Genomic DNA, 144,179 nt, shown 5'->3' with positions numbered 1-144,179 from the left:
CCAGTGTTTGACCTCCTTCTCTGTGAAGTGCCAGTATTCAGGAGAACAGGCAATTTATCAAGACTGGCTCTAAAGCCATTTAACTGTGAAAAAATTGAGAAGAACATAGGTCTGCAGGCTACTGGCAGAAGGGATTGCCCAATAAAAAGACATTATCTTTTGTTGTTTGCCAGTTTCCTGCCATTATATAGGAGGCATTTGCAGTATTTTAGAAATTATTTTGGGTGTGGATTAGATGGCTGTTGTCTTCTGGTGATAACTGAAATAACTTTGTTTTCCCCATTGCATTTACCTCTTGGTCTTCTTATCTTCCTGGTAGAAAATCATATCCCCACAAAAAATTAGATGTTTTTTTACTGTCTTCCAGCACTGACACACCTGGAAAATAAACTGCCACACAAGCAAAAATCATAACAAAGAGACAGAGCCAGATTCAGCAAAAGATTCCACAGAAAGTAGAACAGTGTGAAAGCACTTGCTTGGCTCCATTTTGCAACTGACATAAAGTTGTCCATCTTGGCAAAACTGAATTCATGAGAAATCCAGACTATGCTTGGGAAGGAACATTTCATGGAAATAAAAAAGGACTTCCCTTGTCAGAAAGTAATTTTGGCCTGGGGACCAGTTGACTCAAAACTGCAAATCTGAGCAAATCTGGTGGAATAAAGTTTGTACAAAGAGGAAGACAAAAAGTAAATACACAAAAAACATGTTGCATCCTAGGTGAGTAATTTTTGTGAGCTGGGATGAAGCTGACTTCATACCCTGTATGCCTCCACTATGCATGATCCATGGAGGGAGCAAATGTGCTGCTTCCCTGACTGAGGCTTTTGTTATACTTTTACAGGAGCAGCAGCTGCCCAATCTGCCAATCCTGCTGCTATGTGATTCTGCCCCTGAGGACTCATGAAAATGGTAAAAAAATCAAAATAGCATGCCCTAAACTGCTTTGTGAAGAAGGCACTGCTTGTGGGAGGGAGTGCAGGTTCACAAAACAGGCGACCTACACTTTAGTGCATGGCAAATCACACAGCTGATCCCACCACAAGTGGCAAAAAATTTGCACTTCTCTTTCCCTCCCTCTTCTTTGATACCACAAAGATCCCCTGTTTGTCTGGTGTTAACAAAAACAGGATTCCAGCTCATGTGAGGAACCAATTCCTTCATGTAATGTGAATGATAGATAAAGTCATGGGTATAAAATCAGCCAAATGAACAAAGAACAAAGCAGATACTTTTGTTTCAGTAAAAAATAGCAATTATTCTTGTGTTTCTTAACACATTTATATCCCTATCTTTTCTTTCTTTCTTTTTAATTTTTTTTTAATTTAAAGTGAACTTCCATGCTAATGGTTATTGCTTTGCCAGTAATGTCTGGTTCTGCCTGATAGCATCAAGCTTTGTAAAACAATGTAGTATTGTCTGCAGTCCCTGCTATTATAGTAAGTTAACAGTTACTGTAAACAGAAGGGCTCTTCGTAGAGAAGATGAACCAAAGATATATTTTGAATTAAGCACAAAGCAAACACTCCAGCTGGCAAACATTGCAGGAATAGTTCATTCTTTCAAAAAATTGCATTGGGTTTGCACTGCCAATAGTATACACAGAGTCATTGTTTCAGTCTCAGCAAGAGGGTTATTTATACACTTTGAATGCATACTGCTTTCTCCTAAACTTCACAAAAGCAATCCATTAAAAATCATACAAAAGTATGAGGGTTTGTCCTAATGTTTGAGGTTCATTTTCTCTGGTGGGTGCCACTAAGGCTTTTAAACAGGTCTTGAGGACAGAGGGGAATATTAGGTCACACAGTCAGATCTATTTTATATCATAGTCCATAAAATTTATTCCAGCTACTACTGCATGGAGCCCAATGGCTGACACTTGACTCAAGTGTGTGCTTGGAAGGTTTGCAGCCTTGAATTTACCACTTTCTGATGTAACTGGTTCCAGCAGAAATCAACCTCACTATTAAACATTTGTATTGTACTTCCATTTGATTTTCTTTGGCTTTTATTTCCATCCTTAGGTTCCCATTGTGCTATTCTCTGATCCTTTAAAAAGCCCTTTAATAACTGTTATTTCCTTACCATCCAAGAACCCTGAACCATCTGAATGCCGCATATTTTTGGTTCATTGGTACTTCTGAATAAAGCCAGGAGAGGAAAAGCCGAGAAGCAGTTTTGACTGGAATCTAACTAGATTTTATTTGCCCTGAGTTTCTTTTTTTAAAAAAAACTTATTTCAGTTTAAATGGCAATGTCTTACTGTTCATATTTGTTGTTTCTACTTTAAACTTTCAGCAACTTTCAACTTTGGCAAAAGGTGTCCATCCAGAAACACTTGCCCAAAATGACCCCCAAAACCCAGAAGGAAGTTGAGTAAAATTCATGTTAATTGTTTACCTTATGCAGTCTACATTTTTTGCTAGAACAGCTCCATAAACTTGTTTTAATCAGTATTTACATGTGACAAGCTCTTCAATTTTTAGCATTATTTAGTATTATGATGACTTCCCTAAATTGTACCTGCTACAAAACCTCTGCCATTCTTCTTAAATGAATATATTTGATGTGGAACATGAAATAACCATTACCCAAAACATAGAAGCATTAGTTGTCTTACTATTTTACCAGAATTACATGTGTTTTCAGTGCATCAGGAAGGGTTTCAAGAGGATGTTACCCTGCATTTCTTGAATTAGGATGGTTTAAAGGTTAGCTACATCTTCAATCCAGAAAAATTGACTAGGTAGTAAATCTTACAGAAAACACACATGTGTTTGAAGACGTAGGAATGTCTGTCCCCTCTGTATAGCTCTCTCACAAAGTACCTACGCATCAATAACTAGGCAGAAAAATATAAGACGAAATTTACTATTAATTATCTCTAAAAAATAGGTCTCTGTGATATTCAGGCAAGACCACCATTAAGCAAATACTTATGTTCCAGAAGACATCAATTTTCCATGCCTCTGATCTCATTTTCATACCTGTTGCACAAGCCACTATGAATGTTTGTCTTTGGCTTCCCCTTCTTGCTCTCATTTAGGAGCACAAATCTAACTTGCATCATGAGAATATTAAAGGGCAAAATAGCCTCTAAAATTCTATCAATGGCATCTATGCAATTTTAATGGAAATATAAAGAGCAATTTCCATCTTTTCTGCCCTCATTACAAAAATAATATTTTCACCTCCACTGAGCTGTTAGTATGCCTTGCTATTTGCATTACACCCAACATTAGCATCCCTTCACTTATGAAGGTGATACACAACTGGTGAAACTTTCATTTCAGCCAGAATCAGCACATTGCAATCAATATAATATTATGCCTTCTATGATCCTAATAATTTTACTACTGGACTTAATTGGCAATCAACAAAATTAGAATGATCACTAGTCAGTAGGGATCCTCATACACTCTAAAGTATTTGCTTTAGGATCAGTGAAAAAGTAGGAAACCTGCCAAGAGTTTTCTGGCTGGCGAGTTCTTGGAGGCTTATGAGACTTCCCAGACTTCTCATTTTTTAAGGAAAAAAGGCAGTTTTGAAAAGTTTAAAAAGACTGAAGTCTTTATGGAGGTTTGTGATAACTTTTAGAGGGAATAATTTCCTATTGGGTAAAGTCATACAGACAAGGTTCCAGGCCACTTTGCTAGGCCAGGTAAAAGCCTTCACTGTACCGACCTCAGCTCTGCCATCCTTTGATGTACAAGTGACCAAGTTCTCTTGTGCTTCATTAGAGATGGACCCATCAGACTTTCCCACCTGTGTTTCACAGTAAAGACAGGCTTTGCCACCTGATGGTGGCATTAAGGAAGCCTAAGGTTTCACCAGATTGGAGGATATTTTCAATAGCGAAGAAAATCTTAATAATGATGTTATGTCGCATTCCTTAATTATGGACTTTTGCATATGATCTCTTTTCTGTATGGAAATAAAACTCCTGAACAATGGAAAATGCTGCTTCAAGAAGGAGAATAGATATGTCTAGGAAAACAAACAGATGACTTGAAAATGTAGAAAAGGGATTACTTGCAAGCCTCATGCTCTTTAACATATGTACATGGTTTATGAGCCTAATCTGGTTAATAACAAAATAGATACCAATGAAACAGAATTCCCAAAACTCAGATGTACTTTTTAGCTTTATTTAGCAGATTACATGTGACATCACTTTTTGCCTTTTTTTTCAACAGAATGAAGCACCTGAATACACTCGAACTTCTACCAGCCCTTGAATTATTAAATGTTTTTCTTATAGTCTTATGAACTGGATGCAGGAATCCCTAAACCTGGAAAATTCCAAGATCTCACAGATGCCAAAGAGAGCTTGAAAAGATGGAACAGCTGAATGAAAATATTTCAGCCACAGGAAAGGAAATAAGAACAAATTTACTTTCCTCCCATCCCAAATAATCTTACTGAGAGAACTGTAGTAGTTTGTTTGGCTTTTTGAAATACTGGATGGCAGCAGTACAATGCAGCACTAGGAAATGCCTCTCTGCTCTTGCATCTGTAAGGCAAGCAACTAAGCAGGAGAGCCAACATTTCTTCTATCTCTCACTTTAACTGAAACAAGAATCTGGCATGGCAAATTGAAATCCCATTGAGACACAGCCACTATGAAAATACAGAGGAAATCCCTCTCAGACTAGCTCTGACACTGCAGAGCTTTCACTTTTTATGTAAGATTTTATATAAAGTGGTTTCACCTTATAAATAGACAGGAAGAGACACAAGGGAGACACAAGAGCATTTTAGTTATTCCTAAATAGTTCCTTTCCCTCTTCTTTGATTTCCTGATGCACTCCCCCGATAGCAGGCTGTCAGTAACACTCAGGCTTTGCTCTGCAGTCAGATGCAGCACCGCAGCGCATGAAGGCTTCTGAATTAGTGCCTGAGTCGAGAGGTGACCCAGGAGCAAGTTGTTCCAGTCTAATCTCCCTTCCTTGCAAGGTGCTACTCCTTCTGGACAAATTGCTTCCACAGTCCAAAAGTAATTCCGTCAATTAAGAGCTAATTTCCCCTCTACTAAAGTCTTCTAAGTGTTTCGAATGCGGTCCATTATGGCCCGCTAAGTGTGATGGCAAAACTAGCAAAGTCATTACCCACACAGCAGTGGAAGCTGCTTGGCAGGGCATTGCAAAACAGTCTCCAGTGACCGTGTATGTGTACGCTGTGCCACGAGTTCCCGTGGGATGGGGCAAATCCCCCTGGAACGGGTCACAAGCCGGTGTACGTTTTGCTTTTTTTCCTCCTGTTGTAAGAACCAGTAAGAAATTGCTTTACTGAAGATAAATGCGCCCAGAGAAATTATTTAATAGCAGCAGTTGATAATCTGCTAGAACAGATTCTTTGAAAAAGACAGAAAAAAAATCAATGGGGATATCTCTGGCGTATTGATTAGCAGATGGATATTCATATTATCAGAGATACAAAGTAATTTAAGCAAAAGAGTGAGAATTGAAATGGATTGGTATCATTATTTAAGCTGGATAGGGTGATGCAAGAAGCAAAATGAATTTTGAGCTCTTTAAAGGAAGCAACTATAAATGGTCTAAATTCAAAGTAGAAATAAATGGGAATTAAAAAAAAAAACAAAATACCAAGTTTCAGTAAGTCTGTTTAAAATTGCTTCAGCTTCCTGGAACAGAATTACTAAAATGAGGGCAGAGTGGAGGCCTCAGGAAAAAAAATTGTCTTATGGTGACTGCAAGCAGTATCAGAGTGCCCAAAATATGCAGGGACTGTCTGCTGCGGTGAGCCCCAGCTGGGATGCCCTGAGCAGGTGATGGGCTGACAAGGCAGGGAAGGTGGAGCTGGGGAGTGCAAGGAGCAGGGAGCTGCTCCATCCTGAGCAGGGTCCATGCTGCAGATGCTGGCTGCTGCATTCCTACTGTGAGAAACTTTGCTTCTCCTGCTGAAGGAATCCACAAACCTCCACTTTAAAAGGGAAAAATTCTGAAACCCCCTCTCGAGGGGTTACCCTGTAGAAATATGACAACCCAATAAACAGAGCTCTGATGAAATATGGTCCACATCTGTAGTCATTTTATAGTTGACCAAATGTGCAGCCTGGAGTTTGTATTTGCTAGAGCTAAGATAATAACAGTCCTGAGAATTCCCAGCGGTTGTTTGCTTTGATTTGCAGAATGTTTGTTACACCACATTATAATCAAAAATTGGGTATATCCGCTGGTAAAAATCTCATGAGTTACAAAAACAAAGCTTCTGCCAATATTGCTTTATATTAAAAAAGGGGAGAAAATTAACAGACTTTTTATGACTTTATGAGATAGTGAGGAGATTGTTTTGTTGTTTTTTGGGGTTTTTTTTAGCTGAAGCATCCTATGGCCTGTGCTAGGACTCAGTAAAAAAAAAAAATTAAAATTAAGGCAATAATCTATAATATGTTTATCACCTTGCAATCTGTGATTGAAGTCACTTTAAAAATGTATCAAGAATGTATGTACTGCATCCAGAAGTTAAATAAAAGTAATGTTGTATGTAAAGAGGAAAAGAAGAAAATCTAGTCCACAGCGTATGTTGATCAAGGTATGAGCACTAGGCAATTTCAGTGGCTGAAAGAGTCAATGCCATAGAAATGGGCAATGGGAGATTTACTTTCCTAGCTATCCATCTGTTCAAAAAGCAATACTGACCCAATTGGCAAAGTGTTCAACTTAACTTGCTCTAAAGAGGGTTTGGATGTTGCTCTAAGTGCAGGCAAATTTTAAATTCAATTACGACTAGAGGAGAAGGCTCCAAATCTGATGGTGAAATGTAGGTAGAAGAGGCCTTAACAGGAGTGAATTGGTATGAGAAAGAAACACACATAAACTGCAGAATAAGGGAGTCCAAAAAAGTAGTCAAGGTGTCTGAAATGCCACTTGATGGCCATCCTTGTTTTGTCTGTTCAAAAGGAAAACAAAAAGCAATAAGGTTCAACTGTTATACTAAATTATGAAGAGAATTCTTCCCCTGAGGAAAAAGCAAAACCCCTTGGTAAATGACAAGAGCAAGGGTAAAAGTAGGGTATACAATAAAGGATGTTTGGAAAGAAAATAGCATCACAAAAATTTAACTAAAGATCTCAAACAAACAGAAAACCCATGGGCTCTTGTTTTACTTTTCTCTGCTTCATTTTAGAAAACAATATACTAGAAACAACAAGGCAACAAGTAAGGGTTCAGAAAATGCAAGAAACAAAAAAAGAAGACAGAGAAAGACCTCAAAGAAAATCTATTACTTCACAAAAAAGCTCAGAAGTCAGGTAGTAAAGCAAAGGCTGAAGTATTGAGTGCCTGCTTTTTTTCAGGCGGCAGGAAGGAGATTAGTCTTCACCAGACACTGAAACAAAGTAAATAGGGAAATGGGGCAACACAGACCAGAGCAGGGTAAAGAGTAAATTAAAGAGTGTTTAGACCGTACAGATGTATTTGAGTCAGCAGTGCCTGACAAAATCCATGTCAGTGTACTTAAGGAACAAAGCAGCTGACAAAGATCTGAGATCCCACACAGACCAGGGGAGGCATGGGAGGACATAGTCTGAAAAGAAAGAAAAAGACAGGAATTCTAGGGCAATCAGTCTCATTTTTTTACCCAAGAGAATTGTTACCAAAACTAACGCTTTTACAGACACCTAGAGAGTAAGGAGGCACAAACATGAAGTTACCTACAGTTCATTTCAAACTGCAGGGCACGTCACACTCAGAGCTGCAGGAGGTCTCTGCTGCTTAACACTTACTTTACATTTTCTCTTTAAGAACTTACTGCTCCAACAGAGAATGTGTATCTTAACTACCTGAGAAAAAGCAGGCTCAGGAGCATTGTCAGGATTCAAATTCAGCTCATTCTTGATGAATCCAGGAATGGGTGGTCTGGAATATTTCAGATTAAATTGAATGAAGATAGGTCCTAAAAGCTATGCTGCCTGAAGACAAATCAAATGCAAAAAATGTGGAATAACAAGCTGGGAAAAACCTTGCAGGGAAACAAGAAATCAAAAAACTGTGGCACCTACAGGATATCAGAACATATCCCAGGATGGAGAGGAATTCCAACCAGCCCAAGATCTTGTTAATGTCTTGTTAACATTTAATCATGTATGTAATTTAAGCATATGTGTAAAAGGAGGTTGAAAGTGTAGGCCGAGAGAGTAGCACCGTGAAGAAGTAGAAGTCTTCAAGCCACATAAACATGGGGAAATGGTACAGAGCTTTGTTGAAGAGATCTCTCAGGGGTGTCTAGAAGCACTTCTCAGCTGGATGTAGCAGCTCTTTCAGCCACTATTCAATCGATTCAGTCAGTGCAGGTAGCCTCTTCCATGACAGACCAAGAAAATTAATTTAAGCCATTGCATTGGAAATACTTCTGCATTGGAAACATTTTCTGAAAGGGCTAAAGAGCATAAACCACTGGCTTCAGGTAGTAAGCAGGTTAGATCCTGCAGCGTGGGTATTTCTCACAATTTGCTGTGACACTATACTATATATCCATATAGTCAGACTCACTCTCCACTAAGAGATCTCTCAATAGAAGAATTATGTTATGTTGGTATCCAGGATGGAGATCTCAGTCTCCATACAAGTACACATTACCTGAGATTCAATATAAGGGCATGTGCAGGAAAAGAAAAACCTAAACACCTTAGTTTGAGAGCTATTAGCAGAAGTGTCACTTTCAGGACCCCCAAAACAACTGTTCTGCTCTGCTGCCTGCTTTAGGAACCTGAGATGATCTGCAGGGTCCACTGCAGGTTGTGCACCACCTCTTAGCAAGTACATAACAAATTGGAGAATAAGGAGGAGAGAAACAAGTATGATGAGGAGATGGGAGGAATGAAGTTTTGAGGAAAATAGAGATGTTTGGGAAAGCTGTTACACTATTTTATTCCTGTGTGCAAAATGCTTTTAAAAAGACAGTGGAGATCAGTTGTTCTGGCAATATAGGATAGGGCATAATTTTGCAGCAGGATCTATTGAAGGTGATACGAGAGTAAGGTCACCAAAGCCATAGGATGACATCTCATGACAGTTCCCTGAAGAAGAAATAATGCAAAGGACCTTGCTGTCATTTATGAGCTCCCTTCTCCCACCCTGTGAACCCTTGCTCAGATCAATGCCTACATACAGTGATAACTGAAGGGCTCCAGGTATTTGTCCATCCACTCTGTGTGTCCATAATAGTGCAGAGGGGGAAGAAGGGGGACTGCAGAGCTTTCAAATTGGCTGACAGGAAAAGAGGAGAGGAGAATCCAGCTTGGTGGTGAGACAGACAGCAGTGACACAGACGCCTCTTTTTCAGATGGTCACAGAATCTCTGTCACTTAGTCTGTTTCCTTCATTCTGTATTTTTTCCAGTTCACATTTCTACCTCCTCTATCTTTTTCCTCTCTGTCTCTGTTTCCCATAAACTTTTCTCCCTTGCCTTACTATTTTTTCCAATTTTTCTTTTAGTTTTGTTTATTCTTGTTCTTTTTCTTCCCAGAATGAGACCCTGTATTTCCAAGTCACATTTTGATTGTCTAGTTGTGGTGGGTTTTCTCTCCTGTGGCTCTGTTCTGTAGCTGGGCTCTGCACATATTTTCACTGTGGAGCTCTTTTGCCAAGGAAAACATGGACTTCTCTGCACTGTTCAGCACTGGAAAAGACCAGGCTAAGGAGAAAGAAGCATGATGCTGAAAGAGAGAATGACGGGAAAGTGTTCCTTGACATGTAATATACCTGATTCAAGCAGGAAACTTGGCAGACCTGACCAAGGAAAAGCAGGACCAGACTGCCTAACATCTGCTCAGAATTACCTATGGGCCAGCAATCAAGAGGTGCTAATACCCAGCACAGACCCTTCATTTCTTTTCAGCAAGAAATCAGTTCAAACCCTCTCAAGGACACCCTTGGTGTTGTGTCTTCCCACCAAGGCAAGCAACAAGTCACTAATTGGACCACCTTCTTATAGGTCTGATGAATGCATTGATGCGACCATTTTAAGAATTTTAGCCTGAAGGAGGAGTGTGTATTCACTGAGTCTCAGGGAAAAAAAAAGGAAAGTGAGGAATAGGTACTATTAACAATGAAAGAAATCAGATATGCTATTACAGAACAGTTCAAATGGTCAGATAAAAGGCTGATTATGTGGTCTCTTAGAATGAGCCACCATGTAATCTCGATCATTACCAGCCACTTTCTGTCACAGCAGATAATTACTGCTGGTGAGACGTGACCAGAATACTTGGTGACAAACATATCTGCAGTCCAGACTTCAATTTCAATCTTAAAGTGTTCTGTTTTCAAAAATCGCATGTCATTTCACAGAGTGCTTAGACACAAAGAATTCAGCCAGTTAGATGCCTACAGTGAAACTGCTACCTGCAACTCCAACTCTTTATGTAGCCACGTAGAGAAAGCCTCACAAGGAGCTGCAGCTCATTTTACCCTCGAGTGGCTGTTGTGCACACAACAAGGCGATCCATTCTTCTTTTGCAGGTACAAAAGTGATTGATGACCAAAGGAGAGCTGGAGAAATACCTTTATGCCTTAAAATGCATAGTCTGAAGTGACCTCTGGACGCTGACCATGAGCATTTTCTTCATTCTCTCACATTAAACAGATGCATAAACAAGTATCAAAAAATGGAAATAAGAACGTTATTAAGAAAGTTCCTTGGATATAAGATTAAAAGAATGTATATTGAAAATAAGCACTAGGCTTATTTTCAGCCTTAAAATGAGACAGAGGAGATGCAGATTACATGTTAGAAATTTTTTTCAGTTTGTTTGGTCAGGCAGTGGAATAGGGTGCCCAGGGAGATTCTGGAATCACCATCCCTGGAGGCATTTAAGAGGCATCTAGATCTGGCACCAGGTGATGTGGTTTAGTGGTTTAGGGGTTACAGTGGTAGTGCTGGGTTGGTGGTCAGACTTGATAATCTTAAAGGTATCTTCCAGCCTTGATGGTTCTATGAATAATTCAGGCATTTGTCAATAGACCACTATTTCTACTAGAGAAAAAAAAAAAGGGGGGGGCAAGGAAAAATAAAACACTCTCAGTGCATTTTGAATGTAATGTTGATGGAGAAAGGAGAAACAGGTCCTTCTAAGAGCAGTCTCTTAGTTTATTTTCCATAAATCTGCTGGGCAACTTGAATCGATAGAGTCTTCTGGAGCACCTGAGGGCTATTAGAGCTCTTTTCCATCATATACTGCTTTTTAACAGCTCAGTTTATTCAGGCTGAGTGTGTCCGTTTGCATATCTATCCTTAGAACTAATCTGAAATAATGATGTAATAATGGTTTTAAGGATAGACCTCTTTGCCATATAAATCTTAGGTTTTAAATTATACAGAGGCCCAGTGGCCCTCTAGAGCTCTTGCACTCCCTGACTGATAAGATTTAAGTCCCTGAGGTCCAAAATTAACTGTGCTATAGCATGCATTATGGCTGCATCACAGAGCAATTTTATCAGCAGTAGGAGACAGCAGAATTGCACAAGTCTGGTGCTATCAATAGGAAGTGATGACTCACCCAGCTAGTGCTTTCAAAGTGGCAATATCCTATACACTAAAAATACCTTTTGAGGGTGATAAGTGACCCCATTGCCAGGAATAGGTGAAAGAATGTTAGCAGCAAGAAGAAGGAAAAATAAGTCTTTACACATTGCACCCTTTACTTCTGATACCTGTGAAAAAAAAAGACTCATTTCGGTTGTGAGCTTGACCGTTAAATTGACTGAGCTTTTCAAGCTTTATTAAAGTGATTTTTGAACTGAGATGTTATCTTTATAAAACAAGTTCATGTCAGTCTTCACAGGCCCAACTGACAAGAGTCTGATCATATAAACACAGACAGATACAAGGCCTGGGACGTGTTCAAATAACACTGTGATAAAAGAACAACCTGACTTGAATGAATGGTGGATAATGTTTAGAACAATAGGGGAAAGGTGCTCAGGAAAGTTAAAATAAAGAATTCTTAGTACTCAGAATGAATCCTAAAGAGGAATGACATGATTTGGTTGTGTGTAAGACTGTCTATTCTGCCATTCAAAGATTTTGAAGGCCATTTATATGGAGCTCCAGAGACAGTGTTTGATAAGCTTAACAATCCATGTGGCACCCTTCCAAATCTGCATGAGGCAACACAAATTCAAGTCACTTCCAGCTTTCTAGAGAATAGATTGGATGTTAACTAGAGCAAAGTAAAGCAGGTTTCTGCTTTATGTCTAGACTTCGATGGTAAATGACTTTTTTGAGGGTGCATTGATTAGAAAAATGACTGCTTGCCCTTGAGTCACAGCCAAGCTCAGTCTGGCTCTATATCATTGATGAATACTGATGCAAGAGGAATGAATAAACTTCTGCAATAACATTAGGTCTACACTGTCACTGAGAACTTTTTGAAAGGAAGAATGTGGATAATCTACTTACGTAAAGAAAAGCAAGCAACGAAATTCATTTTCAGCAATCTTAATTTACAATATATTGTTCAGTGGGGTCTAGATTTAATGGCTTCCAATTTTATATCTAATCATGTATTTTCTTTGTTAGCAGACTGATGAAGATTTCTAAAAGAAAACAGATGCAGGTTAAAGGTTCTTGTGTTTTGTGCCCTTTACTAGGGTTTTTTCCTCTAAAGTTCCTCTGGTGTTTAGCAACCTATGTGCTCCATAGGAGAAAACCTCCCCCTAACTAACATCCACTTTTCTTTATTACAGTCATTCTTCTCCTTCTATGAATCTCACAAGGATTTTGATGCTTTTTTTGATAATTTCAGACTTTTCCATACTTGGCTGATGTTGGACAGTGAGTTCAAAAGTCATCAAGTCCCTGGAAATCCAAACACGTACACGCAGATTGAGGGCAAGTACATTTTGTCTCTGTTAGAAGTCAGCAACAAAGGGACTCCTTGAAATGCTGGATTTGCCCCTGGCTTTTTGCTGAAACTGCTCCTCAGGCTCTGGATTTCTCTCTAGTGAAACAGAAAAGTGATATAAGAGAACTCTAATTCCTAAACTGCAAACGCCAAGTGAAATGTGTGTACAGGCTTTATGTTAGGTACTGGTAAAGGTAGCAGACTTTTCTTTGGACTGGAGCTTTTACCAGCTTGCTTGTAATCCATTACGAAAAGGTCAGTAAAAATCTGCAGTGCTTGTTCCACACTCACAATTCAGATGTGTCTCCTTGGCCTCTTCTTGAAGGACACAGAAACAATAAGAGCAGAAGCAGTGGAAATCCAGGGAAATGACAAATATATTTATTTAAGAAAGATAGTCAGAGAGTTCCAGCAAGAAAAGAGCAGTGCAACAAAGAGAGATGAGGCAAATACTGGGGTCTCAGCTCCTACTGGAACCACCTAAAGGGCAGACTGGCACTGTAAGAGGTATTCATGTCTCCTGATTATCTCCAGCTACACGTTCCCATCACCAGTTGTGTGCCAGTGCCTCTATGACATGAAAGAATCAGAAAACTAGTCTGGTCACAGACCTATCACTTTTTATTATTTTTAGACTGGTTTTCAGGCAGATCACTTTACTGAACCGATTCACTGGACATCAGGATGAATAGTAGAGGTGGCAAAAAAGGAGAATTGGGAATGTATGGCCAAGGTTAGGTGAGACAGGCTCCACTTCTGTTGACTTAGAGCCATCATAAAATCAAAGCCTAAGCTGTAAATACTTGAAAAGCTGGTAGATATTTCTTTCAGAGTGCAGCTGTGCAGGACAATTAATAGGTAGTGAAACATATGGAGTTCTGGGTCTCAAATAATTGTGTTCACAGGGCAGACACAACACTTTAGCTAAAGAAATTCTCTTTGATATTAATATAAATAAATTAAAGCATCAGAAGCTATTAACAGAAAAGTGATTTAAATGATTAGCAGCTGACTTCATTTTCACTAAGGGAAAAATATACAGAATACACTCTATTCCCACACCTTGACAGAACTGTTCTAATTTTTAAACTCAGTAGAGAAAGACAATAAACTCCCAAAGCTAACTTCTTGAGAGGTCAGTAGTGCAGAATTCAGAGAAGGTTTATTCTGCAGTTTTTAGCAAAGCACTGTTTCCAGGGAACTCCAGCTAGTGACAGTATATGTGACTTGAAACCCAGTTTGTTTGGAAATGGCTGCATATATACAAGTCTTAGAGGAGTGAAATTAAGTAATTCCTTCCAGCAAAAAAACAACAAAAAGCTACAGGGTAAGTTGCCCAAACCATGGGACATCTTCTATATAACTGGGAAAAAGCTACAGATGATGACAAATGATTATATAGAAGAGATGAATTCTTTTTCTTTATTTCAAGATAACCCAATATATGCACACATTTTATAAATTAAAACTGCTATTTATAAGTAGCATGAAATTCTGAAACAAAGCACACCTGTTGTGGTTCCTCTTTTAAGCTGCTTCTTCAGTGACATTGCTAAACTAACAGCTCAATTTCCCTGCCTATGATTCAGCTACTTTTCTTTGACAACCAAGCATCCCTGACACAGCAGTTTCATTGAATTTCTTATTTCTGAAGACTGCATTTTTTGAGAAAAAGGTGCAAGATCCCAGGAGTTATAGCCATATTAGTAAATTCTGGCATCCCATTGACAGTAAGAACTAAAGGGTAGTATTAGCAATTTTATATCACCCATTTATTTCCTGCATATGTGTTTCCCTCATACATAGAAACAACTGTCAAAGAAGGTTTAAGAATATTCTACATCCAAGCAGGATGAGAAACAGTATTAAAAAAAAGACATGTCTGCTCAGACTATGTGATTCAATTTTATTTGGTTTTTTGTTTTCTTTTAAATTTTCTATTTTGCCATTTTGATTGAAATGATTCCTTATAAATAAGCCATTTTGAGTTGGTGTTTTCAGGGTTAGTTTGTTGATGTAGGTTTTACTTTTCTTCTTCTTCCTCTATACCGTGTAATGTGTGTCTTAAAACAAATGTTCTTCCATTCAGGAAAGAACATCCCCAGAGACACAAATTCCATATTTAAAATATATTGCATTTTGATGCCTCATCCACCTGGCTGATGATGGAGTTGAAATAACACTTTGTGCACAAGCTTTTGATCTAAATATCATTCTTTTAGTACTATTTTTCGCCTTGGGAAGAAATAGTATAAAATAAAAAATTCATCAGTTCGCCTTGAGGGGAGGTATATTTTATTTTGGGCTTTTTAAAACCAGTTGCATGACATGGAAATGATCTTAGATTTTGTAGAAGGCTTTGTTTTATTTTGCTTTCTCTGTCTGCTTTCCCCATTTCCATTGCCTCCCATCTTTCACCTGAATCAACCCTTCTTTCTCTTTGATAATGAAACTTCCATTTTACTGCTAGCCTTGTCATGTCTGTAGTTAAGTGAAATAAGCATAACTGTGCATGAAGCCTCGAAAATAATGAACTCATAAATGAACTACCTCTGCAAAATAAACATATACATGAATAATGGTACCGTGATCTTATCTGTGTATGCAGGATTGACTTAATTCCAGATTATTACACATTTGTTCAAATTTACTGATTGCTTTCAGTATCTAAAAAATTGTGAGAGTCCAAGTTCCTCCATGTTTGAAAACTAATGAAAGCTTCCTCTTAGCTGAATTCTCAGGTGTCCTGGAAAGACCATTTTATAGTCTTTCTTTACAGGTTAACACCTAGGGGGGTCTTGCTTTAGGAATTAATGTTAGAAATGGAACAGTTTTTAATTTTCTGCCTGTGCTGCTTATTTCACAAATTGCAGATGAAGGTATTTGTCTTTGGGTCCCAGTCCCCATTCATGAAAACGAGGGTCTGGTCACAATCTCCTGTTGCACCCTTCTTCCCTTTTGCCTGGTTTTCTTCCAGAGGATACTGAGCTGCAGAAGAATACAATGTGCTTAGTTCTGAGCAGTGGTTTCAAATGCATGTTTTGAAATCTAGGCATGAATGTTAGCAATGCAGTGACAAAGGAGGGGAAGCTGCTTTATGGAGAAGATAAAGTCATAGCCTGGTTATGGTTTCTGTCTAAATCTGTATCACCAAAAAATGACAGAGATAAAAAACACAGCCTTCTTCCATTTGCCCAGGGAAGACCTGAACCAATCATCAAGATATTTATCACTATCAGGTGAGGGAAAGGCAGGTTTTGTATCCTAACTTACATCTGTCATCTGAACACGACAGTCCTCACTCTCAGTGGAGCATTGCATTCCCAAGCATGCAGCAGGAGAGGAAGCTGCATGCTCTGGCCTAACTCTAAATAGACAGTATGCATTGTAAAACCACATTGCCATCATTTTTTCCTTGGGTGCAGTGCACACCCACTGCTTCAGTTGTAGAGACTGCTCAAATGTAGGCTAATGTATTTATGTTCTTAGTTCTCTGTTTCCTGAACATCTCAAGATCTTGATCATAAGAAATGTTGTAACAAAAAATCTATTTCTTTTTAATGATGACAAGTCTATCAAGAGACAATAACATAACTCCAGGTCTCTGAAGTAACACCTGAATAAAATTACAAGATAAAAGTCTCAACAGACTTGGGATATGACTGGTTGCAAGTAGTTCAGTTGTTGGTCACAACTGAAATATGGGGCTTGCTCCTAAAAACTTCTTTCACTATTAAAATGCTTTTTAATTTGAAAAATCTTCTAAATCCATCTACCTATACATGTGTCAGCCTACTTGTGTGTTTATCTACCTGCTTACCAAGCAGCCTGCCTATCAGTCAAACACACTATGTTGCAGAGCCCCCACTTTGTTAAGAAGGGGAAAAATGAGTGCTGTGTGATGTTTTGTGTCTCTTGGTTCACAGAGGTCTAATCAGAGCTAGATTCAGAACTGAATCAGCAAAGAATGAGCCAGTGAAATCAGAGTGGCTTTGGTTGAATAACAAAATAAGGAAAGATTCAACAAAGCTGGCTATGCAACTAAAATGTACATCAGCTTGTAATACTTGATACGTCTCAACAGGAAGAGTTCTGCTGCACTTATGGGTAGAACTGTATTTGAGAAGTTTGAGTTTCCAGACTCTGAATACATCAATCAGATTGTGCAGTTTACAAAAAGGACAAGCCTAAATATCATGTTTCATGAAGGTGAGACAGCTTTGATGTCATGACTCCCACTGCAAAATGTCTAGAACAGCAGTGCTTGGGAAAAAGTGCAACTGAAGGAATCTATAGGCTTCAGACATCTTTTGGTATATTGCTGCCCTTCAGCATACCAAGCTGCAGGAATCACCTGTTCCTTATTCAGAGCAAGGACTGACAGAGACAAGCCATAGATGGGTTTCAGCAGAGTACTTCTGTGTAAAATTCTTCAAGACTGATGGAGGTTCAAGTTAGGAAATGAGACAATAGAAAATAGAAGGGAAATTACAATGACACTAGGTAAAGCAACTAAGAAAAGGAGCAGCAGTGACAGAAAAACAATTATGGTCTGTGTATTTTATAGCTAGAGTGAGTAGGAGTGTTTCTCCCACCATACTGGCATAAAAGCAAGAAGAGCATCTCATGCCAGGGGAGTAGCAGATGGAGCAGCTATATTTCATATGAGAACTTGTGTTCTGGGACTGTCAAGCTGCTGTGGGAGCTGCTCAAAATTTGTGTGTCAGCATTGCTGAAGCCCATGACATATCCCAAGTACAAAAAATCATTTTGGGTTGTATTATTTACAGAAATACAGGTTGTCCTTTTTTTCTGTGTAAGTTGTTTTCCTTCCTTCTTTATCCCATGTTAAAATACTTTCTGGAAGGGTTTTAATTAATCTCTGACACGTGTGAGTCATGTTCACATCCAGTCTCCAGAATAAATTATGTGTGTAATACAGAACTTAGTTTCCTGTTACATATAAAAATGTTGTCAAGGAAAAATTCCCCTTACATGACAAGAGGGATGTGGGGTATTCTGCAGTAGTTCATGCGAACTGGGGACTTTTGGAGATGTCCAGCTCTTATGGACATTTCAGTCTGACCCAGAAGTGTCAACACATTTTTAACAGGACGGCTTTTCAGACAAATAAAAATGGCAGACACTTATCCCCAAATGCCTCTTCCATGTGGCAAACTATGATCTGTGAAAACTCCTGAACCTGTATGCTGAGTGATAGATGTAGGGATTTATATCTGCACACAGAGGGATGGTGTTATGGCCACAGCCTCTCATGGTGCTCTCTCCTTTTCTTCCAGCATGAGCTGATGCTTCATTGTTGACACCTGGTCTCTTTTCATCGACAGACTGAACTTGCCCAAGCAATGGGGCACACTGACTGTGTGCTAGCCCACATGTGATGTAGATGGCAAATCACTGCCTGGCTACTGACTAATTTTAGTGAAGAACTGAATCCACATCATACAGGATCTCCTAACATTCTATACAGTGCAGACTGGAGGCATAGACTCCACTTATGCACAGTGCAGAGTTGCAACTTTTACAAGCATTTGGACATACAGCATCTTCTGCTGAGCTTTTCATATTTCATTGTTTGAAATGTCCAGAGAAAGAAAAATGGAATAAAATCCTTTTCAAGGTGACAAGAATGCAAACAAAAAGCTTTAAACCAAAAAATATTTTCTAAACTACTGTCTGGCTTTTAAGCCTAAATATCTGATGGACAGTTAGCAGCTTCATTAAGAAACTACAGGGCTACCTATAACACAGGTCAATTAGCAGCTTTGACCTATCTGTCAATTTGCTGAAGAGCAATTTTCACATCCAGTTCTTTGATAGATTATCAAATTATGTTTTCAAAGGAGGAATTTATGCATAAGGATAATGGCTAGTCAAATGACATGAGCACAATTTATCAATGGCTTTTATTTTTTTTTCTTCTTGTAGAGGACAATCTCAAAAACCTACACATCTACAACAGTTTTCAGTTGAAAACTGAAAGCAGCTTGAAAATCCTAATGTCATCTTTCTGTGCTTCAGCAGGAAGAAAGATGAAAAGTTATTAAAAAGTTAAAATATCATAGCGATCAGGAAGCAATTCTGTTTATTTAGCTTATTTTTAGTATAAATATTTAGAAGAGAAATGTAGAGAGAACAGGATGAGATAAAAATCCCCATACAGCTTAAAAACATTTAAGTGCAAATAGTCAGTGACAAAATAGCAGAGTAATGACCAAGAAAAAACTTTTACAAAAGCATACAAAAAGCCTGGGTTGGATGTGATCATATTTCAGCCTTGGACACATGCTGTATTCTTAGAATACAGGAAGCTCCTCATCATGCCAGCTTTCAAACAAAGGCAACAAAAAGAGAAGCATTGGTTAAAAAAGCTAAAATACATTCTGTTTAACAATACAAAACACTCAAAGAAGAAAAGACAGAAATATCTCAAGCTGACATTTGGCTAAAATTCTCCTTTCAGCAAAACCCCCTAAATTTCAAAGATCAGTTATATTCATTTAAAGAAAAGCATTGATCTGGAGAATGATTTTGCATTACTCTCATAACATGAATTCTATGAACAATAATTGTGCTTCATGGCCCACTAGACCTAGTAATGTAATTCAGCCCAGAAATTTGCAAATATATTATACATTAACATGAGAAAAATGAGATACTCAAACCAATTGTGAAAGCTGCAGATTTTTTAAGGTTGGCAAACTGAATAACACTAATGTCATTTATATATGTGTTTCAGTATCTTTTAAATATTTAAAGAACACAATAATTCTAAGAAGTATTGTCTACAAATGGGTGATTAAAAGAGCACTGAGCAGGTGAGCTCCTCGTTCTCCACAGGGTGGGACTTTCCTCTGGCAAGCAATGGGGTTGTTAAAAGAGGGCTCTAGGGAACAGGGGTGTGGCATAGTAGTTTGCACGGCAGTTTGCAGGCTTGCTCCTGCTAGTGGGGTTTTTAGTTTGTTGTTTGTTGTGTTTCTGTTGGTTGGTTGGTTGGTTGGTTGGTTGGTTGGTTTGGGGTTTTTTTGTTAGTAGTGGTTTTTACACGATCAAAAACTGCAGTTAGTACAAATGTATGTAGCCAAGCAGAACCGTCCCAAAAGGATGTGTCTGTCCAGACCCTTTCCTGTGCAGAGTGTTTGAGCTTATCAGGTACCAGGGGCATTGCAGAAGAAGTCTGCCTGTGGTCTCAACAGGTGAATGATCTCCTTTTGCTGGTGGCCAAGCTTAGGGAGGAAGTTGAAAGATTTAGGAGTATTAGGGAAAGTGAAAGGGAAATAGATTGGCGGAGTTCTGCCCTCCCATCCTTGAGGGAGGCCCACCAGGAGCCAGAGGATTCCCATGCCTCCCGCTGTCAGGCAATAGGAGAACACCTGGTGGATGAAGGGGAGTGGAAATGGGTCCCTACCCAGGGAGGTAATAATAAAAGATCCTCCTGATCCCCATCTCCTACCCACGTGCCACTCTAGAATGGGTATGTGGCCCTGGATCTAGAGGGTCAGCCAGATGATGTAGAACAAAATGATCTGCCCAGTGAACCTCCCAGTTATGCTTCACCTGTGAGACAGACCACCACCTCTGACATGAAAAGAAAAGAAGGGCAGTCATGGTGGGTGACTCCCTTCTGAGGGGAGCAGAGAGCCCCATATGTCAACTCGACCCATCCCACAGGGACGTGTGCTGCCTGGGGCACAGGATAACACTGAGAGACTGATCCAGCCCTCTGATTATTACCCACTGCTGATACTCCAGGCTGGCAGTGATAAAATTGAAAAGGAGTGTTAGGACAATCAAAAGGGAATTTAGGGCACTGGATCAAGTGGTTGATAGAGCAGGAGTGCAGGTAGTGTTCTGCACAGTCCCTTTGGTGGCAGAGAAAAATAGTGAAAGGAATAGGAGAGCTCACATTATTAACAAGTGGCTTAAGGGTTGGTGTCATCAGCAGAATTTTGAGTTCTTTGACCATGAGGCAACTTTTATAGCATCTAGTCTTCTGGAACTGGGTGGGCTCCATCTCTCTGTTAAGAGCAGAAGGATTTTAATTCATGAACGGGCAGAACTCATTGAGAGGGGTCTAAACTAGGTTTGAAGGGGAAGGGGATGCAGCTGGGCTGTCTGGAAGCAGGCCCAAGGATGAAATCAGTAGCCCAGCTGAGGTGCATGTACACCAATGCATGCAGCTTGGGTAATGTCACTGTTAGTTAAGGGATTAACCCTTGGAACAGCAGTAATAAAGCACACAGCAACATGGTCAGCCTTCAGGATAGGAAGGAGACAATTTATTGTAACACTACACTCCTTAAATCCACTCAGGACACTAACTCAAGAACAAAACACAGCCCATTGGTCAGGGCAAGACAACACCTCCTGTAAGATGTTCTTACCATAAACAATACAATTTCTCACAGTACACATTCTGTAAATAATAGCAGGTGCATCTTTGTTTGAGATTCTTTCCCTTCTGTTTTCTCCAAGCTTGTGAGAAAGCCTGTACTTCTCAGGCAGTCCATGGGAAAGCTCTCCTGTTTTCACACTTTCCTAGGCCATGTATCCACAGGGTAACAAACAAGAGGAGCTGGAAACCATGCAATAGCAAAGCTGTGATGTAGTTGCCATTGTGGAAATGTGGTGGGGATGGAGTGCTGCACTGGATGGCTACAAGTTCTTCAGAAGAGATAGGAAAGGGAGAAGAGATGGAGGGATGGCACTTTATATAAGGGAGGCTTTTGATGCCATGGGTATTGAAAGTAATTATGAAGTTGAATGCCTATGGATAAGAATTAAGGGGAAGGCCAACAAGGCTGACATGCCATTGGGAATCTGTTATCATCCACCCAACCAGGGAGAAGAGGTGGACAACTTATTCTATAAGCAGCTGGAGAATGTTTCAGGATCACCAGCCTTCATTCTTTTAGGTGCAGAAAAGAGGCAATCCAGGAAGTTCTTGGAGTGTGTGGAGGACAACTTTTTGTCACAGCTGGTGAGTGAGCCCACGAGGGGAGGGACTATGTTAGGCTTGTTGTTTGTGAATAGAGATGGGCTGGTGGGAGATGTGGTGGTTGAAGGCTGCTTGGGGCAGAGTGATCATGAAATTAGAGAGTTCTTGATATTTGGTGAAATCAGGAGGAACATTAATAAGACTTTTATATTGGACTTCTGTAGGGCAAAGTTTGGACTATTTAGGAGACTTATTTAGAGAGTTCCTTGGGAAGCAGCCCTTAAAAACAAAGCAGTCCAGGAGAGGTGGGCGTGCGTCAAAACAGAGATCTTGAGGGCACAGGAACAGACTGTCCCTGTGTGATGAAAGATGAGTTGAGGAGGCAAACATCCAGCCTGGGTGGGCAACGAGGTTTGGAAGGAAGTTAGGAATAAAAAGAGGATGTATCATCTTTGGAAGGAGGGTCAGGTCTCTCAGGAAGTATTTAGGGGGGTTGCTGGGGCATGTAGGAAAAAAAATTAGGAAGGCCAAAGCTCAGTTCCAACCTCATTTTGCAACTTTTGTAACAGATAATAAAAAATGTTTTTACAAATACATTAATGACAAAAACAAGGGTAAGATCAACCTTTGTTCTCTACTGGATGCGGGAGGGAACTTTGTAATTGCAAATGAGGAGAAGGCAGAAGTGCTTAACACCTTCTTTGTCTCAGTCTTTCTTGGGAAGATGGCTTGTCTCCAGGGCAATTGTCCTCCTAGGATGGTAGATGGTGTCAGGGAGCAGAATGGTCCCCCTGTTATCCAGGAGGAGGCAGTCAGAGAACTGCTGAGCTCCTTGGATGTTCACAAATCTATGGGACCAGATGAGATCCATCCCAGGGTGGTGAGGGAGCTGGCAGATGAGCTTGCAAAGCCACTCTCCATAATTTACCATCAGTCCTGGGACACTGGCGAGGGTCCAGATGACTGGAAGCTGGCCAGTGTGACACCCATTTACAAAAAGGGTGGGAAGGAGGATCATGGTAATTATAGACAGTTAGCCTGACCTCAGTACCTGATAAGGTTATGGAACAGTTTATATTGAGTGTCATCACACAGCACTTACAGGATGGCCAGAGCATCAGACCCAGCCAGCATGGGTTTAGGAGGGGTAGGTTGTTTGTGTTTGACCAACCTAGCCTCCTTTTATGACCAGATCACCTTGCAGTCACAGTCTTAACACACAGACATAAGCTATGCCAAGGAAAATATAGGTTGGATATTTGGAAAATGTTTTGTACAGAATGAGTGATAAAGTCCTGGACTGGTCTGCCTGGGGAGGTGGTGGAGTCACCATTGCTGGATGTGTTTATAAAAAGACTGGGTGTGGCATTCTTGGATGTGACACTCCTGGATGTGAAATTCCTGGATGTGAAATTCCTGGATGTGACATTCCTGGATGTGAAATTCCTGGATGTGGGTTCCATGGCTTAGTTGAGGTGTTAGGGCATGGGTTGGACTCGATGATCTTGAAGATCTCTTCCAACCTAGTCATTCTGTGTGATTCTGTGTAAATGAAATCATATTCATACCTGAGTATGAAATGACATATGACTGCCATACAATAAGGTCCATTTTATTTATTCCAGGCACTGAAAGAGTATTAAACACTTCCTTGTCTTTCTCTTAAGAAAAATCCCATTTAAACTAGCAGTGATGTGTATAATAAGGACGAATTTTCCTCCAGGAAAATAACTTAAGAAATAATCTTAAACTGATCCACAGTGGACTCTGTGAACTTTAGATTAAGGCTTGTAAGAAAATAGTTTTAAAAGCTATTGAAACAAAACCCACAACAAAACAAAAAGAAGATTTTCATTTCAATCTGGACCCACAACAAAATTATTGATATCTTCATCCAACTTGCCTTGTTGGATGCTGTTTTTTTATTGTAACATTAAGACTTAGACAAACAGTTGCCAGTACCTCTCCAACCTTTTAACCATCTGAGATGTTCCCAAAAATCCGTCAAGGTAGTCCTTCCATATGAAAAGATTCTTAGTCATTTGATACTTTAAGAGAAGGTTGGGGTGAAAAAAGCCTGCCTGACATATTGAGGTTGAGCTTGTACCTTTGTTAATCTGTACAATGGGAATAAAGGTGTAGACAGTCAGGGGCTGATGACTGTGAAGTAGGAACAGAAACCACTCTGCTGAGGGTGTGACTCCTGTCATGACAGAGCAATGGGGCAGGCTCTGTACAACAAACCACTTCAGATCCAAACTGTTGCACTTGCCTTTTCTGCTTATTTTTCCATTCATTAAGAGCGTAGGCATCCTTTTATATCCTATATATATATTAGTTTATGCATACATTCTGTATTCAACATATAGTGTTTTAAAAAACACTCCACCATGTTTGGAAAGTGAAATAATTGTATTGAGGTTGATTCTCATTGCATCACACTTCTGCAATCTTACCAAAAGGTTAATGACAATGAGGAAAATGTCTGGACACCAGCATGGTTGGGTTGTATGGCTATCTTCTGTGTATGGTAGAGTATTTTCAATTGTTCACACTCTTTTCAGAGATTATTTTCTTCATTTCATTTAAAAGGGTGTATTGGTCTGAATCTTTGCATATTCCCCTCTCAAGAACAGGCCTTGAAGGGCTCATTTTGGGTTTTCCTGTTTTAGTATCTGATGGTCTGGGTAGCTTTTAAAGCTTTGTTCTGAAATTATACAGGGAAATACTGTTTAACATCCTTTGGATATTAATGCTGTTGACAGGACAGTATTTCAGAGTCAGAACTGAATTAAAATTCAGAGATCTAATTTATATGAGTTTGGTGTTTTCTTGTTGAACTTCAGTAGCAGATGCATTTGTGATGTAAAGTTAAAATACATTTCCATTTATCCCTTTCACAATTGATCTAGAACTCCCAGTCCATTTTCTCCCATAATCTCTTTGGTTTTGTCTTTGAAGTTACAGCTCTGTTAGAGAACTAATGTAATTTATTAATGTGTAGCATAATGTTTAAAAGAAATTACTATTTGGCATGGAGAAAATAGATGAGTTCTGAGAAACTGTCTTGAACAGGCTCATCTGAGAGGTTACATAATTGATGTTTACTATTATTGTCTGCACTTTCTTGAATTTTTCATATGAAATTAAATCAACAAGTGAATAAATAAAATGAAACTAAAGCAAACTAAAATATAAATAGATCCACTACCTGTCAGCTCATGTCAAAATATAATAATAAAATATGTTTGCAGTTTGAATATTTATACAAGGAGTCTTTCTGAGAGAGCAAATGTTCTTAAAAAAGGCCAATTTACAGCACATTTTTTCCAACACCTCTAGGAGGTTCCTAGTGCTTAAATAATTTCATGAATTCATTTATTTTGACATCTCAAGAAAGCTGTTTATAATGAAGTGATGCCCAAACAAAACCACCTACAATGAACTGGAGAAAGTGTTAGCCTGGGTTTGATTGAAGAGATAGGAGAATCGTTTCCTAGATAAAAAGTAATTTTATTTTCATAAATATTCTGTATATGCAAGGAAAAGTGCAACCATTTGGTTGAAGATTAGCATATGTTGCAACCCAGTTGAAATGAATAGCAAAATTTCGTCTGATTTCAGTATAAAGGAACCTATTTCAAGGCCTTCCAGTGGTGTAAGATGGCTGAAATTATTTCGCCAATTAACAAAAAGGGGGAATTTGCATATCATGTCTCATCAAGGCATGATACATTAATTTCCATGTAAACATATTAAATCCTTGAAGTACCTAAGTGAGAGCATATGTTCTTGTATATACTACTTAAATTGAAAACTGTGAAAATTATAATATTATATTAACAGTCCAGAAATTACTCTCTTGCAGAAAAATAGAAGTAGAAACTGTGCTCCTTTGAAAAACATTCCTGTAGTTACAATAATAAAATGCAAACACCTTGCCCTTAAAGACAGAATAATTCGTAGTTCTTTTTTTACTCCTCTTCCTTAAATGTCATCTATGCTAAATATTAAGCAAGAATGATGTGGGATGCATTTGCCCTTTGGAAACAGTTGGCTCCAGATTTCTTATCTCATTTTAGATATCAACTATTTCAAGATTCTCCAAAACTTTTTGTTAACAAGTGGAAATGAATTGTTTGGGAGAAGACTGTGCATGATTAATAAATGCAGATTTAACAACATCAGACTAAGGCACAGTTTATTGAGTATATCTTTTATTTGTTATTGACAGCCCAAACAGGCACAGCTGTCTGGTGCTTCCTTCTGAGACTCATTTCAATTATACACAGGTCTCTCTGTGTTATGGGTCGTACTATGCTTTGTGTTGATCTTGTTTTTTATTAAAACATGTAAAAATTATAGGAAACTATTCAGTATACAACGAGCCACCACAAATCATCCTTCCTTGACACTTCATGATAATAGAAATCAGCATCTGGTTGTGAATACAATGCAGAAAGGTCCTCCATTGCCACAGGATGGTGAGTTGACCCTGGCACAACAACCTGAAATGGATGGGAAAAAAGCCACATATCATTGTCAGTTCATGGGCAAGGGAAGATAAATGACAAGTTGTTACTAGCAGAGATATGACTTGTCCTGTTGGAACAAGGGGCCATTTGACTAAGGAGAAATCTCTTAGGTAAGAGATGGAAGGAAGGGATTACTAATGATAAATTAAGCCAAAAATTTACCTTCTTGGGGAAAAAAACCCCACGCCATTATGCCACAGTACTAAAATCTTGGGAAAAATTCTATGCTCAAAATAAAAGTAAAATGTACATTTTTTAGGAAAGACAGAGAGGGCAGATAGGGAGAACAATGTGGAGCCTTCAACACACCATTGTTTGCCTCAGAGTTATTAGTAATATGGGGAATATGGGACATTGAGCATTCACAGATCACTTACGGTTCAGTAACAAAACCAGTGGAATGTTCTGTAAGCTATAAACCAGAGCGAGTTACTCAACAAGCACTTCCCAGTAGTATATGAAAAATAAATCATGTTATTTATATCATCAGTCCAGGAAACCTTTCATGAAGTATTTCTGTGTAGCCCCATGATGTTTAAGAATGGAAATTACAAAGGGAAAAAAGTGCTTTCTGCTAATATGTAGGGCTTTGAGACACTGGTAAACAATAAAACACAAAGCTGCACAACAAAAGCTCTCTTAATAGATGGGGTATACCAGCCGAATACAGAACTGTACCCTGGAATTCTATAAGGAATTAAAATTCACAGCAGGGGAAACAACCTAATTAATGCCTCTGAGTGACATGGATTAGTGAAAAAGGACTGTTTGGACCCCATAATCCATGAAGTGAAAGTAATTTTATCCCTGTGTGAAACACAGGTGAGGCTAATACTGAAATACAGCATGCAATTTTGGTGGCTGCATTTATAGTGGGGTTTAGAAGTCTCAAGAGAGCTCCCATGATAACCATAGTACTTATTCTATGTTCTGGAGAAAACATCTTGCTGTTAAAAGCTTAATGCTTAAATCTGGTTAGCTTATTAAAAGGGAAGATTGAGGAGTGATTTGATTACAGAGTATAACGTCTTCACAAGGAGAAAACCAGGGGGAATACATAGCCTTTTATTTAATGACAAAGGTGTAAGAAAATCTAAGAAATTTAATCAGATAAATTCTAATAGGATATTTCCTATTAGTATTAAACACAGTAACACTCCAAAAGATTATTTCCTGAAGTAAACTGCTTAGAAAATCCATCATCTCCTAAACTCTCCTCATCCTTAAATCAAAGCAGCACACTTTTCTTTGAAGATGTGCTATCAAAACACAAAGCCATTGGATCCAGTAGAAGTAGAACAGTATGTGGTATGTGATACAGGTGATCAGCCTAACTGGCTGAGGGCTTACACTGCTCCTTGTTGGAAATCCTTTGAATTCAGCAAATCACCACTTCCTAAGCCCCTCAGTTTACATCTGCTCATTAGGTACTGAACGAACTTTTACAAGTAACTGGCAGGAACACCCCTCTGGCAGTGAGTAGGCTCCATCCACACAACCCATGAGTGGCATCCCATCCCTCACCCAGCTCTTGAGGAAGCCATTCCTTAGAACTGCAGAAGTGTATTCCTTGGACAGCTCTTTAAATTGCTTCCTGTCCTTGGAGAAAAATAAGGTGTGGGACAACGCTGTAAAAGAATGTGGTTACACACCCTCCTGCACTGCAATATCTTGCCATGCAGATGCTTTTTGCAGTGAAACTGAAAACTGCAACTGAAGTCACAATGCCTACTGAAATTCTGAAATTCAGGAAGGGGAAAGTGGCAGGATGTCCTGGGGTACAATGCAAAAATGTGTATTCTATCACCATCTGTTAAAATGTGGGAGGGGTGGTGATCCTTATCTCTGTGGGAGATATCCTCTGCTGATGTGCCATCTGATAAGATGGGGGGATGATCATCGTTATCTATTCACAACCCATCCCTCCTCCAGAAGATATATTCTGTTAATGGGCCATTAAGTCCTATTGTGTGACTGATAAGATTACATCACCCCATTGGGAGATGCCCCAACCAGGGGCAGGAGCCAAGCCTTTCCTACCTAGATAAAAAACTGGGGTTTGGGACCCGAGGGCAGACCTTTCTACTGGATCCCAGAGGAAAGTCGGACCTTTTTCCACATCATCGCTGGATCTTTGGAGGAAAACTGCACCTTCTACAGAAGCACTGCTTCAACAGAACCACATCTGTCATCCAGGAGGACTGCAGCCACCATTTATATGGACTGCTACCAACACCCTGACTGACAGGGTGTCAGGTTGTATTTCTGACTGTGTTGGTGGTTGTTTCTTTTATATTATTGCATGTATTTTATTTTTTTCTCTTTTCTCCTATTAAATTGTATTACTGACTTGGAGTCTCGCACTGGTTTTACTTTCAAACCAACACATTAATTGGCGCCCAACGTGGGGCACGAAGGGTGCTGAGGAAAGTCAGTATTACAATTTTGTTTTCACCATGATTCTCAACATGCTTACATGGGTTTTATATCTTGCTCTCTATATTTTTCCACACATGGGGAACTATCTGCCAGCTGTAATGCTCCTGTGTAGACCAGGATATGGTATAAAAATTGCTTTACTGGCCTATTATGTCTACTGCATGATAACCTCTGAGGCAATGAACATAATCCGGAATATATACTCGACTTTGTTTGCTTGTCCTAGTCTAGGTTGCTACATCCGGGGTTTTAACAATCACACCCAGCCCTTGGGGGGAGGGGTAAAGGATGATTTTTTCCAATCTTTCCGGCCTGATACAGTAGTTTTTGGAAATGTTGAGTTCCCGCTGGATGCTAAGGACAGCACAATATTGTTGTTAGTTCTGCTTTGTCTCCTCTGCACAGCCTTTACAGCCTACAACATGCTTAGAAACAGAACACTACATGGCGTATTGATGCGTATTCTTGAGGAAGAGGAAAAAAGAAACAAATCAACTTCGTCCACGACTGCACAGAATGTCACAAAGAGGAGAAGAACCAAACAAAAAGCAACAGTGCCCGTGTCTATGCAGACTGCCACAAAGGAGGAAAAAGCCAAAAGCAAAGCAACAGTGTCCGTGTCTACGCAGACTGCCACAGAGGAGGAAAAAGCCAAAAGCAAAGCAACGGTGTCCGTGTCTATGCAGTCTGCCACAGAGGAGAAAAAAGCCAGAAGCACCATCAGCATCTCCACACAAACCATCACTGAGCCAGAACAGCCTAGACCAGTAGCAGTTGCGCCCGTTCAGAAGAAGAAATCAAAGAGCAAATCAGTTCGCATAGTGACTGACGAGGACGTGGCAGGACCTTCGCACCCAGCAGAAGTGACAGAGCCAGAGATCATCACTCGCTCTCTATCCCTGGGTGAGCTGCGTGACCTGCGGAGGGAATTCACCCGCCAGACAAATGAGTCCATCTTGACCTGGCTGCTCCGCATCTGGGACGCTGCAGCCAATGACACCATTCTGGATGGATGTGAGGCCAGGCAACTGGGATCTCTGTCCCGGGATGTGGTCATTGACCAGGGGATTGGGAGAACCCAAGAAACTCTCAGCCTCTGGCGGCGACTGCTGACAAGTGTGAAGGACAGATACCTTTGTAAAGAAGATCTTCAGGTGCACCAAGGAAAATGGAGCACAATAGAACAAGGTATCCGATGCCTGAGGGAATTGGCCGTGCTGGAGATCATTTTCTCAGAAGATGAGAGATTTCCTAAGAGCCCAGACTGTGTCCGGTGCACGTCACAGATGTGGTTGAGATTTGCACGACTTGGACCAGAGATGTATTCCCGTTACCTGGCAACGCTGCAGTGGAGGGAAGGTGAGGACATGGTAGGCGTCTTGGCCAATAAACTAAGAATTTATGAGGACACTGTCACAGCCCCATTTCGTACCCATGTCTCATCCGTGGAAACACGGCTGGTGGAGCAAGTCCGAAGCCTGATTGAAGAGGGCCATCAGAAACTAAAAAAAGAACTTAAGGAAAACAACTACCAGATCTCTCCTGAACCAACAAGAGTTTCTGCCATTAGGAGCCGGCGTTCCTCAGGCAGGGAGAGAGGACACACTCCACGAGGTAACCTCTGGTTTTTCCTTCAGGAGCATGGAGAAGACATGAGGAAGTGGGATGGAAAACCCACCTCCTCCTTAGCAGCCCGGGTACGGGAGCTGAAAAGAGGGACACCTACCCCAAGAAGTTCATCTAGAGTCAATGCTGCTCCAGTCTCTCGTGTACAGAACTCCAGACAGTATCAGAATGATGATATGACTGATCCTCTTGAAGGAACCTCAAGAACCTATTTACAGGGAGAGAGCAACGTGTACCAGGATCAGGAATAGAGGAGCCCTGCCTCTAGCCAGGTAGAGGAGAGGGATAATCGGATCTATTGGACTGTGTGGATCCGATGGCCTGGCACATCCGACCCACAAAAACATAAGGCTTTGGTTGACACCGGCGCCCAGTGTACTCTGATGCCATCAAAGTATGTAGGAGAAGAATCCATCTCTATTTCTGGGGTAACAGGAGGATCCCAGCAGCTGACTGTAGTGGAGGCCGAAGTGAGTTTAACTGGGAACAGGTGGCAGAAACACCCCATCGTGACTGGCCCAGAGGCCCCATGCATCCTTGGCATAGACTATCTTAGAAATGGATACTTCAAAGACCCAAAAGGATATCGCTGGGCTTTCGGGATAGCTGCTGTAGAGACAGACGGCATTAGAAAACTGAGCACCTTGCCTGGTCTTGCAGATGACCCCTCTGCTGTGGGACTACTGAGAGTTGAAGGGCAACAGGTACCAATCGCCAGAACAACAGTACACCGCCGGCAATACCGTACTGACAGAGACTCAGTGATTCCCATCCATGAAATGATCCGTAAACTGGAGAGCCAAGGGGTGGTCAGCAAAACCCACTCACCCTTCAACAGCCCCATCTGGCCTGTGCGTAAATCTGAAGGAGAATGGAGACTGACCGTAGACTATCGTGCATTGAATGAGGTGACTCCACCACTGAGCGCTGCTGTGCCGGACATGCTGGAACTGCAGTACGAGCTGGAGTCCAAGGCAGCAAAGTGGTATGCCACTATCGATATCGCCAATGCATTTTTCTCCATTCCTCTGGCAGCAGAATGCAGGCTTCAGTTTGCTTTCACCTGGAGGGGTGTGCAGTACACCTGGAATCGTCTGCCCCAGGGGTGGAAGCACAGTCCCACCATCTGTCATGGGCTGATCCAGGCTGCACTGGAGAAGGGTGAGGCCCCCGAACATCTACAGTATATCGATGACATCATTGTATGGGGCAGCACAGCAGGGGAAGTCTTCGAGAAAGGAGAGAAGATTATCCAGATTCTGCTGAAAGCTGGTTTTGCCATTAAGCGAAGTAAAGTTAAGGGACCAGCTCAGGAAATTCAGTTTCTAGGAGTCAAGTGGCAAGATGGACGTCGTCAGATCCCAACAGAGGTAATTAATAAGATCACTGCTATGTCTCCACCTACCAACAAGAAGGAAACACAAGCCTTCCTAGGTGCCATAGGCTTTTGGAGAATGCACATTCCTGAGTACAGTCAGATTGTGAGCCCTCTCTACCTGGTTACCCGCAAGAAGAACGATTTCCACTGGGGCCCTGAGCAGCAGCAAGCCTTCGCCCAGATCAAGCAGGAGATTGCTCATGCAGTAGCCCTTGGCCCAGTCAGGACGGGACCAGATGTGAAGAACGTGCTCTACTCTGCAGCCGGGAACCATGGTTTGTCTTGGAGCCTGTGGCAGAAGGTGCCTGGTGAGACTCGGGGTCGACCACTGGGATTCTGGAGCAGAAGCTACAAAGGATCTGAAGCCAACTACACTCCCACAGAGAAGGAGATCTTGGCCGCCTATGAAGGAGTTCAAGCTGCCTCAGAGGTGATTGGCACAGAAACACAACTCCTCCTGGCACCCCGACTACCAGTGCTGGGCTGGATGTTCAAGGGAAAGGTGCCTTCCACACATCACGCCACTGACACCACATGGAGCAAGTGGATTGCCCTCATCACTCAGCGCTCCCGTATTGGGAATCCAAATCGCCCTGGGATTCTGGAAATAATTACAAACTGGCCTGAAGGTGAGACTTTTGGATTGTCTTCTGAAGAAGAAGAGGAACAAGTGGCACGTGCTGAGGAAGCCCCACCATATAATGAGCTACCGGAGGCTGAAAGACGATATGCCCTCTTCACTGATGGTTCCTGCCGAATTGTAGGCACTAACCGGAAATGGAAAGCTGCAGTATGGAGCCCCACACGACAAGTTGCACAAGCTACCGAGGGACAAGGTGGATCGAGTCAGGTCGCAGAGCTAAAAGCCGTCCAGTTGGCTTTGGATATTGCTGAACGAGAGAAGTGGCCAAGGCTCTATCTCTACACTGACTCATGGATGGTAGCTAATGCTCTGTGGGGTTGGCTGGATCGCTGGAAAAAGGCCAACTGGCAACGCAGAGGGAAACCCATATGGGCAGCTGAGATTTGGCAGGACATTGCTGCCCGAATAGAGAAACTGACCATAAAGGTTCGACACGTGGATGCACATGTACCCAAAAGCCGGGCTAATGAAGAACATCACAACAACGAGCAGGTGGACCGAGCTGCCAAAGTGAAAGTATCACAGGTGGATCTAGACTGGCAGCACAAGGGAGAATCATTCCTAGCTCGTTGGGCCCATGATGCCTCTGGTCATCAGGGGAGAGATGCGATGTACCGATGGGCCCGTGACCGAGGGGTGGACCTTACCATGGACAGTATCTCACAGGTCATCCACGACTGCGAGACCTGTGCCGCAATCAAACAGGCCAAGCGGGTAAAGCCTCTGTGGTATGGTGGACGATGGTCAAAGTACAGGTATGGGGAAGCCTGGCAAATTGACTACATCACCCTTCCCCAAACCCGCCAGGGCAAACGCTACGTACTGACCATGGTGGAAGCAACCACAGGATGGTTAGAGACCTACCCTGTGCCTCATGCCACTGCCCGGAACACCATCTTGGGCCTAGAAAAACAAGTCCTTTGGAGGCATGGTACCCCTGAGAGAATTGAATCAGACAACGGAACCCATTTCAAGAACGGTCTTATCAACACGTGGGCCAAAGAACATGGCATTGAATGGATATATCATATTCCTTACCATGCGCCAGCTGCCGGGAAAGTTGAACGGTGTAATGGACTCCTTAAGACTACTTTGAAAGCACTTGGTGGTGGAACCTTCAGAAATTGGGAAATGAACTTGGCCAAAGCCATCTGGATGGTTAACACTCGAGGGTCCATCAATCGAGCCGGTCCTGCCCACTCTGAACCCCTGCACACAGTGGATGGGGACAAGGTCCCAGTGGTACACATGAAAGGTATTTTAGGAAAGACTGTTTGGATTAATCCCACCACAGGCAAAGGCAAACCAATACGTGGGATTGTTTTTGCTCAAGGACCTGGTTACACTTGGTGGGTAATGCAGAAAGATGGGGAAACCCGTTGTGTACCGCAGAGACCTAATTTTTAGTGAGAACTGTATGTAAGGTTTCATTTTGTATTATATATCTGTAAGAGGGTATTGGTTTGGGTGTGATGTAGATGGTAATAGAATAAGGGGTGGATTATGTCCTGGGGTACAATGCAAAAATGTGTATTCTATCACCATCTGTTAAAATGTGGGAGGGGTGGTGATCCTTATCTCTGTGGGAGATATCCTCTGCTGATGTGCCATCTGATAAGATGGGGGGATGATCATCGTTATCTATTCACAACCCATCCCTCCTCCAGAAGATATATTCTGTTAATGGGCCATTAAGTCCTATTGTGTGACTGATAAGATTACATCACCCCATTGGGAGATGCCCCAACCAGGGGCAGGAGCCAAGCCTTTCCTACCTAGATAAAAAACTGGGGTTTGGGACCCGAGGGCAGACCTTTCTACTGGATCCCAGAGGAAAGTCGGACCTTTTTCCACATCATCGCTGGATCTTTGGAGGAAAACTGCACCTTCTACAGAAGCACTGCTTCAACAGAACCACATCTGTCATCCAGGAGGACTGCAGCCACCATTTATACGGACTGCTACCAACACCCTGACTGACAGGGTGTCAGGTTGTATTTCTGACTGTGTTGGTGGTTGTTTCTTTTATATTATTGCATGTATTTTATTTTTTTCTCTTTTCTCCTATTAAATTGTATTACTGACTTGGAGTCTCGCACTGGTTTTACTTTCAAACCAACACACAGGAAAATGGATAATCTGTACTAAAAGAGTCCACAGGACTAGATAGTAAAAGACAATATCAGTAGATGATTAAATTGTGATTTAAATATATGGAAACATAATTTTACACAGAAACGCTATCTAGACTTATGAATTGCTAAATACTGTGAATGAGAGCACAGTTCAACCCAAGGATAAAAAAGAAAGGGAAATGTTTAATGAAATATATTCTATACATTCAGAAGGAATAGCCTCATTATTACTGGCATAGTGAATGCTGCAAGATAGGGGTTCACCCATAGCGTCACAAAAATGAAGTTAGCAATGAGATTGCTATTGCTGAGATTCCTATTGTAGTTGCTACACAAGCAATAGCTCTGCTATTAAATCTCCAAGCACAGAGGGAAGTTCTCAGAAGTGAGTAGTCAAGGGAGGCTGAATGTTGCATTCTGCCTGGTTCATTTTATATTTAGATTCACTGCAAGTTTATAGGGCAAAAGGATCATTCCATAAAAAGCCAGAAGCAAAGAGGAAATGAGAATGGAAAACCAGATGCTGCGGAGACCTCTCCTGATTCCTAAAGTATCAGTGAACAGTTTAAAATAATTCTTGTGAGGCAATAAAAAAGTAAACACTACCTATATCCAGCAAAAGTTTGCCCTGCTTGTAAAAGCTAGGATGACTGCCCTTCCTAATGCACATACAGCTTCTGTGTTCAATTTTCACTTCTCAGTCAGTTTTTCCCTCTGTTCCTCAGATCACTTTACTTTCTGGTCCAAACTGCAAGGCACACTTCAGATGTCTAGGCCAAAATGTCAGTAATTTTGTTTGTGAAGTTGCTTGCAAAGGCAAGGGGGCTGTACTCTCTGTAGAACTCTTCACTGCATGCTTTTAAGGCTTTGCTATTTTGCAGAGTTAGACTCCTAAAGCTGTCAGCCATCACAAAGCAGCTGTTAGAACAAAACATTAGAGGCACTTGGAAATCTGTAAAGAATCAGAATCAATGAATCATTATCTATGATATTTAAGGAACTGAAACACCTGAAAATGTGACATGAATCATATTTCTCTTTGTCACCACCATGACTCACTGTTTCCCACTTGAACTAAGATGTTCTTTATCTTTCTTGCTTTTATAAATCTGGCACATGGGAAATATCCCTCAGGTTACTGGGATGATTTTTCCTGAAAAGAGGAGATCATACCTATGTAAGGAAAGTTCACACAAAGGCAAGAAAAGTTCCAGGGTCAAGATTCTTATAAGTATCTAGTTGCATATTAATTTTTAAATGTAACTTAAAACATAAGTGTATACAGCCTCACCTCAGGGAATGAGACACATGTGGCTTCAGAAATGATAAATAACAGGTGTGGAAATTCTCCTAAAAGCTTGTTGACAGCTCTTAAGAAACCACCTGCTCCCAGAAGCCAAGGAGCTGACTGTCACAACAACAATTTACAGAAGTTATACTGAAATTCCCTTTAGACATTAAAAGAGAGGGCAAAAGAGCACATTTGAAGACATTCAAGAGCTCTAGTATGGGAATACTGATGAGGGATTAAATATTCTGGGGATTTACCTAGAGATAACCACTGGAGGTAGAAACAGTAGTCTGGATGCTCTGAAAAGCCCATCTTCCTCAGTTCCAGTTCTCCTTAGAAGAGTGGCCGGCACCCCAGTGCCACCGTGCCATGCTCCTCCCACTTCCTCCGTACAAGTATTTTCTTGTCATGACTTCTTGTGAAAGGTGAGATTTATCTGGGAAAGAATTCAAGCAGAAATCTCAAGATAAAAGCATCTCAGATTACCATATACTCTGATAAATTCACTTTCTAAAATATTTCTTTTTCGTCTTAGAAAGCTTTTCTCAGATATTGTCTCCAATGATCACTTTTAAGGTTTAGTCTCCTTCTTTGTATTTACACTTCTCTTTGGTTTCCAGACAGGATTGCTTGAACACAGTATTATTTCATTAAGCTCTGCTATCCATTCCTAGATAGTATTTTCATTGGTATCCTGCCCTCCTTTCAATTTTCTCAAACTGAAAGCACCTTTCTCACACTCTTGTCTTTGATTTATAACATAATACTTCTGTCTTTTCTCTTCAGAAGAGGTGTTTGTTGTTATCTAGGTCCCATATTACTTATTGAAGGACATTATATCCCCAGAGGCCAAACATAGCAGCACTAACTTATCTAGCATCTTTTTCCCCAGAAGCAAAATGAAGGCTGAAGTTTCTCCCAACGACTGTAAGAAACATTTTCCTTTCTGGGATGTCATCCCATCCATTAAGGGTATATTTAATTTAGCAATAGAAAGAAGTGCCATGTAAATAGAATTAGCAGTGAGCTAATAACCTAATAAAGCATTCCTCAAAGCCTGTGTCCTGATTAACACCACTCCTGTACCAGGGTTGTATTATGAACTAAAACCTGGCACCAAGTGATATTTTGTTTGTTTGTTACTCAAGATCCAGGAACCTGGGGCAGGGGGGAGGTGCCAGTGATCTTTTTTTCTAGCAAGGATGAGAGTTCCTTGGTGTGTGGAGGCTGTTCCAGCACAGACAGATGTTACACGAGTGTTCTTGAGGTTGCTGTTGAGGAAGTCAGTAAGTGCTCCCCAGAACATGGCCATAAACCCCTCATGCATCCCCCCACACCCACAGGAAGGCGAGCAGCTCTGAATGCCCACAGACAGTTCTTTTTCATTGCCTTAGGACAGGCTGGACAGACATTTAACTCAGATTATATAGCATGGAGGTTTGGGGTTTTTTTCTGGAGGGAAGCAGGCTCCATCATTCACACAACTCCCTATTTTTATCTTCTTTTTCAATAATGTTATTCCATGTTATTTGATTAGGTTGTCATTCCATGTTAAGGACTTCAAAGCTGTATATCTATTAGGAAACATTTTTAAAAGTTCATTAAAAAATGAAAAGATGTAGAAGAAATAGGAAACAAAATAACTCTCTTGATTCCCAACTTACCAGATCTCTTAGTTAAATTTCAATATTTCAATGACGAGATGTGCACAATCCTTAAACGATGGGATATAGAACTTTTTCAGATATTCTCATCTCCTTTGGGCTGTTTTTTTATACATGTCTTTGAATGAACTTTTGGAAAATAATTTAACCTGACAGCCCTATGTCAAACAAATTTGTAACATGACCTTTAGATGAAAGTATGTATAAACCTATTTTATTGATTGAGAAAATACATAATTCGTATCAGCTTGTATTGCAAAAGGTGGACTATTTCTTGTGCCTTAATTGTAGACTACAAGTAAACACTGAAATGACAAGCTCAGTTTACTATTAGGAAGATATACAAAGTCTGTATAGATGATTTTTTTGGAAATAAATCTTAGCAATGTCAAAGCAAATTATTTTAAAAATGTGTCAGTCACACAAAGACTAAAAAATTGATCATAGAGCCTGAAACTAAAGGTTTGAATGCTCATTACCAGCTCAGATCTGCATATGGCAGACTAAGAATTATTATTGTAATATCTCAGAAAGTTTGTGAAATAGGTTTTCTGCCTTTATTTTAGGGTTTCACAATACAAGTGATGATATTATTATCCTCCCTCTGCAATTTAAATTTCATTTTTACTCATTTACTAAAACTGCTTGAACATTATCTCAACCTCTGCTGACATTTATGTCTTCTGAAAATAAAAGAATTTGAAAATAGACTTTTCTTCATTGGCAAGTAAGCACAATCTGACTATTTATGTGGAAGGTTGAGTTAAATAAGCCCCAGGAGAACCTGAAATGTAGCTTAGTTTCTTCCACAAGCCATCTGCTGTCCTTATTTCTACAGAAAAGAAAACAGACTTCACCTTATGGCTGCTTTGCAAAGAACTGCAGGCATTGAAACGCTGAGTCACTGTGGAAAAGGTTGGGTCATGCAGCCTGAACTAACTCCTGCCAAATGCAACTTGGAAGTTGGGAGTAGAGAAGAAAGTTTCCTTTTGGGCAAATGGTTTCATAATTGTTCACAGCAAGTTTTTTCTACACTATTTTGTTCTCTCCAGAATCCCATATCTGATCCACAAGTGATGCTATGTTAGAGGAGTCAAGTGAAATTAGGGATTCCTGGTAATTGGGAGATCTGGATCTGAGAATGATTTTTGTCTTCTTTCCTGTGAGTGCTGGGGGCAATAAGATAGCTCAACTCATAAACAGAGCTTAAAACTAGATTTAGCAGGGGAAGGGAATGGAATTCTAAGTACTCTAGAGAAACCAGGGGCTGCTGAGGCATTAGGAAGAAACAGGGAAACACCTGGGAATTGCCTCAAGGGCATTAGAAAGAATTCTAAAAAGAGGAGTCTCACTATTCCATCAACTGTTCAATTCCACAATTGCTTACCTGATTTTTCACTGTCCAAGGATAAAGTCTGACACATGATGGATGAGATAGAGTACCTCATAAAGAACTAAAATGTTTCTTTCTTATTCAAGTCAAGGACTTTACCTCTTTTTTCCTCTAGCCTCAGTTGCTTTAGACACTTTTTCATATTGTTACTTCTAGACTGATGCCTGGGAAGCTGTCAACACTCAGATGTTTTAACATTATTTCAGAAAAAATATCAGCAAGAAATGTTTTAATGCAGAACGAGATTTTGGCATCTTTCTGATATGCCTTGTCTTTCCTATGTATGTATGAGAGATTCCTTGCTGGAAAACAAGAGTCCTGGTGTTGATCTATCTTTCCTCCCTATGTTAGAATTGATCTTACTAGCATCACAAGAAGATATTTGGGTTCTTTTTTAGCAAACTTTCCTGTTCTGCACCACAGAATTTACTTTTCCCCTTTTCTCCTAGCTTCACAGCTTGCTGTGAACATCAGAAATGAATGATTCTTCTAACTGTGAGTGGGCAGTATATAATGACAGAATTCAAATTTATTGTTTTGCAACGCAGGAGATCCATGCAGTACTTGGCACAAATGAGCTCAAATGGGGTGCTCTTGGTTATTTATCCTCAAGATAAATCCTTATTAAAAAAATCACATTAATTGTGATTCAAGCATCACCATTAAGTTCTTTTTAACCATGTCAAGTTACCTCATCATCAGAATGACTGACAATAAAGTGAGAATAGTCTCAGCCATAGTTTCCTTGGCGAACACATGAGCATCTCACAGTATTACCATAAGGGCAGTGAGACAGTGGAACAGGTGGTCCAGAAAAGTTTTGAATGCCCAACCTACTTTTGCAAGTATTCGAGGCCAGGTTGAATAGGGCCAAGAACAACCTGGTCTAGTGGATGGTGTCCCTGCCCATGGGAGAGTCAGAAGTGTGCCCTGGTAGCCAGGAGTGCCAACCATGTCCTGGGGTGCATCAGTCACAGCACTGCCAGCCAGGCAAGGGAGGTGACTCTCCTGCTCTCCTCTGCCTTGAGTGGCCTCACCTTAAGTGCTGCGTGCAATTTAAATATCACAACATTAGAAGGTTGTAAAGCTTTTCTTTAATAGCTTTACAAAATTTTAGTGTCCAAAGGAGAGCTACAATAATGGCGAAGAGCCTTGAGGGGAAACCTTATGAGGAATGGCTGAGGTCACTTGGTCTGTTCAGCTTGGAGGAGATGGGGAGACTTCATTGCAGTCCACAGCTTCCTCATGAGGAAAAGCAGAGGGGCAGGCACTGATTTCTTCTCTCTGGTGACCACTGACAGGACTCAAGGGAATGGCCTGGAGCTGTGTCAGGGTAGGTTTAGATTGGATATTCAGAAAAGATTCTTCACTCAGAGGAAGGTTGGGCACTGGAGCAGGCACCCCAGGGAAGTGGTCACAGCTCCAAGCCTGACAGAGTTCAAGAAGGGTTTTGGGCACATGGTGTGACTCTGGAGGATGTCCTGTGCAGGGCCAGGAGTTGGATGTCCATGATCCTTGTAGGTGCATTCCAACTCAGGATATTCTGTGATTCTATGATTCTAACTAGATGATCTTGAAAACCCCTTCAAACCCAAACTATTCTATGCTGACCTTGTTCCTCATCCTGCCAAAAGTGATTTCAATGGGCAGTTGAGGTGATCTCCTTATGATCATTACATGATGTGCAGCAGCTAGATGAAATCCACTTGGTCACTTCAGGTAAAATAAGGAATGGTTCTGGAGATCTTCCTTCAAGCCTGAGCCTTTACCACCTGGAGAATGAAACATCATCTACAGCCAGCTCTGCATGGGTACAGAGAAATGCAGTTACCATGTAGGAATGGAGAAGATGTTAAATAGAAACATGGTGAAACAGCTTCACCTTATTCAGAAAGCCTGCCTTTTATTTTTATTTTTTTAGAGATGGAACAAGGCAGATGTGATATATCTCGGCCCATATACCTTAACCAGTTACTTTCTCTTTCTAATTTCCTCTTACACCTTTTAGAGGTCTTTCAAGCAAGAGAGGCAATATTTTGTGAGATGGGAACAGTCTCTTAGGTCCCAGTGCAACTTCTGCAATCATGAGTAGAAGAAGGATAATCCAGGTACAGAACAGGATCTGAATTCAAAATGGTCTTATGTCTCTTGTCCCAGGATTACAGAAGGCAAGTCACCAAAACTCTGCCTCTGTTCAAAATGGATATAATGACACTTCATAGCTACTATTGTAAAAATTCATTAAGTTGTCTGAGCACAACAAAAATATGCATGATGCAATCATGTATATGACATTTTTAGATAAAGTAGCTGTAACACTCTTTAGAAAACAAACCAGTACATGTTGGTGTAAAAGAAGGAAACTGAGGGATTAATTGCTCAGGGCAGAAAGGGCTTTTTTTCTGTCCTGCACTGTTTCCCATTTTTAAGTTAATTTTAAGGCCATTTGCAGTGCCTGTGTGTCTCCATCTTTTCTCACTGTCTCTAGAAATTTTAATATCCTGGCCTGAGGATATAGCCCTAGATGAAACCAGAAACCTTAGGGAGCTAGTTGAAAACAGACTAAACAGGGAAATAAGTTTCCCAAGCACACATTTCCTTTTATTTAGCCACAAAAACTTCACTTTTAATAGCTTCCCTGAATGCACATATAACCCTCTCTTCATTTAGGCTGGACATACAAGCCCGTAATTTGATTTGTTTAACTAACATTTATAACCTTCACTCCCTGTGGCTTGCTGTAGGACAGGCTATAGAACAACACTTCCTAGCCAGAGGAGGGATGAGTTTTGGTAACTGAAGGAAGGAACTGGATGAGCAACACACTGCCTCCAGGGAAAGAGAGGGATGGGTCCACCCCTCAAAAGGGAATAAAGTATAACAACCCCATTAAAGTAGATTTCCTGAGTCAGGGTCTTGGGATAAAGCTGAAAGATTAACCCCCCACCACCTGCCTGCTGAGGAACTGCTCAGAAGTGTAAATTATGTGCTACCCAGCCCCATTGCACAATTATACCATGTTGTGTTAATCATTCAGGGAACGGACTAGAATCCAGCTTCCCTGAGCTTCAGATGATGCCTCTAATTCATAAGCCAAAAGATTGTTCTTTCCTCTGTAGTGAATGTTTTTTCTCATTACTTGTTAGCAGAGTGCTGAGAGTGCACCTGAGGATGCAGACCCGTCCTGAGGCTTAAGACTATTGTCAAGGGATGGAGCATGGCATGGATTGTTGGGGTTCTATGCAAGAGGAGTACTTATCTTAAAGGTGGGCAAAACCCCTCTCCTTCCCTTTTGGAGTGATGGGAAATATTTTCTCTCTTTGAAACAAAAAATAAATCTAAGCCTTTAGTTTGGGTCTGAGGTCTAAGCAGTGGACCCTTAGTGATGGTAAGTACGTCCCTATCTCAGAATAAAGTACAGAGATTTATAGGAAGAAATTCCTCTGGTTTACGTAGCTTTAGGTCCCATGTCTGTCTCTCTGTTTTCTGCTGTGTACTTCACAGGAAGCCTCCCCATCTATTCTGAACCTCATGCAATGCCAAGGGCTCTCTTATGGTCTCCACGTCAAATGCAAAAACTCAGACCCTCAGGATGACCAGTTAGGGAGTTTCTTCCACCTTGCAGAAGAGCTCCCCCATCTGTGGTGGACATATCCATTTACAGATCCAATATGGAAAATTCTGTCTTCATACATATCAGCAAACACACTATGGGTATTCCACAGGATATATGTCAGTGTTTCTGATAGCAGCATTAGGTCCAAAGGGCTTTACATCATTTTCCTTGCAACTGGGAAAATAACATAAAAATTAAATGAAATGACATATGTGCACATGAGAATGCAGAGGCAGCAATCATTCATGCATTGGAAAGTGGTCAAAAGAGGTTGTCCTCATTTCCTCCACACATGCCATTTCCAAACACAATTGCACATACTGAAGTCCTTGCTGTAAAGAGCCTGGCACAAGCTGAAGTCAGATAAATCAGGAGATGTTAGATTATTTCTTTTTCTCCTTGACCTACAATAGTGGTAAAACCTAAGTGATGCTCAGGTCCTTCAGGCACAACCCTAATATTGTTTTCAATTACATTATCAGACGACATAAGCATAATGATACCAAATCTTCCTGTCCATAGTATTTGCACTCCATTAATGCCTGAACATGCAGCAGTTTCAGTCTAGTCTGCCTGAGAAAGTTTTAGTCTAAATAAGCAAAGATGGAGGAGCTATTTCAAGGGACCTCGCTGAGGGATTAAGAGATGTCAGACTTTCTGGCAGGAAGCCTGTGGGAGGTCAGGGAACTGAACCGAGGGCTGCAAACCCCCAGCAGCATCAGTCTCCAAATTGCTCTTTACCTGGCAGCTGCCTGCCAGAGAGATGTGGTGTTTGCTAAATGAAAAGCAGATGGAGTTAAGTTTAGTTAAAGTAGACAGTCATAACAACAAAGAGCTCTCATCTAATCACCCAGCGGTAGTAGGGCTGGAAATGTAATCAAGTTGTTTTCTATAAATCATTTTCACAAGATAAGAGGCCTGGCTATACAGCATGGCTCACTAAGTATTTACACTGTAAACTTTCCTGCCCTCAGCACCACCCCTTTGCTCTGAATTATTGCTTTAATGAATTCAATCATGAAATGTAACAGTTGGATAATAAGAACCCTGTAAACTTCCCCCTCCTTTCCTTTTAAATTAAATTATATATTGGTAGTAAAAACATGATTATTTGAAGGTTGCGTTTATGGGAATTCTTGTCCTCTGAGGAGGGTGGTGAGGAAAAGAAAAAAGAAATAAAGTTTTTACTTACAAGAGAAAACAGCTTGTGGAAATAATTACACAACTTGTGAGCCCTGCACAGCATCTGAATTTAACAACTTTATACTCAAGCCTATAGAAACAGGCAAGTAGTCTGTCTTTCAGAGAGTTAAATATATAAAGTATCTCAGTTATTGTACTATTTTACTAATGCATTGCCAAGATAAAGTGATTGAATCTTCTGAAGAGGAGGGGGAGGACGCTGATAATGTCTATTGTAATGGGGAACAATAACGGGCATAAAAGTTTATTAACTCCACAGGTCACTGCACAGCTGACAAGCAGTAAAAGGGAAATTCAATCTTGTTCTGTTGGAGCCCACAGCACGCACTGAACCTCCTTATTAGGTGGGTTCACAGTCCTCCAAATGGGACAGGTCACTAGCAGATGGGAGAGTTGGGGAACAGAGCTTTGCTGCTTCAGCTGCACCCCAGCCTGTTCCCAGCATTCAGACAGCTTTTCTGGTTTCCTCTGATTGGGGCTTTAAAAGATTTTCAAGATTAACATGTTTTGGTTTTACAGCCCATGTTTCCATTCACTTCTAGGTTCTTACAGGCTGGCCACACCAACATCTTTTCCTGCAACCCCAATCTCTTACGCTGAAGGCAATTGAAAAGAATGATTCACTCCATTATTAAATAAACTCCTGTCTGCTCAGGTCACTGCTGTGGCCTCTGGAGGATTTAAAGTAAACAAAGGAGTTGGATGACAGCGCATTTTTTACTTACTTTGTTTAAAGTTGTGCATTGTTTTTCTGGAAAGACAAAGCACTTTCCCTTATTTTGAGTCCTTGCATTTCAATTATGCTGGAAAACGGTGATGTTTGCCAGACTGGCCTGTTTCCTGCTGCCAACATCTTCCTGACAATGTTTGAATGACTACAGGGACAGACATGTCCCAGAGCTGCCCTGCAAGCTCAGGTCTATCAGAAGACAGAAACAGGACTGGTACTTGTATGAGCTCTTTCAGATGAATTTTTTTTCCTAGCTCATACACTAATTTTAATTTTGTACAACTTGCTGCATGGAACCCTACAAGTGTTGGCAGCCAAAGCAAAAGAGCAAAGGAAAGTGAGCTATTTTAACTGTGTATTTTCTGAGGATTTAGATGCTTGCTTCATTTAGTATCTAGCATCTTGTGCTTGTTTAAATAGTTGATTTGGCAATAATATCTAAAAGTCTTTGTTAAACCCATTTAAAAACCTCTGCAATAATGAAATTCAGCCATTCAATAATGAATACAGCTTCATTTGGTGCAGTAGTTTCTATTTTCCTCTCCTACAGTTTGAAATCTGACAACACTGCAGCAAACAAACAGCAGATGGGATTGTAACAGGGCTTTTAAAATAATGAGAATCCATAATTCTGCACTAAGACTCAGTCTCTGCCCTTGGACGGCATCTAGGGTGCTGGTAATGCCACTAACAAAATAAGGCAGATTGCTGTTTTTCTCTCACACAAGTGAAATACTATCAGTACAGTGTGCAGGAGTGTGCTGATGTTGTACATCAAGGGCAGGAGTTTGAGATGGAGGAGCGGGGGAGAAAGGGAGTCTGCATTGAAGGCATCAGCTCAGTGCTGGGCCAGAGCTGTAAATCCCAGGGACAGGGTTTGTGAGCTGTGGGGCTCTGTGGTGTGTTGCACACTCCCAAGGCTCTGGGGCAGCCCATGGAGGGGCCTGAGAGAGGTCTCGAGTTAGCTTTGAGCCCAGAGGGAGAGAGCCTGCCTCTGTCCAAAATCTAATGAGGCTCTGTCATCCCGCCAAGACAAAAAGAAGGAAATGTTAATAGATGCATCAAAATCCAGTTCACACAAGCATCCCCCTGGGATATCAGACCAGCTGTGAGAAAAACTTCAATAAGTTATGTAGGGCTTTGCTCCCTCCTCACAGGGCTTCTTGTAGATTTTATCCCAGGGAGATTTCATACGAAAAGTGTATGGTTCAAGCCAACCAAAGCAAGGGTCCTCTCCCCAGTCCTCCAGGCCCATAATAACAGGGTGATTCTCCTCCAGGAACTCTCTGAATGATCTCCTGGGTCTTGCCTTCTTGACTGCTTCTGTGTTTTAACTTCCCAGCTGCCTGGACCTCAGCAGCACCGAGCAGCCATGCCTGGGCACCCAGCAGCCCTTGGCACACAGGGTCAGGCTCCCTCATGCCTGCACCCCCAGGGATGAGCCCCTGGTGGGCTCTGTCACCAGGTCTGTGGGGCTCTCTTCCCAGGACCAGGAAAGTGTCTGAATAAACAAGGGAAACAACGAAGTGGCCAAGGTGACTTTGCAGGTTTGCAGACATACCTGCCTTGCCCTAGGGGGAATTTAAACAATTACACTCGGCAAACTGGGTTGCTCAGCTAAAAATTCTCTGTGACCCTGTTAAGGCTGGCAGCTAAAATAGAGGGAATTCATCTCCCTGCATTATTAGAAGTAACAGACTACTTTCGATATTTAATTTACTTTTACTATTTCCTTTGCAAATTGCTAGGCACTTCTAAACACAAACCAGTTTTTGCCCTTTCAACTTTCCTCGCATTACAGCCCAGCTAACTCCATTAGCAAATAAAGTAAATAGCCAGAGCACTCATGAAAGTCTAAATTCCCTGAAGGTAATAACTGTATAAAACACATGGGAGTTGTTATTTCAAGGCAAGGAAATGGAAAGCTTTTAGTTTATCATTAAGCAGGCTTTGTATTTTGGTAGGCCTTGGCACTATTTATTAACAATTTATAAAGTCAAACTGGGGTGAATCTACGTAAGTGATACATATTTTTGTACTGAGATGCAGGACTTGTGCTATTTGTCCTGAACTCCATGTAAACAGTGCTTAATAAGCTCTGACTTGGCTTTTCCTATTAAACAGTTTGCCTGTGTAAAGTGAAGTGAACTCAAGTCACTGCAAGTTCCTGCAAGAATTACCCTTCAATGCAGTCCTGATGTCAGGAAGCATCTTTCCAGGCTGCAATTAGTACCAAATTCAATATTTAGAAACAAAACCAGTATGAGGAACCTTTGAGCTCTCACAAAAGGATTAGAAGGTGTTATATCCTTATGGATGAAGGGGTAGGGATTAATGAGTAAGAATGAAAAATACTCCACAAAGGAGAAGAACAAGAGAAGACACTGTCACAGATGTGATCCCATGGGAACCAAAGTCAATCAGCTTATGTTGCAAGGACATATAGGTTCCATCTATTTTCTAGCTCTAGCCTGACTTTTCTGGTCCCATCTTTTAGTCCTTCTAGTCTTTATTCCCCTGAATTTTCTTTCCTTTTGTCAGTGCTAGTGTTGCAATGGTTACACCAAGCCTATATTAGTTCTTTCAAGGTATTTGCAATGCTCAGCAGAACTGTGAAAATGTAGAAATAAAAAACTCAGGCACTAACTTTTATCACCAGTTAGTAAGATGGGTACTTTAATTTAGAAAAGTTCTGCTTATGAGATGCCCACTTGAGGCCTCATTCACTCTGTTGTGTACGTGTGCCACCTCAGGGGAGGACACTGGACAGACACCCAGATGTGCACAGTGGTTTTCTTTTGATATTCCTGCAGGGCTCGTGTGTTTCTATAAGCAGCCACAAACTGACTGGCATTGCTCAAAAGTCCACCATTTTGCAAATGCTGACGGCACCAATTTCTAGCAGTGTAGATCATTACATTAATGTTATTTAAGTACCACCAGACTGGCATTTCAGCTCACTGTTTTCTACTCACTAAACTCCTCTGATAGTCTAAGGGCATCCTAGCTCTTTGATAATTTGGGCATTCATCCATTTGTGGTATCATGCAGCATCAGAGGCTCTGGGCTTAATTCTGTGGGCAGCCTTTGTCAGTTTTCCTGTCTGACATGCACGCTGCTGAAACCAATGTCATTCTCCAGAGAACGTGGGGCAGAATTAACTTTTTGTAAAAACCTTTTTTTGTGCGTCTGTGTTGTCAGTTTGCTGAGGCTCACATCTTGATGTTAAAGGAACCAGAGCCCTGCAATGTATGCATTGATAGTGGGCCTGAGAGACAATATGTAAAGGTCTTGTGGGATTACATACAGATTAAACTGAAAAAAAATAAATCAACAGGCCAAAAGCTTCCTGTTTCAGACAACTTAATTTCTTATGCTTTCCACTCTGTGAGTAGTGGGACTGTTCAAGCCTGAGATGAAAATTATGAACAGCAATTAGTGGAATAAGACACCTGTTAACTTTGACACAGCCTCCATTATGAAGCCTTCTCTTCATATATGAGGAAAAAGTAATAATTTAATGTCTTTAATGTGGCGGTGTTTCTGCAGAAATCCGTTTCAGAAACAAAAATGGAGGTGGGATAAGTAGAGAGAGGAAAAAACCCAACCCTGTTTGCTCTTCCATTCCCATGGGGCACTGGAAAAGCAGGAATTCTCACTATATAGATATATATATATATATATATATGTATGTGTGTGTGTGTCTAATATAAAACTTCTCTATTAGAAATCTCAATTTTAAAAATCTATCTTAAAAAATGAATTGCAAATTTGAAATGCAGCTAGAATTAAAAAAAAATAAAGATTAATATTGAAGGTTCATTGCATCATTCATTGCCCATTTCTCTCTGATGACTACTCAAGGAACCAGGATGACTAATTCAGATGTAGAGATATGCATTGTAGCTCACAGGCTTTCCACCTTCTAGTGAAATGGAAAAGATTTGACTGAGTTCACTGAAAGCAGATTGTCTTCTACTGTTCTCTCTTACTCACTGAACCAAGACTGTTCCACCAGGGCCTTCTGCTCACAGTGAGAATTGATGCAGTTTTGTTGATTTTTCTCTTTTTAAGAATGTAATTTGTAAAGTAAGTCTCAGCTTGCCAGTAAACAGGTGTATTTATGTTTTTATCAATAACGTCTATCAGATTGTACTCTCCTAAGGGAAGAGTAATATAATTTCTTTTCCAATCTGCTGTGTTAAAAAGACTTTTTTCCTTTCCTTTACTCATTCAAGGTTAGGTCTAGATCCAGACATCTGTTTTCAACATCATATTTTGTATGATAGTTCTCAGATTACATTCTGTGGCAGCAAGAGTGGGTGGGACACGAACACTTTACAGAGTATTTAAAGAATCAGTTGCATCTTTCCTGCATATTGCTACAGCCAAGTTCTCAGAAATCTGTCCATTTCCAGCTTAAAGACCAGAAACCTCTTTCTTTGGAAATGTTTGAAATATGGGTTACTTTGGTACTTTGCTCTTTAATGCAAATGTTTTCCTGATAAAATATCACAGACTTTCCATGAATGCACACAAACTAATGAACTCAAAGCTTTCTTTAGTTCGGGAGCTCTATTATCATGATTGCTTGATGGTTTTACATCTTTGGACTAATAAATATGTAATTTAATATTCAAAGGAGAGAAATATCTATAGCTCTGTGTTGTCAGCCAATAAGACATGCATACTTTTGGGTACAGATATGGCACACAAAATAGGCCATCACATTCCTCTTTGCTACCCCTCTACTTGTAAACACGAGACTGTCTAGCTTAACCACATTAATACTGAGTTCTCTACACTGCTCTGGTGTTTAGGGATAATACCTTGGTGTTCTAAACCTCATCAGAAAGAATACTAAGCCTCACATTAAAAGCCTGAAAATGATCCTAATCTGGAAAAATAATTCATCCCAAATTTGACTTGATTTCTTTGTTATATAAATGATACCATTTTCTCTTGACCTGCGATCTTCTCTCCCGGCCTTCAGAGCAGCCACCCGCAGTTCTGCCTCCAGCCTGCCTCCCTGCTCTGTGGGCTGGGTGTGATTCCCTAACCATGGCCTTTCTGGAGCAGAGCACTGTCCTGCATTCATTTGGCATTCATGCACCCAAGTTCTCCCGCTGTGAAGGTCTCATCACATCATATCATGATATTTCTATGTATAAAGGACAAGGTAATGCTTCTGAAGTTTGTTGCACAAAAGAGGCAAAAAATACAAGCCTCAGTGCAGTTTAGCAACACAAATATCCTATAGAGCCTTCATCAGGACTTAGAAACCCTGCAAGGCAGACTCTGACTTACAATCCCCCTTCCCCTTCCTGACATTTCCAGCTTGGTCACAGCAGCCATAAAATAATTATGAAGGGCAGGAGGATTGCTGCAAGAATTGATCTATATTTACATGAGATTCTGTTGCAGAAGAGGAGGTTTTTCGGATTAGAAATCAACTGTACTCACAGTGAAACAAAATCATTTATTGTTCAACCCTGGGATGGCAGAGGGGAAGAAATTTCATTATTATTCTTTAGTTCTAAGCTAAGAAAAATATATACTAATATTGGAATTTATTTTCTTCTCTGCTACATCTTCTCCCATTTGACTACCTTTTTTTAACATGCCTGTTTGATGTCAAATATTTTTCTTCCTGTGCTATAATATCATTAGCAAGAACTTAATCAGAAAACCCAACTTGCTACACTGTATGCATTAATATATTATATATACACACTCTACATACAATAATACATTATATAGACAACATATGCAATAATAATTGAGTGGCCTTTAGGATTTATAAGAATGCCAGCTACCATCTCATTATTGGCAGCAGTATCTTTTCTATGAAAAGTTATGCTGTTGTTTTGCAGCATCTATTTGGTCCTGTGAAGGAAGGGAGGAGAAATGGACACTAGAGACTTTGGGCAGAGTTTCTGGCTGCCAATCATACAAGACAGCATCACTTTTGGGATGGTAAAGCCATGGCACTATCCTCTCTGTGATGCTTGTGTCTGACTGCTCTGTTCTGCTTCAGTCTCAGGTAGATACATTTCACACCCTCCACTAATCAATAGTAATCACAAATGCCATCTGCCAGCTGCACAGGTTTCCCAGCAGGACGGGCACTTTGGTCAGAGCTGGCTGAAGGGACACACATCTCTCGTGTCTCTGGAAATCAGGCTGCTCAACACCCAGCACTTCCCCTGAGCACACTAAAACCCTGGGACTCGCTGCAGTAGCTGCCATGTGGTGTTTTGGGCTTCTTGCCAGCAGCAAAGGAGTGGCCTGTCTTCCCAGAAGCTTTCCAAGCTTTTGCAGTGGCAGTGTCCTCCAATAGTATCTGGTGCTGCTCAGATATGCCACTGACAGAAATACAAACAGGTATAATGCCATTTTTGGAACGGGTCTCTGTTTCCATAATTGAGGTGCAGAAGAGCTATCTTATGTTGGAAGTTCCTAAACCTTCAACCCGAACTGCAAATAACCTGTGTGACATCTTCTCTTAAAGAATACCGATGCCTTAAAACAATAAATATAATTTATGAGTATATTTGAGATCAGAATTCATAAAATTCATCCAAAGTCCTTTCGACCTTCAGGTTTTCATTTTTACCAGTTTTGCAAGGCATTTATATTCCTGCACGTTCTTCAGAGAGATAAGACTTTTTTGTTACGTGCTGTAATTTACAGGATAATTGTTCAACACCTGTGTTTCCATAATTGTGAGAGTCCAGAAATTCTTGTTTAAAGGTTTAATAACTTAATTTACTGTGATACTGAAATTTTATAGTGCACATTATATGCAACTTTGAAGCACTGCATAAAATATTTATACCATGCCTAGATGTGGCAGCTCTGTTTGCAATTACATTTTTATTCCTGTTAATTATAAATCAAACATGCAGTGGTGATTGCTTTTTTTGTTCCCTTGGAAAGAATATTTGCAATAAAACTATCTCTGTGCAGAGTCCTTCTGACAGCTCACCAGCACATCAAACTCCAAATTATGAAGACAATTCCCAAATAAAATGCACAAGATATTATTCTGTGGAAGTTTTCAAGGTCTCCTTCAGGGCTACCACTTGACTTTGGTTTTGCATAAATTGTAAAGTTCCATGTGACTGGTGCTTGTGACAGATAATGGCATCATAACTTTTTATCAGTACTCTTCTGGATCATCCAGTTTTCCTGCTAGAGACTGCCTGCAGGTCAGTCATCAGCAATATTGCCTGTGTTTGTGCAAAGATACACTGATACAGGCAGCAAACTTTTAGGTGAAGGCTGTGACAGTATTCCACTGAAAACTAACCTGCTTGCTCTGCTAAATGAAGTGGGGATTATGAAACCTTCATGTAGAGTAATAATCCCGACTCTCATTGTGACAGCTCAATCCCAGCCATTCTATCTCTTCCTCTAAGTATCTGAAGGGCATTTAGCCTTGTTAACAAATATAAATCATTTTGTTTTGCTAAGCTACAAGTTAAGAGTGGTACACTCGTGTAACTTTACAGCCTGTTCTCCAGTTATGACTGATTCAACCTAACAGAACTGCAAACTGCTCTATGAATTATAGAGAATGACAGCTGTGGTAATGCTGGTGTACTTGTTAGAAGCAAGTCAGCTGAATTCTTCTGCACTGGCTTCAGTCCTATTTCTCCTTGCTCTAACTGCACATTCTCCATCTTCACACATGTACAGCTGCAGAAGAAATTATTTAGTCAGTTTTTTTTTTTTTTAATAAACTTCTACAAGTGGACCACCCTCTACTCACTGGTGCTGAATATCAAGCACATAATTAATGTAACAGTGCTAAAAGTCTTGATGGTACACGTATGTGGAAGTGGATGTCATAATTTTAATAGCACACACTGTTTTATGCATCATTGACACTTCAGCTGAAATCCTCATGTTTTAGAGGCCAGCTTAAAATTGTGTTCTTTGTGAGGTTGAATGGCCTATTATTTTAGGATATAATTCTATTAGAAAAATTAACTCTTAAGATGAATTTCTTGAAAATTTCCATTTAATTACATGAATTTTGTTCCTAACTGGAATTTTTTAGTAACTCATTTAATTACTGATATAGATCTCATTTCTTTCTTGTTTTTTTCCAGTAGCAAATTCCACAAACATATTGATTAAAAAACTTAAATTAATGATTTTTACACACAAATCATTCATCACCAATTCATTATAGGTGTTTGCTACTTCAAAATCAAGATAAGAGTTGCTTTGATTAGAAACATGAGTTCTGTTCCATAAAACATTTCTGAGCCTTGATAGGATAAGCCACATTCCTAATACTATGTGTCATAAACAGACAGCAAATAAAAAGCTCATTAGCACTGAAGTGAGATCCTGATGGATTTTTTCTCCCTAAATACTATTTCAGTGTTACTGTAGGCAAGAGAAAGGGCAGTAAATAGGTGCCTGGCACAGGGATACTCCTTTCTGTATTCAAAACTATTTGTCTATTTGGACAATCCAAAGAGCAGTCTCGAGTGAAGCCAGCTCACGATGTAACTACAGTCTCCCCCCCTCCTTTATAGTTTTAAGCTGAGGTTTCTAGAGTCCTAAATAACTGTGCAAATGGGAACAGCAGACTCACTGCAAGCATTCGACCAAAATCCTGTAATGCAAATCAATGATCAAGGCTGTGATGCTTTTCAGCTTGTTTTAGGAGTGGGTTTTAGTCAAGCTCTGAAATAGGATGCATTGACAAAATTCATTGAACCAACTTTGTTCTTCTCAGTCTCTGAAATAATGAGTTGGCGTTGGACTATGGATTTATGAGCAAGTAGCTGTTAGGCAGCATGTGTGACTGCAACAGAATATAAGCATTTATTCTTATAGAGAACAAAAATCCCGAACCCAACAACGAAGAGTCTGTATAAAAAGAAAGGAAAGAATAAATAACCACGAATTAAAATTAATCTCCCAGAGGGAGCTATCTCCTCAAAATCCCCTTTAAAACATCAATAAAGGCAATAAAATGCAGCATTAACAGAGTTTTGAGTCCTCAATCCCAAGTTCAATATTAAAGATTTCTTTTTATGGAGAAACCTAGGTGTTACTTCTTGATTTGCTAAGTCAATATTTTTACAGACAAAACTACTCAGGAAAAAAAAAAAAAAGGAAAAACTCATGCTTGAAAGATTATTTTGAAGTGTCAAATTAAGGAAACTTGCAGGTGAGGCAATCCCAGCTATCTGTGCAAGGAGTGCACCTCACATAATTTCTGGGATGCAATCAGAATGGAAAGGGTCCAGGAGGACCCCAGGCTACAACTTGTGCTTGTTCTTGTCCCGTATTTATGGTTTTCATTAGGCCTCCCTACCCAGACAGGCTGGGAGATAGAACACCAAACCTTCCCCAAGATTTTCCCCTTCCCCTTCCTGCCCCTGCCTATGCTGAACAGCATCGTGGCCTAGGAGAGCATTTTAATAATGTGGATTTTACTGGGGAAAGGGGTACAGAAGTGCTTTAGAACAAACAAACAAAAAAAAGTTATCATCATCCAGGAGGTGTTTCCTAGCTGTTGTGCTGTTGCTCAGCATGGGCAGAACACATGCAGGAAGTGTAAAGATGCTGTCTTCACCGAGGTCAGAGTTGTGCAGTTAATCGAGAATGTATTCTGTACCTGGGAAACAAAAAAGACCATGAAAACTGAATTCACTACTGTTAAAAAGGACTCTTTTAGTATGGAATTGTCTTTGCATTTATTTCAGCTGGGAGTTTCTGCAGCTATGCTGTGAAAGGTCAGGACAATGACAACAGCATGGGGCTTTACCCTCTGCTCATGTTTCCAGCTACTGCCTTTGCCTATCTGCCACATTTTTACACTGAAAAAAGGTGAAACTGTTCTTACACAGCTGAGGGAAGAGTGTTAGCTACAGAAAATGAGGCATTTTGCACAGTGGTTGCATATTATCTTGGGGATTAAATGCTTGAAGGGAAACTTGTACCCCAGGTGTCTGGGTGGGTAGAGAAATGACAGCCACAGTTGTACTGGGTTCCAAGTGCATGTCATTCTGAGAAAACAGGCGTGAGTATTGTGACAGCTGCAGCACTGGAAAGCAAAGAAATCTTACAGGCAGGGTGACAAATGGAATTTCTACTTTCCCTTGCAGAGAAGGAACTCTGTTCTTATGACAATTAATTCCTGGATTTCTAAATAATAACTATATTATAGAAGAGAAAAAAGAAGTCTCTTCAATGATTAACTAATTCACATTTAAAGTATTTAGGGAAATAATAGAATAATAGATTTCTTAGTCAGTTTTGATGGCAATTATCCTGGTGGGAAATAGAGGTGGATTCTCAGCTTTCAGAAAAGCTCCACTAGGGATTTCAGTGTGACTGTTCCTGGTCCTTCACAATGGACAGTAAAAGACATTGTTCCAACAAAGCCCTCCAAAGGAACGATGAGAAGGCTTTGCTTTTAATTGCAAATTCATACATTTAAGTTTCTTCTTTCAGGAAGTCGAGATGCACAATCAAAAGACTTTGTGCTGTCTGGAAAAGGGTAAGTTCCCCGAAGGAGGCCAATGTTAGTGAGGAGAAGACTCACCAGCACAATTCTGTGCCTCTGCTCTGCCCTCACCCCAGGCCTCCATGGGTGTTTTCCACAGGACAGCCCTAGGGCACAGTGCCCATTGATGGCACAGAAGGACAAAGCAGACTCCAAGCAGAGAAGGATTTGAAGACTGTCTGATCTGCTAAGACTTGAATAAAAGGACGGCAGAGAACAACCACCAAAATAACCCCAAACTAAGTCAATCAAAGTGTCTTGACCTTGTAGGAGGTGAGGTATGGGTAAGGGGATAAAAGCAGAGGTTACTGGTACATACTATTGACCAATTTCTTTGCCAACAAGGTAATTTTTACCAGCAATTCCTAAATTTGTCATGAGTGTAAAGTGCTGGACCATATTCCTTTAACGGGGACATTTTGCTCTCCCCAGCTCTGGCTGTCAGTCACATTTTGGCTAAGCTGTTTCTTCTAACTCCCTTTCAGAAAGCTAAAGCCCTAGCAACAGCCATTAGAGCAATGTGTGTCAGCACTTGAGAAAGGGAGGACACATGTGAGCTCTTTGGCTCATATTTAGAAATCACTTCAGCCCCCAAAAGCCTCTTGTTATCCTACCCAGTGAGTCTGACCTCCTGCCACCCTGGTCAGCACATCTTGTCCTTTCCTCCAGCACGTCCATTCTCTTTTACATAAAACAAGGATCTGCAGCACCACGGGCACTGTACAGCCAAAGCTGCTCATCTCTGCAGCCCCCCATGCACCTCTCAGAGCCTGCATTCCAGACCCTCTGAAAAGGAGGCTAAGAGATAAAACAATGCCTGGGAGAACAGGCAGCACACAGACGCTTGTGTAATTTGTATGACTGTAAACACAGGAGTCTATTTTTCACACATTACACTGAACAAATCCCTAAAAGGCAATGAAAACAAACACCTCCAAATACCATTTTTGTTCTGTGTGGAAATATCTCCATTGCAGCTATTTTGAGATATGAAACCATCAGCAATTTTTTTTTTTTTTTTCAAAAAAAGAGGTTTTCAGATTAATGTGATTTTGTCAGAAAAAGGAGGCAGAGACCTCCTGATACTTTTCCTCAGGACAATATTCAGTGCTTATTAGTAAATCAAAATTAGTTGTCCCATGATTTTGCTGTTTCTGTTATTTCACCTCAGAGGAAAGCACCCCCTGGATTTTTCTGTAGCACCCTGTTTTATTACAGTATTAATGAATCAGACAGCAGTGATGAAGACTGGATAGAGGATGAACTGGAATGCCTGTCCTTCCAAGAACCTTGACATTCCCATTAAAAGCAGTGGCCTTCTCTAATATGTGTCATATCCTCATACTCTTCTGAGTTTTGCATCTGCTACCCATGCCTGTTCCTCCGTCTATGAACAAAATTCATTTTCCACTGCAAAGTCTGAGTAGCAGACAGGGACATCAGAGCTTTGCAATGGAAAGGGAATGTTATTCATAGATGATTGAATTAGCCAAGTCAAATGCCAAGTCATTGTTTGATTATCTACCTGAAATCATCCAGCCAATACCATTCTTAGTGCCAGCCTATATGAAACAGAGCATCTGAGAGGGCAGCAGAAGACTGGCAATCTAGGGAAGAAACAATTTTTTCTATCTGATGATTGACACCTTGTTACACAGAGGAATAATGCCCTTTCTGGGAAAGGACTTTCTAATAAAGGTAATGGCCTATTTCATCTTGCCTTTATAAAGAGCAGGCATTGCTGGAATGGAAGGTACTTGTCAATTTCTGCTTATCCTCTGGAAATTTGCCCCAGGCAACAAGTATCCTTAATGTTATCATGAGCTTCCCTTTTGTAGCACAGTGCAAGTTATTGACACCCATAATCCTAACACAGCACTTTCAGAATTACTCCAGGCCTATTAATTTTTTTAATGAAGAATGCAAGGTATGGAAAAGGTTTTACAACACTAGAACTTGAAAGTTCTGGTCCAATCTATTCAAAGTTAATTGAAAAAAAAAATCTAAAAACTGAGAGGCAACTGGCTGGACTATCTAATCCTCTACTGTCACTGTCTAGACTCAAAAATTGCTGTCCACTACATATTACCAGAATGTAAATTGCGTATCTGGAAAAGTAAATGAAATCTCAAAATATGTGAGTTTCCAAGAGATGCCATGAGAAAAATTGAAGGAAACTGATTAACTGCAGACGTATGAAAATGCAAAGCTCTCCTCTACTGAAAGAAAAATAATTCAGTTCTCTCTGTCGTTTTATACTGTGTGGCTTTAATAAACTCCAGGAAGCTGTTGGGGAGGGGGAACTATCCATGTGCCCACACAGCTTCAAGCTTATCTTTCTGTAAAATAATGAATTGCTTTAAATCCATCCCCTAGAGCATGACCCAGCTACCCAGTAAAGGTAGGAGACTGAGTGAGTTTCCTGTGCTTGATTGCTTCTTAATCATATTCTGTTCACAAAATGCCTTCAGAAATCTATTTTACTTTGTATTGTATTCTCTGTTCAGAATGAGAATTCATTCATGACCAAATTAGTACCTAAGCATATCAGAGTCACAAAGCCCCCTGTATATAGCAGTGCAGACATACAAAGCAAAAAAAAAAACAAACAACAATCCACATATTTTGAATGTTAAGTCTCATATATGAATCTGGAACAAAAAGTCATTCATTATGTTGTTTGAGAAGAACAAAAAGAAACTCACCTTTTTAGGTTACTAATTCTTTGAGAAAAGGAAAAAAATCCAAATTCATTACCTCATATATCCTCTATTTGTATGGTTACAGTTTTAGCTCTTAATCTGTGGCTTTTTCAAGAACAAATGTGAAGCATCAATCATCTGGCAGTTAGCTATGGAAATCTTCCCCAAATTAAACACTTATGGTAAGATTGATACATCTCATCTGTGTAAATGCATGCAGGGCACCAGCTGATTTAGGAGTGTTACTTTTCACAATATACCCATTCAAACGGTATTTCTTAGATATTATTGAGTGGGATTAATTTGCTTAAGGACTTAATTTCCCTCAAGATCATCACAAAAAGCATCATTTCTGTTGCAAAAGGCATAGTTCACTATTACTAGAGTTTTCTTTTACCTTGCTAGTTGAAGTAAACTGGCCGGTGTTCTACAATTATTTTACTTTTGTTTCTATTTAATTTTTTTTTCTCTCAAATTTCAATTAGATTTCCCTTGCTTGCATTGAAGATGCTGATAATAGCTCATAGACTGGAAGAAAGAGACAGAGTCCTATCAGGTACACAAATTCCTTTCTAAACAGGGTACAGCCCATCCCAGGGTGACAGCATGTGGGTTATATCACTGTTCCACAGAAAAATGGAAATGCATGAGCTGTGCCTGGCATCATAAAACCTGGCTCTCAGAACGGCACATGAGTATATCCTTTAATTCTGATTTTGGTCAAAAGGTATACACCAGAGAGAGAGAGTCACAAAAGTCTGAGCTGTAAGTAGAATCCTAGGAGTTTTCTCTGTAAAACCACTTCACCCCACTGCTTTTCCCGGCAGGAACCAAGCAGAAACAAGAGAAGACAGGTCACCTCTTGCCCCAGGGCTGCTGTTCTTCCTTTCTTATGATAAACACCTGAAGGCCTCCAGTGACCATCCTGACAGGGGCAGCGCTTTAAAAACAAATCATGTCACGCTGCTTAAGGGAGCTCAAAAGATTAAGGAGGAATAAGAGTTGGAGGACAGAAGGGAGGAAAACGTTTCCATGAGGGGAAATACCTGGCTGGGTGTGGAGGAGGGCACGGGAGCAGTTGCTGAGATGCTCCTGTACAGCTCTAGTTTGGAAGATATTCATGGGTATAGGAGGGATGCACATGGCACAGATGCTTTACATGCCTGTATGTCCATTTCTTAAAAGACAGAATTCAGAATTGCTGAGTCTTTCAGGTTCACAGGATATTTTCTTTAACTTCTCTTTTTCCCATGAGACTATAAACATCTTATTGGAGTTTTAAACTGAGATAAGCAGGACTTAGATGTAGAGAAAGTATCAAATTAACCTGAGCAAAAGCAAAGATTACACTTCAGATTGAGGAGAAAAGTGTCATAAAAATATATCTGTATGTGAGTGTGTGGCGCATGTATCTGTATGTACAGATATATGCACAACCAATTCATTTTATAAGCCCTACCGTGAGTCTGGGAGGTTAACAACATTTCATTCTCATCCCAAAAAGCAGTCCAGGAGTTGTGGATGTCATTTGCCCAACCTACTCAATATGGACTCAGTGATGATATCTGTGTTATCAACATAAAACAGCAGCATGCAGGATTAAATTAAACAAAAAAACCCTAAAAGAACAACCTAACCCACTGAATGATTATATTCTGGAAGGAATGAGGAATGGAGGTAAACCTACTGCAAGGAGCATGCTTGACTATAACAAAAACACTTTCTAGGTTTCCTCATGGATTTTATTTTAATAATAAATTTAATAATTTGTAGCCTCTGATTTCTCATGTCAGTTTCCTTATTGTCCTAAGGAGTTCCTGCACATAACTGACTCATCTCAAGATTTATCTTTGTGTCAGCTGTCTGATCTCACTCACTGAGATGGCAAGGGCCAACTTAAACTTACAAATTCTTGCCATTGCCCTTATCTGGGGCCACCTTCTTCTGTGCTGTGCTTCACAGTCTTTTTGACTTTCTGGCTACAGTCCAGCTTCCCAAATATTCACTAAGCACAATAAAAGCAGGACTACATGTAATTTCATATGGGGAGGAGGTAATCTTTGACATCAAGGTCAATATATATATATAATTGAATGCTCTCAGTTGCCATAGAAAAGGCATTTTAAACATGTCAATTATTAACTAAAGTGCAACACTTGTGCTGAAACATTCCCTTCTCACACCATGCTTTAAAAATAAACATAACTGCATACAGTACAAGAGTGTGTTCAAGACATGCACTGATTCTTAGTTATTATAAATATGAAAAATTTGACAGTCAAGTATGGCCAGGGAGTCTGAAGGTCTTAAACCCTCTTACATATTCAACAGAGGCACTTTTGCTAAGTTGCTGCATGAACTGAAACCTGGGCTTGGATTTCCTGCTTGTTGTGCCCTCTCACTATGCTAGGCAGTTAAGTGGGCACTGTGCTCAGAAAGATTTCTGCACGGAGTCAGTGAGGTTCCTCCTGGACTGCAAATTCCCACCAGCATTCTAGAAGGCTTCTTCTTGCTGACCTTCTCTGCTCTACATCTGCCTTAAAAACCCTGTGGTGGAAAAGACAAAGTGATTTGCAGAGCAAGTGAGGGCAGAGGGCTTGGTGGGGGCAGTTGGAGTTCATGGGACTCCAGCCAGTCAGCAGCTGTCCCCTGATGGCTGTAAGGTGCTTGGGGGAGTGTTGCAAAACAGACCTTACAACATCTGATGCTGTCTTGTGAGAAATTCATAATGCAGTTTTATTGGATTTTAAAACCTTTGTTGTTTTTTGTAGAATTTTTATAGTCTCAATAAATATATCTACTAATGGTGTTGTACCTTTGTTTCATATCTTAATACAAAAGCACAGCAAATTAAAAATTTTATTAGATGATACATCCTTTACTCCTGAATTACCAACAAAAATATATAAGGACACTCTGGAATGTTGAGTTTTAATGAGAAGATGAAAAATATTCAGGTTGCATTAGCCATTCCGATATTACAGCAATGAAAGCCAAACAACTTCCACTAACTTTTGTATAATGTATAACTTCTATGTACCATATGAGGTGATATGCAGCCAAAAAACCTACAGAGGGCTGTTTTTTCAAAGGGTGCACACTCAGACTGAACCCCTGACTGACATTTTAACAGTACCACTTAGAAGAAACCAAAGGAATTGCGCTCAAGCTCACAAAAAAAATCCCACTATGTTTTCTGCAAGTTTGTATTTATTACTGAATTTTTAAATACACACACATTTAAATATTCTAACAGCCCCTGTGAAATAATGCCAAATCTTTTGAAATCATATTGGGATCCTTTTTTACAAATCTTTGCTGATGAGGAGGAGCAGCATAGGAGCCTCTGGCCGTCATGGCAATGGCATCAGTCTGGTTCTGTGGGACGTGGCCATTTTCTAAAGTTCACAGATAACTGAACTCAAAGTAGTATTCACATGGGGACAGCAGTGGCTTCCAGGATCTGAAACAACAGACTTTCCAACTGTAAAATATTTTTCTGCAGAGAAAAGCTTTTAGAATCTGGGACTGAATGCAAGCTGCTGTTGTCCTTGGAGAGGCGTATTATGGACTGGAGGAGGAGAAAATGTTTCCTGTTTGGAGAAAAAAACTTGTATCTATTCATCTGCAGCTGCACTTACTCACAAAACTAGATTACCTGCCAATAAGATAAATTCATGGACTGGTGTGCTGAGAGAAAAGGCAGTAGCGTAAAATCCAAGATAAAAGCATGATATTAAAAGCGTGATATTATAAGGCAAAAGCTGTAAATGGCATGGCTCTGAAATCTGCTGTATTTGGATAATGTAGCACAGCCACACTTTTATGTAGGAACTTGTGTCCGCAACTAGGAGCCAGATGAAGAGGTCTCAGCTTGGGGAGAGGGCAAATGTTCTGGCTTCAGCTGAGATAGAGTTAGTTTTCTTCCTAGTAGTTGGTATAGTGCTTGTTTTTGGATTCAGCGTGAGAATAATGTTGATATCACACTGATGGTTGAAGTTCTTGATAAATGGTGCTTATACTAAGTAAAGAAATCATTATTATTATTATTACTATTTTTATTATTACCACCTTTATTGCAATTATTAAGCTGTTCTTGTCTCAATTCATGATTTTAACCTCTTTCTGATTCTTCTCCAAATCCCACTGGGGGTGGGTGCGGAACTGAACAAGTGTTTGTGAGGGGCTTAGCTGCTGGCTGGGGTTAAACCAAAACAATATAGATTTAAAATTCTGGGGAAGGAGTCAGTAAAACAAGCTGGAGTACACAGGCTCCACTCAGGCAGCAGTAAACCTTTTGTACACTTAAATCCTTTGTAAAATATTATCCTTTAAGAGATCTAAACTCCATAGCAGCCTCTGTCATGCTTTGGCATGTTCTTGTGTTAACAACAAGAGCCACACAACTCCATTCAACAAAGTGCTGGATAACATATTAAAAATTATTAAAAAAGCTGCAGTGTTGTGAAGGTGGAGGAAGAGCAGATCCTTCAGTAAATGCTAATCGTCCCAAAGAAACTCTTTCTAGTGTCTCAAGGCAGGAAAGTTTACGAGCAGGTATAGTAAAAACTGGCAGGAGGCACTTTATTTCATGTTTCCATCTGCCAGTTATATTTCATGAAATGGAAGATTGTCTGTTCACCCCATAAATTCACCTTTTTTACTGCAGAAATTTTGCATTAAATACTAATAACATTGTTTCAGGGGATCAACCAAAGGACATAACTGGCAATTAAAGATCTCCAATTATATCATAATTTTCTGTCAACTTATTTCAACAGATTACTGAATTTCTATTGAAATGGTGTTCTGAAGGGGCTTAGAAATGTTTTAAGCATATGTTCCAGGGCTACAGTCCCAGCACTGAATACTAATAGCCCAGTTTGAGATGTGTGCTCTCATGTGTCACAGATATCATAGTTTCTGTTCATTTGCCATGAATTATTGAAATGAAGAATTATTTCCCGTTTTCTTTATCGAATCAACACTTACTACTAGCAGAGCTGGAAGGAGTAAAATCCAGGAAATGTGTTGCAGCAGATAAGAATTGAAAGCAGTGTGTTGGGGATGGTACCTGTATTTACATATTTGTATTTTATTAAGTAATTGAAAGAGCCTGCCCGTGTTGTATAATTCATGCATCATAAACAAACACAAACCAGATAACTGGAAGCAAAGGCTCACACAGCAGCAACAATTCATACCTCCCCTGCTGTGACTGTCTGGGTAATTCTCCACTCTGTCTTGCAAAATTCCCACTACCCAACCCTTTTAAGGATTGTTTCAGCTCATTGGGAAATACTATACAAGGTCTTCTTAGGGTCAAGAAGTAAAAACAAGGTATGAGAGTGTATATAAATTCAAAAGTTAAATTTAATCTTAGGAATTTGATTTGTGTACTGCATGGATTTCTGAATAGCAGGAATATGAGGGAAAAAGTAGTGACTAATGTCAGTTTAATAGCCAGAGTAAATCAGATTGTATACAGGTCCAGAGGCATTATGTAGCTATTTAAAGGTGTTCATGGGTTTATATCACCTGTCAGTGACTTAAAAAGGCAGCCCAAAGCTAAGAGTCTAAACCAACATGTAGCCATGTAAATCAGTTCCTTTCCCAGCTTAAGGCATGTCGAAGAATATGGATGCATCTGTGCAGATTTATGTAAAAATATGAAGAACAGAGAGAGTTCAGAACAAAACCTTGCCCTTTGCATGTTGCTCTTGTAGGGGACAGCATGGAAGGTGCCAAGAGGTAACAGCTGTTGATCAAGTTGTCCAACACCTGCTTGGGAACTCCTGTGAGATGTGATGAGCTCAGAAGGGGGTTTTGGATGGAGATGGACTAAAATCAGCCTGGAGCATTCCACAGCCCTCTCCAATAAGTACCACAGTTTTTGAGCTCTCCATACTGCTAATACCTAGGCAAAATAAATTAAAATGCATTTTCAATTAAAAAACTCAAGCCAAACAAAACCTCTCTTTTTCCTTTAATATGGATTTAATGCAAATTAGTTTTGATATTACGTGTAAGCTGCCTATGACAGATTGCATTTAGAGAAAAATTATATTGAGAATATCCAAACCTTCAATCAAAATTTCAGAAGGCATCAAATTGGTGAAGAGCCAAGCTTAGAACCTGAAAGCAAAGCATATTAAGGTGATAAAATGTTTTTCAGCAGCAGCGTTCCTTTCCAACAGTTGTCTCTGTTTCAGTTCTTTAGTTTAGACCAGTGTTATAGCTACACCATACGACATCCAGAAAAAAAGGGCAAAGACAATTTGTTTTCCTCTCCCATCCTATCAATGAAAACAAGATACTGGAAAGTGAAATTCTGAAAGTTATGGGAACAGGGATAAAAGGCCTCTGCTCACTAAACAGCAATAGAATCTATTTAATAAACAAAAATCATTAACTGTAAAACACGGCCTGATATACAGGAAAAATAGGTTTGTCCCATATATTTATTGTAATAAACTTTTAGCAGTGCCAATCATTTTCATACTGCAAAACTAAATAAGCCTTTTTTTTTCAATGAGTATGAGCAACTAAATATCCCAGATCACAATCTTATCCAGACAATTCAGATTAAATTAAATATGCATGTTGATGAGAATAATTTTTAACTGTCTCTGGAAACAAGGTTGGTCTACATCAGAATAAGAAAGCTTCCTCTCAGATTTTCAGTTTTGTAGGCATGACATACAGAATCTGTACTCCCTTCCATTTTTTCTACAGGCAGTATTTTTGAAAGCAGGTTTGTTTCAAAAGCTTTCTATGTCTCAGTTTTCTCTTTTTCTAAAAATATAATTCCCATTTTTATCACCCCTAATTTACAAAATCTGACACACCATTTTGCATTCATTCATAACACAGCATGACAAAGAACTGCCAGCAGGAAACAAGGATTATGGGCTTGACTTTTCTCAAGTTAGCTAAGAGTGAATATTTTATTCTCTCACTCCAAAAAACCCCAAGTGTATGCTACATATTTTCCAAGGACACAAAAATATTTCATTATGTATTTTAGACAGCTATAAATATATTTTACTTTCCAAAACCAGTGGATGTTTCTTCTCCTAAAACTATCTTGGGTTCTTGGTTAAGTCTATTTTCAGATGTTCTTCAAAGAACAATTTTGATTCCCTTTTTAAAAAAAGAAAACTTATTACAGAGTAAATGTTTATCCCAGTTTCTACATTTAAGTGAGAATTATGTTTGAGTACAAGAATCCATTCTAATACAAACCCAGCAATTCATGTTTCAGGGGATATTTTTTGAACGTTTTTATTACATTTGCATAAAGAAGCTGGGCCAGCTTTACAAGCCTTAGGGCTTTGGAAGGCAAAAATAAATATGACTAGTGGAGACAGAAAACGCCTTTCTCTGAAGAACTGAGAACACCTAAAGTTTGACTCACATCTCATAATACAGGGGTGTGTAGAAGAAACTTAAATTAAACCTTCCCCTCGCTCACACAAGAGTGACACCACAGCTAATCCTGCACATGGTCTGGCACTGCTGGCACAGACAGCTGCCACAGGCACACTGGTTAACTGGGAAAAGTCCATGTCACACCAGTAAACCCCAGGGCCTTTGCTCCAGACTGGGGAGCATCACACATAATCTTAGCCCAGTGAAAAGACCTCAATGAAATGATTGCTCAGACTCAATGCTCTCAAGCATTTTGCCATTTCTGTACAACAGGAACTAATGAGGCCAGATTTTGGATCATATAAAGCTTGTAATAGAAGAACAAATCTTGAAGGTTTTCTCACAAAAGCCCAATTTACCTGAGAGCTTTTTTGTGCAAAAATAGTTATTTATTAATATTCTACAGCAGGGAGTTTGAGGTATATGCAATCTTTGCAACCAGGACTCATTTATTTTTCACAGAGTGAAGAGAAATCTAAAGAAATTCTCCAGTGACTCTACTGGGCTTGGCTGGAAATGCAGGATTGACTTTACCAAGTATGTTTCTGGAATAGAACTAAAGACGACGTTTGAAATTAAACTGGTGCCAAAAACCTAATTTCGGACAGCCTATAAGTCTTTCCTTGCAAATTCTAATAACTATCCTGTCTCTTTTTAATACAGCTTTTGTGTGTAGATTCAAACTGTCTCCTGAGCACAAGGAGCAATGTTCAGTTTGTAGCATCTGAATATTCACTTCTCCATATCCCAAACACCTGTTCAACTCAAATCATCATTTCTCACAGGGATGTGAGAGGGGGGTGTCTTGGCAGAGTTTGTGGGACAAATGAGCACTTGAACACATTGCACCAGTGCTGTTAAGATCTTGACTTTCTAAGTGCTGAGCTAACACAAACTGATAACACTGCCACTTTATCACTTGGCAGCATCTGCACAGTTAATGTTCCACAATGCCATGAATGATGATACCTGTTACCAAAAATAACACTCACACAACCAGCCACAAAGACAACACATTTGTACACCCTGCCCCTGACAATCCAAATGTGGTTTTGAATATTTCCCAACCTTGGAACCAAGTCTTGCTGTACAGCCCTCTTTCTGTTCAGTATTATCAGCCAGTGCCAAGCCAGAAGTCGCTGCTGATCTACTGTGCTATTTGACTGGTGAAATGTGGTCCTGGGCAACCACTTAGGATGGGTCACTGCAGGCTACCAGGGTTCTCACAGAGCTTTAATACGTGAAATTACTTCATTTCCTGACCTGGGTGCCCAGGCTGCTGCCGACTCAGACAACATGTTCTCATACACAGCTTCCCTGAGGTCCAAGGCTGATAGCAGAGAGACATCTCAGCAGCACACAAAACCTGGATTTGCAGCTCAACAGCATTTTGGTTTTTTTCATTTTCCAGGGTTAAGTTTCAACCTCAGCTGGCTCAAACTCCCAGATCTAACCCATAGCATCAGGAAGCTAGGAGTCTGGAGAACAGCGTCTGAATAGGAACCTTGGATTTTTTTCCTCCTTTCCTAGCTGTTGCAGATGGATGAAGTCCATTTGTTTACACAACAGGGCTTCTTAATCCAGGAAGCATTAAGTCATTCCTGCTTCACCTTCAAGCTGTAGAAGCTTGGCCCAATTTGTTTGGTCTAGTTTTATTTTTTAATTTACTTTATGAGTTAACAAATTCTGCATGTAGGTTTTACAGCATCTCGTTATTAGAAGTACATAGAAGTAATACATCCATAAACACAATTTTAATATATTATCATCAAACCACAGGCAGCTTTGTAGTAAGTCATACAAAAAACCCAAAAAGCTAAATGCCAGTGTTATATTGTTAATGAGAAAGACAATCACTTTTCCTCTTCCAATTTTTCTCCTTTTTGAAGGATTAATATACTACAATGAACTGAAACACTCCTCTAGGTAGCTAGTAGGTTGTGAGACAACAAAAAAGCATTATGAAAACATTAGCTTAAGCAAATAATATTTATAACACAGATGAGAAGTTGTTTTAATTTCCTATACCCAGGAATAATATTGCTGGTCCTAATTTTTGGACAGAAAAATAGAAACATGTGGCTTCTCAGGGTAGAAGGAAAAGAGGACTCTTCCAAATACAATATTCGTTTCAGTTCTAGCCATACCAAATAATATTTAGTGATTTATTGTCAGTTTGATTTATGGCATGAGCAAGGTCCTGCCAAATTACCAGTTCCTTGAACTGCAGTTTCCATTCAGCTCCTCTACAGTTCACAGGAAAGCACAGCTCAAAAGATGTGATATGGTGCCTAAAGGGACTTGGTGTAAGAGAAACCAGGAGATAGCACAGAGCAATCTGCCAAGGAAGAAAAAATGTAGCTTGGCAGGAAATGCCCGGAAAATGTGAAGCAAAGGAAGACTGAATCAGACTGGAAGCCAAGGCTGTTATTTATGAAATCAAGCCTAAATTACTGCATAATGTTGTGTCTTCCAAACCAAAGAAACAGCACACGCAAGGAAACTTGATCAAAATAACCTTGCTGCTCCGTTAGAGACTTTCTCTCCTGAATCACCTACTATCCTGAGCTGGTGGGTAACCTGAGGTATTAAACACACACCCATGCATTAGAGCTATAGTTACATTCCTTTCAAGATTTATAGCAGTTTGATGGGAGAAGGATCTGCAATTAAAATCCATGTCAACAAGCAGAAGTCAAATGCAAGGATAAGGTCACAAAGATAGAAGAAAACATCTGCTCTATACACTTTACAGAACATAATGACACAATGTCTTTGAGAAACAACTGTTTCACTTTAATTTTAGAAAATCAAAGAATTTATGATGACTGAAAAGCTGCAGCATCATTTATAATACAAAGGCAGGAAAGAATAAATTGTTTCTAAGGCACTATTAGGACAACACTTTGCCTGAAGCCCATGATCCACTTTCACAAACTTGCTGTTGTGAAAACATATTTAAAAGTAAATAAATGTTTATGTAGTGTTTGGAATCTGAGCAGATAAAAGCTGATAAACAAGGACTATATTGCCAATATTTAAATCTTGATAAATCTTACAATCAAGATGCCAGGGGTCCTAATTATATGTAAATGCTGGGGTCCTAATTATAAGTAATTTTAGTCCACTTTCACGTAGCAGCCAGAAACAAACTGCAAGCAAATCTGGTTTCTAATTGCATAAACACATTTTTGTTGTTGTGCTCTTGAAGTCATCAATGGGGTTATGAGAACACTTGGCAGTTCTAAGTCTTGTTCCTGCAAGAGTAAAAAAGATGGCAGAAGCCATTCAGCAGAAGTGACAATGGCAGCAGATTGGGAACCCTGTCAGAGCAGGTCCAGAGGAGGGCCATGAAGATAAACTGAGGGCTGGAACACCTCTCCTGTGAGGACAGACTGAGAGTGCTGGGGCTGGGCTGTTCAGCCTGGAGAAGGTGCTGGGGACATTTTGGAGCAGCCTTCCAGTACCTAAATAAGGCCTCTAAAAAGAGAGAGACTTTTTACATAGGCATATAGTGCTAAGATAAAGGGTTAAGGCATTAAACCCAAAAAGGGCAGGTTTAGAAAGATATCAGGAAGAAATTCTTTACTGTGAGGGTGGTGAGGCACTGGAACAGGTTGCCCAGAGTTGTGAGTGCCTCCTCCCTGGAAGTGCTCAAGGGCCTCTGAATAACTTGGGCTAGTGGAAAGTGTCCCTATCCCTGTCCTGGGCATTGGAACTAGATGATCTTTAAGGTTTCTTCCAATCCAAACCCTTCCATGATTATATGAACCCAAAATCAGGAGCAAACCCAGACACAGCTCTCTATGCTAAGCTAATAGCCCAATACAGAGTTACCCATGGTTCAGCTGGAGTTGAACAGTGCTTCCCTGACAGATAACATAAACTGGCAAAGGATCTGACAGAAAGTGCAGCAGCAGCATCTGCCTTTCCTTGAACTAAATTTACAAATGGGTTTCTCATTTCCTCACTGTGCACGTAATTTACAATCCAAACAGCTTTGTCCCTCTTACCCGGCTTGGTTTTTTGTTTTTGTTTTTTTCTCTGTGGGTAAGGAATGAGTTGTCCATTTCCTCTTTCAGTTTTTGGTTCCCTCATTCCTTTCTTGCACCATAATTTAGCTGTGATTTATTTTGCCATCCTGTTCCAAACAGGTGTCTGTTTTCTGGCTGCCTCTGCAAATGCAGCTCCAGAGACAGATGGTAATAGTTAGCTGCCTTCTGCACCTGCATGGATGAGAGCAGACCTGAAGAACCTCTGCTCTATGTTGAGTAGCTCAGAGCAGTATTTAGATGACCCTGTGGTTAAAATAAGTAGCCAACTGTATCTGACTTGGCACTGAAACCGTGGTGATCATTAGTGGAGCTGAATTTAAGACAGAAAACGGGTTTGGGAAACTAAGATAAAGGCAGGACAATTTGGCACATCATCAGGCAAAAGGCACCTCAGGAACGCCAGCATGAATGAACAATACCTGCCCACATCCTTTCTGTCATGTTACAGCATCTCTTGCTGCAATCACACAAATAAACTCATTTACTGTATTTCAGACCAAGCCCAGCTGTCAAGATTCAGTTAAGGGTCTGGGGACTTCTTAATTAAGTACAGTAAAGCAGTGTTAATTTTCCAAACATGCAACAGCTTCCATTGGTTACTGGACCAATCTAACCTATAAGGCTCTGACACAGGATATGGAAGGTGTGGAAGAGAGATTTGAACCCTGAGGTTTTTGAAAGAGATAATCAGCCTGAGAACTAAAAAGAGAGGGGGAGAGAGAAAAGAGAGAGAAAGAGAGGGGAGGACTAAAAGGGGAACTAAGGAACATTCTTCAAATACATGCAGCATGAATGTGGGAGACAGTTACTGAAAGAAAAAAGTAAGAGTTTGACTGGGGCTTTGAGCCACCTAAAAAATCCCAAATAAAACAAAACAAACAAACAAACAAAAAAAAAAAAAAAAAAAAAAAATCAGTGAAGAGTAAGGAAAACCTGGAAATAATCATTAGAAATTTCAGTCCCAGGAAAAGCTGTTCACTGGAAAACAGGTTCATTTATTCAAAAGCTGTTTCTAGACATGTTTTGATACAAACTGAAGAAAGATGTTTGTCTCTGATTAGTGCAGATCAGCAGCAGTTCTAGGCACCAGGTCAGGTATTCATCTGCACAGCAGAAAATCAGATTGAAGGGGTTGTGACAGTCCCATCTCTAAACCAGATCAACAAGGTTCACAGGAGAAGACTCCTACCTCCACAGGCACTTGTTTCTCCAGGGAAGCCTCTGCCAGCTCTTCTGTGCTGAACATTCAGGAAGGTAATTTCTTGGTGGGATTCAGGAGGGTAATTTCTTAGTGGGATTTCTGCTCTTGGGTGTTTTTCACCACGTTGTAGAGCTATCTGGGAGCTACCAGCAATGTTGGGTACCTCACTGAGTTCTCAAAGTCAATGATTAAAGGCTTCAGGTACTTTTCCTGGAGGAATAATAAGACATCAGCAGCTCTCTGCACAGCATGAAGGACACCTCCTCTCTGGCATATATTTTTTTGTAATTAAAAAGAAGAGTGCAGCATAAAAAAACCCCCAAACTGTCAAATGAATAAAAATATATTATCTTTCTAAGACACTGCAAAACACCAGTAGCATACACTGGCAAAAGTGTGCACAGATTCATTAATGCAGGGTTGAACTTTATATTTCAAAGGGCAATTCCATAAAAGCAGGTACTTTCTCCTGACTGCTACACTTTAGAAATTCACTGCCAAAATAATCACTCTTTAGATTTGAGACTCATATTATTCAGTGGGAGAAAATAAATCTCTCTAAGAGTCTTGTTAGCAGAGAGGAATTTAAACTCTTTATAGGTATTACTGATTTCAATATTAATAACACTATTCCACAAATCTATTTTTCTAATAATTTTCTGAATCTGTGATCAAAATTTTAAGTCAGGTATTTCTTTTCAGACCACATAGTTTTCTAATTCCTGGCAGAGAAGACTCTAATAACATTTCTTCAAATCCCTGTTAAGAATCCCCTCACGTACAGAAAAAATAAGTGCCTTGTAAAGACTGATAGGCTTAAGTAGTTTTTCCTCTATTAGAGTCGAATAATATTTAAGACTTTCTTATCTTGAAATTACTCTATATCATAGAAAATCTAAAAACTCATCACTGCAATTCTATTTTGGTGGAAACAGGCAATTTCACTCAAAATTTTCTCACACACTCTCAAAGCTATGCATTTTTTCTATTTTCGTTGTATGTAAAATTAATGGTAGTTTTTAACCTGCCGATCACTTTGTTGATACATTTGCATTGTAGGACTCCTGCTTTGGGGGTTTTCTAATGCTATTTTTATGCCAAAACGCATGGCTTGAGGGTAGACACTGCCCAAGAGTGATTTGATCCTCATGGAATTTATGAAAAATGTTCTTGCAGAGGACAGGATACTAATACATTATAAGAATCTGTATAGACTGGGAATAGAACTTGTAAATATGTTAAGTCTCAGACTCTTGGGAAAGGACTAAAGGCAAAACAATTTATTCCTTTTAATCATTAAGAAACTACTTGAAATATTATTTTTTCTCCTTTGCCTTTTGCTGCCAAGAAATCTTGTGATGCTATACAGCAAACTAAATCTGGGGATTCATGTTTTCATGGGAAATACACAGCTATGAGCCAGACCATGCATTTGGTCATGGGTTAAACCAAAGGGCTATTTTGCCAAGTGCCTCTTGGAAATTGTCAGCAGAAGCTTTTGGAAGGACTATGAGGGTGAGTGAAATGGCTTGTTGTGCATCTTCAGTATATGCATTCAACAGGAATCTGGAAATGTCTCTTTAAGAGCCACCCCTAATTAATGTGACTAATTTCATGGATCTTTGAATAAACTGATCTCAGGTGGAGAATAGCTTTTTATCATTCATTGTGGAAATTCTAAATAATACTTGTTATATACTAAGATAATACTAAGATAGTACTTGTTATATATCTGCAATAACTCCCCTTATCTCTGTATTGTTATGCCTTCTCTGTGTGTGACTAACATAAAATGGTCAAATGTAGTTTTTAGCTTTGTAGCATTTGCTTCAATTTTGGATTAGCAGGCAATATAAAGGCGTGTGTGGTTGTCCCTTTTTTACAGGGCTATTCATATAAGAGAAGAGCAAACAGATCATCAACAATTGTTAAAAGAGTTGCAGAGTGGAGGGGAATAAAGTTGTAATGAAGCTTGGAAGAGTCCTTACCTTCCAGAAAGCAGTTCTTCCAAGGACTATTTTCATCTTCTCCCTCAGCATTATGCACTCTTTTTTCCCCTCTTCCAGATCATAATCATGAAGATCTGTATACCATACATTCAACACTCACAAGAAGGAAGGATAAAGCAGAAGAAATTGTTTATTCCCCCTGTTTCAAAGTGCAGAAGGGAGGCTGGATCACAAGCCAGAGGCACACCTGCCAAAGTTATCTTAGGCCAATACTTCAAGGAGCCAAGGGACCTTAGGGACCCTGGCACATGCCCCTACCCCTTCCCTGCCCACAGGCTTCTCCTGGCCAAGGAACACGTCCCCACCTGCTCCAGATGAGATCTTACCAGCCATCAGTCTTTTCCCCCCACTACTACAGCCCCTTCCTCAGCCAATGGGCTCCTGAATCCCAGCTACCCCTCCACTTCAGTTATCACTATGTTTCAGCTATAAGGCAAACCATTCCTCTGAAAAAGGAGGCACTAGATTTGGGGGAGAGCACTTAAAATGCTATAAAGTGTTTGGACACAACACAGACCAAAATGCATTTTTCCCATGGTGCTTTCAGCCCGAAGATTACTTTTGGCTGAACCAATATCAAATGAGATCTATTCATCTCATGTCTGCAGAGCTCCAGGCTGACATTGGTAGGACCAGAAGCAAAATTCAGGGCCATAATGTTTACTTTTCTGGCTGAAATTATTAATTATTTACAAACAAGTCCATCATAGGCAGAGCATTTCAGGAACAAGTCTATCACAGGCAGAGCATTTCCTTCAATTAATTCAAATTAACATTTTGTTTGTAGCACAGAGTAAGCCTTTTCCTTTTCATAGTTCAAAGTGAACCCTGGGGGTTCTGAATATGCCTCCTGGTGATTTAATTAAAAGATAAATATTCACTCAAAAAAAAGAAAAGGAAAAGTATGGAAAGGAGGAAAATCTACAATTTAAAAAGTGGTAGCTGTGAGGAAAAGGAGTTCACTAAATAAGAAGTGAAAAGGAAAACAGAAGTGACTAACAAAAGTGTACGAATTCAGGCAAAGAAATGAAAGAAAAGTTCTGAATGTGAAGAGAAGTTAAAGAGTAAACAATGCACAGGGAATATACTATTTTGTACACACAGGTGATATGACCAAGCGAGGGACAGATCCACCAGGGCTTGTTTGGCTCTGTAGGGTGGAGGAGCAGAGCTATGGTTCCCCAAATGCTGTTTGGGAAAATTGCTATTCTCCACAATACAAGACTTCAGCATACAAGAAATCTCACCTTACTCTGGGGTAAAAGGTTAACCAAAGCAAGGTTCATTACAGGATCCAGGATCCCAGCTGATGAGCCTTTTGAAGCCAGTGCCAGATCCTGATTGGGGACCAGGTAAGCAGCCAAGTCTGATGCATGTTGTGTGCATGAAAGCCTTATGCATTGATGGCCTCTAACACACTATGATAGCAGTAGAGGTGCAGTATGAAGTGAAGTGGATGTGGATTGCCAAAGACAGGAGATGGGATGGAATCTCATCTGAGTGAAAGCTACAGGCTGTGTCCTGATGCCAAGGTCTGTCCCTCGGGCACTACACACGGCACGGGTTAATCAAAGACCACCACAGTGCTTCACAGCCCTGCTGGGCTCCATGTGCTTGTGAGGAAGCAGGAATGATGAGCAGCACCAGCCTCACACTGGTGTGCTGAGATAAAGCTGCTGTTGTGCTGCCTGAAAAGCTTGCCCACACCACAGCCTGTACATTGTCCCCCACAGCATGGTGGGAGAATCCCTCCACTTCTGCCTCCGCTTTCTGGAGAGCTTCAGGTGCTCCACCAAGATGCATTTTCCTGCTGTCAGAGCTCCACCACTACAGCGATGCTGCTGCTGAGCCAGCCAGCTTTCAGTTCTCTCTGGCATGTAATTATAATTGCCTGTAGTTTCAAATGACTATGGAAAATTGTGTTTCTGCTGACAAAACAGTTATGAAGTAAGTGTTCTCCTAGCTCACATTCTTTTAACTGCTTAGTTTAAAGATTTTCATCTCTTTAAAACCACATCTGACGTCCTATTATTTCATATTGACCATTGAGTATTCACAGAAACCTGTTCCAATTCACAGTTTCCTGATGATACAACTCCCTGATATCCTGTGTCTCCTTTTTTTTTCAGTCTCCAGATCCTAAACAGTCTTTTCAACTTTTACATGGAGAAATGATACTGGCCCAAAAAGGAAAATTTTCAAGCACCGGTGGTAGTAAGAACTGTACACTCAATTCAAGAAACTATGATTGAAATATATTTTGTCCTTCTGTATGGTATTTGCTACTAGTTGAGTTAAATAATGAATTTGAAAAAAAACAAAAAAACAAACAAAAAATCCAAACAAACCAAAAACCAGTAAATGGAAGAGAATTACTGTCAATGTTAAATTACACTGGCGAACCTGAAATTTAAGTCCCTGCCATTTAATACAGTCACTAATTTTTAAGGCTGAAGGGTTTCCATCCATCACCATGTCTGTGGATGTCATTGACCAGATCCAGTGCATGATGTTGAGCTCTGCTGGGCATGCTCCCTTTTAAGAGTAGCTATGTTAAATACAGTGTGAGTAAAACAAATGGGTCCTATGGATTTAGAAAGCTGAGATATTTCTGGTCCTATCCAGTGAATATACACTCTGTAACCAGTTTTGAATTAAGTCAGCAGCAAGCTGATTTTCTTATTGTTTCTCACAGTAAGAAAGGTTTCTTTTAGAAATGTAATAAAAGTGTTAACTGGAAGACCCCGCCTAAAAGAATATTCCCTTTTCTAAAAAAAAAACCCAAACATTCTTCCTCAAGGACACTTCCACATAGCTTCCATTAACATCAGGGGAAACACATGTGGAAACATGCAACTATACAGCCTGAAGAACTGTAACATGCATACACACACAAGAATATTCACTTTTCACATCTCCACCCAGAAAGTGAAAATTTAGCAGAACAAGGATATAAAAAATCCTAACTGATCTTGTCAGGAACTCCAGAAAATTTTTAATTCTCCATCTCTTGGAAGAGATGATTAGGAAACAGTTTTATAACTTATGTGGGGAGAAACTGTTGGATTGCAGTAAAGATTCTGGGCTGATGGAACAGCTCAGCATTTCTGAGTTCCTGTCTCGCTGGTTATGATGTGGCTCATGAGTATCCCAGCTGAAGCTCAGGAAGGCAGCAATAAGTTTCAAAGCCTTAGGGTTGTTGCCAAGGAAGTGGAGTGTTCTCAGACAGAAAATGAGAGAACATAGCTGTCTCTAGTGTTCATGTCTTCAGCCTTACTGCTGTGACTGCAGGAGCTGGTGGTATGGCTGTATCTCAGGAAGCCAAAGGTTGAGGCCCACTTTTAAAAGATTGGTTTGGGCATGAGGGATTAATGCAAGTGAAAGGCTCAGATGTAGCTGATAAAAAATTAGTCCCTGAACAGCCTACACCTGAATTTCCAATAAAATAAAATAAAGATTTCCCCCCCCCAAGAAAACATCACTTTTTAATCCAATAAACAAAATCTTAAAACCTGGTATTCCAATAGAAAATGAACTTTTTAATTCAAGAAAATGGCAGTTTCAGTGATTCAAGCTTTTATTTGTCTAGATGAATCTAAATCTTGAGTTGAAATATGTTCTCAGACATCCTGTGAGATTCTCTTGAACCATATGCTCCTTTTCTCTCTAAGTAAGACACTGTTGCATCAAATAATTTTTCTTCTAAAATTTTGACCTGTGGGAGGTAGAGTAAGCTTTTAGATATCTGAAACAGAACTCTGATAAGCCCCACCAAAATCTTTTATCTTTCCACCAGAAGGCTGGATGATCAGCTACACAGCACCTCAGAACTGTTCAAAGGCTTTTGCTAACTGGCAATATAAAGATCACAGCCAGTTTGCCTACAATCATATTCAAAAGAGAAGATACACATCTCCAGGCTGTATAAGTGGAAGCCACAGTGCCTGAAGCAGCTTTTCATATCTTTCACCTCTACAAAATTTTCTTGTCTTCAAAACTCTCATATGCTGAAGCCCCATGGAAACATTTATTTTCAAATACATATTTATATACCTACCTTGCCAAGGGTAATGTTAGGACTCCAAAAGAGATGGATAATCATACAAGTTTGAATTCACTGCCGGTCTGCAAGCATGAAAAAGCAGCTTTCTCTTTCTTTACCATTGATGTTCTGGTTTTGTCCGGGGTAGAGTTAACTTTCTTCACAGTGGCTGTATGGAGCTATCTTTTGGGTTTGTGCTGATGTAACAGAGGGATGTTTGTTATTGCTGAGCAGGGCTTGCAGAGAGCCAAGGCTTTTTCAGATCCTCACCCCACCCCACCAGTGAGGGGATGGGGCTGCACAAGCACAGGTGACTCCATGTGACCAGAGGGATATCCCAGACCACATGGCATCATGCTCAGCATACAGAGCTGGAGAAAGAAGGATGAAGGGGGGATGCTCAGAGTGCTGGCATTCCCCTTCCCAAGTCGCTTGTACATGTGATGAAGCAGAGGTTTCCTGGGGATGGCTGAACACCTGCCTACTCTTGGGGAAATGGTAAATGCACTCTTTGTTTTATTTAGCTGGTGTGCAAGGATTTTGCTCTCCATACTCATCTCTACTCAGGAGTTCTCTCACTTTTACCCATCAGATTTTCTGTCCCATCCTGCAGAGAGGGAATGAGCCAGTGGCTGTATGGAGCTTAGCTGCCAGCTGGGGTTAAACCACAACAATTTTGTAGATGTTTATCAGAACAATGGTGTTTGTCCTGAAGAATCAAGGTATCACAAAATACTACCCTTGCCTTCCTTTCACATTCACTTCCCTGAAAAACTATGGGGTTTGACATAAGGAAAAGTACAAGGAATCTTCAATATGCCAGTGATTTAAAACACTTATTGTATACTTTAGATGGTAGAAATGAATGCTGCTAAAATTACATGCACATGATGTGTGGGGATACTGCTGAGTTTTGTTCGTCTGTGACGACAGTGCAAAGTATTCAAAATGCCTGACTCCTCTCAAAATGATTCACTCTGTTTAACTAAATCTGAAAGAAATTGTGTGGCAGTACATGCATAATAGATATTTGTGCATTCAAAAAAATCATGCATATACATTACCTAAAAGGCAAACACACTTCAGCCAAGCAAGGCTAACAATGATTAATCATACTTTCATTTCCATCTATCTTCCAAGTTAATATGGTGGCAACATTGCTATTATCTGAAACTGAGTTAAGTCCACAGCGCTGCCTGCTGTGATTATTGATGAGCTGTGGCTTAATAAATATTTTAACTCTTGATAAAGCCCAGTGCACCCTGAATTTTAATTACATTCAACCTTTTTCAAATCTTCATATGGGCAAGAAACTGCAGCTCGTGAGACTATGCACAAAGTCTGATTTACTGGTCAGACACAGCCAAAGCAGTGCAGAAATCTGCTTGGTAGAAATGTCACTGTCTCCTCCAAAGAGAATGTAGTTGGTAGTACCTTGAAAAGGACTACTTTGATTTGCACAAATCTTTGTCTAAGCGCTCTGAAAAATTTTAATGCTTTCCACTACCTTCCCATTACCTGGCTGGACAGAGAATGAAATATTCTCCCACTTTACTGGCAGCTGTGATTATGTCCCAGCACGGTGACAGCACATTTCCTTGGTCGGAGTTGCTGTAACTCTGCCCTGCTCTTTCAATGACTTTGTGAACATCCTGGTCACTTTCTGCAGATTGCCAGCCAAGGACCATCACATTCCTAGCCCTGGTGCTGGCTTCGTGGACCACTCAGTAGCCTGAGGAAATCCCTTGTTGGACCTCCACTACCAGTCATCTCTGTAGAGTGGTATGGTGAAAGAAAACAAACTGAGCAGCTCTAGGGAAGTTTGGAAACATGTTTATGCTTACTTGTGGCAGATACTGCTGACCAGGTCTCCTTTCAGACTCCCACAGCTCTTGAGTAACATGTTTTGTGCTGACCACATAACATGCTGCAGGCACCTCCTTCTCCTATGAGAATCACAGAGTTTCTCTGTGAAATCCTTTGCAAATTTCAGAAATCTCTTCTTTACTTCCTGTTTCTGCAAACAATGTCAGAGGCCAGGTAAATAACTTGCCATGGGTCAGGAACCATGACTTTACAGAGTGAGTCTGCATACCTAAATAAAATGCATACCTAAATAAAAAATAACAGCTGCCTATGTATGTGCCCAAGATGCATCAGACCATGGCAGATTTCCAGAGGAGGGAATTGCCCTCAGGCAATGCAGGTTACTTCTGGTACTCAAAGTACTGTGGGAAAGTATTTTATCCTTCCCATGGTTTTGAATTTCTTCTGAAGCTTTTCTAAAGGATGGGATATTGAATAAGTCTGGCCTGATGCAACTTTTCATCCATCACTGTTCTGCAGGCTGGGGACAGGTGATCACCTCTGGCTCTCCTATGAGAAAAGATCATTGTAGGTCCCTTCCTACTGAAATAGTCCTATCCTATCCTATCCTATCCTATCCTATCCTATCCTATCCTATCCTATCCTATCCTATCCTATCCTATCCTATCCTATCCTATCCTATCCTATCCTATCCTATCCTATCCCATTCCATTCCATTCCGTTCCGTTACAGAAAGGTGCCTACTCTGCAATTGGTGCTTGTCTATGATTTTCCTGGCTGATTTCCTCACAATGCCTGATCCTCCAGACTTTGTCACCACATAGCAGGGCACTATTCATGTCTCTTCTTTCTCCTGCAAAGGAAATTCATTCTCCAAATTCATGTATTTCCGGGCCAATGTCCCTCAATTTCAAAAACCAGAAGTGAACCTCCATCAAAAATGAAAATGTGGAGAAGCAACAATCCTACATAGTATGGAGACCCAGGATTAGACATGTGCCTCAAATACCCATTCATGGCACACGAGTTTTGCAATATCAACCAGAACTCATGAGAAACATTCCAACAGTCGTAACTCTCTCTTTTTCTTTCCCAAGGGAGTTTAAGAGTTATGCCCCACTAAAAAGTTTAGCTTGTAATACTTCAAAGCATTTTATCTTCCCCGCTTTACAGGAACAAACGGAGTATGCCACATTTCCCAGCAATATAAAATAACTCCATCTAGCAAAATGAAGTATATCTTCAGTAAAAATAGGAATTTCCCTTTGCTCTTCATTAATTATTTGAATCCTAACCAAAGAATCCAGTGGTTTGTGTAAAATGGGGCAATGATTGTGATTTGAACTCTATTTTCACACAGCGGGAGAACACCCTCTCTTTTCCTCATCCAAAAAAATAAAAGAAAAAATCAGAAATGTCATCTTCTGTTCTGCTGCTTGTTTCAGCAGTCATTCCCATTTGTGCTAATTCTAGCTGACTTCTTCAGCAGCAAACAACACAGCTCCGGCTTATTTCATTTTTCAAAATGCACTTCTAAACTCCACTTTATTCAGATGACAGGATGGGGTTGTTACAAAGTATTTAATTAGCCTTCTATGATGCCATGGTGGCATAGGACCAGCACAGATAAATCTATGTGACCCTAGTTGCTGGCACAACAGTAAAAACTGTCAGAGGACGGAAAGAAGTGTTGCCAGATTGTGCTGCTCTCCAATAAAGAGACCTAGTCAGCAGATTTTTTTTGTAGAAGTGTCTCTGAAGAGAAAATATCTTCCTGAAAATTACTGGAGAGAAGTAATATTAATTTTTCTATAACTTTTTGATCTACCACTAAGAAGGTATTTAGTCCCTAATTTTCCATTTGTGCTCAGCTCTGTGGTTTAGACTGATTTTAAAACTGTGTACATAACAGGGACAGCGGTCTAGACCCCCTTGTATTCCCCTTTTCTCAAAAGCACAGTGTTCAGGGGAAGACACAGTGTAGATTGCTTGGTCCACCAAGACTGGAATGGGCATGAAGAACCTGAGCTACAAGTTCCTATGCCAAAACTCAGGTGCAACACAGTCCAAACTCAAAGCAGACGTTTAAATACAATTTTTAAATGTTTTGTTAAGACAACTTCCTTTTTATAATTTTTCTTCTTACAGAATTTTTTATTCCACTGATGCTTTTAGAGCTAATTTTTGCATTTTTCACAATTTAGGGTTACATAGATATGTTGAATTATGAGGGCTTTTTGTTTTTTATAGAAAATCCAGTTTGCAGATCTGTTGGAAAACCTCAGCTTCCTTACAGTCACTAAAGAGGATTGTGTTTTACTTAGGTCACAAATTCTGTTCCTTCAGCAGCTGTTAAAATTAGGAGATCATCTAAGTCAGTTAAAGATATTCTCTTAAGGTAAACTTTCTGTACTGAGCAGAACTGAATAGAATTTTAGTGTTGAGTATAATGTAAAATGAAAAAAGAATAAATCCTAATGACTTTTCCCCCCCACAAATATCCATATGACAGAGGCACATTTCTCCTAGTCTAGCTGTTTTCCAAAAATAAACAAACAGTTTCACACAGAATATGCTTTGAATTTCAAAGGCAGTGATAGAAAAGAGAGAGGACTAGATAGCATATGGTTTTGCACGGAATTTGTTGAACACTCTCTAAGAAAAATAAAGCTTATGTCATTAAGGATTTCTGCCCTTGAAAAATATATAAATTTCCAGCCATTTCTAAATCTTGCTTATGTCCCACACAGCTCCAAGTCTTAATATGTTTATTTCGCTGGACAAGGGGTTTTTAAAAAATGGTTTAGTAATGCCAATCAGTGTCCTGACAGGCAAATAAAGCTATAGGAACAAAATCATAGACTGAGATAAGGCAAGAGTTTTGAACCTGAGCAAATATTTCCACACAGCCAAATCATTTAACCCACCAGAATTCAAATTTCCCCAGTCTCCAGAACAGCTAATGATGTGGCTAATTCAAAATGATTTTCACCAGTCACAGGAACACTTTGATTTGGCTTCAGAATAACTTGAGATAGTTATGTGAGAGTGTCCAAAAGGTACTCTTTTAATTACTCTTTTATTACTATTAAACCATATTAACATTCATTGGCTTGAGTTGAACTGGATACAGTCATCATATAAGGTATTAGGAAACACAGCTGAAAGTAATGTTAATATAAACTAAAACAATAAATCAGACATCATGCCATTTAAACTTAATTTCTTTCCTACAAGACAACAATCCCACAAGAGAACATAAGATTTTTTCACTGAGGTGACATTAGTGGGATGTGGGAGTTCAGATTTCAGAATTCTCATCATAACTTTCCTAGATTTATTTACATCATGGGAAAATGCAGGACCACTGAAGGTCACCCAGTTCAATTTTCTCCTCAAGCAGTGTCAGTTATGAACTAAATCAGGCCAGGTCACTCATGGGTTTATTGTGTTCAACATTGTTCTACATTGATTAAATATTGTGTATAAGCTTAAAGAAAAAGAATTAATCTAATTGAAAAATCAAATTCTAACAAACTAAAAGAACCTCAAACACAGCAAATCATGCCAAAAAATTAAATCATAAATTTATATTAAAAGGGGTGTTATTTATTGACTGCTGCCTCTGAAATAATTTTGTGGTGATGCCAATTGCCATTTCTGTACTGGCAGTGATGGCAGATCCTTTGCTGTCTGGGGCCTGAGGTGAAGACTTAAGCTACTTTTTTTTCAATGCTGTCCAGAATCAGCCACAAAGAAGATGCAGCTGAGTGGTGTTTCTTGGGCAAACAGCTTGAATGATGCTCACAGAACGAGAATGAAAGGAGAAAATTACATCAGAAATGCAGCAGTTAGAAAACTTCTGATTAATTCAGTTTATGTAAGTCCTGACACTATTCAAACCCATGCTGACTAGGAATGGACCAGATGCAAAACATAGATTCCCCACCAAACTCATTTTGTAGAGTTTGGGGATCTGAACCATGAACTTGTTTTGATTTGGAACTTGGGGGTTTCTAGCAGGTTCCCCTTTTCCTACTTTGGTCAAAACTGACCAGGATTGGCCAATCTTGCAAAGTCAACAACAAATGTTTAACTTGCAGCACTGTGCTCTGAGAAGTTACCAGGCTTACTTATGGGATATCAGAAATCTAATTCAAAACCTGAATTTCCAGTTTTAGCTCTCATTTGTCCTCAGCTTAAAGCCAAATGCCTGTTGAACTCTAATCTATCTGAAAGCTTTAGGTCTCTTCCAAATCTTTCAGTATTTTATCCACTCCTTAAATACAAGTTCTAGCTTCCTCAACTTGCAGCAATGATGTTGGTTAAAATGTGTGTTAGGCATTTGCCATTCAATCCTTCAGGGTAATCAGATCCTGCAGCATTCACCCTGAGATTTATAAACACGGCTTTCCTCTGTCTGCCCATATTGCAGTCCTGCAGCTTTTTGCAGCTCCAACAAGGATGCAGCATGTGACAGCTAATGGTTTCCCCTTTCCCACTGCATGTGGGAAATATGTAAGTCTCCTTACTTAAAGTGTTGTGTTGTACTGTCACAGGGGATAGAAGTAAGTCTCCCTTCAGCCTGAAGCATTTCTTTCAGACATAATGAGATATCTAAAAGTCAGGGTTTCAGAGTGGGGCAAAAAGCATCTTTGTACTTACCACTGATGGCTTTCACTAGCTACTGATGCACAGTTAGTCCTGACTGTCCACACACCAGGTGTTAGTTAAAATGCCACCCTGTGTGCAGGTACTTGCCTTGGAGACACAGTGTGCATCCCCCAGCCTGGATTCTGCTGGCGAGTCTGACCACTGAGAACCATCCAGACTGTCACTGAGCCAACAGATAAAATCTCGTGCTGTCTCTTTGCCTCGTCCTCCTGAGCAGAAGCACCTAGAAATGAGACCCAGAAGTCTCAGCAGAGGTGATAAAATTAGCAGAGACTGATTCTTAAGCCATCCAGCTACGGACTCTCTGAAGCATCAAGCACTTCTGTGGTGAGAGGTGGGAAAAACAAGTGCCATACTTTACTCTGCTGTACATTGGTATAATAGAGGAAGGGATTTTTCTGTTAGCTCTCACTTCACTTTCTTGACAGGCTGCAGCTGTGGTAATGAGCTGATTTCAAGGTGAAGGAGGTGTCTAAGAGCTTTTGGAAGTCTCAGTGTATCCTTATCTGCCTACCCTTAAAAGTGTGGCCCAAGGTCATGGGGCCACCAAGCTGTCAGACTTCCTTGGGGGGGTCACCTCTGAACCACACTCATCAGGAGCCTTTTCTGGGGAGGTATGTGGGTGAGTATTGTGCAGTGTTAGGGTGAAACCATGGTGATCTTGGAAAATCTCTGTCCTACAGCAACTGCCAGCTCCTCAATTCACTTTGTGTTAGAAAACACATATTCTTCTAGCTGGGGAAAAGCGTTCTGAAGCAGTGTGGTAGTAGAAATGAGTAATAAATTGTGTGCATTTGTCAAAAAGCAGAGCTTTCAGTTTCCTTGGAAACTGAACATTTTGTGGGTTTATGGTACTGTACTCAGCAGAGACTGGCTGAGTCCTGTGTGAGTACATACACGGCCACAAAGGCAGGCTCTCTTGGCTAAAGGTTTCAGTGTCTATTACATGTTTGGTAAAATGCAGCTAAAAGGACTTCTCTGACTGGGCAACTCAGAAACCATAATGATGGGAAAAACTTTTTTCATCAAAAGTAAGTGCAGTTAAAGGAAGAGAACATTATTTGAAATCTTCTCGGCTTAGTCATTGATGAACTTTGTATTTTATTTTATTGCAGAATGAAACTGTGGTCAGAATCTAGGTTTGATAGTTCTGTGATCCTCCTCTAAGTAGCTGAAATACCAGCCAAACCCACTCTTTTTGTCTCTGGACAGAAACAAAAACTAAGATTTAGTAATTACGGCATAACCATACCATAAGTAAGACAAAAAGTTATCCCCATTAAACAATATTTAAGAAACCAGCAAATAGTAAAGTCCTCACAGTCGGGACTAGGACCCAAAAGGCTCAGAGAAAAAAAATCCTGACACCCTTAATCTCCTCAAGGCCTCCAGACTCATAACATTTTTCCTTATAAATCCCCTTCACTTCCAGTTATCCAACAACATGGATCTAGCCTGTGGATTAAGCATTTACTCAGAACTACTTCACCCTCTAAGGCTGTAACACCTAAAAGCTGTCAGCAACACTTGTCACCAAATATTCACTCTACTCAAAGCCAGAAATCCATTCAGCTTTAACAGTGGCCAGCAGCAGTTTGGGAACATTTCTCTGGGCACAAGAGCACTTTTCCCAGCAGCTCTGCAACCCATGGTGTCAAATAGTTTTTCCAGGCACCATGTTAAAGCCTGAAAAATATTATTTTCTTTTTCCATTTGTCTTGGTCCATCGCTCTGCCATGTAGTATTTCAGCTCAGTCTGCAGGAAGATTATAAACTGGAGGTTTCAGTGAAATTAAGATTTTTAAGCCTGAGGAACAAAGCATACAGTTAAAGGATGTGACAAGGGAATCATATCACAGAATATGCAGAATTGGAAGTGTCCTGCAAGAATCACTGGATGCAGCTCCTGGCCCTGCACAGCACCATCCCCAACATCCCCAAGAGTCACACCATGTGCCTGAGAGTGTTGTCCAAATGCTTCTCGAGCTCTGTCAGGTTTGGAGCTGTGAGCACTTCCCTGGGAAGCCTGTTCCAGTGCCCAGCCACCCTCTGGATGAAGAACCTTTTCCTAATATCCAACCCAAACTTCCCCTGATACAAACTTCAGGCCTTTCCCTTGGATTCTGTCACTGGATACCCCATACTCACCAAAGAGGAAAAAGGCCAAAACAAAATTAGTTTCTCCTTTTCACTAAGATATGGACGTCTCAATCCTTAGCACATTATTTTTTTGGTTTTGGCAGTAAGTCACTGCTCCCTAAGGAGCAGATTGGATATCCGTTTGTGATGGCCACAACAGTCCTGGAGTAAAGATCTTAGAGGAATATAATGAGAATTCTCTCAGACCCAATCCAAACAATACATGACACCTTTTGCACCACATTTAGGAGAGAGGGACTCCAGCTTCCAGCTGCAAAGCTGGAGAACAGATGTTTCAGCTGCAGTGTGGACACAGGTGTGAAGACTTACAGTTTGAAAATAATGAAGGTTAAAGGGAACATTTGCCCGAGTAAATTGAAGGAGTGGTGACTGGTAGACAACAGATTTCTGACATCCTGGAAAATTCTTGCAAATGATACTGTGTCTATCAGGGCTGTAAGATTATTTCTAGCTTATGCTAGCTAGCCTGGAAGTACCACATGATTTCCTGAAAGCTGTTGCCAGGGGCAGTGCTCTGGGATGACAGCACAGCTCTGCCTGCTCAGCCAGACCCATCAGGATCATACAGCCACAAACTCCCCTCCTTCTGGACAGAAATCACATGAATGGTGTCATCAGGTGTCACGAGCGGTGTGAGAGAGGACTTGGTGACAGCTCTTACGCCTGAGAATAAGAGATCCCTGAAGCTTTTCACACTATCCACACTTCCACCAGAAACCAGTCAGACCACAGCCAGGAGGAATGGTGACTTTATTTAAGGGAAAAGCAATTGCTTTCAGCTGTTTCATTTTTAAGGCCGCTCTCTTGAGGGACTGAACTAGAAACAGGAATGCAAATCAAAGTGAAGCGTCTTGTACAAGTCCCTGTAATGACAGGGAAGGCAGTTGTCACCCAGCCCCAGAGGTGGAGCAGTGCTTGGAGGTGCTCATCACATGGTAGGAGCAGTGATGGCAGTGGTGCCCACCCAAAACCATTCACACGGCTTTTCTACTCCTCTCAGTAGCAAGCATCACCAGAGCGAGAGAGGCTCTGCCACTCAACGCCACAGAAAGAGGAAGAGGCTTCCCGGGAATTTCACAGTGCTGCAAACTGAAAAAGGCACAGGAAAAAAAAATCCTACAAAGTGTTTTTAAACAAATAAATCCATCAGGATCTGAAGAAAAGTTGGGCTTGCTGTTATTTTTCTCCAGGGGAACATTTAAAAGACGTCCTGGGCCAAGTAACTAAATTTTCCTCTCCTCTAAATGAAGCATTGAATTTCATGATACAAACTTCAAATTTTTCCTTTTGTGGCTAAATCTGTATGGCATTAAATTGGTTAACAGTTCCTGCCAGAAATCCTTGCACTGTAGGTGGCACAGAAATGTCAATTTTAATTCAGCATTTTATATTAAATAAGAATTCTAAGCTCATGTATGGGAGAAATTTTTTCTTGTGGAAAGAATCAGCAAAACTTGTATGTGGAGGAATAGTGTCAAGATGCCTACTCTGGCCCTGAAAATTAGTTTCTACTGCATATATGTGATGTATGAATATTACATATGTATATACATGCACACACAAAATTTATTTCCAGCATTAGGGTCATCATGTTACAGTCATTTACACTTCCAAGACTGATTTAATCCTCTTGATGCTGTTTTTGTCAAGCCTCACAATGAACTTCAGAAGCCGTCAGTGCCAGCTGAATGATGTTGTTGAACCAGTTTCCAAGAGGAATTCAAATATTCATGTGCGAGAGGAAAACTGAGATTCAAAGTCAGTTCCTAAATTACAAGATGCTAGATATTTCTTTTCATAAATAGTCTGAACATTTCTGCCAGAGAAGAAAATCAAAAGGGAACTGATAACCTCTGTTAGCATGTTGGATCTTCCCTTGATGCCACGTTTGGCTGAGGATGATCATCAGAATTGCAAGGTGGATTGAGTCAAGTTTCCACGACACAGACAGGCTCTTTCCCAAAGCACTGAAGGTCAGAAACCTCTTTAGTAGGTGGTTTTAGGACAAACCAGAGCTATAATGCAGAGCACTATAGAAAATCAGACTCAACACTTGACCTCAGGAATCCAAATCTGGGTGCTCCTCAGCACCTCCAGGTGCTGGTGCAACTGTGAAATGAGTAATAAGTTTTCTTTAATGCATGGAACAGGACTTTTCCCATCAGTTTAAGTGTTTTATTCATGTGCATTAGACATTTTGTCTACCAGTGCAGTCAGTAATATTGAAGCGTGGTGCCTGTTGTGTGAAATGATATGGTTTGAGCCATGCCTGCCACCACATGCTTACCTGAACTCTGGGCTGCCAGGAGCACTTCTTTCAATCCTGCCTTTTCTATTCCTAGCATTTGATTTTCTTTTATCAACTTGTCTAAAAGAGCAAATGGCTCTGATTCCTCTTCACACTGCTCCTTCCTACTTGATGTCTCCTCTCTTGGCTCAAGGGCCTCCCATGAGCACTGACAGAAATTCACATATACTAAGAATTATTGCCCCAACTCTTCTGCCTCCTCTCAAGGGTGCAGTGGGCAGGGTGTGTGGCATGAGGCTGTGTGGGTGCTGCAGTCAGTTTACCCAGAGCACTGGGTGGAAGTTTTCAAGATTCCCATCTTCCCTCTTTTACTGAGCAAACAGGCAGCATCTCCAGCCCTGGTTTTATCTTCATGTGATTGAGTAACACAATCTATGTGCAGGCTATTGTCAGTCTTGCACATCTCTTCCCTTTCTCCTTCCAGCTATAAACTCAAGATGACACAGTTTGGAGTGTCTTTCTTTGGAGCAATGAATTTACAAAAGCTCTTTTCTTTCTCTTGACAGTGACTCAGCCCCAGGGAAATAAAATAGTGCAAGTAAACATTGAAAATTAATTTTTGAAGATCTATAAAAACATGCTGTTCAGCAGATTTTTGGCAAATTTTTATTGTCTGTCGCATGCTACTCTGCCTTTGTCTTTGCAGGGTAAAAACTTGATTTGCAAGTGAGCTACGTGTCTGCAAACTTAGCATGCTCAGATGGGAAACTTTCAGACATGAGTCTTGGGGCTGCTCCACAAAGTCCATTTTTGAATGTTCTACTCTGCTTGGAAGGCATCATAGCATGTTAGAAATGTTAAATAATGAAGAGCTCACTTATGCCTTGCTGAAGGCACCTCTGCCTTACAATCTGCAGAATGAGACTGGCAGAGTTTATTGAGTCATTTTGCAAAGTGTAGGCATCCTGTTTGAGCTTTTCTGTTTGGTTGCTTCTGAATGGGTAAAAAGTCAGGTGGACCAGGAAGTGAAAAAAAAATTCACATGCCCTCCTACAATTTAAGTGGAGGCAGCATATGATTACAACAATTACAGCTCAATATATCATTTGCCATGCACTCATGTCTGTGATTGCTTCAGCTCAGGGCTGGAGCATCAAACCAGTGACTCAAAAATCACACAAATAAATAGACCATATTTATAAACATGATTTATAATCCCATTGTGTAAAGTGATTACTACATTACCCAGATGCTTCAATGAGTGAGAATCTCAGATGAGACAATTCCCTTCTTCACAGTGCAAACTGACAAGGCCTAATTCTGAGCTCGGGTTGGTTTAGATATATATTTTTCATTGCATGTTCCGATCAATGTCACTGACACCAGAATGATGGTGACATTGGCTATTTTCTTTCTAATGCTTTACAAAGTTTTGTATAAAGTGATTGTAGAATAAGCAGCAAGATTGTGCTTTGGGAATCATTAAAAACCTGCACCCCAGTTCTGCATCTCCAGGGAGACTGACTGTGGACCATCAAAGTTTGTAACCAACTGTGAAACAGGGTGATACAGAGCGGTCACAGGAAGAAACAACCATCTTCCACTCTGGTATTCACTTTCTTTAAAAGAGCAGCAAGACCTAGAGGGCCTGCTTGTCAAAAGCCAAACCAGAGTGTCTGTTTTGAAACTGGTACATTTCAAAATCAAGACATTTCAGCACAGACTGAATGAATCCTGCAGAAGCCTGAACTCTAAAATACGTTATTGTGTGCCTGGGGAGAAATGTTCATTCCCTGCTGGAATAAGTTGGTCTAACTCTAGAAAAGCAGCAAACATGAAAGAGGAAAAACCTTTTTCCCTCTGAAATTGCAGCCTGAACACCAAACAAAAATCCACTTGAAGTCAAAGCTCTGAGGAAAATGGGTTTCATGTGGACTTTAACAAAAACTCTTCCTTCACACAACAAAATAAACATCACAATTCTAGCAGTAACTCTTTCTTTAAAGACTTTTCCCTAGGTAAGGCCAAGAAAGTCAGCTGGTTAAACGGATGTGCTGGAGAACTGCTACCATCATCTACACAATGCTGTGCCTAAGATGGTCATTAAAAAGAACAGCATTAGGAAGAATCAGGTAGACACATGGAGCAGATTTCAATACACTGGAAAGCAAAAAACGCAACTTCTGTGGCATTGTATGTGATATTTATTATGCTGTATTAGGCTTTGTTTTAATCCCGCCTTATTTTACAAAGCACAGCAGGCGTTGTGTTACTCACCGTGCTGACGGCGTGTCCGAGCGCTTCTCGCCCGCGATGCCCGCGCGGCTCCGCCCGCATCCCTCGGGATCCTCCTCGCCGGCGGCACCCGCCGCACTCCCGAGCGTCCTCCTGCGCCCAGCCCCTGCCTTTTCACGGCGTTTGTCGCTTTCGTAATCAAAGAATCATAGACGAGTTCGGGTAGGAAGGGACTTTTAAATGCCGTCTAGTCCAACTCCCAGCAATGAGCAGGATCATTAACTCGAGCAGGATGCTCAGAGCTCCATCCAACCTGGCCTTGGATGCTTTCAGAGATGAGGCATCCACCACCTCCAGGGGCAACCTATGCCAGTATTTTGTCACCCTTATTGAAAAAAAAACTTCGTTCTGTCTTCTATCTTAGGGCTTGAGTAAGGGCTGGAGTTTGGTAGTGGGCAAATCTGTTTTAGTCATAGATTCGTGTCACTGATGTGCTGACAAGGATTTGGGGCTGAAACACTTTACAGGCATAAACAAAGATGGAAAAAGGAGGTGGGTAGGTGCAGGTATGGTTGGTTTCCTTTCCCTCATCTCCCAGGGGTGTTCCCAGGGGTCTGTGTTGGAGAGTTGCAGAGCTGGGTCATCCTTTGTGGATGGGGGAGCACTGATCTTCCACCCTAGGAGCTGCAGTAATTCATAGCACTTATTTAAAATTTAAAGTTGCCTTTAAGTTTTTTTAGCAAAGTTCTCTGAAGATTTGGATAAGGATGTGAGATTCAGCACTGAAAGGTTCAAAAACAGAATTCAGGCAGGTTCACTGGCAATTCTGGGGGCACAAAGAATTTTATTCTCCCCACCATGAAAATTTATGGAGAATAAACAGGTAATCTATGAAACTGGAACAACCCCCCTCCATACACACATGCTGCTGAATGTACAAACCCTGGTCCTGTGTTTGAAAAGGGACTTGCATTTTTAACTGTAATTATTGGTGAGACACAATATTCTTCCTTCCCTCTACATTTCTTGATTTGTTTATACCTCTGGGCTATGTCAGCTACCTGAACCCTGATACCATGTAAATAACATCAAATAAGTTGCCAGTCACCTAAAGACACAGGATCTTCAAAGGTTTATACTGTGACAGATCTTTATGCCTTGGCTGATTAATCACTTGAAAGCAGAGGCCAGTGCATGATGCCAAGCTTAAGCATAAGTCTTTATTAGAATGGGACCTAGGATGGTCAGGGACATTATATAAATGTACTAAATAACCTTTTAGTCCACTGAGACAGAAATTTAACAGCACTTGTTTGACTGAACACATACAGAGTGCTTTGCAATAGAGAGATGACAATAGCATAGTGGTGAAAAAGAGGAAAGCATTGACCTTAAGTGTCTGTGAGAATCTGTAGATAAGTCCATGACCTGCAGCTTCTGAAGAAAACAGTATTTCAAAGACAGGGCAAAATAAGCTGAACTCTGGCATCAGCAAAACAGAGATTAAATGCCTGAAAAGACAAAAAGCATGTGCTGGCAGTTCAAAGGAAGTAAGCTGGGCAATAATCAAAATTCAGCTTGGCTGAATACAAAAAACCGTTACTGGAGCCTGGTAGAACCTCTAACAGACAAGTATTCCAATTCCTTTTTTTAACAATTAGAGGGATCCAGGAGTCATATAACAGCTGATCAGGTTGTTTTGGTTTTTGGTTTTGTTTTTTTTTTTATTTTAGGTGAGGCCAATAGATAAATGCTAGCATTCACATTGTTTGCAGCTTCATTGCTAAATGAGTAGTTAATGAAGCAGTGAACCTCTGCAAATTCAAGCATCTGTGCACTACTAGATAGTATTTTCCAAATTGCTTAACTGCATGAATGACTCCAAAGAGAGCTTGTGTTAAAGAGAATCACCTGGAATTTTTTTTTCCCTTAGATCATGCTAGACATTCATATCACTTCATTTGGTGGTGCTCAGTTAATGTCTCATTCCTCTTTCATGAGCAGAGCTCCTGGCCCAAACTTGTTCATACTCTCTGTGAGGCTTATGTAACTACAGACAAAAGTCCTTCCTCACCAAAGTCACCATGGACAAAAATAAAGTTGTGCACCATCAGCATAAAGTGATAAGTACTAACAAGTGAAAGGAGACAGCTCCGAAGAAGAACAGTGTTTAAAAAGGGAAGAAGACAAAAGTCATCAAATAGATGCTCGTGGAAACCAGATTGAGTCAGTGAGGCAAAAGATGTTTCCACAGTTATGGACTTCAGGAATGAAGTTTAGATGAGAACATAAATCACCCAAGGCCCCCCCTCAACACCCTTAGGCTGAAATGCTTGTGGTCCATTTCACAATGCAGTACAGTTACCCTGCTGAAATAAGCCAAATAGACAAAAATATTTCTGATCTATTAAGGGAATTTACAGTTCTGAAGATCTTCCCTTCAAACAGTCATGCCTCACTCTCCTTCACACTGGCTGGTTTCTTTCTCTGGACAGCAGAGATAGAAAAACAGTTTCTGGATATGATTTTAATGATTAGGGCAGTAGTATTGTAACTACTGAAATGTAATCTCAAATACTCTTCAGTTTCACATGATTAGCAATAGCTGTTCAATGAGTACAGGCTGGCATATTAAGGGAATCCACGACTAGAAGAAAATAAATTTCCACAAGGAGCAGTGAGAACTGAACTCTCTAGATGGTCACTAAAGCCACAGCCATATGAAATCTTCACCTAAGGGAACACAGATAGAAATAAAATGGAGATTTATTCAGGTCATGCTTAGCTGATGAAGTAAGCCTTGCTTTGTAACATGATGAAAAGGTCAGTATCTGGTCTGAGTTATGTACTCTGTTACTTCACATGGCAAGTACAGGTAGTTTTCACTGGAATACATACTACCTGCCTTCTCCAGTGCTCCCATAATGGGAAAAGCCTTACTGGCCTCTCAAAAGAAACAGATTTTTAATGATATTTATAACAACATCTATGGGCTATTTATAACTCAAATGTAGACTTCTGCTTTTCACTCCTAGCCACAGATGTGACTCTGCCGAGTGCCACTGCACAAGAAGTTGGTTCAGAAAATGGATTAACAGAGACTGAGCAATTTGTGAGGATTCAATGAAAGCATGGTGATAATGAATAAATACCACTTAAGGGCTGTCTCATTTCTTAACACTGTGTCAGTTACACCAAGAACTGGTCAAGGAAATGTGTTAGCCTAACTGGATTGGTGGGTAGGACTGGGAAGGAAGATAGAGACCACTACTGAATTAAAGAAAAATACAGCAGAGTATCTTGCTTTCTTCTGTAAAATGCCACCTACGGAAAAGAACAACAAACCCCAATTCCAGATAAATATTTTTAGGTCAGCCTTCAAGGTTTTTCTCAGGCAAAAGAAAAAAATCAATGTTTCAGTTTTGTTGTTCTCTTGTTACTGTTGCTTTTAGAAGCAGTCAATTTTAAATGAAAACAGTGCTCTCTTGAAATGAAAATGAGAAATTTTTATCCAGAATATGTCAAGTTAAATAGGCTGATATTCTTCATTATTAAAATATCTAAATGAATGCATCTGCTCTTTGGTATCTTCCCCCATTTTTTTTTCATTTTTTGACTAAAATGATTGACTCAGGTTCATAAAAAAAACTGCTGCCTATGATATGTCTACAATATGTGCACTTCTTTTTGCCAGGACAAAAACAGTACATGACAGAGCCTGAGGGCCAGAAGAGCTGATAGCCAGCTGCTGAGGCCACCCCCAGCTAATGGGAGCTGCCCACCAGCAAAAATCTGTTCACAAGAAGCCACTGCGACCCTCAGGCCTGGTGAGAAAAAAGAGAGTGAGTGGGGGAAACACAACACAGCTGCTTTTGAACCCTTCCTCTTTGCAAAGCTATCAGTAAGTGGAAGGAAGGAACATAAAAATTCCTAGCTTTGGCTACAGAGCTGCTAAAATAACTTTGCTTTGGCTAATAAGCTGTTATGGTAAAGAATTAACAGACTTTTTTTTTTAATTCTCTCTTTTGCCTAACCCTTCATTTGAACTTCCACAATACCTGCAGTAAGATTTTCTCTCAGTGTCAGATCAATAGTGCTAAGCTCCTCAAGCTCCTTTCCCACTCTCCTCACTGTCTAAATTCCAGGTCTCAAACCCTTTCTGTTGGCTCTGGTAAGAATGACTCCATTTTGCAGCAATAAGGGTTGAATAAATCTCATGTCATGTTGACTCATGGACCATGCACCACACTTATGAACCTCTGCAACTTTATTGTTTCACTTCGAAAAAAGAAAGTTCAAGTCACTGACTTACACACTAACTGAGCACTGAAGCTGCCTTTAATTCTGACATTCACTTAACACTGACAAATTGGTTGAGTTCTTGCAATTTACATGAGGTCTTATCAGAATATAGTCCAATATTCAATTAGGAACATTTTTTTGGGGAGGAGGCATCATGCAGAACTTTGAACACTGTGATCAATATATTAAAGAACAGGGAGCCTTTGAAGCAGAGCTGCTCTAATTAATCTACTTTATTTTGCATTTTGCTTGTCTCAGAAAAATATTCTTTCACCTCCAGTGTGTTCTCAGTGTTGATAACTGGTTCTGCCCCAGCATGGAGGGACTGCATGAGCAACTACCCCAGGTGATCCTCAACTCTCCATTTCTGAGATACTCTAATGAATGAGCTAATTAAACAGCAAGCTGCAAACAAAACCGAAACGTATTTGTCTCTTCTGAAAATGCATCCTGGTTAGTCTAGGTTTATAGGCATAAGCAATCCTTAGATTTGTCTGCTTTCTTTAAAGCATTTACTGATGTTGTACCAGCCAGGCCTTGATCTACTACAACACGCCAGACTGGGAATCCATTACAATACAACCACTAAATATATGCTAGTAGCAGATGTGCTCAGTGGCTTGGGAAAAATAGATGCTATATCTAATTATGTGACATAGTAAAACAAAGCAGAAACAAAATCACATGTGCAGTTAATGAAGGGCAGAAAACTTAGATTATTAGATTAATTTATTAATTATTAGATTTATTTATTAGTTATTAGATTTAAGAACATAATACTAAGAAAGTATTTTGCTCAGATGACACGATTTGCTGAATTCAAATCACTGCTAAACCTGAACAGTCTCTCTGGATCCTACACGTCTTAATACTTAGAGTGCAGAACATTAGGGTCAGAGTATCTGAGGTCAGATTCAAATACCTTCAGAGAGGAGTATAAATAAATGGTTTAAACTTGCAGCCATCTGTGGTGATGGTTATCATCCCTTTACTCTAAAGAGAGAGCAATTACCAGTAGGCCTCAGCAATTATGAAATGCAGGGTGATGCTACTTTACCACTGCAGGCTTCAGATACCATTACAAATACCTACATGACACTACAATTATGGGAACCCCAAATTGTGTCCTATGCTGCACTGGCAGCCCTCAAACTCTTCCTTTGCAGCCTGGAAAAGGATGGCAATGTAGGAGGGACGACAGGAAGGGAGCACACGCAGCCCCAGCACTTTCCCAAAGAAAGCTCACATCCCTCCTTCTCTTCCCACTCTGTATAGGGGCTGGGCACACCAGCAATGCACAGGTCACAGTTGTGAGGACAAGAAATGGTGGCCTGTCCACAAATAATGGATTTTCACTGCTTTCTGTGTAGAAAGCCCAAGGGATGCTTCTCCAGGGCATCAGTTCAGGCAGGACACTGCAGTGTGGAGGAAATTAAATGGGCACATCAGCATTCTGCCTCACCATCAGCACAGATGGCAGAGGGTTTGTCCTGATTGAAACTCCACAAGGACATATTGTGCTTAGCATGGGCCCTATAGATAAAATGGCACTGTCCATCCATCTCCCTCACTGTTTTCCCCACCTTTCCCTGATTTTCCCTGGCCTGCACATTTGAGAGCTGTGCAACTGGCTACAAAGCTAAGGGGGTAAAAATGGTTGTTAGATACCACTTTGAGCTCAGAACATGACCAGTTTTGTCCTTCTTGATAAGACTGTGATTTGAGAGAAAACCAGACTATGATTATGCCATTATTTGAAAGACTGTAGTGCAGCCTCACAAATGGAAAGTGCAAATCTTTGATTGTACAGGCAAACTTACCTCTGGCACTACACACAAGTGCTTTACCTTGCAGATCTACCACTCATTCAGTGGAGGTTTTGATGAAATCCTATTTAACATGAAAAATTATTGGTACCTGAGGGCAGATAGATCAACAAATATTACTGACAAAAAGTAAATATAAAGAGCTATTAGTAAGAATAATACTCTTAGGCCCACTGTCCTTCACCTATCTGGGGTTTAGAGCATCATTGCATTTATTATATTTGCAGCCCAGTACCCAATTGCAAGATTTTGCTAATAATTGACAACAGCGTATAAAATAAAAAAAAAAAAATCTGTAAGATTTATGGAGATTGTAAGGCTTAAAACAGAACAGAAGTCATCTTCAACTGAAGAAAAATTCCCAGGACAAAAGAGTAAGCTATAGTTAGAGTGAAATTCCAACTAGCTCTCATTGCAATTCGTAAACATAAACCAAAGTGGTTACTGTATATTCTATGGTAATAATTTACTTTTAGAGATATCTAGCACTAAGCAATTGGCCAGGAGCACAGTAATGTATTGATAATGAATTAACTTTGAGAAGCACTTTGCATATAAATGATGCCAGTGTACTTTCGAGATTGAATACCTGGCTGTTGTAACTCCACCACAGCTGGGGTGATTTCAGAGAATCCACACTTGTACACTTGAGTGAAGGATGCAATGATATTTTTCTTCTTATGCACATTGACATTCAGCCATTGGTGAACAGCTGTCTATTAGCTAACAACACTGCTTCATGTGACCTCAGATAATAGTGGTATGAATGAAACCTGGAGGGAAATGAGACAGACCTAAATCATAAACTAAGAGGTTTGCATCTGAATAAATCTGCCAGGGACCAATTAGCAGCACTATTATTGATTCACATCCTGGAACATATAAGACAATTATTCAGCTCTTGATTTTGCCCCTATAAATCTGTCCAAGAAGAGACATTTTTGTATACAGACTTGTTGTGACCTTTTGATACCTAATCACTACCATTCCCATTACCAAACACTTCGTGGTAGCAGTGAGATTCCCCCCATGTAGTTTCTTTGCACATCAAAATCCTTATGTTCCTTTCACACGTGGCAGAAATCCCACAAGAAATCAGGTAAAAATAAAAATAAAAGTGACTCAGAACCTTGTGATTAACCTTCAAGCAATTTATCTAGGATTGATTAGCTAGCTCAAGTCAAATATTAATTACTCACATCTGTTCCTGAAGTAGGTGTACCTGCCAGAGCCCTTCAACACTTGGATCCAGGAGGCAACGTTCCCATGTTCATGGGTGCTTGGCTCCAGTGTTTTGGCTGGAGTTTTGCCATCTCTCCTTTCTCTGACAGAATGCTGTGCTATTATAAATAAAAAAACTCCATCTGCTGTATGGGAAACTGAATTGCAGCTAATGTCCACGTATTTCTCTTGCCTGTATTCAGGGGGGGACTGCCATTCAGGCAGTACTCTCAGAGGGCTGTACAGATCCAGACAGGCTATTTGTGTGTTTTAGACTCTTTTCCACTAATATGTAGTAACAACAGAAGAAAAATAATTGGTCCTGACATGGGATCATGAAGGTGGAATTGCTTTTGCACAAGTAACCCATTGGGATCAACCCAGAGCTGTGTGGCCAAGACAGGAGGGAAGGGACTTCCATTGATTTCAGGAAGCTCTGGATCAGGTCTGAGTGCTCTGCACCACTTCTCTGTGACCCTAGTTTTGTACAGTGCTTGGCACAGCTCCAACACTCCCACAGATCCACCAGTGGGCTCACAGCCTGAAGCAGGCTCCTGCAAAGCCTCAAGCAGAGGAAGGGCAATCCCTGCAGGAGGCATGGGGCTCCTGAACAGTGGCTGGAGGAGACAGACCACTGCAAAAAGTCATTAGGGTTTTAAGAGATGAGACTACAAAAGCTTAGAGATTTGCACTTCAAATACCAGTTCTCTGGTGCAACACAGTTCTGATCCCGTGACAGCGTCTCATAGCAACTCCTCATTAATTTGTTTAAATATTTTTTCCTTTAATGGACTCCCAGCCTCTCTGACTCCTCTCACTTGTGTACACCTACCCAGATCCTTCCTGCAAAGGCAGGTGTGGTGGTGCTGTGAGCTGGCAAGGCAGGTGGCAAGGAGCAAGGTGTCTGTGACCACCCAAGAGAGCAGGACAGCCTGTTCCTTGCCCCAGGCAGCCGGTGGTGCCTGGCAAAGGGGCCAAGGAACAAAAAGGAGGTGGTACATTAGGAGTACTTGGGATGTCAACAGCACGCTGAGCATCAGGAACAAAACCCTGATGTTGCAGGAATCACATTCCCTCGATAAATCTGAAGAACAAGCACTACAAAGTTTGGTATTAAAATACAGAACTACAGAAAGACATCACAGCAGCAATTCCAGATAAAACTAAAGAAATCTGTAACTCTAGTCAAGATCAACTGAGAAAAATACCTTAACACATGATGAAGAGGGAACCAGAAGCTCACATCTTAATCTTTTGCACTGAGGTTTCAGAAACCTGCCTGACGTTTGGAACATGCAAAACTTAAGAGATTTCAGAAACAGTGAAATGCAATCAATAAAATTTATCCATTTGTCAAAATGTCAAAGTTGTTTCTTAATGAATTCCTGACACTTTAGCATTTGCCTCAACCTTCCAGCAGTTTAATATCTACCCTTAATACTTTTCTTCTGGTACATATTACAGAGGGGATCAGGATAACTGTACTTGCATCACCAAGTTTGGAATGTTGTGAACCCAAATTAAAAAGCATCAGTTATTATTATGAGTTGGTAAAGGCTGTTCTCATACTTTACGTATGTCTGAATCCTTTCATTTGGTGTCAGTGTTCACAGCCTGTAATCTGATCAAACTCATGGTAAAAGGTCACAGTGTGACACCTTCAGAGCCATCATGGCAGCCCACCTGGCTACTGTGAACTCACTACTTTCAAACGTCTACCTAAATCTCCAGCTACAAGACTGTGGGACACACTCATCAAGCACTTTTTATTTTTCTGGGGCAGTAGTTTGCTTAAATGCCATTCAAGCTGTATGGCTTTTTGTTGGTCAGTGTTCCAGAATTCATTGTCAGGAGACAGCACTTGAGAATTCAGAGTTTCCAAAGATTTATGAAAAAAGCCAACAGAACTAACTAATAAAAGAATTTAAAATAGATTCCAGAAAAAAAATATTGCCTTGGTACAATAATAGCATCTCCAAACTATTTTTATACACAGATCCATCCTTGCCAATTAGACTGTGTTAGATAATCTAGAGAAGAAAATTGTTTTGTGATCATTTAAGATTAATATCATATACAGAATTATGCTCTTACGTCTGCTCTTATGTCAAGCTGTCAGATAAAGTACCAAAGTAGAAATAAAACAAGAACCAGATTTCCTTTTTTGTCTGGCTTTAAGAAAAGTATACTGAGTGCCCCAAATAAATGCTCATTATGTTACTTTTCTTAAAATAAGATTAGTGAGAAAATAGTGAAGCACATAAAAAATTCCTCTGCTATCTTAGATTAGTTGGCAGGCCCTGAGAGAGAGACTATAGACATTCCTTTTATCTGATGGAATAAAATATTTCTTCCTGGACTGACAGCTTTATTCATTAGTATTTTTTTTTCTGTAGAAAAATGCTGGTGGGTGAAGGAAGCAGGCTGTCTTTGGTAGGACACAATTAACCTAGACTTTGGGAAGCTGCAGTTTGCTGCTCCCTGCAGGCTGGGAAAATCACTGAAATCCACACTTTCACTGAAATAAATTCCCTAAAGGAGCTGGGACATTATCTCCCCACGCCACTGTTCACAATTTGGAAAATAATGGTCAAGTATTTTGTCACTTTAAAGGAGATATGAACGAGTAACCCTGTTTGACTTACAGGTAGTCTGGATATAGATATCCACTAACAAATTATAAAAAAGTATTTATTTCTGGATTTCATCTCTTCAGCCAAACAAAGATGTCAAAATAAGTAGAGCCAAAAAAGTAGAGCATTTACCACCTTGTACTGAAAAATATTCCAGCGCATGCATGGTGAGACATAAGGAGACAGAAACCTGTGCTTGGAGGGTAAATTTCTCTAGGATGAACAGAGGTTTGTGCCTTTGTGATCTATGGGATTGGGAGTCACAGACCCCCGTCCTGTTTGGGGTTTGTACAGTCATCAGTGCAGTAAGTGTCCTGATCAGTGGCAGGCGCTCACAGGCTTTGCAGTGCTACAAACAACACTGACAAAGAACAGGCTCAGAAACAATTTGAACAACTACTTATCTTGTGCAAGTTCAGAGAGATCAGAGATTTAGGGACCCTCTATAATACATTGCAAGGTTTTGATTTCCTTTTAAATTGTGAGGCTGGGGAATGTCAGGCCCTGAGCCTTTAAATGTATGATCAAAATAAGCACACAGAGCAGAAGAATGCACCACATTTGTCAAGTGGGGTACCATGATGTCTCCAGGAAGACACTTCTGTCAGTGGTGGCAGCTTTCTGAACACAGGTAGTGTTGTTTTTTAGAAATATTACCATCTATAAAAGAAAAAATACTTAAAATTGGGACCAAACTATTAACTGAACTTTTGGAAATTAATGCCATCTACAAGCCAAGCAGCACAGATTTGTCCATTGCCCAGCAAGGCTGATTCACAAATCAAGGCATCAAAAATTATGTAAAATTGTAGCAAATGTCATTTCTGACTTCTATGTTGAGAAACCGTGGAGAAAGTTTTCTTTGGCGAGGCAAATCAATGCCTACTTTCAGCTACAGCCTACCTTAGTCCTCGATGATAGACATTACCACCTTTTTATTTTGGTTTCTGTGCTAGCAAAGAGTAATGTGTGGTTCTCACTACCAACACCTTCCCACCAAGAGCAAGACCGTGGCAGATTCTCCCAACAGTTATTCCTTGCACCATCTTCACATTTGTTTCAATAGCTTTTGATCAACACAGCCTGGAAATTCTGGACACAGTGCAAGTTGTCAACACACACACAGCCTGAGCAGTAAGTTACTGTGGCATTGCTCTGCCACCACTGTGCTTTTAAGCATCTAGACTGGGCAAAACACATGTGAAATCTCCAGATGTGCAACATAATGCTCTGATGAGTTTCTTGACAAAAACTGCCAAATTAACACCCTGTTAATGATTTAATCTGGCACTTGCACACTGAACTGAAATTGCATAGCTTATGAGGAAAACTAGATCAAGCTTAATGTTTCCAATTTCTTATTTAGGAAAACTATCCAAAATGTTTAGATGACAGGTTGAAAATTTCCGTCTTTTTTTCCATGTGAGGAGAGGCTGAAAGAGATGGGACTCCCCAGGCGAGAGAAAACTTAAAGGCACCTGATCAATGTCCATTGATTAGAAACACCTGATGGGAGCAAGTGACAGTGAGGAAGCCAGACTGTTCCTAGTAGTGGCCACTGATGGGACAAGAGGTAACAGACACAAATTAGAACACATGATATTTCAACTGCACACAAAACCCCAATTTTTTACCATAAGGCTTGTCAAAATCTGGTTACCAATTGAAGTTGTTGAGTCTCCATCCTTGGTGGTATTCAAAACTTGACTGGACATGGTCCTGGGCAACCTCCTGCTAGGTGACCCTGTTTGAACTGGGGAGTTGAACTAGAGGACTGGTATCAACACAGGCTGAGGATGGACAGGTCAAGGGAAGCCCTGCTGAGAAGGACCTGGGGGTGCTGGTGGTTGAGAGGCTGAGCATGACTCCATCAATGTGCACTTGCACCCCAGCAAGCCAAAGTGTCCTGGGCAGCATTCAAAGCAGCCTGAACAGCAGGGACATGGAGGGGACTCTGTCCCTCTGCTTCACTCTAACGAGACCCCACCTGGATACTGCATCCTGCTCTGGGATCCCAGCACAGGAGGGACATGGACCTGTTGGAGCAAGTCTGGAGGAGGCCACCAAGATAATCAGAGGGATGGAGCACATCTCCTATGAGGAAAGGCTGAGATAGCTGGGATTTTTCAGCCTGGAGAAGAGAAGGCTTCAGGGTAACCTAATTGTGACCTCTCAGTACCTGAAGGGAGCCTTGAAGAAAAATGGAAAAGGACTTTTTACGAGGGCATGTAAAGGGAGGATAAGGGATTTGGTTTTAAACTGAAAGAAAGTAGGTTTAGATCATACATTAGGTAAAAATTCTGTATTCTGAGGTGAGGTGAGGTGAGGTGAGGTGAGGTGAGGTGAGGTGAGGCACTGCAACAGCTTGCCCAAAGAAATGGTGGATGCCTCATCCCTGGAAGTATTCAAGGCCACGTTGGATGGGGCTCTGAGCAACCTGGTCTAGTTGCCAGTGTCCCTGCCCATGGCAGATGGTTTGGAAGTGGATCATCTTGAAGGTTCCTTCCAAACCAAGCCATTCTATGGTTCTAAGATGACCTTCAAAAGTCCCTTCTGACCCGAATCCCTCTGTGTTTCTTTGATTCTGTTTTACTCATAAAGCATTCCATCTCAGACATTATGTGCACTGTAAATGCTTCTGAGACAATGGATGATCCCAAACTGCTCAAGTAGGATTCATCACAACCAAAATCTATGTATTCCAGAATATTTTATGGCAGCCACAGTCAGTCATCAACAAACTTCTGAATTGTAAGAGAAAAAAATACAGTGCCATTCCGGACACAAACGGTGGGTCATGGAAATTGGTATCGCATGTAAGTGTTGATGGAAGTATTTTAAATTTATTCTAGGGTTACAGTAGTTGGTCTTGGAAATCTAATTCTCTCTGGACTCTCGCATTTAGCATATCAGGAAATTACTTTGCTTCTCAGACCTAGAAAAGTTGTTATCACCCATTAGAAATCAGATTATTTTTTGCAAGCGGATGTAATAGACCACTGAATGGTCTGGAACATAACTAGGCTACAGGCATTCTGATGGATCACACTTCATATGTGATTCATGCTAAAAACTAAAAATTGAGACCAAGAGAAAGAAAATACAAATTTTTCCTGACATCCTATTTCATTCTTCATTGCTAAAAATAACTCCATGTTTTCAGTCAAAAACAGCGAAGAAGGCTGAATAACCATGAGGAAACTAAGTAATATATCTAAGGATTTGGGGCTCTTCAACTGGTAATTGATTTTCTTCTAATAGTTTCATTACCACTGGTCGTACTAATTATTTGCATGACTGGAAACATAAGTCAAGTTCCAGTCTATTAGTAAGGTGACCCTGAAGGCGCAGACTCATCAAATAGGGATAGGAACCAAGATGGAATTTGGTTAATGTGATTTGAATCTTCATTATATAATTAAATAAAACGAATCATGAATATATCTTCATTATATAGTTCACATTAAAATGTGAAACTACAACCAATAAGCGTAGTTCATTTGAAAATTTATGTCTGACCAAGCCTGATTATAGTGTAAAGCTAAGTTCACATTTTCTTAATGTTCTCTCCATCACATCTCAAATCCACAGGTATCCCTTTTTACATTTAAGAAAACCAACATGTCATAGTCTTAGCTAACTTCATAATAACATGTAGAGTTACAACCACCAATTCTTTTATCCAAAACTGCAGCTTGGGAACAGGATATACACATTTTATGAGGAAAATGAAATGGAAACAGGCTAAATTTAAAGAATAAAAAAAAGTCCAAAACCAGTACTTTTTAACTTTTGCTGTTTCAGTTGTGTCATCTACATAAAATATTTGCAAATGGTAAGAGAAACGTGGCATCTGGCTGTGAGCTAGAGTTCTTTTAATAGATCTCAGAAACATATCTGTTGCAAAGCAAGACCCTCAGCTCTAACACCGAATAATTAGCCTCACTAGTGATAAACTGCTTCCAAATGAATAAGCTTTTGATATAAAATGATCAAATTTCAGTGAAAATCTGATCATGGGAAAATTACTCACGGAAAGAAATGGCTCAACACCTAATGAATTCCTTAAAAATGAGGACTCCTTGGTATTATCTCATTTAATATAGATATTGCAAACAACAAAACCCCCTAATGTTACTCATAATAAGCAGTTGTGATTACTTGCAGTTTTCATCTGATTAAAATGTATTAAAATTGAAATTTAAATTTATCTAGAGTTAGAAGTCTATTCCATGGTGGTTGTTTTTTGTTTGGTTGTTTTTTTTCAATATTGCAATTTGGTTTTGTACTTCAAATTTCTATTTAAATTTATGTTAGACAATAAATGACAGGCCTAGGAAAAACTGAAAGCTAATAATTGTTTTGTGTTGTTTTGCATGAAACACTTGTCTTTTTAATATATTCCCCACTGTGAAATATATTTCTTCTATCTTAATTACAGGTAGTTAATGATGGGACCTTTTCTATGCAGGCAACCAGTGGAGGTCTCATCATTTTGCAATATATAGCAGCTACCACTGCTTTTAATGGATAAGAGTTAGGGTTAAGCACTTTTGCAGCTCTGGTCATTTCTTTTAGTTACCTAATTGCCAAAATAAATCTTTGTAAAGGCCTGCACTTCTCAGGCTGATGGAAAAGGAAATATTGATGAAAAGTTAGGAGTATTGATGGGATGCATGAAGGTAATTGAAATGGAAATGCCTTCTAATTAAATATCTGATTTAGGATTTGAAAAGGTACATTGTACTAGATAGGCCATTGATCTGAGACTATTGCTCCTGCAGAGCACTATGTTCTGCAGGACAAGTTCTTGGGACAGGAAAGAAATCATTTATTCATTAAGGATTTCAAATTGCTAGGCTATAAGGAATCCATTCCTCATTCTCCTCCCGCCTTCTTCAGTGCCCAGCTTCCACTGCTCTCACACAGTCCCACCTAAAAGCTTCACACATTAAAAAATGAGATTAACAAGTCAAAATCCCTTGAACATTTTCAAAAACCATAGGAAAAAATCCCAGAGGTAATTCATACTCTGTCCAAAAGAGATGAGGTTACCTTTGTTGACCTCTTTCCCTTCTCACCTGTAGAAGACATCCTACTGCATTATAAAAAACCCCGAGGCTCTTGGCCATGGCTTCCAGACTCTGAGCTTGGCATCTGCATTTTAGACAGGGTGGAGGAGGGCACATCTGACAGGAAGGAAAACAGGGAAAATTTCCTTGGGAAAATTGCCTTGCTTCCCTTGAACTGATCCACAAACTGACACAACTCTACAGGATGTTTTGACTTCTTTCATACTGACATTTCTTGACAGAAATAAAAGTTTTAAAAAAAGAGAAAGAATAAACAAGAAATTTTCTCTGAAAACGTCCATGTGACTGTATTCCAGATCTCATACACTAGCATGTTTTCTTATTAAATCCAAAGAGTTAAAGGGAAGAGATCTAAACAGAACAGTGATCAATAGTTTATGTTTGGCTGATATTAAAATACGTTCTGGAGATCTCTTGACAGTTTTGCTCAAAGCATCCAGTGAATTTCTATAAACATCTTTTCTGACACAAGGCAGTGTTGCTCCACTCTGGGAACTCAAAGTGAGCCCTCTGTGCTTAGCAAGCTCACCCTCCAACCACAAGCACCAGGGCAATTGCCACATCACCCACTTCTCTGCATGGCCTCTTTCTGTGGCAGGACAAGCCTTCACCTCCAAGCACAGCTCACCCATACATACCATATACATACCTGGAACTGAGCAGATGAAAAAAGGTTTTATCCAGGATTTGCCCTGTTCACTAAATAATTCAACAAACTAGTTTTTTTTAAGATCTCTGTCTGGATGTATTCTGAGTTTGAGCACAGCACTGTTTGTTTGGGTTCATTAAGTTCCTACTGTTCAGCTGAACTTGTCACAGGGTTTTGGGTTTTTTGATTTGTTGTTTTTGTGTTTGTTTTATTTTGTTGGTTTGGGTTTGTTCGCTTTTGGTTTGTATTTTGTTTTATTTGAGGGGCTTTTTTGAGCATAAGCAGCATGATGAACCATTTCTTCCCCAATTAATATAAAGAAAGTCTCAAATGTTTAAATATAGGCCTGGACCATAAAGACTGCTTTGAGGAAATAAGCTGTTATTTGATTTCCTGGTGGGATTAGTTCTTGTTAAATACATTTTTAATGTACTTCTGGTATCTAATGAATTATGTAGCATGCCCCTTTTTCTTCTGCCAAATGAGGTTTGGAAGAAATCAGGTCAAGTCCAATGGCAAAAAATTATATAGTATTCTGAAATAACCCCTACTCAAAGTGAAAGAGTCATTGTGGTAGAAATTAATTTTGGATGAAAAAAAGGAAAATATTACAAACAAAAGCTCTACTTTTGTGGCCATCCCTCCCCTCAAAATTTCTTGCAACAGGGCAGAGGCCAGGTACAATTTTTGCAGGTCTTAAAGGAAACTAGTGAAAACTAGGTTTGAAATTATCAAAAGCAAGTTATTTGTCCATCAGTGTGTAGCAGGCATGTGGCACCCCTAAAGGGGAGAGGTTTCTGTGTATGTAAGTAGAGCCTGGACACAACTCTGAAGAGAACCATTGCCAGTTATTAAATAGAACAATCCTGGAATTCCCAGGAAATTCCCTGAGCTCAAAAAGCTTTGATTCAGGAAGAGCATAAGTGAAAAGTCATATGAGCTTGTCCTGTTCCACCTCCTTCCTGGGCACCCATTGTCATCACTGTTATGATTACTGTGTTCCCATCACTATTAAAAGGTAAAATCCTAGAACAAAAGAAAAATTGTCAAAGTTACTTTAGTTGTTTGGTCATATGTTTTTGTGATTTAATCCCAGACAGCAACAAAGTACTATGCAGCTGATCCCCCTCTGCCTTCCACCCCTGTTGGCAGTGGGGTGGAGAATCAGAAAGAAAAGGTTTATCTTTTAAACCTTTTGGGCTGAGATAAGAACAGTTTAATAATTGAAACAAAATATAATAATAAACATGCTCATAATAATAACAATAATAGTACAATACAGTAATAGAAAGTATAAACAGAGGGTGAAAATGACAGAATCCAAGAGAATCAAGGAGTGCCCAACACAGTTGCTCACCACCTGCTGATCAATAGCCAGACCATCCCTTCACAGTGATCATCCACCTTCCAGGCAACTGCCCCAGTTTATCCACTCAGCATGACCTTCTGTGGTATGGGATACACATGTGGCCAGATCAGGTCAGCTGTCCTGGCCATCCTGGACAGGAAAATCCCTCCTGGATTCTTGTGCAAATCTTCGTCAACAAATCACTGAAAATTCCTTGTCTTAAGGTAACTATCACTTAGGAACAGCCAAAACATCAGCATGTTATCAACATTATTCTCATACTAAACCCAAAAGACACAGCACTGTATCAGCTACTAAGAAGAAAATGAACTCTGTTCCAGGCAATACCAGGACATATGTCCAAACTCAAAGCCAGTTCTTTTTAAGAAAGGATTGACTGTTATTTCCATGGAATAGCACTGCTAATGCAGCAAGGGCATATATTTTTCAACATGAGGTGGGGGGAGGACTCCTAACATCTCCCTCTCCTTAGGTTTCCTTCCTTCATGCTGACAAACTGATTTACTCCACGATGAGTGATGGAATATCTGGCTAGGACTGAAAGTAAATGTGTATTCAGTAAAACCATTCTACTTATGTAAAATTTGCTGAAGTTTCTCAGTTCTTTTTTTTCCCCCTAGTCTACAACATTTTGGTTATTGCCATCAAAAAGTGAGCAGGTACATAATTTCTAATTAAACTTTGACCACTACCTCATTTGTTCAACTTTTTTAAAAATTGCACATTTGGAATTTTCCTGACAAGAATCAAATTAACAATTTTGAATTGCCTTGAGCTAATACCATTCTCAGAGTCCTGCACATCTACATGGTCTACTTTGATTGGGATAAGTGGCCTTTCCAGATCAGACTTGGAAGATTATTTGTCATGTGGGTTTTACACTTAATTAAATATCAGTTACCTTGCTTTTTTACTGAAGCAATTTGAACTCAAATATTCCCTAGGGGATTCTAAAGCAGAAAAATGTTCTTCTACCTCCCACTTACAATATGTTGATTTATTTTCCAAAATTTCAGTGCCTAAGGTAGCTAGTGTCACATAGACCTTGAAAGAAGGAAAAAAGTTCTTTCAAACAGAAGGCTTTTACTTTTTATTCCCCAACAAATACTATTGCTTTTCAATTTTATTTTTCTTTTTCCTGAAAAGATGTCATTAATCACTACTGAGAAAGGCTTTAGTTAATCAAAACCTACTTTGACACAACATCTGAAGTTTACCTGTTAATGTACAATCTCCTACAGTTTCTCTGCTCTTCTTCCATCCATACAAATTCCCTCTGTGTGACTCAGAAATGGAACATGAACTTGGCTTATTCACCTCTCATAAAAGTAGTTTTGTCAAGAGTTTAGACTATCTGAAACAAGTTTCTCTTAATTTCTTCTTTTGGAGCTCCTCCCTTGGACACATAAATGAAATATCAATTGTCCCCAGAGGGAAAAAAAAATGAGGAGAGGGTGACTTCTGCTGGGTGGAAATAGGAAAGCCATGTTGCAGTCCCCACTCTGAAAAGTATGTAATTACACATACAACCCAGAGCAGAGGGGCTCTTTTAGAGAGGAAAAAAATAATCCTTCTGGGACACCCATAGGTGCAACAATTTATCTTTTCACAGTTTGTCTCTCACTGGAAATATTTTCAACAGTGAAAGAACTGGAAGGCAGAGATGCAGCATTAATAGTGTGTCTCCCTGGGCTTTTTCTGCAGGACTAAGCATATCCTGACACTGTTTATCTTGAGACAGCCTTGTACACAAGATGAGTACAGAGGTGTGTGTGCTAAGCCACGGGCTAGCAAAACTGGAGCAGTTTTTTGCATGTAGACAATTTGTGAGCAGCCCAGTCAAGGTCCCGGGCATACATGACTTTATCATCCTGTGTGAGTAGCAGCTTCTCACCACCACTAAGGAAAGGACACTCACTGACAGCATACTGTGAGTGCAGAAATTGGACAGGGAATTTCATGTGTGACAAATGAGATGGTGTTTCCTCACCAGCACTACAGGCAAAGCCATGGATGTTTTTATCACATCTGACCTTAGTCTCTCCGAAGGGGCAATGAGAATTGCAAGACATCTGGACAACAGATGTGAAATGCAATCCACCCTTGTCTGCTGCGTCTGTACCATTATATTCTGAGCAGAGCTCAGGGACATGTATCATCTTGTAAGTGACTACACAAAGTGAAGGGTAATTGGGACTGGCAATCCACCTCCAGATGGGCAAGGAGATGTACAGGACCAGAATAATCAGGCAAACAAGAGGAGGTAGGAGCGAGTCTGATAATTAATATGTGAGAAGGAAAAGGCTGTTACTGTAATAAGAAGTACATTGAGTGCCTTTGCTGAAGTGATCACTGTCCATGCTGTTCGTATTCTTGTGTGTTTCTTGGCTTCTTGCTTCCCCTGGTGGCATAGGTGAAAAACTCTAGTGACCAGAGATTGTTTGTGGATGCTTGGAAATTTATGCAGTGATATGACTGGGAGGAAGAACTGTTGCCTCTCACTTGGGGCTGGCTGGGAGGGATGACAAATTCAGTAATGCAGCATTGGAAATTGTACTGCCTTAGCAAGCTAAAACGAACACAGTAAAAATTAGGACCATAAATAGGGCATTTCTAACACTGGGTTGGAAATCCCAGCCCTTTGTTTCTTTTGAGGTAGGCACATAAGCCTCAGTAAGAGAACAATACCCCATCTTTCTGTCTGCTATCTAACCATGTATAGAGAGCTCTGCTTCAAAGAGATAACAATAGAAACACGAGATAAATGATGGATAACAGAAAATGCACCAATGAAATCCAGCTGACTCAAATTTTCCATACAGCACTTTTCACAGTGGAAAGTATATGGAATGACTGATTTTGAACAGTTTATTTTGAATTTATCAGATTGGCTTGACCTCCCTAGAACTGAAATACAACACCAAAACAAGTTAAAATGTGCCAGTCTGTCATTTTGCATTTTCCCACTTTTTTTTCACTCTGAAATACTTTGCTCATTTTTTTCTTCTTAGACATCAAGATAATTTTAGGGAACAAAAGCCCCTTTTTTCCTTGTCCTCCTGGAATAACCTGAAAATCCTTTTTCAGACCGAAACTGAGTTTTGTTTTGTCTTTGTTTAGAACACTTAGAAAGCTGTGGTTTCTCTTTTAATTTTCCTTTTTTAAAAATAAATTAATCTATGAAACTGAAAACTCAGTTCCTTACAGAGCTACAAACCAAGAAGACCATGCTTTTACACCCCACAAACCACCAGCAGCAGAACAGCAGTGTTGATTGCTTAGCAGGTATCACAGCTTTCAAGAAATCTTAGAAGCAAAGTCGTATAGTGACTACTGGAATTTTGGCATGGGAAACCATAAGAGAACTGGATGGGGATTTAAGGGCCACCAAGATCATCAGGAACACAGAGAAAAAGGAGAAGTTACAGGATATAAATTGATTATTAGAGGCTGCCTCTATGCAGTATCTCTGTTCTCTGCTCCTTAATTGCCTGTGTGTGTTGTCACTCACACTTCTCCTTCTGAGGAAGACAAGACCCTGAAAGGACTTGAAGTTAACAAGTCAGTCCATAGACATTTTCTAAGAAGATGAAATATATTTTTATTATCTCATAACAATTTGATGCAGATATTGAGCATTGCAACTCTTTAATCTAACTTACCCTATTTTCCATCCTGTCTTCTAATGAGGCTCTTCTGGGGAGGGTCTTTCACAAAATTCTGAAGAGAATTAGCAACATAAGGAGTTGTAATAATATCATGTTTTATTGACTTCCATATGCCAACAGATTCAGCTGAATTCTCATCTAGACAATATTAGGGGATGAAGGCCAGAAGTTTTATTTGACATTGCCCGTCAGAAAAGTTTTAGAAATGCAGGGGGGAATTCCCTGTTTTTTATTATATGTACTGCACTTTTCTACAAGCCATTGAAAAACATTCAAACAGTCTCATTTTTCATTTAAATGTCACATCTCTTCATACAGCTGATATTACACTATGTGTAATAGTAGATCAGGTTTTACTCTCACACAGATTAAGACTAGATAGCATAGGCTATCAGAGAGTAGATAGCAGATTACCTGCATTCATTGTGCTTATATCAGTAAAAGGAGTCTGCATTTAGCACCTCAGCCAAAGGATAAAGATCAAAGGGAGCTATTGAACTCCGTGAGTTATTGATCAGCAGATTTAACTCAACGTGTTAAGAAAAAAAAGTTGTACGAGAAAGGCAGATGCTATCCCTGTCTACTACAATATATGTTTTAGGAGGTGAAAAGATAAAGAATTCACCTTCCTCGAACCAAAGGGCACAAAAAGCTTTCCAACAAGCCATTAGAGGAAAAAACTTTCAACTTCTAGGCAATTAGGCTTTTATTCACCAAGTAAATTTCTTTACATTATTACCATTCAACAAGCCACTTTTTCTGACTTTCTGCCTCTAGCGGGTACCAATATGGAACTCTTCCAGGAAAAAATGACACAATAATCTTGTACAGCTATTTTCCCATGCTGTGCTATGAAAGATGTAGAAATCCTTCCTGACACAGGTTTTTCCATTTGCATCCAAAAGCATACAGCATATTTTCACTTGAGAATTTACAGGAGCTTATAATGGACAAAAAAATGTGTGAGAACGAATAGAGTGGATGGCAACTCTGCTTCAAAGTCAAGAAAGGCTGATCAAGATTCCCTGTGCAGCTTTCCTGAAGCCTCTTTCTGTGCACTTTTGATGACATTGTCTCTCATTACATGGTCACATACAGCTCTTTTCACAGGGCACGAGTGCACTCTGTGCCTCGGATGAGCAATGATCACTGACAGAGGAATTACTTATGTTTTCTGCATTGCTCAGCATGCACAGCACATTTACTGCATCACACCAAGGCAGAGAGCATCTCTTCGCTGCTTATTTTGGTCAGTTCCCCACTGCATCAGATTTCTTATCCTATCCATTCCTGGCCCCCTTTTAATCTTCCTATCTTAGTCTCAATTTTCTCAATCAGGCTCAACCTTATGTGGTTTCTGATTCCTGTATGCTCATTCCAGGATGAGTAACATTGCAGCTGCTTCAAGCAGATGCAGCCTTTGTTAAGGTAGTAGATCCAGCTTGAAGCTAATTGCCACAGGAAGCATTAAGAGCAAAGCCTGGACTGAAACTTGCTAAAGCCCTGAGCAAACACCAGGTAGCCCCATAGGGCTGAGCCCTGTGTCACCAGGGTTCAAGGCTGGTACAGCAGTGCAGTGCCCCTGGGCTGCCTCTCCATTTCCAGTGCCACCTGCTTTCAGCCTCCCTCTTCACATCTATTCTCTCTTGCAATAATCAAACCAGTTTTGGAATACTCGGCATACAAACCAAGATAGAGGTCATCATGGAGGAGTCCTAAGACATTATTTTCTAGACAGCAACAGAAATGGCAGTAATATTGCTATTAATCTCTGTGTGTCCAAAACAGCTCTGATATCCCTTTATAGCAGGGCTTCCACTTTGCCTCAAAATGTTGGCCTGTTCAGTCTAGGTAATATTCACACACGCTGGGTCCTGGACACCGGCTCAAAGGCAAAAGCAAAGCTGTTGTGTCACCTTGCCTCGACATTCTGTGGGACATCAATGCAGAAAGCAGATGCTTACAAAAGCCCATTCACCAGAGAAGAGCTCTATCTCAGGCTGATTCTCAGCCTGCAGCTCTCAGCTTTGCCCAGCTAACAAACATGTACAGGGGCTTTCTGCAAAAATGCAGTGCAAACAGGAAAGCTTGAGGCAAAAGAACACATGATAATCAACATCAATGCACTAAATGCTTCTATTCAGGATGACATAAGCTCATTTTACATTTGCTTACCCAGGACTTACTGTGTCAAAAGAAATACTGAAAGACGATTTTTTCAGCTTTTTCGTGAATTTCAGTTTCCATCTTTTATTACTTTGTAATTGGTCATGCATGTTTCTTTAATAAAAGCTATACCCAGGGAGGAAACTCCCTAAATAGTCCCTAATTTAGTCTCTCAAAGGGAATTTGGCAAACACCTCAGAGGATTAAACGGTGATCAAGTAACTGCCTAAAACTGAGAAGCAAGATGCTGCTTTGCAGCTTCCCAAGTTTTCTGGTAAAGAGATGAGACTTGTGTTGCCCCTGTAATCCAGGGAGGAAGTAAATCTGCTGGATGGTGCTGAAAATAAGACTTTTCCCTTATCTTCCTATCTTGCAAATGCAATGTATATTTGGCTCCATGTTTTATTGTTTCCATTCTCATCCTGTAAGGAGCCCTGAGGCCTTATGCCTCTTCCTTGGCATATGCTATTGCACAGCTGGGGCCAATGCAGCTCAAGGAGAAGGCACTACCCTCGTGAGTTGCCTAAGCCTAGTCTCACCAGAAGACTTAATTGAAAAGGTTCCATCTATCTATTTACCAGATTTGGGAGTCAATTAGCCCTTTCATCTGCTTCACTCAAAACTTGGGTTTGTTTATCTGTATTTTTTCTTGTGGTCAGAAAAAAATTTGAGAGGTTTCAGCCAAGCTTTGAAGAAATTTTTCATAACCTTTAGTTTCTGGCTAAAAGAAAAGGTTTCTGGTTTGTCTAAACCTGCCAGTTTAGGTATTTATTTTCAGGACAAAACTGATAACCACTTTTGCATTCAGCAAGATACTGCATGAGTTGAAGTTATGGGGCTTTCCCATCAATTTTTACTCCTACTTTTTTTTTCCCCTCCATCTCAAATTTCAAGTTGAAATACTGTTAACTTTATTGAGATTCGTGATGTTTACTCCAATTTATGCTCGACCTGATGGAAGCAGCTGAACCTCCTGTTTTCCCTTTGTCAAACCCATCAGAATTCCATCATGGACTGTCAGCATGAGTTCCAGCTGCATGGCTAAGGCACTGAGTGAAATCAGAAACTTCATCTGCAAGCAGCTGTATGCAACGTGTGGCAGTGCAGCTTCTTCAGGCTGGTGCTGACCATATCCTCCAAGAATGAACCAGTTCAGAAATATGTTAAAGACATCATCATATGAGACAAAGCAGCTCAAAGTTCTTTAGGAAGAACTCTGGGAACTCAGGAAACTCTGTCAGGTTTCACAAGAAGATCAAAATGTCTGCTGTGGTGGCAAAAGGAAGTCCTGGAAGAAGATTGCCCTTGTGTTTTCTACTGCATTTGTTCCTAAGTGTCAAGTTACTTTCTGTACAGGTATTTGAGCATGTGAAATGCCTTGATCCACCCATTGCTCTCTAGTAGTTTCATTGTTGGCATAGAATTACGTGCACTTAAATTTCAGATTTTTGGGATTTTTTTTTACTAAATTATAAAAACAACATCTCTAAATTGAAAATGTAGAGGTTTAGATTAGATATTAGGAAAAAATTCTTTACTGTGATAGTGGTGAGACACTGGAGAGGATGCTCAGAGAAGCTGTGGATGCCCCAAACCTGGGAGTGTTCAAGGCCAAGCTGGATGGGGCTTTGAGCAGCCTGGTCTAATGGAAGGTGTCCCTGCCTGTGGAAGGGGAGGTGGAACTGGATGACCTTGAAAGTCCATTCCAAGCCAAGCCATTCTATTATTCTATGATTCTATGATTGATTCAACAATTTAAGAATTTAAGGGTTATTTAATAACTGCAAGCTGTGAGGGATTATTTGTGATCTCAGGCACGAGGTCATGCAGACAGAAGTATACACTTAAACACATACTTCTACACAGAAAGGAATTCTACTAACAGTTAAATGCTCAAATATCTGTTTATGATTCTCCAAGTTCTATTTACTGACAATTCTTTTTTCAGTTGCTAAACATGAGCTCTCTGTTTTCACACTATGAACTCCCTCTGCAGGGAGACAGAGGTTTCACATACAATAGGACAGAAAATGTTAACAGTGAATAATGAGGACAACATGAGTTTACAGCAATCTCAAACTCAGCTTTTTTAATTCCCTTTGCATGAACTTTATCTATGCAGGTTCTCCCTGTCTTCAAGCAAGGAAAATATAGATCTGAGAATGAATAAAATAAGTATTCACGATGGCCATAGATATAAAGGATTCACATATGCTCTTCAGACACCAAGCACCTAAAAAACAAATAAATAAGTTTGCTACACCATTTCGACTGAGTATTCCGTTTCTAATCTTGACAGACTTTGTGAGGAAAATCCTTGTGGCATTGGTTTCTGTGCTGAACTCAGGAACTAAGATATTATACTGAAGCCATTTGTAGTGTTGTCATTTTCCACAGCTACCAGACATGCCAGATCACTGGACACAAGTCAGAAACATCTTCTAAATAGCATGTAAGTGAACATATTAATAGGAAAATATTCTCAGGTGTGTGTGCTAGCTATCTCAAGAAATTTTACTCTCTTCTCATCTGGGATGTAAATGATGCTTGTCTGCTGCTGTGCTGTCTCTGCCTTGGGCTGTGGGGCAGCCAGCAGGCACAGCTGGGCAGGGGGAGCAGGTCTGCTGCAAGAAAGGCAGCAAGAGGGGAGGCTGGGGTCAGGGGCATGGCCAGGGGCTGGCACTTCAGCAGTGACTTCTATGGCTTCATGGGAGAATGGGCCTCCAGGCTCCCAGTCACGTTAGCCCGGATAAGCCTGAGTTTAGTGTAGTTTTGCTCTTTCTTTGGGGGTTAGAGGTGTACAAAAAAGAAAGCAAAACTGAAGGAAATGGACCCCATTTGCAAAAATCTACTGAGGAAGGGAAAATTTATTTTGATACCTTTACAGTTAGAATGCTTCATCAAGCAAATGGGAGTGCATTTGCTCTAGTTTAGATTTTGTGTCCTAAAATTCAGCCTTTTGAGACTAAGAAACCTTTGACCAGCTCCTTCATATAAGAGGTGGAGCAGCTTTACCTCAAAGCTCTGGCTGATGCAGGATCCCTCACGGTTTAAATACTTTGTGCTTAGTATTGTGAAGGAAAGCTACTGAGGCAGTAGGTAGGTACATTTTTCCTTAGGGATATGGTATAATGTGATTAGAGTACTTTTCAACTCACATTAGCTATATAAGAGATAGCTAGTCCTCTGTTGCCTGTCTGCTCAATAGAGAAAAACAATTTTGCTTGAGAGAACAATTCACTTTAGTTTATCAGCAGAAAAATGCAATCCAGTGGTTTTACTCTGCTTCCACTGACTATGATAGAGCCTAATTACTGAGATTTACAAAGGTAGGTGAGATGAATCCCACACAAACTTTCTCACCTTGAAAAATGTATATGGATTTTGCACAGCTCCTCAAAACTTAAGATGCATCAGGAGGTGCTTGAAGTCAGGCAGCAGGGTGAATACAGGCATGTTCTTGCATTTTTTTAAAAGTCTACAGCCACTCTTCCTAGAAAACTGAATTGAAGATTTTTTGCCTGTTATAAAATATATGTTTAATTTACCTAGTAATATATGAAGCTCTCAGTCCTGTCTCTTGCTATGCCCAAAATGCTTGGCATTAGGATAAAGAAAATAAGTGCTATTTGTCCCTGAAACAGTCTTCCATTCCCACAAAGCAATGATGGCCCAAGGATTAATGCCAGGCAATTGGGGTGATCTGTGAAAAGTACCAAAGAAAAGCACTCCTTACAGCTGCAATGAGTCATGATGCTTTCAAGCAACATAACCAAATAGCAACTCTCATTCCAGTTCTTCCCATTCCCTTTCTAATATCTACCCAGATGTCACTGTGCTCTTGTGTGTGCTTTTCTCATCCTTCAGCTCTCCCACCACAATTTTCATCTGCTATTAGGGGCAATGCTGGCAGAGCCCTGTCCCAAACCACTTCCCCTTGGCACACGGGACCCCATTCCTAATGATCTGCTTCTCAGTTGCTTTGGAAAGCCAAAAAATTAGAGACTTGTCTGAACCACACACAACAAGAATTACAGCAATTTAAGAGTCTCTAAGTAGAAAATATTTCAACAAGACTACACTAAGTCTCAAAAACACATTAAACAGAAATGACTTTCTGTAACAGCACAGTCCTGCCAGAATTGGGTTTTGTCTGCATGAGACACATCAGCATCTCCTAATACAAATAAGAAAGTTTTACATGATATCAAAATCACACTTTCTAAACTCAGTGCATTCTGACTGAAGGTGGCATAAATCTCAAGTAATTTCATTGCTATAATTATTCTAGGTTTAAGGCAGTGGAATAGGGAATAAAATATATTCTAGCAAGCACTGCTAGTCTTCACTTTAACATTACATTTTAATTTCATGGAGAATTTTAACTAACGCAATTGAAAGAGGAAGATGGAACTAGAATGTGGAAACAAGTCACTTTCAAATGAATTCATTTATAATGGCTTCCTCTGAAGCAGCTTGCAAGCAATGTAACCACTCATCCAGAATAAGATTGTTTTTCTAACTTTAGCTAATGTTGATTTAAATACCATTTTAGTAACAGTGAAAGAAAACTAACACTTGATTCCTTTTCATTTTGATTAATTATTCCAATATTTCTAAATATATTCTAAATACTTCCTGTGTTAGACTCTAATATCACTTAAATTTTGTTTTCCATTACTTTAATTTCATTAGTCCCAAAGAAATTATTCTAGATATTTGCCAGTATAATTTGGAACATAAGCATTATTTAATTTTAAATAATCATTTAAAGGTGCATAATACAAATGTTATTCCCACCTCCTTTTATTTATTCTGAAAACAGGAAAAACCTAGTGACTCCAAAGAGCTGAATAGCATGCAAAGCATGACTTAAACAATACTAAAATGCAGGTCTAAATAGATGAATTTAATGTGGTTGAACCTTGACCATGAACCTTGGGATCACATAATTTCATTACTACCTTAAAAAAAAAAAAGTTTAAATAATAAAAATTTGTAGACAAGGGCTCAAGGACTGAGTACAGTGAGTGCTTTGAGATATGCCTGATTCTGCAGCCTGCATTTAGAGCTTTGAGACATCAGCTACTGAGCTAGGAGCCTCCTTCATCTCAGCAGAGCTGCTGAGCTGAGCCTCCACAAACAAGAGTTGTTTTCTGAGGAGTGAAATAACTCTTTTCTCAGAAGTAAGCCTCTCCAAAATGTCCAGATGGCAACATTACCTAAGTAACATTCTAGAGTGATGCTAAATTTACAAGGTACCCATGGCAAGGGATATGCAGAGATCTCTGTTTCAATGATACTTCACCAATAGTTAGAATTGTCAGCAATAACAAAATATAAAAAATATCCCCTCATGGATATCTTATGATATCTCTCACTGATAATATACTGTTATCCAGACTTTATTAAATGTATTCTCCATATGCAAGGATGGAGACTCAATCAGTCCTTTGAGTAACCTCTGCCAGAATTTGACCACCATTATAGTAAAAAAAATTGTTTTCTTGTGTGCAGTTGGAATATTGTGTGTTCTAGTTTGTGTCCATTACTTCTTGTCTGATCAGTAGTCTTTCAGGTGTGTCAAATATACCACACAATGTTCATTTATGGAATATTAGAACGTTCAGAGCTTCTTTCACAGACTACTCAGGCTATATTTCAAAGAATGTTAGAATGTTCTATCTTCTTTTCCATAAGTTTATTTTCTGGTGTGACTTCTAGTTATTCAGCACAGACTTATTTATACAACTGGATTTCTCTGGCAGTTCAGTTTCCCATTTAGTAGAGCTCTTACACACACCATTAGCAGCAATATGCAACAGATACATTGCATGAGGAAAGAAGCAAATTTATTGAACCATGGTAAAAAAAAAACAAACAAAACCAGTTTACCTCGTCAGTTATTTTAGCAACTGTCTTTAGCTAAAATCCTACTAATTCACACACTGTGATTCTTTTATTTTTGCTAAACTTTCTGCTGCTTGTGGAGGGTTTTAGAATTCATCACAGCACCCAGTTGTTAATGTACCTATATTTTCACTGTTTCCAAACCACCTCATCTACGAGATGTTTCACAGGATATTGCCACTAACGGCCCCCATTAGTATTGACTGTTTCCCACATCCAATGTTTAATGTGCACTGTCAGGTTTAATCATGTGTTTGCTTGAACAAGATCCATTATTGTCTTTGCTTGTATTGCAGAGACAGCTTAGTAGGGTCTCTCACTCCACAGATTATTGAATCTTTCTTTGATGAACTGTGCTATTTGTAGCCTTATAACTACAAGCATTTAATTATTAAGAATCTTGGAGAATTCTGACTGGTACAAAATAAGGGCTTTTCAGTCAGCACTTTGCACCCTGACTTGTCCCAGCATCTCTTGTGGAACAAATCTAAAATACACAACACATGAAAGCATCAATGATTGTCTGTGTAATACATACATATATACATACATAGAGAGAGAGAGAGAGATCCCTGGAGCACCAGCTAAGCAGTTTTGGCTCAGGCAATGTAGTGTGACAAATTTACACATGGACATTTGCTTCAAACACTTTCTGGACAAATTCACCTCTGTTGAGATCCATCACCAGTATGTTAAAGTGCTTGTTAAGACTGCATGTAGCCCTCTGGTGATTGTGTTGACGGATGATAGCTTTCTGCAGCGGGAAGAGATTGAGCGCCTAGGGCTGATTCTTTCACATGTGTTAGCCTTGGTTTTTTTGACCATGAAGTTTTGTTCATATGCCAGTATCTTAGCAACAGCAGACAGTCTGAATCTACTGAGTTCACTGTTACCTCCCTGGGAACTTAATACAATTATGACATTCCAGTTTAACCTTCTATTTGCCTCCTGGGGTATGGAATGCCAGTTTGCTTAGTGCTGTGCACTACAGAGCAACAGCTCCAGGAGCAATCAGCCCACAGAGGGTCTGAATATTGTTGCTGTGATCAGGACAGCAATCATACCAGAAATACAGCACCAGATACGCAAGTATTCTGTCAGACTGTTATGTTTGCAACCTAAGAGTTTTAATGTCCTGAAATTAGGTACCAAAAATAAGAAGGTAACCTGCAACTTCAGGAAATGTCTTAAAATGCACCAGCAAGAAACTAAAAGTTTCTGCAAATAGTATATTACTTAGATCACAGAGGAAGAGACATAAACTCTATGGGAGATTGCATCTGTACAGCAGTAGGACTGCAGTCATGTTCAGCAAGGTACCATTCGAACTGTTTGGAAGACAGTGTTCATAGCCATATATCTCCAAATATTTTGTGCTTAAGCAAAGATTAAAAACCTTAAAGATTAAGCATATCCTCCATTTCCTTCTGATTCTGCTGGCTCATCCTTTAAGGTTATCTCTTATGGTGTGGAAAGGCACTGATAAAGATAAATGAAAGAATAACATGACCTATTTTAATTAATTATTCCTTTAGGGTTCTGCTTTAAAAATAGTTTTCTCCCTACTTCTTTGTCATTAGTATACAAATGTTCAAGGTAATGTTGCAAGGTATGTATTGAATCCAGTTCTGCAGCCCCTACTTGTAAGTCATAAGGAAGAGAGCTGAACAGGATCCATGAGTAACACTGGTCTAATGGGCACGATAAGCAAAAAAAACCACTCCTAAACACATATTGATTTTAGCTGATAGGTTCTATTTCAAACATGAATATGGTGCATAATGCACTTTTAACATTTGAACAGCAATGTCCATCTGTCTCCCTCTCGTTCAGATTTTCCAGCTACATCTAGAGCCTGAACCCACGTATTTGGTTGTACTCAGTTCTAGCACACCCTAACACTTTTGTGTGACTTTCAACAACACTCCTTGTCTCTGATGTTAATGCAAGAATCTGGCTGGTTGGAGACCTGCCCAGTATGTGCTAACTGACCACAGCGAACTTGTATGGGAATGTGAGCCACATCAGCTTCATGAAAACTAGTCTCTCTCCTTCTGAAACTACAACACACATTTCATTCTTCTCTATTGGGGTCAAGGGTGGTCCCTGACAATCCTTTTTAGGGTTCTCAGATATTCAGGGTATAAGTGGCAAAATAAAAGAAGAGCAGTGTGATGACCACGGCTTAGTAACATAAAACACTTTAATAACTGAAAGTAAATGTGGGACAGGGCCCAAAAATCTGATTACAATAACCAAGGGGCTGAGGTCTCCTTAGGAACCGGTGGTTGAAGACGAGGGTGAAGGGAGCTCCAGGGTATAAATATGGGGAGGAGAGGGGATGGAGCTGAGGTAGGGTCCCGTGGGTATAGGGGAAAGTGGTGCAGAGGTGGGACCAGGGGAAGAGGGTCCAGTGGGGTAGGTGGGGTGGAACAATGCACCAATTGAGGGCCAATGGGAACACAAGGAAGGGAGAACATTCTGGATATGGGAGTGGTGGTAAGTGACTAATAAATTAGATATTAGCATGGGCAATCCCATAACTCTTTGGAACATTTCTCTGGGGTCACCACAACTTAAACAAATACTTCCCATGGTCTAGGGTTGGGATACAAGTCTTAGTCAGTCATTGCTGTCTGATCTGGAATACCAGTCAGGCTGACTCCTACACTTCTCTGGCTGTTAGTTTGCTTCAAAACTTGACATTTTTCATACTGTGACTGAAGAGCAATAACAGGAGGCCTTCACAGTGAACTGGCAACATTTTAAAATCAGAATTCTGAATCAAACACGTTCATGGTCAACCTGAGACTACACAGTGAAGAAAAGTTTACCATAAGATGCAAAGAGTTTTAACAGAAGTGTTCACATAAAGATTTTTTACTCTCAAAGAAGTGTCTTGCTCATTCACTTGCAGAAAAACAGGAAAAAAGAGGTGAGATTTGGAAAGAAAATCCTTACTATATTGGATTCAATGTGCTTGAGTCTAAGTGCCTTGGAAAACATTCATTTTATTCCAGAGAAACACTGTCATTAAGAGAAAACTGGCAAAATTTTGTTTGCAATTATTCTTAGGAGTAAAAGTCAGATTAGCATGGGCCAATTGCAGAAAACTAGGACAATAACAAAATAAGGAATACATTTTTATGAGGACAAAAATAATTTAAAATAGACTTTTCAAGCTCTTTAATGTTAAAACACATGTATTAATTAACAGTATTTTCTTTGACTAACCAGGAAAAATTGTTTATGGCATCAAATTTTAGTCCTTTTAAAAAATTTCTGTTGCTCTTACTGCTCGGGAGAATATTCATAATAGAAATCCATATTACTGGTCTGGAATATTTTGTCAGGGTCATAATTACATGTAAAGATAAAATTCCAGGCTGCAATGTTGAAACAAAATATAGATATTTTGAAATAATATTATGATTAACATCAAAGGTACTTGGGAAAATGTCCATTTGACTGATGCAATTGGTGCATGTAGTTCTACTCTGCTTAACAGAATATTTTGAGTATAAAAATATGCTTTTTTATAAGCATGAAAACATTGCCTCCTGTCTGAGAGCACCTTTTATTGCTTCTGTGGGGAATGAGGTCCTGATTTTGTGCTACTCCTATCCTTAGGCTACTATTTTCAAAATTATCATGGAACAACGTGTTCACACTCAAACAATGACAAAGAAAGGCAGCCCACAGTTTCTGAAGCAAAGACAAACAAGAACCCCATTGTTTACATATATTTAATTGACATGAAGATACATACAGGTAGTGCACAGTTTTCTTTTAAAAATGGGGATCAAGGTATTGCCTTCACAATACTAGTAAAAACCAAAAGAACAGCATTCTAGTACATATGAATAACAATTTTATACAAGCAGAAGGATGGCATTTTTAAGTGAGTGGATGTTCCTTTGGAATGTCTCAATAAAATGTTTGTTGGCAATTCTAATCATAACTACAGACAAAAAGGTTTCCCAGAAATACTTGAGAACAGAACATACTGCTATTTTATACTCCTAATTCTTCAGCTAACATTCTCCTTCCTACTACTCCTTTTCATCTGCCTAATCTAACAGTAAGAAAAAGTACTGAAAGGACAAAACACCAATTATTGTTTCAGTTATGTCTTCCTGGTAGTCCTTAAATCTCACTTGTAATATCCTAATTTTTCTAAAGCCATACAAAATTATTATTAAAAGTCCATCTTTGAAAATTAAGTATTCTAATCATATACTAGAAAACAGTGAAACATAAACATTTTTAATCACAATTGGAAGAAAGGGCAGGTCACTCAGAAAGACTACAAGGATATAATGAAGTTATGCAGGAAGAAAATTAGAAAGGCCAAAGCCTAACTAGAATGAAATCTATTAAGTCAGTAAAAGATGACAAAAAGCAAACAAAAACTTTTTAAAAATACATCATCAACAAAAGGAGGACTAAGGAGTATCTCCATCTTTATTTTATGCAAGGGGATACTTAGTGGCAAAGGATGAAGAACAGACTGAGATGCTTAATGCTTTCTTTGCCTCAGTCTTTAGTAGTAAAGACTAGTTATCCTCAGGGTATCCAGCCTCCTAAACTGGAAGACAGAGATGGGGAGCAGAATGAAGCCCCCACAGCCCAAGGGGAGATGGTGTGAACTGCTAAACCACACAAAAGTCTATGGGGCTGGATGGGATCCATGCAAGTGTACTGAGGGAGCAGGAGGAAGTGCTCACTGAACCTCTTTCAACAATTTTTCAGCAGTCTTGGCAAAGGGGGATGTCCCATGTGAATGGAGGTAAGCAAACATGACACCCATCTACAAGAAGTGCAGAAGGAGCATCCAGGAAACTACGAGCCTGTCAGCCTGAGCTGGGTGCCAGGGAAGGTGAGAGAACAGACCATCTTGAGGACAGCAGGTGCAGGACAACCAGGGGATCAGGCCCAGCCACCATGGGTTTGTGAAAGGCAAGTCCTGCTTGACCAACCTGATCTTCCATGACAAGTAGTACTGCTTAGTGGAATAGGGAAAGGCTATGGATGATGTATATATACCTGGACTTCCTTGTGCCTTTGGCACAGTCTCCCATAGCATTCTCCTGAAGAAAATGGCCACTCATGGCTTGGATGGGTGCACTGTTCACTGAATAGAATCTGGCTGGATAAAACTGATGAAAAACTCTCTGGCCAGGCCCAGAGAGTGGTGGTGAATGGAGTCGAATCCATCTGGTCACTACCTGTGTTCCCCAGGGCTCAGCAGCAGGGCCAATCCTGTTTAATATCTTTATTGATGATTTGGATGAGGGCCACTGTGCAGCATTACAGGCTGGGGCAGAGTAGCTGGAAAGCAACCCAGCAGAAAAGGATCTGGGGGTGTTGGTGAACAGCTGGCTGCAGATGAGCCAGTGTGTGTGCCCAGGTGGCCAAAGGCATCCTGGCCTGTATCAGAAATAGTGTGGCCAGCAGGACCAGGGCAGTGATTATCACCCTGTACTCAGCACTGATGAGGCCACACCTTGAATCCCGTGGTTCAGGTTTGGACCCCTCTCTAAAAGAAAGACATCGAGGTGCTGAGTGTGTCCAGAGAAGGGCAACAGAACTGTGAAAGAATCTAGAGCAGAAATCCTGCGAGAAGCAGCTGACCGAACTGGGATTGTCTAGCCTGGAGAAAAGGAGGCTCAGGGGAGACTTTCTTGCTTTATACAGCTCCCTGAAAGAAGGTTGTAGCCACTTGAGGGTCAGCCTCTTCTACTAGGCAACAAGCAATCAGACAAAAGAGAATGGTCTCCAGTTGCACCACGGGAGGTTTAGAATGGCTATTAGGTAAAAGTTCTTTTCCAAAAAGTTGTCAAGCATTGAAACAATATACTCAGGGAACAGATGGAATTATCACCCCTGAAGCCTTTAAAGAAAATATGGATGTGGCACTTGGGGACATGGTTTACTGAACATGGCAGTTCTGGATTAATGGTCAGACATGATCTTAGAGGTATTTTCCAACCTAAACCATTCTGTGATTTTATGATTCTGTAATTCTATAAATATTTCACACAAGACAAAAACTAGCATTGTTAACAACAAGGCGAACCAGTGACAATTTAATTAAAGGAGTATAGAAGATAAAAAATCAAGACACAGGTGTGGCAGAAAGGGAAAAGCCAAAAGCAACTAATTACCATGGGTTTCAAGAAAGGCTAGGGTTTGGAAAATCATAAAGTCTACAGTTCCAGGGACATTGGGGCTACAAAAGGCATGCAAAGGGGGGGTGGCATTGCACCAATGCAAATTTTGAGGGCTTTTGCCAGGATCACTGAACCACTCTAGATTTTTTGATTGCCTTCTTCAAGTTCATTGTCTATAGGAAGACCTGGGTTTTATTACTTCCTTTCAAGGTAACCATCCTCAGATATTCAAAGAGCACATGCACTTTTCTTGAGGGTATTCACATTGTTTTGTGAAGCTATACTGGAGCTGCAATAGGAAGTACAGGAGGCAGCTTCACAACACAGGACTTTATGGCAGTACTTAGGAGTCTTCAAGTGTTCTTGACCCTCACTCCCAGCCCATGACACATCCAGCTCCTTAGCACACAGCAACTTCAAACTTGAAAAAGATCAAATTTGCCATATAAAAGAGTGGTTTAACACTGAACCTGCATGCTATGCCCAATACTTTCTGTTTGCTTTGCTGGGTTATTTTTCAGATGGATGAGCTCCTCTCTCTGCATGGAGGAGATGGAAACACAGCTGGGGACACGTTGCAGAGAGATCAGGCAGGTTTGGGCTTGTACCAAGCTAAAGGTGGGCAGCACCACACAGGGACATAAACCAGCTTTAACTGGCTCAATTTGCAGAACTCCATGATTAGCTGTCCTGGAACAACTAGGGGTTGAGGTTTCCAGGGCCAGAAATAAGGAGTCATATGTGGCAACAGGAGCAAAAACTCCCAGCAGCTGTGATTGCCACCCAAGTGCTCAGGAACTAGTAGCATTCAGTGTCAATTCTGTAGCTTTCTGCAGTGCTGGAAGCAAGAGAATACACTGGCTTGTTTTGGACAGAAAATCTGTGACCACTCTGGGAGGTGCCTCTTAACCAGCATGCTGTTAACCAGCATGGTGTTATGAGCTTCTGCCGAGCTGAGATAGTATTACCATCACAACTCTTTCTGAAAGGCTCTGTTAGCGTTCATCAGCAATTAAACTCCTCAGAAAATATATGAGACTATTAAAGAAATCCACTCTCCACTAAGCTTTGAAATACAGTTTTTCACTGCCTTGAACTTACATGCCATCATTTCCTTTATAAATGGAAGGGGTATTTCATGCTAATAAATATTTCTAATTCATATGTATATGCTGTTCTAATTCGATACCATTTTTACTTACTTTACATACTTCAACTTTCGCATACAAGACCAGAAATTACTATCACATAATTTATTATAATCTCTTTATTCTGGACCCCTAAACTTTACTCCATGCTAAGCTAAATAATTTACTTGATCAAAGTGTAGGCTGTACTTGACAGCTGCCACAAAATCCCTTAATATTCCTGCAGTTTGATGTCTTCTCCACTGCTTTATTGTCAGCACAGCAGTTTCCTTGCTGTCACCAGCAGATTTTTCTGCTTTCCTTGATTTTTATGAAACTCTCTCAGACTGCTTTGTGTAGCTTCAGTGCAATTCACGAGTCCTGGGCACTTCCTAAGATGAAATGCTCTGTGGTTTAGAGTCTCCACAGCCTTGGTGTTCAGTTACCAGTGAAATTACATTTAACTCTCAAGCTGTTTACAATTCAAACAATAGGGCTTCTCTGTACAGCATCCAAACCCGACAAAGTTACAAGCACTTAAGCTTTTTGCACAAAGATCAAATATAAAAAAACCTCCCTCCTCTTATTTCCTTTGGTTGCAGTCTTCTGCATACCATATAGCTTAGCTTGTATCTACAGAGCCTCTTTTTATGTAGCACATAAGCTTTTACCGATATTCTAATCCTTGCTCTTCTAATCCTCTAAGGGTTCCATACAAATTCAGTCTTTTCCCTTTTAAACGTCTTAATTTCTTGCTTATTCAGAAGATATTTCTACACTTGACTTCCTAAAGACTTGGAGATAATTTTTTTCAGAATAACTGTTAAGCTTTGTACCCAACTGGCCTATTAACAAATCTATGACTCAAAAAAAAGGCTAAATTCCACTTTCACATTTTCCTAAACTACGTTTGCCTGTACTCATAAGATGGAATAAGGTCTTGAAGAAGCACACTTAAAAATCTGAAGTTAGCTAAGTGCTGATCTGATTTGTAAACCCTGAGTTCATTAAAATATGTTCCAAACATTTTGGCTAACCACTTTTCTATCAGATCAAGCAGAAGGTGCCTGTATCAAAATTCCCCAGACCACCCTACAGGTCCTTTTAGGTTCTGTTCCCACACCTTGACTCCTGAGTTCACAACACTGGCTGCAGCTGCTCTTCTACAAATCCAGGCTCGGACCACACTCCTTTCCAGAGTCTCACCATTGTCAGCTCTCTTCATCACACTTTGCATCTGCTTTCACCCTGGATGCCCTCTCCTGGATCAGGCTCTTCCGTTTTCCCTTAGGCCTTCTCCTGAATCACAGGTATTGCATTCTATAATCTTGGCATTGCCACGAAGCCAGAACCAAGCCTGGCACAGAGCCAGACTTGCTGTAAGCAGCATTCCCTGGAAACGGCTTAGTGCACTGAGAAACTCGTGAGAGCAAGTAAGCAGGAGGGCAAAGCAATCTCTGCTGACAATTAGAGGAGCTTTGCTGCATCACTGTTGGCAGGACACCTCAGTGTCCATGCTAAGCTGACCTGGAGCAATCCAGGAAATAGGCTGTGCACAGCTCATACCAGGGGGCCATGTGTGCCCGTGACAGCTCTAGTTCTGGTAGTGTGACCTGCTGCAAGCTCCAGGACCTGGATCCTGTCCTAGTGAGGAATACAGATGTCATTCCTACCTGGATTGCAGATTATAGCCCCTTCTTATATTTATATTTTACAGAATTACACGTTTGTTAGGGTTGGAAAGGACCTCTGGCGAACATCTATTCCAATCCTCTCTGCCAAGGCAGTCACCTAGAGCAGGTAAGACAGGCACAAGTCCAAGTGAATGTCTCCAGAAAGGGAGATTCCACAACCTCCTTGAGGAGCCTGTTCCAGTGCTCTGCCACTCCCAGTGTAAAAAAGTCCAGGTGTAATTTTGTGTGTTTAAATTTATGGCCATTGTTCCATGTCCTGTAACTGGGCACAGTGAAGAGTCTGGCACCATCCTCTTGTTACCCACATCTGGGATATTTATGAGTTAATGAGATCTTTTCTCAGTCTTCTCCTTTCTAGACTAAACAGGCTCAGCTCCTGAAGTCTCTCCTCATCTGAGAGATGCTCCAAACCAGTAATCTATCTCTGTGGACCTCCTATGTACCCTCTCCAGTGGCTCCTTTCTTTCCTGAACTTTGGAGACCAGAACTGAACACAATACTCCAGGTGTGGCTTCACTAGGACCCAGTAGAGGGGGAGGATCCTAGGATATTATTTGTCCTCCTAGCTGCAAGGGCATTGCTGGCTCATGGTCAGCTTGCCATCTTCTAAGACTCCCAGTTCTCTGCAGAGCTGCTCTCCAGTAGGTCAGCCCCAGTCTGTCCTGGGGTTATTCCTCCTCTGGAATACACATGCCCTTGTTGAATTTCACTAATTTCTCTCTGTCCAACTTTCCAGCCAATCAAGATTCCGCTGAATGGCAGCCCAGCCTTCAGGTGTATATGGAGCCATCCTTTCTCCACAAAGGAAAAGGAAGCATCCATGACAAAGGAGCACTATGGAGAGGAAATCTTTGAGAAAAGCTGGACTATAGATACCTAGAAACTCTTCATTGGGATGCACTTTAAAATAGAGATATTAATCCACCTTTTTTTGCCTTGTTTGGTCCACCTTCATGCTGCATACATTTTGTAATATTCTGCTTTTATTTTACATACTAATTTAAATAAAGCCTTTAATAATACCCTTAGGCTTGGTATGTCTTTGCACAACGCTCCCAAGGCTCTTAGCCCTGCATGGTCAGACAGGATAATAAGAAAGAGCTATCCATAACTGCCACTGCTGCTGCAAACAGGATTGGATGAGGTGGCATCACAAACAAAATAACCAGAAAAGAACAGAAAGTATGAGAAAAGAGAGAGAAATAAGGAAGAAGCTGATTGTGTAAACCAAACGACAACTATTCATAGCTGCCTATACACACACACTGCTCCAACCAAATGCTCTATGCAAAGGAAAACTATCCCTCACTATGAAAGACCTTGTATGGGACTCTGCCACAGAACTGACTGGGAAATGTAGTGGCTGCAGCTGGTGCTGGCATTTGCACAGCAGGTTCCCCTCAGGTGCTTTGGTACAGCCATCTGCTCTCTCTCAGCCTTTCAGAAGCACAGACATAGCAGATCTTTTTCATGTGCTGCAGCCCAAACTCAACTCTGAGCCTGAGGGACTCCCCATCTTTTCCACAGACAAACTGCAACTGCAGACACAAAAACTGAGCACTCAGGAAGGCTGCCCATGAATGGCTTCCTAAACTGCCAGAGTCACAGAGAAGTAACAACCTGCTGCTGCACAGCACTTCTGTAGCTGCTGACAGACCCTGTTAACCATGGCTGCTGCTGTGGAAGATGTGGGCATTGCTTTTCCACGAGTCAGCAACGATGCTGGCAAAGCAACCATGACAATATGCTGCACTGTAAAGCACTGCTGACAAAACACTGCTAGCCTGGACAAGGATGGGAGCTCACTAGTTTACACATTCTTGCCACGGGCTCTACAAGTCAGAGACACCAAGCTCCCTGTGCTCTGGCATGCTCCTCATTTTCAAAAGGAACATTTCCATTAGAATTTGTCCTTAGCTCTAATGTAAAGGATAAATCTGCTTTTGCTAATAATGAATACATTTTTTTTTTCTCACAAGCTGATTTCAATTTATGCCTACAGCATTGTCTCTGGAAACTCATCTTACAGGTTGAAACAATAAAGAAACCTTGTCTAAACTATCTTTATACCATCTGCCAAGGGCACTTTGCAAAGATCTCTGTGGTGTTCTGGCCCAGGTGAAGTCAATAGCACCCTGGATAAACATGAGGAACTGAATTAGAGTTCTTGGGAAAACAACATGGAAGATGCCAGATTGCAACCTTTAAAAATGATATTAGTAATTACAGAATAAGATTGCCACAGAGAAACAGGCTGACAGCATATTGTCTATTGGCTGTGTGATTGCATTCAGTAATGAACAGTCTCTTCTAAAACCTGGCACAGATGGTACATACAGTAGCATAGAAATAAAGAGCCCTCTGTGTACCATCCTCTTCACTGCTTACATTACTGTTAATATTTTCTATGTTTACTGCAGGCATAAAAAGTATAAGTACCAAGTAATAAATCCAATAATTTTCTACACCTCCGTAAGGTCTTTGCAAACTTCAGTGGGACAAAAAGCCTAGTATTTCACTTTCTTTCCATTAAGAAACCAGTTCATAAAGTTGCAGCTTTTCTTCCTTCTTTTGGGTTACTTCCACCATGGTGGAGTTTAAAGTTCCTGTTTACTGAACACACACAAACTGTTACTAATAGCATCAGGCAGCACTGCTGCTGGCTATTTTGCTCATTACTGACACAAGTCTACTCTGTCTAAGATGAACCCTGTGTTGCTGCATAGCTTCTTGGCATTATTATCTGAAATATTGAACTGTGAAATCAATATTAAGGAAAATGAGCAGTGTATCCTCTCAAGTTCCCATTCTGCCAGAGAAGTAATTGCAGAGAAAGAAAAAAAAGGGCAACAAGACCAAAAATTTCCATCTTTAAAGGAATGGGAAGCTGGAAAACATGGACATTCTAGTTTTTGCCTAATAGCATGTAAAGTTTAACCTCAGCATAGTTGGAGTAAAATTCAACTCCTGAATCCCAACGAAATACTTTCTCATTCTATGATCCTTTAACTCCTTTAACTTTCACTCCCTGCACATACACTTGCACTTCAGAGAGGGTGCAATCCTGCAGGATACTGGATATGTAACCATGTAAATGTAGATGCCATTAAAATGGAAATGCAGAGGAGACTATATGGCAGCTTCAGTTTGCAAGGCTGGTCTTAATTTTGGTCTTTATAGTTTTCACTTTCTTGATTATGTAAGTTTAACACTTAAAAAAAATAAAGTGCCCAAGGAAACAGTTATAATGCATGATCCCTAGTGATTACTTCTTCCCATAGTCACTACCAGGATTTGTTTCTACAACCTGTTTATCAACAGACAAGAACATTGCTCCAGTAGAAAATATGCAATTAATTCAAACAATGCTGAATTAACATAGTTCTTTTGTTTGTAATTTACTGAAAAACTACTAAAAGGAATCAGAAATAAGAACAGAAAGAAATCAGAGACTCTTCCTAGTTCCCACCCTAGATGTCCGTCCTGGCTATGAAGTTTCACACTCCCCCAAAACAACAGAGGTGCAAACAAAAAGTGTAAATTAAGACAGGTAATTCTTTATCACATCACTTGGCTGAGGAAACAGTTGGATTTGCTTCATTTTACTGAATGAGAATAATTCTTCGAGGAACAGGGGAGGCAGAGAGTCCTAACCTCCCCAAACCAGTATGACAAAAACAAGAGTTGCTCAGCAATAATGCTCGGCACCGCTAACAGTGCATCTTCACAAATTTAGCGGAAATTTACACCAATAGTGATTTCCATCAGAAAACTCCTTCCCAGGGTGCCGGGCGGGCTCCGGCTTGGGCTCCAGCTCCTGCCCCGCGGGCAGAGCAGCTCCCTCGGCCCCGGCGCTGCGGGCTCCTGGCGCATCGGCTGCCTAGAGGGAGACGAGGAGAAGATCACGCGAAACCACAGAGCTCCGGAGAAGCAGCGAGCGCTGGACAGCGGGCGCTGCTAAGGCTGAGCCCGGCAGCCGGGACGGCGCAGAGCCAGAGCCGCGGGCAGCGCGACGTGCCCGGCGCGCACAGCCGGCCCCGCCTCCGCCTGACCCGGATACAGACGGCGCTGCCTCCCGGCCGCGAGCGTGGAGCCGGCCCGGCGCCGCCGCAGCAGCGGGAGCGGAGTGCCCCGGCCGTGCCATGGCATTGTGGTGACCGCCCGGCCCCGCTACCCGCCAGCCGCGCGGCCATGGCCCCCATGGGCATCCGCCTCTCGCCGCTCGGCATGGCCGTGTTCTGCCTGCTGGGGCTGGGCGTCCTCTACCACCTCTACTCCGGCTTCCTGGCCGGCCGTTTCGCTTTCTTCATGCTGAGCGAGCCGGCGGCCGGCGGGCCCGAGACGCCTCACGGCTCTGCGCCCGGCGGCGCCGTTGACCTGCGGGAGCTGCTGGCCGTGTCCGTGCTGGCCGCCGTCAGGGGCGGCGAGGAGGTGAAGCGGGTCCGCGAGGGGAACGTCCTCAACGCCAAGGCCAAGGGCAAGACGCGGGAGGGGGCCGAGGAGCAGCTGACCACCGGCGACCTCCTCTCCAACCGCAGGATGTTCTACCTGCTGAAAGGCGCCTTCCCCGCCATACAGGTGTGTGCCAGGTGCCCTCCGTGGGGCTGCGCGGGCCCGGCGCCGGTGCCCCGGTGTCCCGGTGTGGAGCCTCAGCGCGGGGCTGCTCCGCACCGGCGCCTCTCCGCTCTGTGACCGCCGGCGGGAAGCGCTGCCCTCCCTCGTTTGCGCTCTTCTTTCCCTTCCTTCTGAATTGGTGGCAGTGCCACCTCACGCTCCTTGCGCTTTTCCTTCCCCTCCCGCTGGACTTGTGGCAGTTCCACCTCACGCTCCTTGCATGGGTGTTGGGTTGCAGGGGAAGGAGTTGGACTGTGTTGCAAGCGAAGCCACGAGAGGTAAAACAGTGTCAAACACTGCGGGCTGGAGGGGTGGGGGAAACGCCGGCTCTCGCTGTTGTGGTTAAGGATACAGGTAATTGCGCAGCGCAAATTCCGCCTACGGTTAAAATGCAGAAATTCGGAATGCCGTTGTTTTCGTGGTTATCCTTCCTGCCGTCACTTATGGGGAGAGCCATAAGCAGGAGCAGCGACTGAGGATTCGAGGTTTAGGAGCATAGCACTGCAGTAACCGAGTGTTTAGCTCTTGTGGCTGTGGGACAGCAGATAAGCACAGCTGTGTCAATACTGTGGATCACTGCCTACCTGAGCAAAATGAGTTTATTTTGCTTTCCGAGGTGTACACCCCTTCCTGCTCTCCTTCACTTCTGAAATCCAGGTCTATCTCTTAAGGTAGCACCCTAACCTTTGAACTATACTTTGAGGATTTTTGGGGTTTGTTGGCATTGTTTCTCCTTACACTTCAGTCAATGGGAATTTCTGTCTTTTGATGTTAAATTCCTTAGCTTTTCACGGGCATTTGAAATGCATAGAAAGCCCTAAATTTGGATCTCAGAGGTGGTGATCACATGCTTCTGTTGAATGGGTTGAGAGGAAAAGTAGCTAAGTATGGTTTATGTTTATTGAGTTACTATTCGATTTTCAGTAATTGTTTTGAAAGTTCCACAGAAAAATGTCTAGTTTTTAGCTTGATGGCTTTTTTTGAGGTTTTTTGTTTGTTTTGTGGTTTTTAAAGTGTTGTAAAGAACTTATTGAATATGAAATCTAGAGGAAACAACAAATTCCTCAATGTTTGAGATAAACTTGGGATGTGACTAATCTTCTTCTACAGAAAGATTATGCAGGTTCTGTTTTGAAGATTTGCTGGATTGTCTTTTGGTGACAAGGCATCTTCACAGGCTCAGTGTTAAAGGAAGAAAAAGTATTGACCCCTGTTCTCTTGCATTATTCAGTGCCCTCAGAGATCTTGGCTTTACAGCTTAGCTGGCTTGAAGCCTCTATGCTTTCTCCCCTTTCACGGATGGAGGGACTTCATTAATCTAGATGTAAGAGTTGCCTGTGCTTCAGGAGAGGGCTGGGGATTCTGTCTGGGCTTGAAGAACACAGTGAACTGTGTATTGCCTGCTCTGTGGTCGCATGTAAACTCTGCTCTGGGCCTGGGATTCTTAGCAGTGACAGTCTGACTTGTGTCTTTCTGGCAGAGGGTGTTAACTTTGAATATCTAGTTTTAAAAACTTTGGTACTCCATTTTATTTTTCTCACAGGTGATGTGTGCTGCTATTCTTTAAGAATAGATGGTACTTTTGAAACTGCAGATGTGTTCTCAAAGGTAGTATAAAACTGAAGATGTGTGCATAGGTCAGTGGAACTGGAAAATACCAGGCATATGTCTTTTCTTTTTCCCCACTCCTCCTTAGATTGACTGAGCTTGAGCACTGAGGATGTCTAGGATGAGTGTATTTGACGAGTTTTTCAGGTGATCTGGAGTTATTCAGTCTGACAGATCAGCTGTGGGATGTTAAATATTCTGAGAACATGATGGGGATAATAGCATCTTACCTCATGTGATGCTTAAAAATTTCTCACTAAGCTATATATATACTGATTAGAGATTTTGTCTCTTAAAATCTGTGATGGAGATGTATTCATAAACATTTGTCTAAACTAAAATAAAAACTTTCTTTTACTACTATATACATACTGTGTGCTTCTCAGGTGTGAAGGCAAGGTCATCTCAATCTACTAATCCTTCAAGTGTAACTTGTGAGCAACCCATCTAAAACTGCAGCACTTTCATAGAACAGACTTACTGAGGTTTGGTGTGAATATAAGGATTATAGAGGATTTTCTGAGGCAGTATAAAATTGCATAATGTAAGAAATATCTTACTTTATATCTGTAATCTTATCCCCCTGTACAGAGTGACACTAGAATAAAAAATGCTGCTCAAGTCAAACCTCCTCTTCCCTCCTTGCCAGAGAAGATGATGCTAATAAAAGCTGCCAAACAAAAACTGCAATAATTCCAAGAGTAAGCGTATGCAAAATGCTGATTTTCTCACATCTGAAGTTCTTGAGCTTAACAGAACTACCTCAGTACTTAAATTGTTGCCAAATGCTGCAACCAGGAAGAAGATGAACCAGCACACAAACTAGGTGCTAAAACATGCCTGTAAAAGCAAAGGAAATGGAGTTGTTCAGTCTGGACAAGAGAAGGCTCCTGTGAGACATTACAGCAGCCTTTCAGTACTTGAAGAGGGCTTAGAAGAGCTGGAGAGGAGCTTTGTACAAGGACATGTGTTGACAGGACAAGGGGGAATGACTTTCAATTGAAAGAGTGCAGTTTAGATTGGACATTAGGACAAAATTCTTTACTGTGGGAGTGGTGAGGCACTGGGCCATGTTGCCCAGAGGAGTTGTGGATGAGCGCTCCCTGGAAGTGTTCAAGGTCAGGCAGGATAAGGCCTTGAGCAACCTGGGAAGGTGTCCCAACCCATGGCAGGGGGGTTGGGGTGAGATCTGGAAGGTACCTTACAGCCCACTCTATTATTCTGTGATTCTCTAAGAATAACTGGAGCTTTCCCATGTTTCAAAATAACCCAGAGGAAAAGTCATTTGACTGAAATAAACTTAAGTCAGGGAGCAGCACTGGATTCCCTGTTTTGTGCTGCTGGACATAAAAAAGGAAGGCATGCAAACAGTCTTTCTTAAATAGATCTGAGTCTCTTGAAGTGTGGTTATTAAGAGGAGATAGAAGAGTTAGACTTGCCACTTGCAGAAGCTGAAATAAATCTAGGAAAAATCTTACAATACTAAGAGTTGGGGTTTATAAAAGTATTTGAAAATCTTAGGGGAAAAAAGTTCCACAGAAAGTGTTTGCCTTTGTTCTCTTGAGTAAAGATAATGTCTCTACAGAGGAAGAGGAACTCCACTGCTGACATCACCTGCTCTGTTTGATATGAATAGATGAGTTTGTATCAGTTCAGACTTCTCAAGGTTATGTTAAGTAAGACCAAAGAAGTGCAGCTCAATAGAGTTTTATCACTGTGTAGATTTAGTTTAGATTTAGTGGTGGTGTTTTTATATCCCTCAGAAATAGGCCTGAGAAAGATAAGGAACAAAGGGACAAGTCACTGCTACCTTGGGTATTAACCAGTGTTGTCTGATTGAACTCAACATCCAGCAGTAAATATCTGCATGTGTATTCCATGAAGCATCTTTGTACAGTTGATTTTAAAATATACTTAATGCCAAAACCTATGCGTTGCTTTCTCTTGGGGAAGTTCTCAATTGCAGTCACAGGCTTGAGGTATTACTGCTCCTGTGTTCCCAATATGTTGTCCTCGCTAAGAATGAGTTAAACCTCTGATCCAGCTGTAATCATCTTCTCTGCTGCTTTTATTGTTTATTTATTTTGTTTATCTTTTCTGGGTTACTTCTCTCCGGGTTGGTTCTCCATGCAGCCTTATTTATTCTTGTGCTGGCACAGTGGTGGTGTGATAAGGACTGAGGTGGCAATTAGGTGAGGAGATTAAGGAGATGCTTGACCCAGACCTGCTGTTGGGATGGCAGTGGACTGGGGAGGCTTATTTCCAAATTCAGTGATAGACTAGCTGAAAACTTTGGTATGTTCTGCTCAGAAGAGCTTCTGTAAAGAAATGGTCTCAGGATACCAGGGTTTTAGCAGCATTACCTGCTAAAAGATCCCTCTCAGCATTATGCCTTAGGGTCTTACTCTTTTAATGTGGCCTGTCCAGGGGTCAATGTCGGGATCTTGATAACTGACTGTATCCCGAGTAAAAAATTAAAATAGAAGTTTTTAAAAGAAAGGTTATTTAGGAATACTTTAGTTCACTTCTCACTGCAGCCCATCTCCAGCACATCTGAAGGAGCAGCGCTACTTGATCACAAAGGCAGGAGTGATATACAGATTGTTCCTTAGACTTTCACTTTGACCAGATTACCTCTTGTCCTCTGACTGAAAAAGCCAATTTTAAAGTGACCCACACAATTTTGCTATTTCGCTGCTGTACTATACTAGAGTTATTTTTGCAGTATGTAGACTTCATTCTTAATGGTCACATTGTATTCTGCCCTACATTCTCATTTTTAGAGGTTTTGTCTTTTTTTTTTTGTTTGTTTAGAGTTACAGCAGCTATACCTCTTGTTTTCTAGTGTAAATACTGAATAGAATTTCATCTTGTTTGCTACCTTTTTTTATATTGTGGCTCTAGTGGAAATTAAGTAATCTTCTGTCGCAGTCTTTCTCTTTGAGCATCTTTTTATGAGTCTTGCCACTGTTCTGAAACCAAATGTTTTTATGTGTCTTTCCCAGTTAAGACTGGTGATAAATATTGCATTTCAAGCTTATGCATGATAATGCTGGAATCAGCACTTGAAATGAAACTTTAAGAAATGTCACTTTTACTTTGATTTTCTTCTTAATTAATGAGACTTTTGAAGATTAATGACTCCAAGTATTCCTTTTTTATCAGGCTCTTTGAAGTACTGTCTAGGTTTAAACTCATTGTTTACAGGCTTCTGACTACAGTGCCAACTACCATACCTAAAAAACTGGAATTTCATCTGAGATGGGAAGCTCTGCAACTGATACTGATTCTGTGTGAAAGATAGATATGTTAAAAAATTAGGTTTGAAAAAGAAAATACTACTTAAACTTCAGACGTATTGCACTTAAGTGAGTAGGTTCGGTAATTTGGGTTTTCATGTTGTGAGAAATAGCCTCCTCAGGTCTTAGGGCTTTTAATAAAATTCATGTTCTTCTGACCCAGATGGTCTTTGCAACTGCCAGTGAGTTTCTAAGTAAAACAAGAAGTGTGAATGTTAATCTGAAATCTCAGTAATAGGTGTTGCCTGGAGATGCATCTCCTAACATGGGTTCCAAATGATGCCAGATGAGTTATGCCCACTCCCTCTGCATAAAAATGAAGTTAAAGACTGTAACTTTATGCTAATGAGTTCTGTGATTATCTTTTCAGATGCAATTACAAGGCGTTCATTTGGCTTGTTTGTGCACAGTAGGTGTGTAATCTATCAGCTGAGCATCTGGAGAGTTGAATTTCTTAGTGTAGCCAGTCACAAACAGTGGACTTTTTTGTGTATTATCTATTTTATTGGTAGATTTCTATTTGTCCTTATTTGGATTTTTTCTTAAAATGAAGTGTTGCAACTCTTGTGACAAGCAGGTCGCCTCTTTCTTTTAGCTAGGCTTGGGTCTGTATAGAACTGTAATGGAGATTTTTGCTATCTGGTGAAACCACTTGTGTGAGCTAATGAGCAAGTGGCTTTATTTTCCTGGTCTAAAATTCTAGTTGTTTCTGCAGATTACCAGTGGAAACAGTGAATCCCATGATCCGTGCTGATTCCCTCAATTCCACTTTTGTTGTTTTCACCAACCTCTATTCATTGTAAGTCCACAGAAACAGAATTGTCATTGGATGTATCTTTATCATTTATTAAATCCTGTTTGTTTCAGGATTTAATGTGCTTCCTGCTGGCTTAATGGCCAAAGTCACCTATTGAGTTTTGTTAAGGACTAATTAAACTTCTCGATATTTAGGCTTGTCCAGACTCTTCTTTGCATATCCTGTCATCTTATTCCTGCATTAAGTGGCTTCTCGTTACTAAAATAAGCAAAGGTGTAGTTGATGGTAGAGGAAGACCTCTGTCTGCCTTGTCTTAGGTGCCTTGAAAAAGACCTGTGTCCCTTTTCAGTGTTGTGGTATAGTTGTAGAAATACTTGTTGTTTTCTAATCAAATGAATGGCAACACGAGACCAGTAGGTTTTATACCTCTTATTATTTTATGCATTTATATGATTTTATACCTTACACATTTATATACAAATATGCTTTGCAGTTTTAATTAAAAGTTAGGACTTTAAACTTACTTAAACTTAACTACCTTTTAATAAGTTTTGGGGTTTTTTTAAGAAAACCATGTGATCCAGCGAGGTCTTCTTTCCTTTCATAACAAAGTCTGCCTTGCTAAGACTATGTAAATTGAACCTTGGCAAGAAGAGCATTTTTGAAAGGCACAAAGATCACCTGTAAAAGTTTATTTTTTCTTTCTAATAGTTGTGGTAATCTAAGGAGGAAAAGAACCTTTTCAAAACCAAGCAGCTGGCTTTAAAAATGTCAGTGTATTGAATAAAACCAGGGTTGTGGGGTTTTTTTGGGTTTTTTTTGTTTTTTTTTTTTTTTACTATGCTGGTAAGGCTACTATTCAAATTTTGTAAAGCTTATAGGAATTTTAAATTTACAAAAATAAGTGCTACATTGATTTCCCAGCTTGCATTCTTTTTGGAGTTAAGTAACCTAAGCTTTCAAGAAGCAGCTTTCATTCATTGTGAAAACTGCTATTCACCACCCCCAAATTCGAAAGCTGTAAGGGAGGGATCATGAATGGTCCTGGATGCAGGTGAGCTAAGTCTTGGTGTGATCTTGGTGTGAATGCACACCCCCTCCATTTGTAACAGGTTCTGGAGCCTTGTTTTGTTACCAGGGTACGCTAGATATTTTCCTGACGTACTGGGAATAATGGTGCTTTGAGTGCTTTTTGCTCTCCTAGAGAGTGCTCTCCTGTTGAGCATATTTATATGTCCTGATTTGTCAAGTGGGTGTTTACATTCAGAGCTTTTGGCATCCTTCACACAATTTGTGTATGTACAGATGCTGTGAGAAGCTGAGACAGCTTTCACCTCTGATACATTTGAGGAGAAAAACAGGGAAGCAGAGCCAAATGGAGGTAAAATAGTCTGTTTTGTAGTGCAGTGATTATAGGGTTGTTCTTTGGTGCAGTGCAGCAGCAGTGGTTGAAGGGGTCTCTAAGTGGGGGAAATCCCAAAGACTGCTGGTTGAACCACTCTTCTCTGAGTTGGGACATATCTGAAGCACAGTCAAATAAGAGCAAATCCATTACAGTCCCATGCAGCTACCTCATAGGTCTGCATACCTTCCAAGGTGTGTAGTTGTGGGTAATGTGAAGTCATCAAATGACTTGCATTGGAAGGGACCTTAGAGAATCATCTTGTTCCAACTACCCTGTCGTGGGCAGGAATGCCCACTAGACCAATTTGCTTAAAGCCCCATCCAGTCTAGTCTTGAACACTTTGAGGGATAAGGCATCCACAACTTCTCTAGGCAGTGTGCTCAAGTGCCTTACCACCCTCACAGTAAAGAATTTATTCCTAAAATCTAAGCCAAATCTCTCCTCTTTTAGTTTAAAACTATTTCTTCTTATCATATCCCTATCTGCCCATGTAAAAAGTTATTCTTCCTCTTTTTTTATAAGCACCATTTAAGTTCTGAAAGGCTTCCTTAAGGTCTCCCAGGACCCTTCTCTCTCTTCCAGGCTGATTAAATTCAGCTCTCAGCCTGTCTTCATAGGAGAGGTGTTCATCCCTCTCATCATCTTTGTGGTCTTTCTCTGGACCCACTCTAAAAGAACCACATCATTGTTGTGCTGAGGACTTCATACCTGGTTGTAGCACTCCAGGTAGGGTCTAACCAGGGCAGAGGAGAGGGGGAGAATCACCTCCCTCCACCTGCTGACCATGCTGCTTTTTTGATGCATCCCAGGAGGTAGTTGGCTGGCTGGGCTTTGAGCACACATCCATGATAAACCCCAAGTCTGTCTCTGTTATGCTGCTCTCAATGCATTTCCCCAGTCTGTACTCAGGCCTGGGATTACCTCAAACTCGGTGCAGCATCTTGCACTTGAATTTGTTGAACTTCATGAGGTTCTCATTAACCAACTTCTCAAGTTTGTCCAGGTGCCTCAGGATGGTTTCCTTTCCTTCTGCTGTGTCAAGTGCACTGCTTAGCTTCATGTCATCTGCAAACTTGCTGAGGGTCCATTTCATCTTACTATTGTCATTGATGAAGGTATAAAAGAGCACCAGTCCTAAAACAGAGCCTTGAGGGAGACCATCACTGGCCTCCATGTGGATGTACAACTTGTTGACACCAACTTCCTGGCTGTGTCCATCCATCCAATTCCTTGAAAAATGAATAATCTTTATATCTCTCCAATTTGGAGTTAATGATGCCGTGTGGGACCCTATCAAAGGCCTTACAGAAGTCTAGGTAGGTGACACCAGTTGGTCTTGGCACCCTTGCCAGCTGTTGCAGTCAGTCCATCTAGAAGACCACCAGATTGGACGGACATGAACATGAATTCTTAGTGATTGCTCTAGACATTAGTACAGAAGGTATGTGTAATTATAAAGTATCTTCCTCTGTCCACAGAGGACTTCTCTCAGTCACTCAGAAGGAAAGTGTTGAAATTACTGTTGGTTTATTGTTTGCAAATGGTTACTTTGCAAAAATTTACTTTTGTCTCTCCACTTCTTTCCTCCATCTCACGTCAGGTGGCAAAGTTGAGTCTTGGGCATGCATAATGCTTACACCACATAATCACTGGTGAAATGGCTGTGTAGGTCATGCAGCATCAATGCACCAACAAAACAGAAAAACAAACACTTACTCATATTTTACTAATGTTTCCCTGTGCTTGCAGGGCTCCAGGCTTTTCACTTCCTTGGTCAAATCAATAGACTTAATATCCATTGAGTCATAGAATCATAGAATAATTTGAGTTGGAGGAGACCCTTAAAGGCCGTCTAGCCCATCCTCCTTGCAATGAACTTAAGACATCTTCAACTCAGTCAGGTTGCTCAGAGCCCCATCCAACCTGACCTGGAACACTTGAGGGACAGGGTGTCTATACCTCTCTGGGCAACCTATTCCAATCTCTGTTTTTGAAAGGCAGTAGCTGGAATACTCTTATGTTCATATTCTGACTGGTAAATGTTAACTTTTCTTGTTACCTGTACTCTGTATGTGGGGGGAGATGTTTTGTTTTTTGTTTTATCTGGGGGATTTTTTTTTTTTTTTTTTTTTCCCAGTTTGAGTAGCTTAATTGGTATTTTTAGAGTACAGGTGTGATACTATTTGTGGTGTTCTTGTTTTAGTTTCTGATGAAACAGCACTAATATTTGGATTTCAGAGGACATAATTTTCCAATGGGGTTATTGATGCTCTCAAGAATGAAGTGCTGTGCTACCTCACATTTTTCAAGATACTGGATTATTTGCATATTAAAACATAAAATTAGTATTGAGCTGGAGAAGTATGAAGGGAAGGAGAGGGGAGTACTAAATGAAAAAAAAATCACATGCCACCAAACACTTTCTAAGAAAAGCATTGCATTTTCATGTGTGGTTTGACGTCTTGGAAGAGAATCTTCTATTTTTGTGGGAGGAATGGGGTTTGCATATATTTTTTCACTTTAACTCACCTTCCCTGGGTGAATTCAAAGGCAAAACTACAGGTGTGTTCCACTCTTTCAGACCAGGAAAAAGCCTAAACTTGTGCACCATGCCAGGGACAGCTAGCTAGCACTCAAGTAGGTTTTCTGGGTGACAAGCTGCCACAAAGACAGCATGAAGTGCTGATAGAGACTAAACCAGCATAGGACAAAGAGCCTCTGTGAGGTTCTCTGAAGTCTTTGTGTTGTCAGGACTGTTGTCTGTTCAGAGCACTGCATTTATCCAGACAGGTTCATGTTACACTGGAGTTCTTCCTGTGTTCCTGAGCAGATCTGTGTTCCAGTCACCAGTGTGCTGGACAGGAGTGTTCTCTATGCAGAGATTTCCAAAGGCTGGAAACACCTGGATGATTTGGAAGGCTCACCATGGACTGATCCTGGGATTGGTGTTGGACCTCTGCTGCTGGGTCCCATGAGCAGCATCCCTCATTTGTTATACAATTCCTGAACCTTACAGGCTGGTTTTGGGGGAGCTCTGTACTGGTGAGATGCAGCCAGACTGCCTTGTTTATGAAATAATGGTTTTGGGGTTTTTTGGTTTGGTTTGGTTTTTGGTTTATTTTTGTGGGTTTTTGTTTTGTTTGGGTTTTTTTGTTTTTTTTTTTTTTTTTTTTTTTTTGTTTTTTTTTTTTTTTTTTTTTTTACTTTTCAGCTGTATTCCATGCACTGATTTACATATATTTTATTAAACCTCAGTGTTTGATGCAGCTCTGTAAGGAGGGCTTTTGCTTCAAGCATAACTGGGGAAGATTGCTAAAATGTAGTTAACCTTCATGTCAGTGTTCAGTTTTTAGAACTTCCCCAGATGGGCTCATACACCTTACAGCTGTTAGACAATTAACCCCAGAGTGTCTTGCTGAAATAAGGTCTAGTGCCTGAAATATTTGGCCTTGTGATTGTCTTTCTACGATAGCTACTCCTAATTTATGAGTGAGGATTTGGGATTGCAGTGAACTACATATCCATATTGCTTAAGAAGAGTTTAAAGTGTAAGGTCGTGGCCTCTGGAGGCTGCCAGCAAATGAGATTGACAAATAGGAACATGGAATTAACACAGAGGCATGTTTGCCAGGAATATTCTCCTTCATTAACAAAAAAAGAAAACGGGAGGAGTAAAAGAAGTTTTAAGGGTTGGTGAATCCTGCTCAGGCAAGTATTCAGCCAAAGCTACAGAGTAAATGGTCATATGAATGGAAGAATGAGTGACCCATTTGGGGTTTTGGTTTTGGGCTTTTTTACTTTCTCCAGATGTCTATGCAACCGGATCACTCTCTCCCCGTTTTTGGTTTTTTTCTAGTGGAATAATCATATCTTTTGGGAGAGACTCCTCACAAGCATTATAAATGCTGCAGTGTCACAGCCACTGCTACAGAATCTGAGCTAGTGTGTGGTGTTTCTCTGAAAACAGTGCCTTTCAGATAGTTTCAGACTTTACATTCTAGTGTACTATAACAACAGGTTTAACAAGATATTCTTCCTTTTGAGCACCAGTTCCAACCCTTTAGCTTTTTGGAGGCCCCTTTCTTCTGTTGAGGAAATGTTTTTTTATGATGGTATGTCATGTGCTGTAGTAGAACTTAGACTGCCCAGGGGCTATGTTGAGACTGCCAAATCAGTGGAACTGCTCATCTTGACTTTGCAGGACTGTTTTCCCTAGGGGAAAATGCAATCATCAGGTTTATTGTATAGTGACAGATGTTTAATTTGTAAATGTCACGGCAACTTCAAGAGCTCCATGTTTGGCATATAATGCTTCAAATACTGGTTTTACGTGAGAAGACAACTGTGATGTATGGCTGCAGTTGCTGCAGTTCTGCTTCCTTTTTCTTTTCAAATTCTCTTGGAGAAAATGGCCCTTAATTCTTAGCTAATACCCCGTTACAGCTGAGGAATGTGTGGTGCTTTTTCTTGTTATGATGTGAATTAGGTAAAAATCCTGCTCATGTCTGTCACATTCAAATGTAGTCTGATAGCTCCTTCATTTTCATTGTCTTTCCATGTCACTTGCCTACAGCTTTTGGTACAACTGCGTCTCTGGTCATCCAAAAATATTGTGCTACTACAGTCACAAGGATATTGTGCTGGATTTTGAAGAATGTTACTCCATTCAACAGATTGGTGCTCTGCTACCAGGCCAAACTCTGCTTGATGTAGTGAAATGCCCTCTGGTGTGGAGTAAATTCATTAAGCTGGGCAGCAGGTGACAATAGGCTTAAATGTGACTTTTGACTGCTGTCCATCTTAGGACCTTACCCCAACCTACCATAAAAATGGATATGGGATGTTACTTACCTATTTGTGAAATAAATTCGTCTGACAGTTATGTAGTGGTTAAATTCAATTGAGCTGCTTACATTTCTAGTTGTAACTGAATGCCTGCAGCAGGAATATATATACTAAGATTTCTTCATGTCCAATTCATGCACAGTCTGCACAATATCTGGTGATAATATATCTCTAAATTTCCATGTGCTTCTACTGGCCTTATAAATTTAATTTTAA

At 40.4% G+C, this 144,179-nt stretch overlaps 1 protein-coding gene and 1 long non-coding RNA gene across 3 annotated transcripts in view; one reads left to right on the top strand and one right to left on the bottom strand.

Annotated features, from left to right (window-relative positions):
- Window positions 1-24,792: 24,792 nt before the first annotated feature.
- LOC148225454 (uncharacterized) lies at window positions 24,793-79,005 on the bottom strand. Of its 2 annotated transcripts, XR_015807444.1 has the most exons (5): window positions 78,305-79,005; window positions 72,398-72,492; window positions 70,398-70,619; window positions 36,138-36,316; window positions 24,793-26,341 (listed from the first exon to the last, which is right to left on the bottom strand). It is a non-coding gene; the product is annotated as an uncharacterized LOC148225454 (long non-coding RNA). The 2 variants fall into 2 exon arrangements; XR_015807440.1 differs by lacking the exon at window positions 78,305-79,005 and having other exon boundaries at window positions 72,398-73,741.
- A 52,481-nt stretch (window positions 79,006-131,486) lies between these two features.
- BPNT2 (3'(2'), 5'-bisphosphate nucleotidase 2) overlaps window positions 131,487-144,179 on the top strand; it is a 21,128-nt gene continuing 8,435 nt past the window's right edge. Inside the window, exon 1 of the mRNA XM_014873083.2 lies at window positions 131,487-132,013. Coding sequence (XP_014728569.1) covers window positions 131,627-132,013 — 387 coding nt within the window. The 5' untranslated portion in view covers window positions 131,487-131,626. The remainder of the gene's footprint in view (window positions 132,014-144,179) is intronic.

Source organism: Sturnus vulgaris, chromosome 1 (assembly GCF_052056855.1).
Source record: "Sturnus vulgaris isolate bStuVul1 chromosome 1, bStuVul1.hap1, whole genome shotgun sequence".
NCBI lineage: Eukaryota > Metazoa > Chordata > Aves > Passeriformes > Sturnidae > Sturnus > Sturnus vulgaris.
Note: the sequence above shows the minus strand (reverse complement) of the source record. Positions and strands in the feature narration are given on the sequence as shown.